We start from the raw sequence: 144,179 nt of genomic DNA, 5'->3' as shown, positions 1-144,179 counted from the left end.
TCCCTGGCCATTAGAGAAATGCAAATCAAAACCACAATGAGATATCATCTCACACCCACCAGAATGGCCATTATCAACAAAACAGAAAATGACAAGTGCTGGAGAGGATGCGGTGAAAGAGGCACACTTATCCACTGTTGGTGGGAATTTCAAATGGTGCAACCACTGTGGAAGGCAGTTTGGCAGTTCCTCAAAAAGCTGAATATAGAATTGCCATACGACCCAGCAATACCATTGCTGGGAATCTACTCAAAGGAATTAAGGGCAAAAACTCAAACGGACATTTGCACACCAATGTTTATAGCAGCGTTATTTACAATTGCAAAGAGATGGAAACAGCCAAAATGTCCATCAACAGACGAGTGGCTAAACAAACTGTGGTATATACATACGATGGAATATTATGCAGCTTTAAGGCAGGATAAACTTATGAAGCATGTAATAACATGGATGGACCTAGAGAACATTATGCTGAGTGAGTCTAGCCAAAAACTAAAAGACAAATATTGTATGGTCCCAATGATGTGAATCGACACTCGAGAATAAACTTGGAATATGTCATTGGTAACAGAGTTCAGCAGGAGTTAGAAACAGGGTAAGATAATGGGTAATTGGAACTGATAGGATACAGACTGTGCAATAGGACTACAGACAAAAACTCAAAAATGGACAGCACAATAATACCTAATTGTAAAGTAATCATGTTAAAACACTGAATGAAGCTGCATCCGAGCTATAGGTTTTTGTTTTGTTTTGTTTTGTTTTGTTTTGTTCTTACTATTATTACTTTTATTTTTTTTCTCTATATTAACATTCTATATCTTTTTCGGATATATTGCTAGTTCTTCTAAACCGATGCAAATGTACTAAGAAACGATGATCATGCATCTATGTGATGATGTTAAGAATTACTGATTGCATATGTAGAATGGTATGATTTCTAAAAAAAAAAAATGGTCAGCACAATACTACCTAATTGTAATGCAATTATGTTAAAACACTGAATGAAGCTGCATCTGAGCTATAGTTTTTTTTTGTTTTTTTCTAATATATTTTTGTATTTTTTATTTTTATTTTTATTTTTTCTCTATATTATCATTTTATTTCTTTTTTTGTTGTCTTGCTATTTCTTTTTCTAAATCGATGCATATGTCCTAAGAAATGATGATCATACATCTATGTGATGATATTAAGAATTACTGATTGCATATGTAGAATGGAATGATTTCTGAATTTTGTGTTAGTTTATTTTTTTTAATTAATAAAAAAAAAGAAAACAGGGAAAAAAAAAAAGAAACAAACATTCCCAAGAGATACACTCAGCAATTCACAATATCATCATATAGTTGCATATTCATCATCATGAACATTTCCCAGAACATTAGCATCAATTCAGAAAAAGAAATAAAAAGACAACAGAAAAATATAACAAACAGAAAAAAAAAATTTTTACAGGCCATACCCCTTACTGATCCCTTTCATTGATCACTAGCATTTCAAACTAAATCTATTTTAACATTTGTTCCCCTTATTATTTATTTTTATTCCATATGTTCCTCTCATCTGTTGACAAGGTAGATAAAAGGAGCATCAGACACAAGGTTTTCACAATCACACAGTCACACTGTGAAAGCTATATCATTATTCAATCATCATCAAGAAACATGACTACTGGAACACAGCTCTACATTTTCAGGCAGTTCCCTCCAGCCTCTCCATTACATCTTGGGTAACAAGGTGATATCTACTTAATGCATAAGAATAACCTCCAGGATAACCTCTCGACTCTGTTTGGAATCTCTCAGCCATTGACACTTTGTCCCATTTCACTCTTCCCCCTTTTGGTCGAGAAGGTTTTCTCAATCCCTTGATGCTGAATCTCAGCTCATTCTGGGATTTCTGTCCCACGCTGCCAGGAAGATCCACACCCCTGGTAGTCATATCCCACATAGACAGGGGGAGGGTGCTGAGTCTGCTTGCTGTGTTGGCTGGAGAGAGAGGCCACATCTGAGCAACAAACGAGGTTCTCTTGGGGGTAACTCTTAGGCTTAATTTTAAGTAGGCTTGACCTATCCCCTGTGGGGTTAAGTTTCATATGAACAAACCCCAAGACTGGGGGCTCAGCCTATAGCTTTGGTTGTCCACACTGCTTGTGAGAATATCAAGAATTCAACTTGGGGAAGTTGAGTTTTCCCCCGTTCTCACCATTCCCTGAAGGGGACTTTGCAAATACTTTTCCACTCACTGATCAAATCACTCTGGGACTCATCAGGGCATCACCTGGACAAACCGACAAAATCTCATGTCCTATACAAGTTCCATGTACTTAAGGTGTTCAATCAACTATCTACATAAGTTATATTAGGAGATGCACTAGTCAAAGTGTAGATTTGTACCAAATAAACGTTTTTGCTTTAGTCTCACACATTAGTTGAAATTTTAAAATATTAAGTACCATCTATTCTCAGCACACTGCAGTAATGACATTCTTTTGTTCTTCCTCATGCAAAAACACTTTTTAAATTTGTACATTTAGTCACTATCATTATACACTCTAGGCATTCCTAAATTATACCATCTCAATCTTTATCGTCTATCTTTCTCTGTGATTTCATTTATGCCCCAGCCCTACTCCCTCTATCATTCTCATATGCAGCTTCATTCAGTGTTTTAACATAATTGTATTACAGTTAGGTAGTATTGTGCTGTCCATTTCTGAGTTTTTATATTCAGTCCTGTTGCACAATCTATATCCCTTCAGCTCCAATTACCCAATATCTTACCCTGTTTCTATCTCCTGATCGTCTCTGTTACCAATGAAATATTCCAAGTATATTCACTAATGTCAGTTCATATCAGTGAGACCATACAGTATTTGTCCTTTTGTTTCTGGCTAATCACACTCAGCATAATGTCCTTACGGTCCATTCACGTTGTTACATACTTCATAACTTTATTCTGTCTTACAGCTGCATAATATTCCATCTTATGTAAATGTCACAGTTTGTTTAGCCAACTGTCTGTTGATGGACATTTTGGCTGTTTCCATCTCTTGGTAATTGTTAATCATGCTGCTATAAACATTGGTGTGTAAATGTCCATTTGTGTCCTTGGCCTCATGTCCTTTGAGTAGAGACAGCATTTAGATGGATCCTGCTTTTTAATCCATTATGCCAGACTATGTCTTTTGATTGGAGAGTTTAATCCATTAACATTCAGTGTTATTACTGCATGTGTAGTACTTTCTTCTACTATTTTGCCTTCTGGATTTTATATGTCATATCTAATTTTCCTTCTTTTTACCTTTACTCATAGTCTTCCTTTCTACACTCTTCTCCATACCTCTCCCTTCTGTCTTCATATGTGTCTCTAGTGTTCCCTTTAGTATTTCTTGCAGAGCTGGTCTCTTGGTCACAAATTCTCTCACTGATTTTTTTGTCTGAAAATGTTTTAATTTCTCCCTCATTTTTGAAGGACAATTTTGCTGGATATAGAATTCTTGGTTGGCAGTTTTTCTCTTTTAATAATTTAAATATATTATCCCACTCTGTCTTCTCGCCTCCATGGTTTCTGCTGAGAGATCTGCACATAGTCTTATTGGGCTTCCCTTTTATGTGATGGATTGCTTTTCTCTTGCTACTTTCAAGATCCTCTCTTTCTCTTTGATTTGACATTCTGATCAGTAAATGTCTAGGAGTATGTCTATTTGGATCTATTCTCCTTGGGGTACGCTGCACTTCTTGGATCTGTAATTCTAAGTCTTTCATAAGAGTTGGGAAATTTTCAGCAATAATTTCCTCCATTAGTTTTTCTCCTCCTTTTCCCTTCTCTTCTCCTTCTGGGATACCCACAACACGTATATTCATGCACTTCATATTGTCTTTCAATTCCCTGATTCCCTGCTCATATTTTTCCTTTTTTTTCCTATAGTTTCTGTTTCTTGTCAGATTTCAGATGTTCCATCCTCCAGTTCAGAAATCCTATGTTCTGTCTCTTGAAATCTGCCATTGTAGGTTTCCATTGTTTTTTTCATCTCTTCTACTGTGTCTTTCATTCCCATAAGTTCTGTGACTTGTTTTTTCAGACTTTCAGTTTCTTCTTTTTGTTCTTTCCTTGCCTTCTTTATATCCTCCCTCAATTCATTGATTTGGTTTTTGATGAGGTTTCCCATGTCTGTTCGTACATTCTGAATTAATTGTTTCAGCTCCTGTATGTCATTTGAATTGTTGGTTTGTTCCTTTGACTGGGCCATATCTTCAATTTTCCTAGTGTGATTTATTATTTTTTGCTGGCATCTAGGCATTTAATTACCTTAATTAGTTTATTCTGGAGATTGCTTTCACTTCTTTTATCTAGGGTTTTCTTGCTGGATGAATTTGTTGTCTATCTGTTCTTTGACATTCCGTTCAGCTTTATCTGGACCTTTAGCTTAAGTTTTTTTTAACAGAGGAGAATTTTTCAGTTCTTGTTTTTTTGTTTCTTGCCCTGCTTGTGTGGTGCATTTCCCCCACACTCACTTAGGAGGGTCTACTTAGATATTATAGACCCCAGCCAGATTTTCCCAGACCAAACTGGCCTTCTATCAGGAAGAAAGAGTCACCTGCATCAGTTTTCCCTGAGGGTGAGACCCAGCAGGTTGAAAGACTTTCCTGTGAAGTCTCTGGACTCTGTTTTTCTTATCCTGCCCTGTGTGTGGCGCTTGTCTGACTGCAGGTCCCACCCGCATAAGATGATGCGGTACTTTTAACTTTGGTAGACTCTCCCTGCTGAGGGCATGGTGGAGACAGAGGAGAGGTTGTAGGCTGGTTTTAATGGCTTCAAATTACCAAGCCCTGGTGTCTGAATTCCTTGATGGAGGGATTCCACCTGAGTTGGGCTTCACCCCTCCCCTGGGGAAGACACAGGCTCCAGATAAGCCCCCAAAAGAGCTCACTTCTGCCTATGCCAGGGGCAGTTGCAGCCTGAAAAGTCCTGCCGCTGTATCCAGAGGCAGTCAAGCCTTTGTAGATACACAGCCACAAAAACCTCTGTTTCTTTCTTTTTTTTCCCCCTTTTTCTGTCAGTCCTGCCCCCTTGGCGCCGGGGCAAAAATGAGCAACCTCCGCTTTGATCAGGTTCACCTAAGCTGGGGGTCTGTTTTTAGTAGTCAGAATTTGTTAATTAGTTCCACAATTGACATTTGATTGTGTCCAGTCCCTGCTGCTGGTAAAATCCTTTCTTTTCTCCTCTGGGAAGCAGCCTGTGGGGGAGGGGCGCTGGCCGCCACAGCTTTGGGAACTCACGGTTCTGGGGGGTGCTCACAGCTGGTCCAGCTGGTTCAGACTGGGGTACACTGTGTGTCCGGTCACTATCGTGGCTCCGGGAGCTGTTCTGCACTGTTTCTGGTTATGGCTGACTCACCTCCCTCCATCTTGGCTTTGGTGAGTTCACCCCGGGAGCGTGAAACTAAGCCCACCCACTCTAAATTTCCCGGTCTGCTGTCCTTCTTTCTCACCCTTTTGCCTAAACACTCCAAGTCTGATAAGCTTAATTAAAAATCTATAAGCCAGGGGACTTCCTGAGAAGATGGTGGCTTAGTAAGATGCGCGGATCTTAGTTCCGCCTCCAGAACAGCTACTAGGGGAGTAGAAATGATACAGAACAGCTCCCGGAGCCACGACAGAGATCAAAAAGATAGCATACCCCATCCTGGAACGGCTGACTGGATGAGAGAACCCGCTCCGGTGAGATCGCCGAGGGGCGTGGGCTTCCCCAGGCGGGGCCGCAAGTGGCCGGAGTCCCTCCCTTCCTCCTTCCCGGACCACCTGGCAGAATTGGGCAGGCGGTCCCCTCAAGTCGCGGCGCCTGGCGCCCCCAACACACACAGCCGCCTGGACCAACCGAGAGAATTGGATTGAAAATCCCCAGGCCGTGGAGAATGGTGACCGGGGGGGTCCCTTCCAAACACGTGACTCCCCGGTCCGGCTGGGAACGGTGCACTCTCCCAGGCCGTGGTGGCTGGTGCCCTCCTGCCACGCTTGGCGCCCCGGGCCGACTAGGAAATTCAGATGGGCACTCTCCCGGGCTGCGGCGGCCGGCGAGCCTCCCCGCGTTTGGACCCGCAGGCTGGCTGGCACTCTTCCAAGCCGCTTCGGCTGGCGAACCTCCTCCACGGCGAGAGTTTTCCAAAGTTAAAGGACCCACAGCACCTTTTACTGGTGGGACCCACAGACAAACGTGTGCCACGAGCGCCACCTACTGGGCAGGATAAGAAAAACAGAACCCAGAGATTTCACAGAAAAATCTTTCAACCTATTGGGTCCAAAATCCAGGGAAATCTGGCTAAAAGCCCAGAGGCCAGCAGAAGATAACAGATCATGCTCAGAAAATTAAAATATGGCCCAGTCAAAGGAACAAACCAATAGTTCAAATGAGATACAGGAGCTGAGACAACTAATGCTGAATATACGAACAGAAATGGAAAACCTCTTCAAAAACGAAATCGATAAATTGAGGGAGGACATGAAGAGGACATGGGCTGAACATAAAGAAGAAATAGAAAAACTGAAAAAACAAATCACAGAACTTATGGAAGTAGAAAAGATGGAAAAAACAATGGATACCTACAATGGTAGATTTAAAGAGACAGAAGATAGAATTAGTGATTTAGAGGATGGAACATCTGAATTCCAAAAAGAAACAGAAACTATCGGGAAAAGAATGGAAAAATTTGAACAGGGTATCAGGGAACTCAAGGACAATATGAACCGAACAAATATACATGTTGTGGGTGTCCCAGAAGGAGAAGAGAAGGGAAAAGGAGGAGAAAAACTAATGGATGAAATTATCACTGAAAATTTCCCAACTCTTACGAAAGACCTAAAATTACAGATCCAAGAAGTGCAGTGCACCCCAAAGAGATCTGACCCAAATAGGCGTTCTCCAAGACACTTACTAGTTAGAATGTCAGAGGTCAAAGAGAAAGAGAGGATCTTGAAAGCAGCAAGAGAAAAACAATCCATCACATACAAAGGAAACCCAATAAGACTATGTGTAGATTTCTCAGCAGAAACCATGGAAGCTAGAAGACAGTGGGATGATATATTTAAATTACTAAAAGAGAAAACTGCCAACCAAGACTCCTATATCCAGCAAAATTGTCCTTCAAAAATGAGGGAGAAATTAAAACATTCTCAGACAAAAAGTCACTGAGAGAATTTGTGACCAAGAGACCAGCTCTGCAAGAAATACTAAAGGGAGCACTCGAGTCAGATACGAAAAGACAGAAGAGAGAGGTATGGAGAAGAGTGTAGAAAGAAGGAAAATCAGATATGATGTACATAATACAAAAGGCAAAATGTTAGAGGAAAATATTATCCAAACAGTAATAACACTAAATGTCAATGGACTGAATTCCCCAATCAAAAGACATAGACTGGCAGAATGGATTAAAAAACAGGATCCTTCTATATGCTGTCTACAGGAAACACATCTTAGACCCAAAGATAAACATAGGTTGAAAGTGAAAGGTTGGGAAAAGATATTTCATGCAAATAACAACCAGAAAAGAGCAGGAGTGGCTATACTAATATCCAACAAATTAGACTTCAAATGTAAAACAGTTAAAAGAGACAAAGAAGGACACTATCTACTAATAAAAGGAACAATTAAACAAGAAGACATAACAATCATAAATATTTACGCATCGAACCAGAATGCCCCAAAATACGTGAGGAATACACTGCAAACACTGAAAAGGGAAATAGACACATATACCATAATAGTTGGAGACTTCAATTCACCACTCTCATCAATGGACAGAACATTTAGACAGAGGATCAGTAAAGAAATAGAGAATCTGAATATTACTATAAATGAGCTAGACTTAACAGACATTTATAGGACATTACATCCCACAACAGCAGGATACACCTTTTTCTCAAGTGCTCATGGATCATTCTCAAAGATAGACCATATGCTGGGTCACAAAGCAAGTCTCAACAAATTTAAAAAGATTGAAATCATACACAACACCTTCTCGGATCATAAAGCAATGAAGTTGGAAATCAATAATAGGCAGAGTGCCAGAAAATTCACAAATACGTGGAGGCTCAACAACACACTCCTAAACAACGACTGGGTCAAAGAAGAAATTGCAAGAGAAATTAGTAAATACCTCGAGGTGAATGAAAACTAAAACACAACATATCAAAACTTATGGGACGCAGCAAAGGCAGTGCTAAGAGGGAAATTTATTGCCCTAAATGCCTATATCAGAAAAGAAGAAAAGGCAAAAATTCAGGAATTAACTGTCCACTTGGAAGAACTGGAGAAAGAACAGCAAACTAATCCCAAAGCAAGCAAAAGGAAAGAAATAACAAAGATTAGAGCAGAATAAATGAAATTGAAAACATGAAAACAATAGAGAAAATCAATAAGACCAGAAGTTGGTTCTATGAGAAAATCAATAAGATTGATGGGCCCTTAGCAAGATTAACAAAAAGAAGAAGAGAGAGGATGCAAATAAATAAGATCTGAAATGGAAGAGGAGACATAACTACTGACCTCACAGAAATAAAGGAGGTAATAACAGGATACTATGAACAACTTTATGCTAATAAATACAACAATTTAGAGGAAATGGACGGGTTCCTGGAAAGACATGAACAACCAACTTTGACTCAAGAAGACATAGATGACCTCAACAAACCAATCACAAGTAAAGAAATTGAATTAGTCATTCAAAAGCTTCCTAAAAAGAAAAGTTCAGGACCAGACGGCTTCACATGTGAATTCTATCAAACATTCCAGAAAGCATTAGTACCAACTCTCCTCAAACTCTTCAAAAAAATCAAAGTGGAAGGAAAACTACCTAATTCATTCTATGAAGCCAACATCACCCTCATACCAAAACCAGGCAAAGATATTACAAAAAAAGAAAACTATAGACCAATCTCTCTAATGAACATAGATGCAAAATTCCTCAATAAAATTCTAGCAAATCGTATCCAACAACACATTAAAAGAATTATACATCATGACCAAGTAGGATTCATCCCAGGTATGCAAGGATGGTTCAACATAAGAAAATCAACTAATGTAATACACCATATCAACAAATCAAAGCAGAAAAATCACATGATCATCTCAATTGATGCAGAGAAGGCATTTGACAAGATTCAACATCCTTTCCTGTTGAAAACACTTAAAAAGATAGGAATACAAGGGAACTTCCTTAAAATGATAGAGGGAATATATGAAAAACCCACAGCTAATATCATCCTCAATGGGGAAAATTATTGAAAACTTTCCCCCTAAGATCAGGAACAAGACAAGGATGTCCACTATCACCACTATCATTCAACATTGTGTTGGAGGTTCTAGCCAGAGCAATTAGACAAGAAAAAGAAATACAAGGCATCAAAATTGGAAAGGAAGAAGTAAAACTATCACTGTTTGCAGACGATATGATACTATACGTCGAAAACCCGGAAAAATCCACAACAAAACTACTAGAGCTAATAAATGAGTACAGCAAAGTAGCAGGTTACAAGATCAACATTCAACAATCTGTAGCATTTCTATACACTAGTAATGAACAAGCTGAGGGGGAAATCAAGAAACGAATCCCATTTACAATTGCAACTAAAAGAATAAAATACCTAGGAATAAATTTAACTAAAGAGACAAAAAAACGATATAAAGAAAACTACAAAAAACTGCTAAAAGAAATCACAGAAGACCTAAATAGATGGAAGGGCATACCATGTTCATGGATTGGAAGACTAAATATAGTTAAGATGTCAATCCTACCTAAATTGATCTACAGATTCAATGCAATACCAATCAAAATCCCAACAACTTATTTTTCAGAAATAGAAAAACCAATAAGCAAATTTATCTGGAAGGGCAGGGTGTCCCGAATTGCTAAAAACATCTTGAGGAAAAAAAACGAAGCTGGAGGTCTAGCGATGCCGGACTTTAAGGCATATTATGAAGCCACAGTGGTCAAAACAGCATGGTATTGGCATAAAAATAGATATATCGACCAATGGAATCGAATAGAGTGCTCAGATATAGACCCTCTCATCTATGGACATTTGATCTTTGATAAGGCAGTCAAGCCAACTCACCTGGGACAGAACAGTCTCTTCAATAAATGGTGCCTAGAGAACTGGATATCCATATGCAAAAGAATGAAAGAAGACCCGTATCTCACACCCTACACAAAAGTTAACTCAAAATGGATCAAAGATCTAAACATTAGGTCTAAGACCATAAAACAGTTAGAGGAAAATGTTGGGAGATATCTTATGAAACTTACAATTGGAGGCGGTTTTATGGACCTTAAACCTAAAGCAAGAGCACTGAAGAAGGAAATAAATAAATGGGAACTCCTCAAAATTAAACACTTTTGTGCATCAAAGAACTTCATCAAGAAAGTAGAAAGACAGCCTACACAATGGGAGACAATATTTGGAAATGACATATCAGATAAAGGTCTAGTATCCAGAATTTATAAAGAGATTGTTCAACTCAACAACAAAAAGACAGCCAACCCAATTACAAAATGGGAAAAAGACTTGAACAGACACCTATCAGAAGAGGAAATACAAATGGCTAAAAGGCACATGAAGAGATGCTCAATGTCCCTGGCCATTAGAGAAATGCAAATCAAAACCACAATGAGATATCATCTCACACCCACCAGGTTGGCCATTATCAGCAAAACAGAAAATGACAAGTGCTGGAGAGGATGCGGAGAAAGAGGCACACTTATCCACTGTTGATGGGAATGTCAAATGGTGCAACCACTGTGGAAGGCAGTTTGGCGGTTCCTCAAAAAGCTGAATATAGAATTGCCATATGACCCAGCCATACCATTGCTGGGTATCTACTCAAAGGACTTAAGGGCAAAGACACAAACGGACATTTGCACACCAATGTTTATAGCAGCGTTATTTACAATTGCAAAGAGATGGAAACAGCCAAAATGTCCATCAACAGACGAGTGGCTAAACAAACTGTGGTATATACATACGATGGAATATTATGCAGCTTTAAGACAGAATAAACTTATGAAGCATGTAATAACATGGATGGACCTAGAGAACATTATGCTGAGTGAGTCTAGCCAAAAACTAAAGGACAAATACTGTATGGTCCCACTGATGTGAACCGACATTCGAGAATAAACTTGGAATATGTCATTGGTAACAGAGTCCAGCAGGAGTTAGAAACAGGGTAAGATAATGGGTAACTGGAGCTGAAGGGATACAGACTGTGCAACAGGACTAGATACAAAAACTCAAAAATGGACAGCACAATAATACCTAATTGTAAAGTAATCATGTTAAAACACTGAATGAAGCTGCATCTGAGTTTTTTTTTTACTATTATTATTACTTTAATTTTTTTTCTCTATATTAACATTCTATATCTTTTTCTGTTGTGTTGCTAGTTCTTCTAAACCGATGCAAATGCACTAAGAAACGATGATCATGCATCTATGTGATGATGTTAAGAATTACTGATTGCATATGTAGAATGGTATGATTTCTAAATGTTGGGTTAATTTCTTTTTTTCCATTAATTAATAAAAAAAAATCTTTTTATTCCAGTGTTATATATTCTTAGAACGTATACTGAAAATAAAATGGGTGTTGTCCTCATTATTTTAATCGTATAAATGCAAAAATCTGTTAAGGAGTTTAAATCATAATGCAGACGACATCTTTGTAGAATGATCATCAAAGCCAGAGAAAGCATGGAGTACTTGCCTGCAAATTCAGGCTACAAAAGTATGTGGCAAGGGGTGTCTTACAATAACAACATGTTTTATTAATATGGTAAAATGAAACCTTACATGAGAAGAAAGATATTTTCCCTTTAATGAAATTTAGAGCTTGTTTATGATATAGAGTACACAAAATTGTTAGCTGTGAGAAGCGCAGATAACCCAGAAGGCTGTGAGGAAAATACTTAGCCATCTATTGGCAAGAAGGAAGGGAGTCATTTGTTCTTTTATTCTCTGCACTGGGTGAAAAGGCCCGTCGTTCCTAGAAACTCTACTTGGCATTGCGGCATCATGGGAATTGCAGTCTACTTTCAGAAAATAGCACCACTATGCTGAAAGGAACAGCATTTTCCCCTCTTCAGCTAAACAAGTTTTCTTATTGCTGTCACATCAGATTTTGTTAAGTGCCCATAAGTTAGTAGTTAGTTTTTGCTTTAGATTTTCCTCACATAACTGCTACTTGGAAAGGCTCAACCTGTCCATGACTTCAAAATTCTCTTCCTTGAAGGTCTAAGGAGCAACTCCTAATACTTAAGCACAGACTGAGAACGTACAACCCAAAAAGAAGTTTGAGAATAAGCTCAGTGGGCTTCTCCATCAGAAGCTTCTGCTTTGACAGCTTGTCAAGTAGATAGGCTCTCGTGCAGCTTCGGAGAGAGGAAACTTGGTGTTGGTGACATCTGTGCCCTGTTTTAAACCAAGAACTCTAGACCAGGCACCATCACCAAAAGCATATCAAGCAAAAACGAAAAATGGTGCTTTTATACTTGGAATTGAAACCTGATGTGTTCAACATTGTTTATTAATATGGACAGTTAATTGCCTCATCTCAAAATATACCCTATTCTACCGATTGACGTCTTTGGGGTTAGAAATTTCAGTATGATTTGTGTTTTTCAGGCAACAATAGAAAGTTACTATATAGCCTATGCATCCTTTTTTAGGAAATAATCAGAAGTGGGAGAATCACTAAGAAGGATTTTTCTAGGTTATGATACTCATCTTATGAGTTTAGTCTCTTCTGACCCCTGTCAAGTCCACCTAAGAGGCAATCAGATGGTCGGATCCCAATCAGAGCCAAACACCTCCAGTCATTTGCTATAGAAGCTCCAATATCTGCACCTTCCCTCCATAAGCTATACTTGACCAAGGTAAATGTTCCCAGTCAAACCCAGAACGAGCATGGACATTTTTAAATATCGATAGAAGATTCTGTTTTCAACTGAATAAATAAGAAATCTGACAGTACATAAAAACCCTGTTTCAGTGGGATTGACCTTGTGATATTTAGCAGTGTCCTAGTAATTGACGCCTGCTGACCTTGGGCAGCTTGTTCACAGACAGGCACATCGGGCTATTTTCCACTTGCTAAATTTTTGGAATGTTTCTCATTCTATTCAGTCCAGTTCTTGGGCTCTCACAGGTCAGAGTTTGGGCTGTTATCTGCCTGTGGTAAGTTAGCAAGGGGAGGGGAGTTCTCCTGTTCTCCTTCTCCTTCTCCCTTTTCCTCTGCTTTTTTGCATGTGAAAAACAAAGAGCAGGTTTTTGAATGTCTAGAGGAAATTGGACTGGTCATGCTCTTCCATCCCAGCTGATTGCATTTGTATATGACTAAAGTGATATGTTAGTTAAGGACTCATGTAAGTATCCAACTCAAAATGACTTAAGCGGAAAAGGGAATATGTTTGAATGGTGTCCCTGTAAGGTTAAGGCAGACTTGAATCTGGCATTGATACATGTCATACTTCCTGGCTCTGCTCTCTTCTGGTTGGCTCTTTACCCAAACAGGCCTTCTCTACATGTGAGGAGCTTCAAACATGACTCCTCCTCAGTTTGAACCTGTAAGAAAAACAGATACCTTTCCAAGACCCCCAGGGATGAATCTTGCCCTGGCACTGTAGGGTCAACAATTCCATCCTGACCAAAAGGGGGAAAAGAAATGTAACTAATGAAGTACCAGTGGTAGAGAGTTCAAATAGAGTCGAGAGGCTACGCCAGAGGTCACTCTTAGGCAAGCTTCAGGTAGACCTTGCCACCTATCGTAACTTACCACACCCCAACTGGGAACATTCCAACTAATCCTAAAGAACACTTAGGGCAATATATAAGATTCCATAAGGGTTCCATACACTAGAGAGTAACTTTCCAGAAACCTACAACCTCCAGATGAGTCCCTGCTCCAGATAAGTCCTGAAACCTACTCCAGCCTCTCCAGAACATCAGATAGTTCCATTTTCCTACCCCATATTAGTGACAGACCCTTCCAATATGGAAAATTTAGAATGGCCACAGCCCAAACACCCCTAAAGTGAAGGATGGAAAGATCAAAGATGGTGGAGTTATACAGAGAAGATAGAATTTAAAAAATGAATATGAATGCTGAATCATTAAATTGATACTCTTTTAATCTCCAGTATCTTAGAGTAACTAGAAATGAAAACCTAAAATTATGGAAATGTAACCCATGTTAAACTCTGAAATACGTTTTACAACTAATTATGGTGCTGTGCTTTGAAATTTATTGCTTTTTCATATTGTTCTAGTTTGCTAGCTGCCAGAATGCAACACACCAGAGACAGATTGGCTTTTAATAAAAGGGGATTTATTTTGTTGGTTCTTCAGAGGAAAGGCAGCTAACTTTCCACTGAGGTTCTTTCTTACGTGGAAGGCACAGGATGGTCTCTGCTGGTCTTCTCTCTAGGCCCCTGGGTTCTGACAACTTTCCCCGGGGTGACTTCTTTCTGTATCTCCAAAGGCCTGGGCTGAGCTGCAAGTGCTGAGATGAGGAATGCCGAGCTGCTTAGCAGTGCTACATTGCAATCTCCCATTTACGCACCAGCCAATTAAGTCAAACGTCACTCATTGCAGCAGACACGCCTTCTAGCTGACTGCAGATGTAATTGGCAACAGATGAGGTTCACGCACCATTGGCTTATGTCTGCAGCAACAAGACTAGGTATGCTCACCTGGCCAAGTTGACAACTGAATCTAACTAACACACATATATATGTTATTTTTCACAAAAAAAGGGGGAAAAAAGTCGATTTATGATAAAAAAATATATATATATATATTTAAGGCTTCCAGCCTCCTATATTCTGGAGCAAGTAAAAGGAAAAATCTAAGAGAATCGTATGGTAGCCCATGACAAACTCTGGAATCTGTCCTGTAACTACTGTTGAAGAGTGCTTTGAAAACAATTGCTTTTTTATTTCTTTGCTTTGTATATATGTTATCCTATACAATAGAAAGGTTTTAAAAAAAAGGAAGAAGAAAAGAGAGCTACTCTTTCCAAGATGTTCAAGAAAATTCCCAGTGTTGAGTCCCATTGGTTCTGATTAGCCTGGTTGGGAACAGTTGTCGGTCCCTGAGCTAGTCGGAAAGGGATGGGGAGGCGGCCAGGGCAAGATGTGACTGACCAGGCCTAGTTTTAGCTCCACTCGAACCTCGTGGTCTGAGATGTGGAAAGGGGTCCTTCCGAGGACAGCCAGCGTGCGGCACCAGAAGAGGGAATTGTCTCCAGGCAGACAGAAATGGCAGTCGCAGGCACCTGAATAAACCCACTTGGGCTCTCAAATTCCCAAGAATGTCTGATGGGAAATTGTTATATCACTTGGGTATTGATTTCAGGTTTTTGTGCCTAATTTGATGGGATGAAAAAAAAAAAACCAGAGTAGAAATGAGGTTAAAAGCGCATCTCTGCCCTCTCTGATGCCTCTTACCTCTGTCTCTTCAGCAGACCCTTAGCTGCTCAGCTCCTTAGGTTTTGCCTCCCAAAGGGAGATGAATGCCCACCCCACATCAGTGTTGAGAGGCACAAATAAAATAGTATTTATCTAAGTATTTTATGAACTATAAAGCAATACATTTGGGTTGTTTTTTTGTTTCCTTGTTTGTTTGTTTGTTTGGGAGGTGCATGGTCCAGGAGTGGAACCCAGGTCTCCCGCATGGCAGGTGAGAATTCTACCCCTGAACTGTCCTTGCACTGCCCCTGCATTTCGGTTGTTTTATAAATTATTATTATTATTTGGAGATAACTTCTAATTTTCTTTTATATCATGCTTTTTCAACTGCAGCTAGAATAAATATACTTTAAATTAAGCCCCATAATATTTTTCTGTTTTACTAAGCTAGTTCTGTTCCCCAATTTGTAAGCCCAAACTAATACCTTTCCACCGATATGGAAACAGTCCTTCTTATGCATGCAAACACTGCACCGGTTTCTATCATGTTGTAATCCAGTTAACATCTGAGCTGTACCTTGTTAAAAAAAAAAAAAGTGTGTATAGCTATTACCCATACTTAAACACTTTAAAATGTAAATGCATCTTTTTATAAGTTAACGTATTTCAAAATATATCTATCAGTGATATTTTGAAATTTCACGTGAAGTTTTTTACATGATAAAATGTATATTGGCTGCATCAGGGCAAGTCCTGGTTTTCCCTTAGTCATTTTCATATTCTCCTGGAAGAAGCACTTCATAGAATCTTACTGATCTTATTACCTTCCATAATGTTAAAGGCACATAAAACCGTCGGGTTTTAGGACATAGCAGGCTGGACACAAATTGAGATGATATCAGATCTCTTAAACTGCCTGATATCAAATAAGCTGCTTGAGACAGTAGCATATCACCTACCTGCCTAGCTTAGATCTGGTAGTCCATTGTCATCCTCATCAGAGCCAACTCTAACATACAATTTTTAAGGGTGAAATTGAGGCACAGAGAGCTTACATTACTTGCCCAAGAGCACACAGATTATAAGGAGTCGAGCCAGGATTTGAGTTTATGCAATCCGAATGGTTTACACCGAGTTTATGAGCTGCTCCAGGTGTCTCTACAAACTATGCCCCAGCAGACGTGACATTCTACAATATCTGAAACCTTCCAGGGGGTTTCAGTATGACATTTTGTGTCCCTTGAGAAATCTTTTATTAATAATATCTAATAACTTATATAAGTGTAAGTTTAGTAAAGAATTTAACCTCAAGGTTAATGTGGATAAATATTGTATTTGCAAAAAATTCTTTGCCCTTGACATCCAATCTTTCGTTCTCAAATGATTGTTTCATGACAACAATCATTAGATGATGTGAACCCCTTTCTGGATGGGCCTCTATTTTAAGGAGGTTTGAATGAAGCATCATAAAAATTTGCAGTGGATTGTATGTTTCTATATGTGTTAATGGCTAGAAGATTCTGTACTTCCGTTAAAGAAAAGTACAGAATTTTAGGGTGGGAAGGGCCAGAAAATGTGTCTAAATTGATGCAGGCACTCATTCTAACATCCCTGTGTCATCCCTGCCAGCCACAAGTTTCTGCTTGAACATGTCATGGAAAGGCAGCCCCTGTTTGTGAGGCACCCCCAGTCTTGGGAAAGTTCTGATTAATAGGCCATTGATCACATACTTGAATTGAAATAAGCCTCCCCAAAACTCCACCCTTGTTCCTTCATGTTGTCTTCTGAAACAACACAGAGAGTTTGGGGTTGTTTTGGTTAAGAATAGTCCTGTAAGAATTCGAAGATGATTTGATGTCTTCCCCTCACCCCATTAAACATACCCAGCCCCTTGCTAACTTTTCTCAGATAAGTGGGTTTGGGATATGGGCTGCAGGATGTTCTAAACCCCAGCTTTCAGCACATCTGTTTTGTTGAGGCTCATGCTGACCAGCGATAACATGTTGTTATCCCTGAGCCTTCCTTCACAGAAACTGCCCACTCTTTTTCAGTGGCCCACTGTGGAGCCAAGTCTCCCTTCTCAGCCCACAGCGGAGCTCGTGTGTGTATATGCGGGTGCATTTAACCATAATGCAAAGCTTTATCCCTTTCAGCTAAAACAGTTTTACTAAACTGTATATCCAATAATCCTAGCCTAGCAAGACCTTTTTTAAACTTGTCACTCAGTGTATCAGCTATCCTTCCCAACCGTGTCATGTGCTAACTTGGAAAGTTGACCTCAAAAACACGTCTTTTGAGTTATTCAATGTATTGATTTACATGTTGAATGTCCGCGACTTCTCGCTCAGCGTCAAGCCCCCGGCCGGCGGGTGAGACAATGAGGAGAGACAGAGAGACGCAGACAAATCCGCGCTGGTGAGAAACACAGATCCAAGACACGTAGCAGTTGTAAGCACAGACCTTTACTGGAGTTAAGCTTGCATTCTCTGTTACAGGTTCCACGCGGGACAAGATGCCCCGCGGGGGAACAACCTCTATGCGGCCGTCAGGCACGGCTCCCTGTGGGTCGTCTCCACCCACCCCGTCCGGGTAACCTCTTATATACTGTGCCCAAACCCAATAGGTTAGTGCCACGTATACAGAGGTGATTGGAAGATAGGGTTGGTGGGCGTGTGCGTCATTTGCGGAAGCAGGATGTGAGCGCCATCTTGGCTCACTCGATGGGCGGGGGGAACTCTAGAGCAGGCTGCAGCGTGTCCACTAGGCCAAACCCGGAAAGCGGCTCTCTACAGTTGAACACGACAGAGTTGAGGGAAAAGCTGTGTAGCCTTCTACCAGAGACTGCACGTTGGCATCATTCAAGATGCTTGCTCAACTAGGCCTCTTCTTCTGTATTTTCACAAGGTTAATTGAGGAAATAGCGGGGGGCTCAGTAAGCATTGTTGAGTGAATGGCTTTGTCCAACACCGCTTTTCACCAGAGGCAAGAACATTGAGCATCTCGTGAATAAATGGCTTTACATAAAGAAAATGTTGGCTCGGCCAGCAAGACAAGCAACATAATGTCTTCTATAAAGAGATGTTACAGGCAAAGAGCAGTATTACTTTGCAAGATCTAGTTTCTTTGCAGCAATTCATGGTACGATAAAAAGCTGATCTCTGCTTTTTGAATAAGTTATGAATATTTCCACTTTGTAGTCGTCCTGAAGAATATTTCCATCAGTAGTGAAACCATCCAGACTTTGAAGTAGAGCAAGCCAAATAGCCCTTATTGCTAACAACAGCATTATCCAAATTGACTCAAATCCTACATCCAGACAACCTGGGGAGCTGTACAATAAGATCTGGATTGCACAATGTTCCTTTTTTTTGCTTTTTCTTTGCTCTATATTTCCTGTGAAGAGATTTCATAAATAACTATGTAATGCCATTTAGGGCTACAGTTGTCATAGTGGGGAATGGGTGTTATATATTATCTCTACAAATGAATAAAAGACACCACATAAGCCTATAGTTCTCTCTGAATTTGGCAGCTATGGGCTGGTTTTATGTACCACCAGTATGAGAATCAGAAAGAAAAAGAGAGGGAGCAAAAGGGAGTGAGAAAAGAGAGAGATAGGGAAGGAAGGAAGGAAGGAGGAAGAGGAGGGGGAGGAAGGCTGAGGGAAAGAGAAAGATGAGGAGGAGGGGACCTTAAACTTGCAGGCCACGGGCATTCTCAAGGATTTGCATCATGCCAGTGGATTAAACACGGAACCAAGAGTGGTGTTTTCTTCCCTCCTGCTTTTGGCTGTGCCACTGAGGCTGAGGCCAGCAATGGCAGGTCACGCATCACAGGAGAAACACAGGCCTGGCTTTTCACTTCCTGCACGTGACTTATCTGGACCCATCCGTCCAAGGATCTTCCCCTAGATGCACGGCAAGGACAGTGTGGTAATTAGATTCAGTTGTTAACTTGGCCAGGTGAAGGCACCCAGTTCTGTTGCTGCGGACATGAGCCAATGGTGAACCTCATCTGTTGCTGATTGCATCTGTAGTTGGCTAGGAGGCGTGCCTGCTGCAATGAATGACATTTGACTTAATTGGCTGGTGCTTAAATGAGAGAGTGCAACTTAGCACAGCCCAAGCAGCTCAGCATACCTCATCTCAGCACTCACAGCTCAGCCCAGGCCTTTGGAGATGCAGAAAGAAATCACCCTGGGGAAAGTTGTTGGAACCCAGAGACCTGGAGAGAAGGCCAGCAGAGATCTCCCTGTGCCTTCCCACGTAAGAAAGAACCTCAGATAAAAATTAGCTGCCTTTCCTCTGAGGAACTAATGAAATAAATCCCCTTTTATTAAAAGCCAATCCATCTCTGGTGTGTTGCATTCTGGCAGCTAGCAAACTAGAACAGACAGGATCCTGAAGCTGTGAGAGGACTGCTCTTCAGAAGGTAGGAAAATGACAGGAAGCGGCATTTCCTTGACTTCAGCATTCCCTGCCAACAATATAATTAACCTGAAAATAAAAAGGGTCAGGGCACATCCACCTCTTGCTTTTACCCTTAACCTGAGATCAAATCAACTACAAATAAAGACACAAGCCCAGAATTCCAGACATTGGCAATGGAGTTGAAGAGAAGATCCGAACCGTATGCGTTTGTTTGGGATTTGTGTCTGTCATGTAACTCATCTGGGACAAGAGGAGAAGAAACATGTCTTTGTTTCCAGCAGCGGAACAGAAGAAATGATCCCGTGCTGGCTGTAGCCTCTGGGTAACACAGGAGACAAAAAAGTCTGAGTTTCTGATTTCTAGGCAGGGTTCATTAGTGCCCACGGAAGAAGCAACCTCGGGGCTGTCACTGCTGGAAGAAAAGAGGCACGCGAGGTGCGAGGTGCCTTATTCCTTGGCTGAACTAAATTTGTTTGACTCCGTCCTTTGACAGATCTTATCTCATTTAAGTCTCTGCTCAAGGGGCCGCTGAGTTTGCTACTGACTGAGGCTTCCTTTGTTAGGATGCCCTTTTTTCTCCTGCCTTTGAAGCTGTTTCGTTCCCTCTTCAGGTTTGTTTATGTTTTATTTCAGAGGCACTGTCATCCAGGAACAGGAATGGACTTCATTATTCCTTTAAATTTCACTCCAAACCTTTCACACTTCTTGTCGGATTTTTCTGGTCAATTTCTGAACACCCTGAAGTGTGAAAGAATTATGACAAATGTAAAGGAGAAACAGAAGAAAAGACTTTTTTTTTTTTTTCAGGGCTAGAACAAGCCAGAAATTTTCATCTCTGGTAGAATCTGGCTGGAGAGCTTTCTTCATAAAAGTTTCTTTATTAAACTACCGACACATCAGTGGACCCCCAGTAGGTTTTCAAAGCTGGACTCTGGTGTGCTGGACTCTGTGAAGCAGTTGTGGCTTATCTGCTCTGACACCCACCGTCAGCCTCTCGATCCCAGTTCACTGCTGGTCCTGGCAGTGGGAAAAGGACCGTGTCCATAGCAGTACCTGTTCCGGAAACATTAACTAAAAGCAGGCTTAAGCCTGACTCATCTTGGCCACCCATACCTGGCACCCAGTAGATGGTCAGTAGCTCTCTTTGAGTGAATGTCAGGTTCTTATGCTCTAAACTTTTTTCAAATTCTGTATTTCTGCTTGAAAGCCTAATCCTTTTACAGCATGGAAAGCACAGACTTGATTTTTTTTTTGTTTGCTCGTTTTTGTTGTTTGTTTTTTGGCATGGGCAGGCTCCGGGCATCAAACCCAGGTCTCCAGCATGGCAGGCAAGAACTCTGCCACTGAGCCACCATTGCACTGCCCTGAGCCATTGTGTGTTGCCCATAGACTTGATTTTATACAGTCTGCGAGAGTAGCTGGGAAGGCTTCCCTGAGACAGTGACCTTTAAGTAGAAGTCTGAAGGAGGTGAAGGTGCTGGTCCTGCAGTATCTTGAGGAAGAACATTTCAGCAGAAGGAGCAATAAATACAGGGGCTTTGAAGCGGGAGTGTGCTGTGCCATCAGAACCAGGTGAGAAAGAGGAAGAGTGGATGGAGAGGAGAGAGAGGTAAGGCGTTTGCCCACCATTGTCAGGACTCGAAATTTCCTTAGATAGAGCAAAGTGCCACAGTTTGGCTTTCATTTTAAATGCATCCTTTTGGCTGTGTTGAGAACAGACACTCAGAAGACAAAGGTGAAAGTTTTGAAACCAGTGACGATGCTAATGGAGTAATCCAAATGTGAGAGCATGGTGGCTGTAGACCAAAGTAAGCGATAGGAGGGTAAGAAGTGGAAGTAGAGTTTAGAAGTGAATTCCATGGGATTTGCTCCTGGACTGAGTGTGAAGTGTGAGAGAAAGGATGGCGCCAATGTTTTGAGACTGAACAACTGGAGAGAATAAGGTTGCTGTTTGAGGAGACAAGACAGTTTATGGGGAAGGTGAAGACAGGCAGGAACTTGGTTTGGGATGTTAATTTAAGGTCAAGATGCCTATGTCACATCCACGTGGAGGTGTCTTGTAGGCACCTGCCTATCTGCGTGTGAAGTTCGGAGGAGTCTGGGCTGGAGATACGAATTTGGGAGCCAGGACTGGTTGAGGCCAAGTAGGACAGCCAGAGAAAAGAGAATTTGAAAGAGTCTGAGAAGCGAGACATGATCACTGAAAGTGAGAGTGGAGTTTATGGAGAAGAGCGATTTCAGTGGAGTGGGTCACCGGAGGTCAGGAAAGAGAAAGTGGGGGGACCATGCGAGTGGAACTGTCTTGGAGAGCTTTGCTTAACATGGAACAGAGAAAGGGAGCAGGGACTCAAGGAGGGAGGGAGTTTGTTTGCTTTTAGTGGAAGTTTTAAGGGATTGCTCCTATAAAGAGGACAGAATGGGTGACAAAGGAGATATTTGATTGTACAGGGCTGGATCGCTACCAGTGGAAAAGAAAAGGAGTCCACTTTTAGGAGAGGAATTTTGGAGATTGGTAATACTCTTTTTATTGTGCATTTTGTTTGATTTCAACAAAACATTTCCAGAGTCAGGGGAGCGTCTAGGCTGGAGATAACATTATACAGCTTCAAATGTGTGTTGACTTCTACTCATCAAAGAAATAAACATTAAATCATTGATAATATCTCGGTTATAAGGCGACTGTGTCTTTCTTTAACTCCCATTTATTAGGATATCTCGGTTATAAGGCGACTGTGTCTTTCTTTAACTCCCATTTATTAGGATCTCCTAGTAATTCATGTTCAGATCAACCGCATTAGCCTTTGCAAGATATGTGGCAGAGGGATTGAGAGAAATTTAATAAGTAAATGAAATTGCATAAGGGGTGTCTAACATCCTTTTACAGAAGTGTTTCCAAGCCCTCTCTAGAAGCAGCTCTCGAACAAAGTTATACTGATGACAAATGTTCCAGACCCCTTCAACCAAGGGGTTGTCCTCTATCAGGACAAATGAGGACTCTTCTAACAAGTCTGCGAGGGAAATCTCCAGTACAATTTAGCAGAAGTGGGTCAGTGGCAATGAGGTTTACTCGGGGTACAAGCAGCGATATTAAAGTGAACTGACCACAACTGTTAGTGAACAATGACAGTAACTAAAGTTATAGGGCACTCTGGTGTTCACCAAGAACTTTTGAACACATTGTGTAATGCCATTCGTCTGTTAAATATATTTGAAGGCCTTCAGTGCTCTAGGCCCTGGGAATTCAGCCATGCACAAGTTCCCTCTCCCATGAAGCGAACATGAGCCCCACAACCCCCAGGTGAAGTAAGTAGGGCAAATACTAGTCGTCTTCTTTACAGATGAAGGGAATTCTAAAGCTTAATTAAAACTTAGCTTTAAATCACTGCTTTGCAAGATTTCAGGCCCCAGATGATTTTCTCCCCCCACCCCCGCTATTCTATTTTCTTTCTCAAAACTTTTTGAAAACCAGTACTTCAATAAATTTTGTACTCTGAAATATTATCTTCATAAGCATAATGAATTTCTGCAGTAGAAGTTCTGTTGCATTTGAAAAATTCATGCCAGCACTCAGTCTAATAACCACGCATCCAGGAGAAGAGCCATCTTCTATTCTGAACACAGCAGTTACAGCTGGTCCACCTTAAGTTGCTGCTAAATGAGCCTGATAAATTATTTACTGCTAACAAAACTATTATGATATCCAGAATGCATCAGCCTATTCTTTTTTTTTTTTTCAAGATTCAAGTTGTTTACTGAATAAATTCGGTTATTGGCACATCTAATCTGTGATAAACATGACACACCAGACCTACACAGCTTCTAGTATTTTAAGGTAATCTTCATTTATCTGTAAACAAAAGATTCGTCACCTAAGAGATTGCAATTTTGTGTAGACTTGAATAATAATTAAACTATGAAAGGCATGAATCGTTGGTGTTACATGAGACCACTCTTTATATTGTCGGCTATGAACGTGCAGGTATAGCTGAGAAGCCTATTCTTTTTAACAGTCTTCATAACAAAAACACAATTAACTGCCCTTAACTGAAACTCTATTTTAAAAATCTGACTTTTACCGTTTGCACTGACCCATACAATTATTGGAAATTATGGAGGTTTCACTTTTTCTAAGTTTAAAACATGGCTTGTAAATGGAAAATAGTTGTTGTACCTTCTGAAAATGTGTTTAAACTGCATGAACTCTCTTCTGTGTCTATGACTAGAGGGATTTTTCCTTCACTGAGAAAAATTTTATATGAAGTTTTTGAAATAAAATTAATATTGCATGGGGTCCTGTCTCCCCTCCTCGCCTCTGGCAGCCCTACGTGACTGCTGGAAGATATTTTTATGTAACAGGATGCTAAGTGGAATTTTTCCCGCAGACACTAAATGCCATCCATCCTAAAGAGAGCAAGCACTGCCCCTGAGAGCCAGGCAGCCTGCTCGGGGTTTGCCAGGAGCGGCACAGCCCCGGCCATGGCCAGCCTCCCGGCCACACGGGCAGGAGGGGGCCTGGGGAGAGTAGAGAGCGTGTGTCCAGTCCCTGTGGGAAGGACCACAGCTTTCCCCTCCTTTCCCAGGGGGAGGAGAGAGAGCGCCTCCCCACCACCCCAGGCCAAGCAGAGGGTGCATGCGCAGACGGGGGTGCCCGCCAGGGAACCCGGCACCTCTTTTGGCAGTTGGACCTTTGGCAGGCAGATGGATGCTCGTGGCACCTGCACAAGCTGGAGAGAGGGAAGTTGGCAGCGTCCTGGCAGAGAGGGGAGCCATCACAGTGCAGCCACCTCTCCTGGCCCGACTGGCCAGGGTGGGTGTGCGGCTCCTGGATCACGTGGCCCTGCCGCCCCCCCTGCATCGCACACAGGAGTGGGTGCGGTCAGTGGAAGTCAAGCTGGAGCCAGAGTTTGCCCATCAGGGACGGTGCAGGGGTGTCCTGCCCAGCTCCAGGAGTCTCCCAGAGGATTCGCCCCGCACACGGCAGACCAGCACGGGGGCACGTGCTCCACAGAGGGCTTCTCTGGCCCAGGCAGCGTTACCCCGGGAAGCAGGGACGACCGTCAGAGAGTCCATCAGCATCCAGATTAGAAAGGGCCCTTGTCCTTCTCTACACCCTACACCCCATGAGAAAGGTGGAGCTTGGGTGGCCGGCATCACGAGATGGACCCTGCCACCCCATCCCACCTCCACGCCACGGAGGAGGGAAAGAGGACAAAGCCACGCTTACCCATTTGGGGTGTTAGAGCCCCAAGGCCGGCTGGTGGTGAGCGAGGGGAAGGTGAGCATCACTGTGAGATTGGAGCTTTACACAAAAGAGGTTCTTCATTATTCAAAGGCGCTGGGAGGTCATGCAGCCCACCCAAAATGTTCAAAGTGCCCTGGGGCCTGCCAGGGAGGGGAAATGGGCCCATGGCCCACTGGGAAACAGTAGAATGTTAGACATTTGCCCCCCTGTAAGGTGAGACTTCCATGAACTGGTTATATTCGTACATATCAGTTTCAGGATCAGTGAGACAGGCTCCATCTAAGCAGGGATTTCCACTGCCTTCTGGGGAACTCCACGCCAGGCTCATATTGCATAGAATAACGAGCTAAGGAATTAGGGGCGAGGGTGCCCGAGAGGGCAGGGGCGCCCTCATATAGGTTTTGTGCTTGGTAAACTGGGAATCTTCCGAAAGTGTGGAGTCAGGACATTTCAATCAGATGACAGCTGATGGAGAAGAGGCCAGGGGATTTGGGGGGCACAGGACTCCATTTGCTAGAGAATTAATTTCTGCCCAGCAGGAAGAGGAAGGCCCACCTGTGGCGAAGATAGCATGATGTTTAGAGAGGGAACTGGGAATGAAAAAGCTGATTTTAGTGGGAGGTAGCTGGAGGTGCTTTGGGGTCGGGTCACGGGGACTGGCCTCCTTACCAGCCACCAGGCACTCTGACCCCGCGGCTGTCCCAAGGACAGCCCGAGAAGGGATGGAAGCAGAGGCGTGCAGGTGTGTGCCGAGAGGGCATGGATCCTGGAGAGATGGGGTGTTCGCTTTCCAGTGAGCATTCCTGGGGGGGTGGGGGGGTGGAGAATAGAAGGGATCATTTAGCCAGGATAAGCTTCCTTTTCAGTTAATGGGTGGATGATACTGTTCTTTGCTGCGTTTCCGCCCGTACTGCGGGGTGTTCTTAGCTCCTTCCTGCAGCGATCTTTGTCCTGTCTGCGGGGGCATGTGGGGAGGCCCGCGGTGCTGGCCGAATAGGTTTGGGTGCTCTGCCACGCGGGCCTCGCTGTCCCCTTGTCTTTCGGAAGGTTTAATTCAGGAAAAGAGCCCTCAAAAGGTCAGGCCAGAGGCCCAGTGCCTCTCTCTGGGGGCTGCTGTGACTTCGGGAGTGGAGTTTGGGTCTCAGCAGACAGTGTTGCCTTGTTGCATCGGGGGCCGGTGGGCCGCCCCTGGGACGTTCCTGCCGGGGTAAGGGGCGTGATGCCCGCAGGGTAAGGGGCTTGGCAAAAACCTAAGTCTGCGCTGGGGAGCGCCACTGGGACACCTGTCTTCAGGTTTAGCAAGTGGAGCAGTGATTGGATCCGAAAAGTCACATTATTGCCTCATCTGTTCTTGGTCAGTGATGATAAGAAAATAAAAAATCCTTGCACTGTGTCAAAGGTTTTCTCCTCCCACCGTTCTCACGCACAAAGAAATTATCTCCTGATAGAAATGGCCTGCAGAGGGAGGATATTTTCATTCTTTTTGGCAAATGTAAAACAGTTTTTTTTTCCCAAAATGTGACTGTATTAGTAATTACCTTTAATATAAAACGAATGCATGGATGGTCTTTTTTATTTTTCCCCCCAGCCAGCCCAAAATGTTTTTAAGCAAAAAAAGAATGACTTGGAAATTGCTTATTAAATCTTGGGCCCTGCAATACATTTTTTCTTAAGAAAAATGATTCTTTCCTTTTTATTATTTTCCCCCTTCCCTTCCTTGATGCTATCTTGGTAGTTACCATGTTTTAACTATTGACGAGATGAGGTAGTTTTCTGTTTATATCAGCAGTCGTCTGTCTGTGAGATATGGACGAATCAGAACGCTGGATTTCCTTTCTCAGCCACCCACCAGGCCCATAATGTAAGGTTACAAATGGTTGTTTTTTTTTTCTTCCTGGACTCATGCCATGTGATGTGTTGCAAAGTGTTGTGATTAGCTACAGGTACTGTGTCCTGGCAATGCCGAAAACCTGTCATGTCTAGTGACGCTGAGGGTCTGTCTATGATAACTTCATTTGCTGTGCCTTGTGGCTAATTTTTGTGCAAAAATTGTCCTGAGATGAGAAACATCCTTGGTTTTAAAGTCTACGGTTAAAATCTGTGCCGTGTGAGTTTTGGCTTTCATTCCAGGTGTCTGTGTTGCCTTGCTTTTACAGGCAGAAGGAAAAGGGTAAATTGATATATATAGAAATATATATATACACATACATGTATATATCACTGTTGTTTTCTTCCTCGTTTTGAACTCCCCACGTCCATGGGCCATTCAACCCATTGTGTCTAATAATTCTTGAAGGTTCGTGCGCTGCCCTTGTGAGAAATCTTTAACTGAGTATGATTTGCATGATATTCTGGACCAGTTTAATGCAAATGCAGGAGGTGTGCAGGGGGAGAGGCTCTGTGACAGCTATAAAGTGGTTCTCAGCCTTTTTTCATTTGACGCACTGAACCGATCTTTGCAATGTTGTGAAATTGTGACCCACTTGACTTTGCGTTGCCCAATTTTCAACTGTTCACATTTCCCCCTTTGTATACTTGAGGAAAAACCCTTTTCTGTTTGGAAACTGTGAACATTTCATTTATTTCTTTTTACATTTTCTGTTTTAATACACAATCCTGTCTTCCTCTCCTGTTAAAGTTTCCCCAGTGGATAGTTGGTCATCCGAGAGGTCGGCACATTTGGTTGAGAATCACGGAGCAGAGGTCTTGGGGTGGCATGCTGGGCCCCTCTGGGGGTGTCACGTCAGGCACGCCCCTCCTCCTGTGCATGGGACATCTGGCTCATGGGGACCCTGTGTCTGCTCTGGGGTAATTCTGCCTTGCGTTGGGGCTCCGGTGATTCAGCAGTTACTCCTGAACCCATAAGTGTGAACTGAGCTTTTTATGCACTCACAAGTGTCCATCTCTGCGTTCATCATCAGCGGGAACAAGGTCACGTTAACCAACTGCATTTGACCAAAGTAGCACTCTTTATTCTGGAAGATTTTTCTCAAGTAAGTACTGCAGCATCGTGCCTACATGTGTGTGTGTGACGGCTTATAGACGGTCTTTCTATACATATTTCCAAAAAATGTATAAATATTTATGAGCATAGCGCTATAGGTAGCATTCTTCAAAGCCTCGGAGATAATGGAATGTAGATGGGACCACATAAATCTTATATCTGTTTGTTAGCCCATCTCTAAAATGTTAGACTTACTGAATATAAAACCTTAAAATAACAATTGTCATTTAAAATCATTTTGGTTTTTCATTAAGTGTTCTGAAGAAATAGAGAATAATGTTTGTTAATATTCAGATCTAAATTTATAATCAGGTAGGTGGAAATAACTCCTAGTAGAAAAGATTTCAATGCTTCTATTTCAATAAAAATCAATTAAATCCTAATTTAAAAAAAATTTTAAAGAGCAATACAAAGCATGGAAAATACAGTTCCTTTCTGTTCAGGTTAGAAAGAGAAGCTGTAATCATGGCTCTTAATTATTTACTTACATCCTTAGGAAAATTTTTTTTTTTCTTTAGAAAAATTTTTACTCAACGACGAAATAAGACCATAGAGAATGTTTTCCTCTTTGTATTCTTAGAGCATACAGAATACATAATATCTTCAACTTCCTTCTTTTTGAAAGAGAATGAATTTGTCTTAAATGTATGGCCCACAGACAAACTAAACACTTGCAGCTTCGTACCTTTAGAAATAATGCAGTGTTTAAAAGCTGCATTTTGGAATCTGCCATCCAATAAAAATTTATCTATGGATTAATTAGTGGTTTAAATTAGTGGTTTTATATTTTTCAGCTGATGGTATAAGGGACCATTTAATTACATATTAGGTGTGATGCAATTGTAGTGCTTCAAACAGCCACACCGAGCCTTTATAGTAAGCAATTGGTAATACCTATTAAACAGAATCGATTCCCCATTTAAAGCACCAACTCAAATTATTGTGTGCCTTTATGTTGGAAGGCTAATTTTTATTTGAACTTAAATAGTTTGAAGGGATAGTTGATTATGTACATTGTCCTCTGTTTAATTGCCGTACTTTAGTGAGTTTGTAAAACAATTTGAAAAAGCCTTAGGCTTTCATATAAAAAATAATAAATACCAAAATAAATGATAGTCTTAAGCCATGCCCAGATTCTTGGCATATTAGGATCATTAAATACATGAACCTAAAGGAAACGTTTCTGTTCTCTAAGTATTTTAAGCTCTGAAGTAAAAGCCTGAAGACATTTAGTAACAGTGACTTGAACCATTTTAATTTCTCTTCCGTAATTAATCAAACTCTGAAGAATACACTATCAGTCAGTTGCAATCTTACGTACTAGTTAAAAAACAACCAAATATTTTACACAAAGCTTTTCCTACTCCATCCTATTATTCCAATTATGATTATTTTGTATCATTGCTACTGTGTTTAATTTACTTTTTTATTGAAGATAACATTTAACTACAAACCATTCTTTTGAGACAAAAGGCCTTCTAGGTCTGTTTGACTTTGATTCAATGTTTAGCAACATTTTAGAAAGAATTTCCAGCTGGAAACTTTTTCTTCCCCCTTTGGTGAACATTTTTTATAACTGAGGAACTATTAAATTCAATTAAAATTTTTGCCTGAGGAAATGCAGTTATTATATAGATATGAATGTAATATGTATAAAAAGACCTAATACTGGGGTTTCACAGTTTGGAATATTATATGTATGGGACGAAACCACACATCTACCTTAACTTTTGGGTCATAGAGTAACTTTCTCTCTAGTTCCCTATGGGTCATTCCTGCTGTAATTCAGCCTCTGGGAGGGTGGAGAGCTAAGGTAACCCTGCTTAGCCTGGCAGGTGAATCCTTCCCAAAACCAAACTTCACCATCCCCATAGCAGAATACAAATCCCATTTGTAGAAGTCCATTCATTAACCTATTGCATTAACTCCAAAGAGGAAAAGCAGCTCCGACAAACTGAGTCTTCTAAATATTATTAGAACTGAGGTCCAAATTTTTGTTAAGGTGTTGCATTTCCAGGAAGAAAGGAAATGTATTTTCTTATTCATCCAATGTTGTGAACATTATCCCTTTGAAAACAAATTTGTGGAAATAACACTAAGTATGTCAAAACTCAGTTTCTATTTCCAGAAAAGTAGACTCAGTCCTTGCAGGGAATTTAAAAATATTTGGACTGGACCAATGCGTCAAGGCCACAAAGAAAATAAAGTAAGGTGTGTTCTTCTTCCCTATAATTATCTCTCCCCGTAGCACCTGGGGAGACCCCATCAGCTCAGGCTGGATTCAAAGCAGTTGGTTTGTGATTCCTGGACAAAGTGGAATCATGGCCAAGCAGATGATGGCACTGCCTAAACAGTTAAATGGATGTGCCGCTAATTTCTTCCCGTGCTCACCCAGTAGGAGAATGGGATGGTTTCCAGACTGAGATGGCATGTGCTGGGACTTGTTTTTCCCAAAATGGCTGCTACAACTTACGTGAATGACGTCAACGGTTTGCATCAGCATTTGGCAGTGTGGAACTCATGTTGAAATCTAATGACAAGAGTGCCTGAGTGAATTCAGCCATTGGAGAATGAGTTTGCATATGATTTGCATGCTTAACGTACTAACCAGTGAAATGTCCCCATACCCGAGCTTCAGCACACCCGTCTGCACCCCCAGCCCCTCCCCAAGCCGTGGTGCCCCAGCTTGTGCGTGTCTGTTCAGGCTGTTTTTTGAAAATTGCGTATGAGCTCCACCAAGGTGTGCCCGGCTGCCTGTCAGAGGCTGACATGAAGACCCCGTGCTTGGTTCCAGGGTCACATCAGCAGGAATCACAGGCTCCTTTGATGTCAATCAGATCCTCCTTTTGTATCATTCCACAGAGTTGCGTGCAAACTTCTGTTGTTCCGTTAACAGTGTTACCTGTGACTTCAATGTGCAATTCCTGTTTGCTATGTTGCTGTTGCTTTATCGACGGGGGTGTGGGGAGGGGGAAGTGGGGGGAAGGTTAAGGGGAAGATTAGAGGACGCTTTGCTAGATTTGGGGAGAGCTTTTTATTTAAGAATCCATAGCTGCATCTTTACAGAGTTTTAAACTTTGATCATTTAAAGGTTACTACACTCAGCTTCACAATAATATTGAAATCCACACAGCCTACATTTTGAATTTTATAGCAGGTTTTTGAGTGCATATCATAGCCCCCAATGATGAATGGACTCTCCAATTAATATTGGAGAGATCATTAAGATCTGGAAATTTGAGAAAGAAAGAAAAGAAAGATTCAAAATAGGAAACCAGAGAAAAACTTAATTCCATAATTAATTGTTGTCATTGCTTTTACAAGATAAAAATTCAAATATCAAGAGAAAACTCAAGAGCCAGAATGAGCCAGGGAAGGAGGGGTCAGAAAACAAAAAATGCTAAAATAAGCATAACAGATAAAATTTTTATGTCCTCAGTGAGGAGATAGGAGACTGAGCAATATGCAAGTAAATCAGCTACTAAAGAAGAACGACCACGAATAGTTGCTCGAAATAGAGCAGGAGAGAGGAGCCAGAGGAGAAGTTCTGACTGGTCACACACTCAAGGAGCAGCCAAGAAAATAGCCCGAGGCTAACTTTGTTTTTCCTATAATGGGGACTGACCCATCTCAAGGAGAAAAGCTTCAGCCTCTTCTTCCATGGAAAGGTTGCCCATTCCTGAGGACCCCTAGAATTCTCTTCTGCTTCTTCAAAGCCAGTTAGAGATTTCCAGAAGGCAAGGCCTTTACGTAGCACTTTTCCATCAGAGGCAGCCACCTCATATCGCATCTAATATCATCAGCCCAACCTGCACAGAGAAAATTGGAATGCTGGTCCTTCTCCCCAAAACACACACCCTATTTAAGCTCTTCCTGGAGAAGTGTGCTCCTTGCCTTTTGGAGGTTCGAGAACCTTTTGAAGAGTTGAATGAAAGCCACGGACCTTCTCCCCCAAAATATGCATGCACATCCAAAATGTTGCCTTCTTGCCCCAGACTCCTTGAAAACCCCATGGTAAGGAATCCTACAGAGTGTCAGCCTATTTGCTCATATGTCAGTGGAACTTGGTTTCTGACCAAGATTTTATTTGGTTTTGAAGGTTATGAGACCTTTTTATACTCTTCCAACTCCTAGGAAATAAAGTAAGTTCTCTTTACTTCTATAAAGCCAGCTGAATTCAATTCAGAAGAGAGTGATTTTGGAAATCTTCCTGTTTTCTAGTTTCAGTCCATTTGAGAACAAAGAACTGAGTGTTTTAAAACCAGAATCTTTACCCAGGAAAAGAGTAATAGATCTCCATATATAATATGTAAGTCAGTTTAGAGCCAAGAAGAGACCTGCCAGCATGGGTCTTTGACTTTGTAGAGGCTTGCACTAACAGGGATAGTGATAAAGCAGATGATGGCTAACCTCAGCAGTGATAGGATGGAGATTATCTTAGCCCGTGTATTTTGGATAATACACCATCGTAGGTGAATGAACATGCTTATATTTGTGAATCAGGACCCTCCAGTACATATGATCAAACTAGGCGTTTGACTGTTTAGTCTTCGCTGGTGCTTTTGAGGAGAAAGCAGCTGTTTGCATCCAAAACAATCGCTTTGGTATTATTTTAATGCAATTGAAGTCAGATGAGAGAAACTAGTTGTTATCCATTAGTAAGTTTTTCTTTTAAGATTTTGTTTCGTGTCACACATACTTTAATTCATACATCCTTTCCTCAAGAGATGTAAATCATTCAAAGAACATGGTATATTAAATTTATGGGACATATATTCTGAATGTAAAAGCAATTCAAACTAAAAATTTCCCACAAATTTAAAAATAAAAAGTTCTTTCAAAGACAGTATATTCTTTGGCTATTGCAATAGATTCACATGAATTAGCAAACCATTATGAACATTTTCATGTTTTATTTTAAAATTATTTCTCTAAGTGTGTCAACCTAAAAATAGAATAATTCAACTTCTTCGCACCACCAAAAGTTAAGTCAGCTTTGGGAAATAGGATGCCAGCACACATAAAAAGGTAAGAAGCAGGAGGGTGTTTGTAGACATATAGTACACCCAAGGCACGGGCACATCTGTAGCACACGTGTGTAAGATAGTGAATCAGGTCCGCCTTAGTGAATGAACCTTGCTCCTGCCCATATCACCTCTAGAATGAATCTGATTTTCAGACAGGAGACTGGGGAGAACCTTCCATCATCCTGCGGCCGCCAAATGAAGCCACAGCCTCCACGCCAGTCCAGTACTGGCAGCACCACCCAGAGAAGCTCATCTTCCAGTCCTGCGACTACAAAGCTTTCGTAAGTCACCTTTTCAGTTCTTGGTGCCACTGGGGAGAGGGCATGTTTCCGGTTTGTTCGCTTTCGTATTAAAAATATACCAACATGTCCACCACTGAAACTTCTGAAGCGTTTTTTCCTCAAAGTGGCCTACTGTCCAAAGAAAGAGTGTAAATAGAGACTCATAACCGTTTTTCTCTCGTATTCCTAACATCTGTTTGTCCTTCTTCTTAGTTGTATTTTGTTAACAAGGTGGTAGAGGGCAATCTTAAAATGGAAGCAAGGATACACACAGCACGTGGACGCATCTCCACTCACTCAGCAGTGACCTCAAAGCACTGGGTCTGCCACTGTATAAAAAGACGGGATTCTTTTCATTTCCTCCATTAGGATATGTGACTGGGTCTTTTTCTTAAGAGAAGGACTCGGTTAAGCTTAGCTGAGAATTGCAAGTAAGATAAACAGGTAAATGTTCAGAAGATACTGCAGGCTTTGGGGCAGGTGGTGGTTGTCATGACTACAGCAGGAAACGTGCCTGAACATTCTGCAGCACATTGAAATTGCCTCTCTTAGAAAGAAATGCTTCATTTTGGGCAAACTTTGTAAGATCATTTCCCTTAATTGGATTAAGATGTGAGTGTTCACGCTCTCTCGCATGGCAATTTAGCCTTTTTTTTTTTCCATTTTGTGTTCTCTGCACCTCTTTTATTGCTTACTTACCTTGCTGTATTGGATTTGTCTGTTGTGACCTCCCCAAAACTGTAGGGTAGAAGAAGCTCTTGCTTCTTCCAAAGCTGAAACCCCAGGTCCCCGGGCCTCTCCTCTAGCGCCCTGAGCGAGCCCTTTGCCTTGTGCCTTCGCACGTCCTCTCCAGGCCAGGATTTCTGGGATCCTCAGGACCGACTCCCGGGTTTCTGCAGACTTCGGGTGTCGCTGGTCCTCTCAGGAAGGCTTTCGAATCATTTCTAAAATAATTATTTTAATCTACTTTTTAGAAGATCAGTAGAGCATGATTTTTTTTTTTCATTGAAGGGACAAAAGGAAAGAAGAACCCCATTAAAGGTCAAAAGGTTGAGGAAGGGCCAACTGGAAGAAAGGCAATTTAGACGTTTCGTTTAATACTGTTTGCCCCGGGTCCGAATTTGGGGCATGAATGGCGGATTGCACCATTCCGTGTTATATAGAATCACCTCCCAGCAAAGCGGATAGAAGTTCCTGGAAGCAGACTTTTTCGTGTCACCTGTCCCTCCATTGTGTCCGTTTGCCATGGCGACTTGGCTCTGTCTGCTGTAAAACAGCTGAGAATCTCCTTTTCCCTGCCCGCCTGTCCCCAGGTCTCAGGTGCATCAGCCACAGGCCACACAGCTGTGAATGAAAAAGGTCCAAAACTGCGCCTCCGCCTAAGAACAGCCTGATGTTAATTACCTATGCAGCCGAGTGAGCCCGAACGGGGTACATGTTGCTCAGCTTCTCAGCTGTCTCACACAACCCTGTAATTACACAGACAGCAGTGTGATTTATTTTTGCAGACATTGTGGACTAAAAAGAAAAAAAAAACAAAAAAAAAAAAAAAAGGAAAAACATTTTTAGATGCCCCCATTTTGCAGTTAAATATGATTTGAAAGATGGCATTTTTAGAAGATGCTGCAGTTTTATTATAAAGGGCAATTTGCAACCCCCAGAGCTAGAACTTTTTAATTCTGCTTAATTGTGTCTGCGAATCCATTATGTGTTAGGATTAGTTAACTGTCAGCTTTTAAAAGTTATGTAGCAGCTTATAGCCGGGAAACCCAGACCACTGGTGCTCCTGTGATTTGTTTTTGAATCGTGATGGATGTTGACGCTTTCTTTTTTATAAACCTTTGCGTTGTTTTTTTTTGGTTTCAGTATTGAGGTTCTATGCTGATAAAAGAGCTCAGGGGGACAGAGTCAACCCAGGATGCTTGTGCCAAAATGCGGGTAAATTGCCAAACTATTTTATTCCTAGTAGCTGAAACACTAAATACTGGGTATGGATACAAATTGCCACTTTTCAAATTACTATTTTCTTCATCTCTTGGTTGACTGAATCACTTTGGTGTTACATAAAAAGGTGTTTTGGCTTTGTTCATGTTTATACTTCAGCTTATCTCACTGTTGTTCCAGAGAAATATTTATGCCATATTGCATTTGCTCGTAATCATTTTTACAGCTTTAAAATTAATTATACATGCATTGATCATTCTCAAGATTGGCACAGAAGTGATCTTTAGTTTATTACGGTAGAGTGTTTTATACTTGACGGTCTAAGAATACTTACTGTAGAGATTCCCAATCAACTAAAAATCATCAAATGCATAAGCACTGGGAATATGCTATATAAAACTTATATTATTGATGAGGCTTCTTAGTTCTTTAAAAAAAAATAAGGAAAAAACTCAGCTCATAGTTGAACCATTTAAGGACAGTAAATATTTGTTAAAATGGCAATTCCAAATATCAGTGATGGGGTTACTGTATTCCCAGGTATTCCTAATTACTGTATTCCTAATCTGTGTAAGCCAAACAGACAAATTCCGCCCACACAGTGGATCCATGATCACTTGTTATCTTGCTTCCTCCACAGCAGATTAATAGAGGATATGTAATATTTCACTGACAATACAACATATGAGTTATCAGGCTTATTCAATATAGGAACTAATCAAAGCCAAATTTAAACTCATTAGCAGTCGGACCCTAGCTTTTTTTTTTCTTTTTGTGACCAGTTTACCTTGTCATTTGTTTTCTATGACCAGCTTTTGGTGGGAACTATTTTAGAACAGAATTTAACTAAGACAGTTATGAAGAGAAACGTTTCCATTGCTTGTGAATATCTATTTATATAGATTCTCCGTGAGATTGGGACCTCAGGGTGTCATCGCTAATTTCATATTTTAGCCATTTCAATAGCTTGACTGAAATGCCCTCCTCTTTGTTGTAGAGTTACATTAAATTGTCACTACCAATGAATTTTTATCCCAGGTACTGTGGTTAGATGAAAATAGCTCTAGTAAGTGTTGGGAACTCTACTTCAAGTTGTGTTCTTACTAACTTGCACTAGGGGTCACTTTTTAGTCATAACAGTAATATAAATCTAGCATTTAGTGTGCCCCTATGTGATGACAGACTATACTAAGTGCCTTTTATATTTATGCCATTTAATCTTTACCACAACCCTAGATGATTAGTACAGTTATTATTCCCGTTTTACAGGTGAAAAAGTTGAGGCTTGCAGGTATTAACCTTCCTGAAGTCACACAGCAAATTAAGTTGCAAATCTGGGACCCAAACTCAAGTCTTCAAAGCGCTACATTCCCTGCTTCTTCTGGGTCTCCAAATTCTTACTTTAAAATGAGAACATTCACCAAGTGCCCTTTAGGATTCTTCTAAGTACTTTATTCTTGTATTCTCAGTATACATCTGACCTAAATTATGTCACCAGTGAACACTGAGGAAATGGGAAAGTTTTTCAGTCATCAAGCCTCATAATAATTTTGGAGATATTCATGAACATACAAGAAATGAATTCAGCTTCTTTGATTTAATACAATCAACTAAATTATATGAATCAAGTTACTTCAATGTTGTAATTGGTATAACTATTGTGTAGTGTACATGGTGCCATTTAAAATATTCCAGATCTTTGATTTGAATTTCATCCAGTTTCTTGAAATTTAATGGATCCAAAATAGCAATCGCAAAGCCATTTTGATCGTCTGAGTGGAGAATAATTTAGTTAAATCCTTTTCTGTTGCTTAAAATGAAACTTAGAAAAAGCAATCTATTTAGAAGCCTTCTTCTGTTCTTTGGGACATTTTTCTGGTTCATTGCCCCGGGGGGTTGTTTTGGGGTAGTTTATATGAAAATAGACATTTCATTGCTTCTTAGGAGGTTACAAATGCTTATTTCCCACCTTGGTTAAATAATTGTAACTCGGTCTTTGACACAGTAGCTGAAGCTGCGTTGGCTGAGCTCGCCAGAGTCTTCCAAAGTCAGGAGTGCAGGTTCGGTCTGTTTTGCAGTCCCACTGTGCTGTGAATTAGCACTCTCGACAACCGAAAATGGTGTGATCTCAACTTCGACTTAATTTTCAGTTTGACCCCAAAGTTGCTGCTTTCTCTGTTTTCTACAGGCCATTTCAGCCCAATGTCCCAGTATAATCAGCTCTCCCCTGGGACATGCTTCAGGCCACAAATGCTCTTAAAAGTTGATATATAATGATAACGTCAGGCCAAACACTGATTTCCTCTTATTGAAACAGAAAAGTGTCAGTTCAACAGTCTGCATTTTGAAAGGATTTAAAATTTCTTCCTCAGGTAGAGGGAAATTAGTGTGCTTCCTTATTCAAAGAAATATTCCCTTAAAGGACTTTTTTAGCAAGGATGACTACAATTTGGCTCCTGCCTTCCCTGAGTCCAGTGGAGGTGACCCACGTGACAACATTTAATCATCCCAAACAGGAAGTAGTAAAGGTGTCTTCACATAGCCATGGGCACCTAGCAGAGGGCAGGGCCTCAGCCTGAGGGAACCCCAAAATCGATCCCAAGACTGATGTATAGGCCTGGTCTCCTAAAATCAGTCTATTACTACTAAAAACTTGAAGCACTCGCAAGCTGTGAGCCAGGTCTTCCACAGGTGAGTTAAGTGCATTGATTCATTTACTTCTCCTGGCAGCCCCACGAGGTGAGTGTTGCTACTGTCGCCATTGACATGTGGGAAAACGAGGCAGAATTCCCCAAGTTCACATACCAGGATTTGAATCCAGGCCGTCTGGCTCTACCAGCATCCCCGGCTGTCCCCTCTCTCAAGTGCAAGTGGAACATTCATTGTCCTGAGTTTTAAAATCACTGGAAAGGTTTATGTTTGTGAATAGTTTTAGGAACCTCAAAGAGTCTGTTATGATTAGAATTGGCTAAATCACACACTATAGATGCAGACATAGCCAACAGCTTGGGGTACATTCCAGTGTTTTAATATAAATAAAAGTTTCAGGAGCGTATCTGTTGCATCCTTAGCTACTTTATGAAGTTTTTTCACACTTTCTTTCACACATTCACTTCTCTACCCCAGCAGAAACCAAGTACAATTTACCCCTCTCAGGGTTGTGTTTAGTATTCATAGTTTATTTCTAAATTTACCTGAACTGTTCACCCATCTCTAGGGTCCCCTCCAATTCTGAAATAAGGATACTTTTACTCTGATTTCCCGGTATCTTATTATACACATATTTCAACTAAAAATATGCCATAATAAATTAGTGTGTTAGATTATAGTAATCTATATTGTTCTACAATATGGAATCATGTCTTTATTTGTTCAAGTTAATCAGCTGTTTTCCCCTTCAAACTGTCTTAACATATTTTTTCCTGGATTCAGACTCTAAATAAAGACCCTTTTAAAATAAATTTATCTTCTCAATTGCTTAGTGAAAAGGAATCAGTGGACACCTGCATTAATCCTGTTAATTTTTTATTAAGCAAAGTTGTAATTTTTGTCTTATCTTTTGGAGTTTTCTCTAATAAAAACCTAAGAGATTAGATATGCTTCGGCATTAAGGTATACTTTTAGGTAGAATGATTTTTTGTGAACTATTTTGCTCCTTAGTAGTAAAATTTGGCTGCTTATGTATCTTTGCCCTGACAGCATTACAGACATTTCTCTTTAAAATTAAAATCTAAAAATATATTCGTAAATAAACAATTTAACAGGTGTGAGGAATTATAAAAGCTGTTTATTTAATGTGAACATGTTCATTTATAGTGTTATCTTTTCTCTTCCTGGTTGAGTTTTCTTGCCAGATCCAGCCTTAGAGACACAGCCAAGTTCTGAAGGGATGTGTAAGGCGAGGCACCAGCTCGGGACCCTTAAATGACATCTCTCCCCACATGCTCCTTTTAGAACAGGGAACTTTCCCCCTGTCTAGTTCACATCACATCCCCTTAACAACAAGGGCCGTGGGTATTTCTACTCCACATACCTGGGATATCATTTCTACCTTGTAATGATGCATGTAAAGCGCCTAGTTTGATAAAATCTCGTGTATTGGCTCCCTTTCTCCAAAATGAATAAATTCATGTATTTGGATCATTTCATTTGCTTTTCCCCAATTTTCATACCAGCGCCCTAGCCGTGATCCTGGTTTTTGATGTACATAATATGTAAGAGCATATTCAAAAACTTAGGAATTCTATACTTCTGTTTCCAATTTTAAAAGCCCGTGGCCAAAAGAGAGAGGAAAAAAACATTAAGAAGAGAAACTGTAGATAAGGTGGTGTATATAATTTTGCAGTTCCATGTTTGGAGGAAGCAGTTTGTTCCCAAGACAACTGGATGTTGCCTCAGTGTCCACAGCGCTGGATTTTACTAAGCAATAAATATGCTGTTTTGGCCTTTCAGGTTCTCTTTGGTATGAGTAACTGCCATGGCCAGCTCAGGGTCTGGTCTTCAATTTTGCCTCTCTAGCTTTGTACACACTCTACTCCCCAGCCCTGAATTTTGCTCCAGTATGTAATTATCACTAATATGCAGTGCTCCATCATTTCCCTTATTAAATATACTATTAGGAAACATCTGCTACCGTAAGAGGTAGACAATTACATTCAATTTAATGCTCTCTGAAATCTTACTTTTTCTAATCCCATCTTGGACAATTAGCAGTGTTCACAAGTGTTTATACTCAAGGACATTTCTCTTTATAAAAAGGGGGGGAAATCTGTTTTCAGCTAGAATAAGGTAGAAAATATGCCTTCCTGACATAAGGAAATATTTTTAGATTATTTAAAGTCATAAATAAGCAAATCTTCCAAGGTTTGCATCTCTTATTTCCCAAATGACTTATAGTTTCACCATAGCTCAGATTTCGCATTTGGTCTTGTATGACTTTTAAACTTTTAATCTGGAGGAAATTCCAAGCCAGGTATGCAGTTTCAAATGTATAGATTTCCAAATAAGAGTTTGTGCCTTGGCTGAAAATGCTAAGACAATCTTTTCTGTCTGCTGTGCTTTTAGGGAAGTAGATTGCTGGTGGGGAGTGGTTTCAAAAGCTTGAAAGAAAAATGGATCTTAGACTCAGATGGAAATGATGAATTCAGGCAGCCTGTTTCCTTACAGAAGAGTCAAACTAAAACCATGTTTAGTTTTTCTGTTCTCTGTGAGGAACTGCCCCTTCAGAAATGATTTCAGGAAGCACTTCTTAGGTCCTAGGCTGGGAAGCAACTTACAAGTATCTGTTTGTTTTTTAAATCTCTGTTGCCAAAGTTTCATAAAAGAGTCAAATATTTTCCTTTCACTCGCTCCCAGATACTGCACAAGGCATGTGAATACAGGTCTCAACCTATAAGTGTGTGTGTGTGTGTGTGTGTGTGTGTGTGTGTAAATGGCCATTCATACAAAGAGCCTCTTTGCTCAGTCAGTCCTTACTGCTGATCATTGCTCACATGTGCTTTTCCCTGGGCGAATGTTTTCCTAGGAGTCCACCTAACAGAAGACCAAGCGGCACCAGCCACCTTACCCCATATGGCCTCCATTCTCCACTCCCCTTTATTGCTTATTTTTGTTTCTGTTGCTCTTGTTACCAGCTTTTCTCGCATAGAGACCCCCCCCCCCACCCTTCCACATCGCTGAAAGATTCCACGGGCTGCTTCTGCCTTTTATTCCCACTCGGCTTCTGCGCTGTTTCTAAACATGTTGATTGACTCCATCTGTCACGGGCCAGCCTAGGTTTCTTGCTGTACTGCATGTTCGTTGCTGCACCACCATTTTCTACCACCATGACATGTGTCAACGAGCCAGGAAGGTGTTCACTTCAGCTCGTAGATTTTGAATTTGCTTCTACTCTCTTTGTCCTGTGCTTTGCAAGGAGACTTTTAAGAGAAAGCTCTATCCTTAGCCTAACAATAATAGCTAAAAATCTGCTGATGCTCGTTGTATGCCAGGCACACGATTTTCTTATTTAATGCTGACAACAACTCACCAAGTAGGTGCTCTATCAACATACCCATTTTACAGGTGGAGAAACTAAGGCAGAGAGAGCAGTGCTGCTGGCCAGGGGTGGAGGTAGGACAGAAATCCCAGCAAGCTCCCGTGCACTTAGGAACATACTCCACTGACCCCTGGAGGGAAGAGGCTCGGCAGTAGCTTCCTTCACATTCAAGATAACCATGCTGAAAATAAGCCCCTGAAGTTGTCCTTACCTGTAATAGATTGAAAGCCTCTATGTGTCGGTTTTATAACCTAAAAAAAAAAAAATCTAATCTTTTGTTTGTTTATTACAAAAGTAATATACTTGGTAATATACACTGTTATCAATTTTTGAACATGTATCAGAAGGGAGAAATAAAAACAACTATAATTTTACCACCCAGAAGTGGCCCTCTGTTAATACTTGGTTGGTTATTTCCTTAGAAGTCACTAAATGTAGAACCGGTGGGGTCAAAGGACATATACATTTGAAAACTTTAGATAAGTAGCGCCAAATTGCCTTCCAGAAAACCAGTTTCCACCCCCAGAAGCAGTGCACAAGACCAGCTGACATTTGCGTGTCACATCTTCAAGCTGCGTGTTCTTAATGTCGCAGCTGTGCCCCTGGTTGAGGGAGAGCTGGGGGCTTCTGTGAGAAGGCATCCGTCCTCACCATGACTCCTGGGCGTGTCAACTCTAGTTTGATGTGGCTCCGGGATCCGCTTTTAATGTGGCTGAGCTCGTTATGTGGGAAAGGCTTATACTTTCCCAGTCCCTGAGACAGCATGGAGGAATGAGATGTTTCGTTCATTGCTCTGAGGACCCAGCTCCGCAGCTAGATGCCGACGAAGGGCTCGGGGACGTGGCTTGTGGGCGGAGAGCTCTCCAAATGGGCTGGGGCTCAGTGGGCCGAGCTGGCAGGCACCGTCCTGGCGGGGACTTCCCATCAGAGCCCCCACCGCAGGCTAGGGGCGTCGTTCTCAGAGCGGGGGATGGGGGTGGGGGGGCCCGCCCAGCAGCCTAGGCAGCGCAGGAGAAACGTACCTCCTTATTCCCCACCCCGCACTTACCACCTGCTCTCTAACCAGTCCTCCGGGGGATCCCAGTGCACTCTCCAGCTGGAGAAGCACTGCTTTGGTCCACCGGATGTATGGTTAAGACTTGGAGGCAGCCCTAGATGGAGGCATTCTGCCACCGTACCTGGAAACAAGCAGAGGCTAGAGGACTAGGCAAAGGGGACAGCGCTGTCCTTTGGCCAGGGTTGGTGAGCTGCAGAGGCACCGCCGGCGCTCGGTCCTCTGCGGGGGGAGGGCTTTGAATGGCTGCTGGCCCACTGCCCTGGTCACACGTTCTTGGGCTCTGTTTTCTCCGAGCCTTTGTTCAGTTCTTACTACCAGAAAAGCCCTTGAGAGGTCATTTCGCCTCATTTCCCAGCCAAAGGAGACCCGCCCCCATTTATTAGTGGCAGGTGAGAGCCCAAACGACTGTACAACACATCCGGGGACAGAAGCTTCCTGCCTGGCCCTGGTACCTGCTCTGCCTTCTCAAGAATCTTTCCTTCTTCTCGCAGTGCTTGTCATTTGAGCCTGTTTCCAGTTGCAAAAGAAGACCTCATTGGTCTCTCCTGGAGGCTGCAGAGAACTCGCAGGATCGATGAAGCTTTTCCCACCCCATGAGAATCTCTTGGTAACTCATCCTATCTGCAGTTCTCCTCCACGTCTTCCGAGCCTTCCTGCCCGGCTTTGGACACCATACTTGTGGAAAAGTTCGTCCAGTTCTAATTGTGTTGGAAGGGAGGCACTGGGCTTTGCTTTCTTAAAGCCAGCTCCGTGCTGGTTCCTGTACGTGCATTCATTTGTTCCTTCTTCCACGGCCATGTGTTTCAGCTGCTGTTCAATTGAACCCTATGAAGTTACTGATATTTAGGCATTTCTGAGCTATAAAAATGGCGGTGTTGTAGGGTTTGGCCTGAGACTCTCTGGCAGTGGTTATGGAGAAGACTAAGTCAAGGCAGATTTGGGCAGGCGCCCAGGAACCTGCCATCCATTGAGGGAAACAGCCTCCCCAGGACTCAGGGCAGTGGAGAGCCACACAGGCTCCTGGGGGAGGGGGGCCCCGGGTAAGCAGGAGCAAACCATCCCCCAGTCCAGGAACCCAGGGAAGGCGCTTCCACAGCACGACGTTTAGACTGAGTTTCGAAGTATTCGAGTTTATCTCAAATTGCCAATTTGCAAGCTGCTTTTTCTCTCTCTTATAATCCCCACGACGTAGCTGGTTTCACTGTATACAAAATCATCCCCATAATGCTTGTTTTATGTGTGTTTTAATCATTTGAAAGTCACTTAGGGCTACCAAACATAATTGTCTGATCCCACTACTTCAATGTACTTGCTGAAACTGAATATAATAATTAAGCTTTGAAACTAAGGAAAATATTATACAGCAAAATTAATAGTTGTGACTCAGCACTGAATATCTAACTAGAAAGCATTCTCAGGATAGCCATATGTAGGCTAAAATATATACTAAAAGTTGGGTGGGAGTAGACCCTCTGAAAATCTACTCCCAAGATTGTTCTTAAAATAGACTGCAAAATATCAGGGTCTGCTGGAATGAAGGGCTGGGGGCAGCCTCCCCAGGGGCAGCCAGCCTCCTTTTCTCTCCCTGTGCTGATTATGGGGCACGAATGGTTCTTATTAGGAACATAAATGTCATTCCGGACTCCAGCCTAGCATTGCAGCTCACAACTGAAGTGCGCCCACCTCTTCGCTCATTCACGCTTGTGAGTGTCATGCTCTGAGATGAGAGAGTCCATGCAGTCTGAACAGGGTGTTCAGGCACTGCTGATTCCACATTAGGAATTAAGAGGCTCCTTATTTTTAGGACATGCTTTAAGGCTGAAATAAAAGTAGCAATGGTGACTTCTGATCTGATACAAAGAGTCTAAGTGGAACCGAATTTATCATTTTAAAAATGGTTATTTCTTTCCCTTGGTGAATCCAAAAATCCCTTCTGTTATAAAATGCTCTAAAACGGTTTAATAGTTTTTATTTATTAAGAGCAATATTTCCAGTGGCCCCCTCCAGATATGAAATGATGTTCCCTGTTCTGTTAATAGACAATACAAAAGCAAGTAATAAATATAAGGCTGCCTTTAGATTTAAAATTCAAACATTGCATTTCATTTTAAGTTTCAGAAATGTAACCTCTATTTCACTAAATATTGTTTCTCCTAAAAAACTGAAAGGGTGATAATCTTATCCAGGGAAATTGTGAACAAAATGCAATTGAGTATCATTATAATGCTTTTTGTAGGAGAGCCAGTAGCTTTGTAACTCAGCTTCCTTTGGCCTTTACCCAAGAGTGTTAGCTGCTTACACACACAGAGGTCCTCATTATACATCAGTCTCTCCCAGGACTCTGGGAAACCCCACAAATTCCTCCAAAGAGTATGGCATAGAAAAGAGCAGCAAGCAGCAAAAGAATGCCATGCCATAAGAAAGATTTGCCCTGAGCATTTTGCTGGGGAAATAGGCGAGAAGAAGAGGATTCTGTTGATACACATAACTAAGGCTTGAATTTTTAACACAAACATATGGCAGCATTAATTGCACACGACACCACCAAAGCATCCAGAGAGGGCAGAGAAACCAGCAGTGCCCGAGGAACCACACCCCAGCAACTCAGAACCAGCGCCTTGTGCCTCCGTCCCAGGGAAGGAGAAGAAAATGGCAATTACAAAGCTGAGGAGAAATTGGGGGTGTTGGGGGTGGGGAGCGCATAGCCTGCCTGTGTTTGCATTAAAGCCCTGCTCTCACACTTCAATATCTACAAAGAATTAATGAAATGAGGTGGGCTGCTTATTGGATTTCTTGTCTCCTTGAGGACTCAGCGTATTTGCCTTCTTTCTCTGCATTTCGTCATTCATTAAAATAATGTATGAAGAGACCGCCTTGACAGTGCTGTCCAAATACACAATCAGAAACTTCCCCCAGAAAAGGCTGGCTCCTTATTTCTGGTAGAGAGTAAAAATGCCTTAAAGAAGAAGCATTACCCCAAAGACCTCCCACAGTGCCTTTTACCTCTGGGGTTGGCCAGGATCCATCACCTCCTTGTCAAGGGACTCCACGGGGACAGAAGTAGGGTTTGGTCTCCAGGTTGGAGGTATGTGGGACCCCCTTTCACTGCCTGTCAGCAGCCTGTGTCACTGACACCCCAGGGCTACTCCAGGGCAGGAGAAATGGCCACCTTTGACCTTTTCTTTCCTTTGACCAGCTTGGCTGAACATGTAATTTGGAATCTTTGTATCATGACCAAGAGCATCTCTGATGCTTCATTTCAACCTAAAAGCATGTGTCCTGACTGGTCCATCCATCCACCTCTCCAGAGACATTCATCCCACAACCTGTTTTGTACTTTTCTGCTGTCTCCTGCCACCATTCTCCTGAGGCTGCTCTTGCTAAGAGACCTAATGAAATCCCTCTTGTTGCTGAAACCAGCGATTTCACCCAGAAAACTCAGTGAATACAGGAGCACGCACCCATATGTACCAGCCACTATGCTAGGAAGTTTCTTACTCCTCTTTGCATCTGATACTGCTTTGTGGGTTTCTTCCACCTCCATTTGGGTTCCTTCATTGGCTCTTCTTTCTCTCCCCGCCTCCCCTGGAATATTAACCGTCCCCAGGGTAGGGTCCTTAGCCCTCTTCGGTTCTTGTTTCCTCCTTAAGCCACCCCATCTGCTCTCGTATCCCCAGCCACCCACTATGTGAATGGATTTCCAGATCTTCTTATATCTAATTTCCTACTGGACATCTCTGCCTGTATTTTAAACTCTGCACATTCAAGACCATCTCCATTAGGTTTTTGCAAAACTACATTCCCTTCCAGTATCCCTTATATCAGTTAATGGCTTCGTTCCCTGACATCCTCCTGCTCATTGATCTTCCCCAGTGATAAGAGAACAGATTCTCTTGAGTCTTCCCCATTGGCATGTCCCATGTGGCTCCTCCTTCCATTCCCCAGTGCCTCTGCTTTAATTTGGGTGCTTCGAGTTGCTCATTTGGATTTGCACAGCAGCTTCCTGACCCCCTGCACATAACCTCTAGCTGCCTCGATCCATCGTCCATCAAACACTGGAACCGTCTTTCTGTATTACTCCCTCCTTAGGAACCTCCATTGGATCCTCACTTGGCAGAGTAAGCCATGGTCTGCCAGGCTTACCGCACCAGCCTCATCTCCCACCCGCCACCTAAACCCACCACATCGCTCCTCATGTCTGCGTCTCTATGTGTATATATGTATTCAGATTCTGCTGCTACAAGTCTTTTTTCACCTTTGCTACCTGGAAAATTCCTATTCAACCTTCAAAGGCTAACAGCACCCCTGGCAGGCTGTGTTTGTTGAATGAATGAGTGAAGACTTTCTCTGCTCTCACTGCTGGGTGCTTTGGTGGCACCCTGGTTGTGCCTCTCCTGTTACAGGGGTCAAGATTGTATTGTAGCTGTTGTTTATAGCAGACAAGACCAGGAATGGCGACGTGTGGCTTGGTGTGCCTCTCCCCGCCCTCTCCCATGGCAGACACTGCTCCTGGCCCACTGTCCCACTGAGCCCAGACACACGCTCAGGATCCTTCTCAACACAGCACTTCAGGCAACCGCTCTCAGCAGATTGGGGCTTTCGCCCGCTGTGAGGTCTGTTTGACATCCCCTGATGGTCACTCTGAGTTTTTCCAGTGATAAGCATAGTAGCTGGCCGAAAATAACTACTCAGTTACTGTGTGAATAACAAATGAGTATTTATTTCTAAACAAAATGCTGGTATGTTAATCTTATGTTAGCTATATATTGCTTCAAGAGACAGATCTGTCCATGGGAATGTATTTGTAGAAAGAGCAATGTGACTTAGTGCTATATATTATCTATTGTTACTCTTTGCAAAGAATCTTTCACACACAACCCTTAGTACACCAAACTACTGCCAGCCGCAGCCTTTTCTCTTACAGGGTTCAGCCCACTGCCTCTGCCTTACAATGAGCAGACTGCATGTTATTTCTTCTAGCCTGGTCTTCAACTTATCTTGAACATTTTTTTGAGGAGTGGTTAGAAAAAGCATTGAAAAGATTAAAGTATCTAACCCTAGATTCCAATTTCATAATATCTCCTTTTGGCAATCACAAACAAAAACTGGTAAGTCTGGGTCATTTTAAAACTAGCTAAAAAGCACTTTAGGACAACTGCTTTTTTCTGTACTGCATGAGACATTTACTCACAATAGTAATATCTTGGTAATCTATTTTCTTTGTCTTTGAAACACATATAGTATCTAACAAAAAGGTGTGTCAAAATAATCAAGAAAAGGTGAAGAGCTTCTAGATCTTTAAGTGCAGGGTCTTTCTGGCTCAGATGAAATATGCATTGTAATTATCATTATTGAGCTCAGTGAGTTATGCTCGCTGTACTATTAAAAGCATTCTTGAATATGGTTTTATTTCAGAATGTAAAAATGGTAAATTGAGTAATGTAAATGAAGAAATCAGGAAAGTTCCAATTTTTTCCCTGATTCTGTTAATATACATAAAACAGGTGGTTGTTAAGAGCTCAGAGTGAAAGTGCTTGCATGGCAGTCGTAAGTCTGGGCAATGCACTAACATGATGAGAAAACAGAAAGAAAAGGAGAGAGAAGGTCTGTAATTTTTAAAATAGTCTACATCAGACTGCAATGCCATAAACAGAATGATGAGGGAAAAACAGAAAGAAAAGGAGAGACGGGGTCTGTAATTTTTAAAATAATGTTTAAAAATCACTGCAGCAATTCTTAAAAGAACAACTTCCCTGCATTTGGGTTTACCTGTAAAGCCTGTTCTCTGTATGGCACTACTCTACGTTTTACTGAATCCATGCTGGGGGCCAGTTACTGAAATGGCTTCCTCTCACCTTTTTATGTATTTTCTCTCCTATTATGTTCCCACCTGTCTTATCTGGAAAATCCTTCAGGCTAACTGTCAGGTAGGTTCTTTTTAATGTTTCATGTGATTATTAGGAATATCCATTGAGCAAAATGAAGTAAACAGGCTGCTGGTGACCTGTGATGGACGATAAAACGAAAAGGCACATACTAAATTACAGAGAAACTTTTTGCAGAGTGTAGAAGCTGCAGACTCAAAGCACACGAAGCCAACGTGAACATTTATCCTAAAAGCTCAGTCTCAGGGAACACTGTGGCTCTAAATGATGACGTCGCTTACCTGCACCCCCCAGCATTTTGCTGTGGCTCAAAATATGCAGACTGCTTCTGGACAGTTTAGTTGTTATAGAACTGCACTGTCCTTTACAATCCAAATGATCCTGCTTTAAGTATAATACCTGCTTTTACTGATTTGGCCAGGTTGAAGAAAAATTCCCAATGGTGTATTTTATATCCCTATTTTAAGTACATGTCCGGACACACCTGGTGCCTTGAAGAGGGTAACTAGAAAAAAAATGGGAGTGGTACAACTATTCTCTTAATGCTGAACTCAGCCATGGAGAATCTGACAGAGCTGAACTTAGTCAAAGGAATGGTTGCTGGGAATTGCAGTAGGAGACAGAGCACCTCATCACCCCCTTTTGCGTCAGGGAAAAGGAGTAGGAGAAGGAGTATTCCTTCACCCACATGAAGCAGCCAAACAGGCTCTTTTTAGACCTTTAAGTGCAAGACAGATACTTTATAAGCACAAAACCCGGCTATGCCCAAGAGAAGAGAGACAAACATTTAAATTAGAGTGTGTGGTTTGTGTGTGTGTATGTGCGCGTGCATGTGTTGTTTTTAACTTGAGCTCATTTTTATCTTTCAAGAGGAAAAATTATGTGCTTCCGTTGCCACGCAACACAAACTGTTCTAACAGCTTTCTAATTTTAATTTCAGAAGTCTACAGAGCAAATGAAGAAGGTCCCCACTATTATTCTTTCTGTCTCTTATAAAGGCGTCAAATTTATCGATGCCACAAATAAGGTAGGTATCACACCTACATTTGGTTTAGACACCAGATGCAGGCCTGAGTATGTGATCTGAAATCCTTTGTTCCCCATCATGCCCAACACCCCCATTTGAATCACTCCCCACCCACCCCCCAATCTTCATGCTCCCCAAACATTCCTTGTAGATGCGTGTGCATACAAACACGTGTACACACACACACACACACACACTCACACATATAGAGAGGTACATTTTATTTGAGGCACTTGATCTGAGATTCGTACAAATATGATTTCACTATTCCGTGATGCTTCTCTAATAGACTATACCACTTATTATCTGACATGTGATTTCACTATTCCGTGATGCTTCTCTAATAGACTGTACCACTTATTATCTGACATGTGATTTCACTATTCCGTGATGCTTCTCTAATAGACTGTACCACTTATTATCTGACATGTGATTTCACTATTCCGTGATGCTTCTCTAATAGACTAGACCACTTATTATCTGACATGTCCTCTGGATCTAGAGAACATTAAAACAAAAGAAAATAACTTATAGAATGAAAGGCAACAATTTCATCATTTCTTCATCAGAGGAAATGCCATTAATTAAGACTAGCACATTTGTCTTTCTGTTTCTCTAAAAAATATCTCTCTATATATTTCAATTTGCTAAAGTTGCTAGAATGGAATATACCAGAATGCAAAATATACCTTTACAAAGGGGATTTATTAGGTTACAAATTTACAGCTCTAAGGCCATGAAAATTTCCAAAGTAAGGCATCCAGAGAAAGAGACCTTGATTTTGAAGAAAGGCCAATGACATCCAGGGCTCATCTGCCACATGGAAAGGCATGTGGTGACGTCTGCTGGCCCTTCTCTCCTGGGTTGGTTTCAAAATGGCTCGCTCAGCTTCTGGCTTCTCCTGGAGCATTTTCTTTCTGATCTCTCTCTCTCTCTCCCTCCCCCCCACCCCAACCATGAGCTCTCTTAAAGGACTCCAATAAAGGATTAATCTCCATGGAAACAACCTAACCATAAGGTCCCACCCACGGTAGGTCTGCACCCACAGGAATGGATTAGAACATCATTTTTCTGGGGTGCATAACTTCAAACCAACACAGTATCTTTTCACTTAATGCATGTAATGAAAGGCGGACATAAGAAACCCACTCTCTGGCTTTTTTAATTCTTAATTGCATTTAATTCTCAAATACTGAGATAGGAGAGAGAGTTTCTGCTTTATCATTTTCTTAAGAGACGTAATCAGAAAGGAAGTCAAGGCCATGCTGCGGCTCTGCTGTGGCCTTGTACTCGCAGTGGGACCCGTGTGGGCTCTAAGGTAGAGCTTGGACAGCTGGGCTGCACTTTACTTAAGAGTGTTCTAGAATTCCTTTCTTGGTGAAGGCAATGCCTGGTGCCGGATTAGAAGGCTTGTGTCACTCACTCTCCATTAACTCAAAGCTGCCTTGCTCCTCCTTGCAGAATCCAAATGTTTGGGTGTTTTATTCCTGCATCCTTCCAGCTGATAAATATAGAAAAAGGAGAAGCACAGTGATAGCCACTGGGGAATACCTCTTGTTTTCTGAACTTCCCACCCAGACCTCCCACCTCGACCCATCTCGGTTCTGGAGGAGAAGACCAGGAACTCGTAAAGCAGATGATGACTTGGGGCCATAGGCAGTGACTCTTTGGTGTCTGTTATAAACCTGAGCATCTGCATTAACCAATTAGAAGTTTCCCAGATTTATTTTCTGTAACAGAAAAGGCTGCTGCATTGGCGCTTAGGTCAGCCTGACCTCCGCCAGGAAAAGAGTGTCTCGGCTTTAGGAAAAACTCTGAAAGCCAGGCAGAAAGCTTAAACCCAGCACTACCTCCTGGCTGATGGCACAAACTATATTCTGATGAGATGCCTTAGCTGTAATAATACCATCGGAGCTGTAGCCATCAGCATCAAGATGATCGTTTCAGTCCTGTAGTATGTTGTTGATGGTTATTTTCAGATCACAATTTGTGGAGACTCAAATCAGAATTAGCCCAATAGATTTGCTTTTTGATTTCCTGGAAGCAACTTCAGTTGCTGATGTATAAACATACTTTATCCCTGCACTGTAGCCAAATGGTTTAAAGAGTTCCAGGCCTTTACGGGACTCTCACTGAAAGTTCCACTGCTGTCAAGAAGGCTCTGGCACTTGTATCTTTTCCTAGCCTGGAGCAACTCTGACCACCCCGTTTACATTCAAAAGCATGAACAGCAGTAGATTTTCAGTGTGTGAGTTTGACACTCCATTCTATTAGCAGCCTTTTCAGAACTGGATTCTGACAGCTCCTAAACAGGTGGCGTCTGCCGTAAGAAGTTCCCAGAGTCTTAAGGCTGCCTTCCCATGTGGCTGTGTCAGTTTTAACAGCATCCTCTCTAACCCACTGTCCGTGATCAGAGGGCTGGGCCAGAGCTTTGCCAAATCTGTTGACATTTTGCTTAAGGACATATCAAGTGTCTTAGAAGGAAGTGATGCCCCTGAACCTTTAGGAAACACTTCTGCATCCGTCGCCAATAACTACGTGAGTTGTCCATAGACCTCTGCTCACTGATGACCGCTCACTGGAAGTATACACGCAGAAAGATTTGTGAAAGATAATTCTGTGTAAACAAGGACAATATTAAATAAAGAAGGCCAGCTTATTTTTCAAATCCTGCCAATATTGCCCTCAGCGTATTCTAGAGAAATCTAGCAAAAAGGCAAGGTGCAGGTCAAGCCAACCCCTCTGTGACTGTAAGGTAACACGTGCCTGGCGTTTTCAGGAATTTGGGAAGGTCAACTTTAACTGGCTACACAGGGTCCCCATGATGGCGGCCTGCGGTGTAGCTGGTGCGGTGGACAGGGGGTGAGAAGACAACTCCGCATCGTAGCCAAGCAGTGGCCGTGTGGGAAACCAAAGCGGAGAGGCTGTGTTTAGAAAAGGGGCAGCAGGAGGGAACGTGGTGAGGTTCCATCTGGGGCGTCTGACTGCAGCAGGCTGAGAGATGGGGGGCCCTGACCCGGACCCGGGCGGACCGACTGGATTCAGAAGGCGTGGAGGCTCCGTGCTGAGGGATAGCCTTCCAGGTGTGAAGGGAACTGATTCTAGATTCACTGATTCCAGGTTCACTGTTAGAATCTAGAATACCTAATTCTGGATTCTAGGTCTAGACCATCTTTGCCCGCCGCTCTCTATGTCCAGGTGTCGGAGAAAGTGTCCTCCAGCCCAGAGCGGCCTCGGATTTGTGCCCACAGCAGCCAAGGGGCAGCTTGAGCAGCTCCAGAGTCCCGCACTCTGCTTTCACCTGGGATGTTTCTCCCCCTGGAAAGTGTCATCTTGCTGGGCCACTCGGATCTGCAATGAGGGGTGTGAAGGCTTCTCAGTGTCAGGTACCGATGGCCAGTAAGCCTGTAATAAGGCACTTCTGTTTTCGTTGTAGTTGGTTCCTAAGCAGCGCTCTCTTAAGTGGGCCCCATAAGGCAAAGGGTCGTTTAATCTGTACTTAACGATGGCAGCAGCTGAAGGCGCCAGACCTTCGGTGGGTACCTGTCCACTGTCACAGGGCTCGGTGGCCAGGGAGAAGCCTAGCTTTGCTCACTCCTGACCTCACACTTCTTCTGTTAACCCCGCAGCTACCTTCACCAGTTAGGTTGACGTGGCTCTTTCGTTGATTATGATTATTGATTATGATCCATTGATTATGTAATAATTGTTCTTCTTGCTTTTTGTTCTGATAAATAAATGGCTTTGGCAGAGTTCATGGGGAAGGGTTAGATGCCTAGTTATCAACTCATAAATTTATTGCCTAGCAACCTAGAAAATGAATTGCTTCACTGATCCTGATTTAAGAAGGAAGAAGCAGAAAATGATCTTGAATTTAAAATGAAACTGGGAATGGATTTACGCCTGAGCTGTTTTCGATAAGCCCCATCAGCTTCGTGAAGACCTGTGGTCCAGAGGTGGTGCCAGCACAGCGTCCGCCCTGGGGACGGCGGGTCAGCTGCCAGCCGTCCTCCAGGTCACAGGCCCTGCCAGGAGGTGACGCGGTCCACCCACGAGCATGCAGCCGAGGTCAGACCACACTTGGCACCCCTGCGCTGGCCCCTCCTCTTGGCCTCAGGTCCGGCCAAATGCAGAGTTGGGGGTTGCTTTTTGCTTTTTCTGAATGCCAACTTCGAACAGGGCTTAAGCTATTTTGTAGGTACCAAATAGTTTGGAACATTTGCCTGCACAAGGGCCCATTGTTTTTTTTATAGCATCTGCTTTTCCTTTGAAGAAGTCAGGTGCCTAATGAAGAGCACGTTGAGCATGAGTTGGGGAGGCTGTGGCAGTGAGCCCTTCGCCACGCTGCTGCCCTTTTCCAGGGGGACCTTTCTGGAGAGAAACACCCTACCTGTGGGAGTCCAGGTGGGGTCAGCGGGAAGAGGCACAATGAGCTCCGTCACAGCACTGTCACCTCCCTTCTTAGAACCATTCATTGGCTGGACCAAAAAGTTCTGTTCTACACCCACCAGCCACATACCTCTAGCTGTTCCTTAGCATGATGAAAGGCCACAGACCGGGTGTGTGTGTGTGTGTGTGTGTGTGTGTGTGTGATTCTCTCCCTGTTCAAGCTACTAAGCTGCCAAACTTTTTATCCCAAAGAGGTTTCAGGGTGAATTCCTCCCCAGGCCTTCTCCTGACTCTTAAAAAGCTCCTTGGAGCATGCTAAGAATGGAGGTTGATCAGCATAAAATGAGTCCATCTGACACCAGGGAACATGTATCACCTTTTAATCTGTGGAGGAGCCACTGATCGGTGCATAATGTGAGATGCAAAGAATATATTCCTCCCGGACGCCTGGGCAGAGGAGGAAAGCAGACATCCTGTCCCCTGTTGTCTGCAGCTGTCATGCCCCTGTCTCGGGGTACAGCGAGAACTGGCCCCGCCTTCCTGCGAAGGTGGGCACGGCAGAGCGATGGTGGCGTTTCATAGCATGTCCCAGCTTCCTTCCCACATCCTGGCGCCAGGGATATATCAGGAAATTTTGCTCAAAAATACCTCCCCACACAAGCCTTCGATACAAATTCATTTAAGGATTTTTTTAGATGCCAGTTAGGATTAGACTTATCAGTTGTTCATCTCTGAGGATGGGGCATTTCTATTAGCCTGCCTGCCTCCTAGCTTAGAGCCTGGGAACAGAGAAATAAGAGTTTGGCACCGAGCGGGGAGGCTGGTTTTGGAATGTGGAGCATCACAGTAGGGGACAGGACTTACTGGGCAGTTAAGAGGTGACATTGGGGTCCCAAGATATAGAGCAGAGGGGGGCTCCAGAAAATTGGGGAGGGTTAGAAAAGGCAGAGGGAAGGTCACAAACAGCAGAGAAGGAGAGAGATCTCCAAAGAGACCCTTTTCCTACTTTGCACTTTTGCCCAGGGCCGTGATGTCACACACACAACTGAAAATCAGCAGGAGCAGCCTACTTTGAATTGGCACATTCAGGTCATCCCAGAGCACTTTTCACTGTCTCACTTTCTCGAGACATTGGCCCTCCTTATGGTGGCCCAGGATCTCAAGAGCACACAGTGCCAGCTTTGTTCAAAGACAGAGCAAGTTGAACTGCCTTCTTTTTTCTAGTGACTAGTAGATCCTGGACAAGTGAGACAAATCCACAAATACTCCCAAGGTAAGAACAGTCAAGAAGATGGCAGGGGTGCTCAGAACTGGCTGACACCATTCTTTAAAGCCCTTAATCTTCTCTTTTTTTTTTTTTTTTGGCATGGGCAGGCACTGGGGATTGAACTCGGGTTCAACCTCTGCCTGCTGAACTGCCGTGGCTTGCCCTAATATTCTTATTTTTAAATTCATTTTAAAACCCACTAGTTCCTAATTTAGTTTTCTACATGAAGAGATTATCTGAATTCCAGAGGAGAATCATGACCTTCTGTTTTAAAATCGCATCTTGCAATCGAATATTACTTGTTTATGGGGTTCTGATCTCAATTTGAAGTTATTTTTGACAGAGCACTGCATGTAGCGTCAACACATGGTCACAGCGAAGAATGTCTTAATTTAATTTTCTATTATGTGTTAATACTATAATTGCTTCCCAAGTACACAGCTCTGTAGAGTGAGGGACATGAAATACCTGCTGGAGATGCTGGCAGGGAAAGACATTTTGTAAGCATTTTTAGGCATTGATAAGTATACATGCAACATTATACTGACAACAGGTTATTTAAGATTGTGCAATTAAGAAGTAATTAGGGTAAGTAAAGCATGAGGGTTTTAGATCAATGACAACTGCAAAAAAAAGAACTAAATAGGACGTGATAAGATTAAAAAAATGAATGCTTTAGTATATAAATTTTTTGCTTCTTAAATATATCTATGTACCTAACAGGTTTGCAGCCAAGACGATGCTCCACAGTTATTGTGGGCTCCAGAACGATGATACTTAACCCTTTCCTTGCTTCCCCCAACCAGTTATTGTTGGAGGTGGAGGGGAGCAGGTGTGAAGAAATGCTAGAGAGAAAAAGAAAGGAGATCACGTCAAACCAGAGGGAGCAGGGCATGGATTGCGATGTATTAGAAAGCATACACCCCTGAATTTCAATCCAGCTCCCCCAGCAGCCCTGGCTAAGTCTGAGCACCAGTGTCCTCACCTGTCTAAGATATCGAGGAAAACAGTGCCCATCTCGGTTAGGATTCGGGCTAGAGTTAGGGTTCAGGTAGTTATGGTAGTGGCTGTCCTTAGAGAAATGCTGTTATATCCCCAGGGCCCTCAACCAAGCAAGCCCTCCAGGGCTTCAAGATTGCAGCCTGCTCTTCCCCTTCACACCCCCACGCCCAGCCTCTGGCAATCTTGGAGAGAGCACACCTGGGCTCTCTTTCACCTGCCTGCTTCTTTCTGTACCTGCGTTTGCTCTGGGGGAGCAAGCAGGGCGCGAGAATGAGGGCAAGCACCCTCGGGAGGGATCTGGAGTGCTTCCTGGGGTCGGTGTTCCATCCTGCCTGGAGAAAGTGATGGATGATCCTTTCCAGAAGGAGACAGCAGGAGGCAGTGCGCCAGGCCGCAGGTTCCCGTGAGGCGTGGGAACCCTAAAGGGCTTCGCCGTGACTGGTTTCTTTTAAAGTGTCTGTCACCCCGCCCGCTTCTATGCTTGCCACCCGGTGCGCCCCATTGCTCCAGGATGTGACTATTTTAGGTTGTTTGTAATTAAACGAGCGCATCCCCTGCAGTCCTGATACACGTTTGCCTGCGGAGGGTCCTCGGCTCACTTTGCACACGGCTGGTCTAGAACTCTACCAGGGGCTGAAGGAAGGTGTCACGCCCCTTTCTGCTAAAATTGGTGGGTTTGCAAAGGACAACTGTAGTCTCTCATGTCATTTCTTCCAGAACGTCATCGCTGAGCATGAAATTCGTAATATCTCCTGCGCTGCCCAGGACCCAGAGGACCTGTCCACATTCGCCTACATCACAAAGGACTTGAAGTCCAGTCACCACTACTGCCATGTGTTCACTGCTTTCGACGTGGTGAGTCCCTCCGCTTTGGGTGGATTCCTTATCCCCCAAAACGTGCTTGCATTTCGCTGAAAGCCCAGCCGCTAGTGAGGATGCTAGCATCGGTTTGTTTACTAGGTGTGAAGGCCCACCAAGGAGGAAGTATTTTGGCCCTGTCGGTTTTTTGCCTTGTCTGTATTTTCAGTCATGCATTACATGTAAAGCCCCACCCTTACCTGATCTCTCAACTGTCCTTGCTCAACCGCTCGCCTCGCTTTTCAGACTTGACGATTTCCTTTCTTTCTCTCATACCAAAATACAGAAAAGGTTTTGCAGCCTCCTTTTGCCTTCACTCTGCTTGTTGTTTCTCGGTTAGCTGTTTCTAAGCATGAAGGGCTAACAGTATAGATTTGTTTGAAGAAAAGTACTTTTCAGTGCCTCATGAAACATTTGTGGTTTTTCTATATTGAATAGGAATCAAATTAGTCACCAACAGATAATAACTGTGTACCAAGATTTAGCCCATTTGCTCATTCAGAGCTTAATCTTGCAATGATGTCATTACAGTGTTAAACCACTTATAGTCACACTTGTCACTGTCTAAAAACTGGTCATGTACTATAAACTTGGATGCAAAAATGATATTAGAAAACCAGTATTCCCTTAAGCTATATATACGCACAACATGGTATAAATTGCTTGAGTGTATTTCTACTAGAGTGCATTGGGAATCTGCACTTGAAGCAGGAAAGATGCAAGAGTTTGGCTGTAAGCCTGAAATAATTTATAACCAGAAACATTCTAAAATGTCACTTGAGTTTGATAATCCTTCTCTGATCAGTGTGTTTAAAATATACTTAAAGAATTACACAGACACTGCCGGGTAATGTATCCGTGGGAGGCCAGCCCACAGTGTGTCACAAGCGGACAACTGCTGGAAGCTGCCTTTTCTGGTTCTGGCGATACCAGGGACCCCGGCCCACCAGGCCACGGGGGTGCAGGCAGCGGTCAGCCCCACACCAGCGCATTTGTATTGCGCTACAAGTGCCCATCCCTTTCTTTTCTTTTTTTAAAAGATTGAAAACCTAGGAGGGAATGCTTGCATGCCAAAACCTTCTATTTGGGAAGGATGAGGAGAAGTTATAGAAGCAGCAATGCTGACAGCAAGCACCGCAAGGCTGAGCTCTCCCAGGCTGCTCTAATGCCTGTGGCTGAAGTCTCGCTGGCATCTCGGTGCTGCAGCCAGTCTAGTCCGGGCAGCTGGACTTTACAAGGGCATGCAGTGTTCAGTTTCTGGTGCCTTAAACATAACTGGTCTTTTATGTGAAATGCAGTTAGTCGTCTCACTTTTACACAGTGCTGTCTTGCATAGGCTTGGGTTTGCGTGAAACACCTTCTCAGGGGAGGTGGGCTGCGGAAGTCAGAGGAAGAACAGTCTGAGCAAAGTTCACGTGGCAGCACACGCACTACTCCCCGGCCTCAGACAAGCTGTGGGACTTTTTTTGAGTCCCAGTTTGCTGTCTGTATAAATGGGGACAAGCACTTGTCCCTCACAGGTTTTCCCCAGGATTGAAATGAAGGTGCGTATGTGGAGGCCTCACAAACACAGGCCCATGCTGGGTCCATCCCTGCCTCCTACCCACCTTGCCTAGTCATGTCAAAGCCGACAGTCTGGCCCTTTTTCTGGTAAGATGTTAAAAGATAGAGGTATGCCAGAAAGGTTTTCCTGATGGGCCACAGTTTCCCCACTGCCCTTGCAAAAGAACTCGAGAGATAGAGCCTCAAGCACACATGGCTCCGTGGACCTTCTAGTTCTATACTGCACTTGCCACTGAATCAACTTTAGTAGGCTGAGATTTTCACACAGCATTCCAATCTTTCCCTGAGGATTGCAGCATTTCTCTCCTAAGATTGGTCTTTAAAGTAAAATAGAATTTGCCTTCCTAAGAGTATCAAAAACACTGTTCTACACTCAAACTGAAGATGATACCTGTTGACCACCTGCCTCCTTGAGATTCTTAGCTATGTCTATACTGGAATGTTGAGATGAAATGTGGGGAAGATGGTCAGCTGTTCAGTTTTATTATCAATGTGAAGACCCCAATAACTTTGGAAAATGTGTGGAGAATTGCATCATCTTTTATCTTTTCATCCTGAAGTTTTGGTTGAATGTCAACATTTGCTAGCATAGGTTCTGGCATCAGTTCCAAAGGCTTTTCCTCTTGTACAACAAGCCCACCATTTTAACCCTCTCCAGGTGAACACAGTTTGTCTAACTTCAAGAAAAGTAACAAAGGCATTAACAAAAGACACGATAAATGGGAGCCCATCAAAATTAAAAACTTTTGCTCCTCAATGGACATTATCATGAAAGTAAAACTACAGTCTACACAATGGGAGAAAATATTTGGAAACCACATATCCGATATGGGTTTAATATCCAGAAAATTTCAAGAACCCTTCAACTCGTCAACAAAAAAGGTTAATGCCAATTTAAAAATGGGCAAAAGATTTGAACAGACATTTCTCCAAAGAAGATCCACATATAGCAAAAAAGCACATGAAAAGATGTTCACCATCATTAGCCATTAGAGAAACGCAAACCAAAACCACAATGAAATACCATTCCACACTCACTAGAATGGCAACTAGTGGGAAAAAAATTACAAGTGTTAGAGAGGATGTGACAAACTAGGAATGCTCATTGCTGCTCGGAATGTAAAGTGGTGCAGCCGTTGTCAAGACAGTTTGGCGGTTCCTCAGAAAGTTAAGTGGAGAATTACCATCTGACCTGGCAGCCCCACCTCTAGGTATATACCCAAAAGAATCGAAAGCAGAGACTCAAACAGGTATAGTAGTGGCATTATTGACAATTACCAAAGGATGGATGCAACCCAAGTATCCATCAAACAATGAATGGATAAACAAAAGGTGGCATATGCCCACAATGGAATATTTCTCAGGGGTAAAAAGGAGTGAAGTTCTGATCCTTGCAACAAACTGGTTGACCCTTGACAACATCGCGTGGTGTGAACGAGGCCAGACACAAAAGGGGAAATACCGTGTGATCTCACTGATGTGAAACAATTAGAATAAGGAAACTCATGGAGTCGGAATCTAGAAAACAGGTTACCAGGCAGTGGGGGTAGGGAAAAAAGAGGTAAGGTTTAGTGATGGGAAAGTGTTGATAGTGGATGGCGGTGATGCTGGCATTACATTGTGAATGCAATTAACAGCACTGAGTCATATATGTGTATGTGGTTAAAAGGGGAAATTTGAGGTTGTATATATAGGAACAGAATAAAAAGAAATTTTTTAATGCTCTTGACCTCAAAACTTTTTTCTTTTGACTTGTGAATCCAGTTACCTTGGGTCTAGAATTACCTTTGTGTGTCCTGAGGCAGAGACCTGGCACTGATCACTCACATAACCCCTCTCCGCTGGCTGTGCATAACCTGCAGGCATGTGAGCTGGGCTGGGACATCGCCTGGGGGTGAGGACCGGCAGGGTGGTGCTCCCCTGGGGCAGGACTCCCCTGGTCTCGGTGTCCCTCACTGACCTTCTTCCTGGAAACCACAGAGGGAGAAACAAAGAAACAAAAAAAAATGAGTAACAAAGACCATCCCGCCTGTCTAGAGCCTTGGAGCGATTTTGAGATGCAACAAGCTTTGCTTACAGTAAAAAGAAAGAAAAGCCTCTTGAACTTGGGTTTTGTATATTTACGTAAAGAAGTTCAATAGTCAGGTCTTAAGTTCTTACGATTTGAGTCTGCCACAAAGTGTGAGTTGGGGGCAGGGGAGGAGGGAAGAATACCTTATAATATCTCAAGGAAACATTTAACATTTTAGCTGACATGTAGGAATATATGCACCTTTTTATTGTGAAGTTTGACCTTGTGGGTCCCGTGCTATTTGCATGAATAGCTGCTATCACCAGAAAGCTTTAGTGGAGTGTAGGCAGCGTCTAGTTTAAGGAGAGCTGGGTTGGCAATGCAGGGCATTTTCCCATAGAAATCCTACGGCCAGGGAAGTGCGTCCCCAGGGCGCAGGCAGAGCCAGCCTGGGAGTTCGCTGGCTGCCTTACTCCAGGCGGCTCTGGGCCTTGCTCAGATGCTCTGTGAGGTCCAGGAGATGGGGTGCGCGGACTGGGGTGACCGAAGCTTCCCTGAGCCCCCAGCCCCTTTGGAGCTCACCTCCCCAGGCTGCTGCTCCACATCACACAGCTTCGGGAAATGCTGCACCTGCTGAGCTCTAGGTTTGTTTCCGTTACTTAAAATCTAGGATGAGTTCAGCTGGTAGTATTTTCAGTTTTATACGGCTACAGGTAAAAATTCATTAAAAATTAGGTAAAAAAAAAAAATTAAAAGACTAAAGCAAAAACACAAGTAGGGTTCTCAAGGAAAAAAAAACAAAACCAGGCAGATACCAAGCCTCTTTACCTGCGAGTCTGGACTTTAGCTGTCATGGTTGTTGATTTCTAGTTGATTCTATTCAAATCTCTATCTTGGTAGGACCCCCCCACCCCCACCCCCCAAGCAGTGATAACCTTGACAGGGTTTGCAGGGCTTAGAAGGATGAGCTAGGAGATAGGAGTTGTGAGGGTAAAAATCAGGGATTCAGCTTTTCTCTCCTCTCTCATCTCAAATGAGTCGGGGGGCGGGGGGAGTATTTCAGTGGCCACAGGGCCCCAAAGCTGCAGCATTCTTTCCTAGATTGGTAAGAGAGAGATATAACTGGGAGAATTTGGAAACCATTGGCCTCAATATCTTATTTACACAGCTATTCTAGATTTCTCCATAACAGCGTTGAGGTGAGTAGATCAGAAAGGTTTTGTTGCATTCTCTGAGTATAGATTTGTTTTAAAAATCCGGGAGGGACCGCATGCAATCATTGTAAAATATGAGTATTTAAAAGTAGTATTAAAAGCCATGACTCTGCTTATTCTCACATCTCTTCTCTAGAAAGGACGTGTCTGCAGCCTTGGACATTTTTAGCCATCCTCATTTTTCTCTTACCTGCGGCTCCTCCCTGTTCTGTCTTCCGTGTGCACCATGTGGCGTGGTTGGGAGTGCGTGGGGAATGTCAGACCCGTGGTCCCTATGGACTCCTTCTTTCCTGGCTGAATGGGGGGCACGAGAGTATCTAAAATGGAGACACAAATGGCAAGATGCAGGGAGGCGTGGCTGGCAGGGTGGGAGACAGCATTCTGTGGTGCGCCACCATCAGCCTCGTCGCGGGGGGAGGGAAACACTGGAGGGGCCGCGTGGCTGGAATCAGAGGTAGGACCTGCCGGCTTCTGACTTCGGGCTTAGGCTCCGCTGTGGGTGTGTTTCTTGGTTTTTCCCATCAGTTGAATGAAATTAAAATGCCTGAGCCCTTCTTTAAACTCTGGGATTATTTCCACGGTGTAGTCTGAGGCTCCAGAAGAAAAGTCTTTTATGACTTATTTGCAGATGTTGTCCCACAAAGTGAGAACCTAAAGACGGGGAGGAACTTCATTCTAGCGGCCTCTGATGAGTGAATTAGGGTTGGCTGTGACGCTAGGCAGGGTCTCCTGTTCTGTCTCGCTTTTTTCACCTGAAAATGGCTCTCAACTTCTTTGATTATGATGCTGTGAAAACAAACGGCAGCAAAAGAAAATGTTCTAGTGCACAGAGCCCTTATGATGAAGCTCTAACACGTTCCCTCCCTGACTCTAACAGGTTCCCTCCCTCTTCTTCTGTGTACAAAGTAGCATCTTCATGTAGAGCAGAAGCCATTCTCTGACACCCTCCAGTAAGCAAAAGCCCGTTGGCATAGCCAAGGGCCGAAGGGATCAGCTTCTGAGACCAGGGAATGGCCCTGACCCCATAAAAAGGCTACTCTCCCAGTCCCCCTGCCCCATCCCATCCCCCAAAGGAATAAACAGACCAGCCCTGGCACCTCTCCATTGATGAAAATCAACTTAGCTAGGACTTAACTGAACCATAAGGCCAAAGATGGGTGGATATTCAGACAATGTCATCCCTCTTTTTTCTGTTTTTTTGTTGTTGTTATTTTGTTTTTGCTTTTTTATGAATGTTTTCAGTGCCTTAAATCTATCCCATGTATTGTAAAATTAGAAAGGAAGTAGGCATTCTGCAATGTTTTCACAGTTTGTTTTGCAGCAACATATATACATTTATTCATTAACCCTCCTCTCAAATAACTGAAAAGTCAGTATCATGTTTAAGAGTTAAGACTTTAGACTCAGCCTGGTATTGAGTCCCAGGTCAGCCGTTCGGGCTCATAGCTTGGACAAGAATGCCGTGAATCCCAGCCTCCCCATCTGGGACAGGAGCAGCCCTCCCCTCCAGTGGGAGCTGTAAGGACTGCATGAGTAATGCATCCCTACTTGCAGTCAGGCCCTGTGGGGCCTTAGGGCCCAGCGTTGGGTCTCTACCCTGTTCACTGCAGCAGTATTCCACTCCTGAGGCCAGATGCAAACGCGCTCCTCTCTTTATTGAGCGCTGCACTGGGCAAGGGCCGTCCCTGCTCCCAGGGACCTGCAGAGAGGAGCAGGAACCTGCAGTTACCATAAAAAGCGAGGCCCTGGGAGGTGGAGTGGGGCCGGCATCCAGGCAGGCAGGTCCTCCCGTTGGAGGGTGCCTGGACTGGAAGCCGAATGTTAAATTTGAGGGAGCATGCCAGAACATGACAGCTCGTTACTTCAATTCAGAACGGGGAATTCAGGGCATTGGGGTGGAGGGGAGGGGTGCCTCTGCAATACTCAATGAAAGAAGCATTTATATTTGCTGTTTCCTAAGATGAGGAAATGAACATGTCCATTTTAGCAAGAGAGCTCCAAGAGCACGGCTCAAAATGAAGGTTTTCTCTTTAATCTTCAGTTAACCCGGAAATCTGATGCTGTGCCCCATTTCCAAGGCATCACAACTTGGTGGAGGATTTACTGCAGTTTCCACTACGGTGGGGTAGGAAATAGAGGCTGAAATATAGCAGATCCCTTTCCAAGCAGCTCAGTAAAAACCGTTTGCCTTCTGCCTGGGAGCTGGTCCCTCCAGCGTGGGAGTCCCGGTGGCCTGTGGCTCTGTGACCACCCAAAGCACAGCTCGGAGAGGGCAGGTGACCACCAGGCACGAGTGGTCTCCAAGGAGCCCCCAGGATGTTTTCAGAACGCAAAGAATGATTTGGTGAGTGGGGTCCAGCCCCTTTCCCAGCCTGTCACTGAGCCAGGCGTGCTGTACGTGGGGCATGAAGCTGCATCACAGCCCACGCGGGAGAATGCTCCGCCGCCTTTCAAAGCATGTCTTTGAAGAACGATTAACAGCACGCAGAAACTGTGATATAATGTTACATGAAAAGACAACGTATGAAACTTCACATAAAATTCACACGGAAATATTCATACATATGTAAATGTATTTGCCTATATAAACAGTTGAAAAGACAATTTTACACCAAAATGTTAGCAGTGGTTACAGACATTCCAGTAGTGGAATTTTACTGGTTTTTATTTTCTTCTTTATTTTTCCATTCATTTCCAAAATTTTCTACATATGCCCCTGCTATAACTAAGGGGGGGAATTCATTTCATGACTTTTTCAGTTAGCTGAAATGAGCAGTAAATCATCTGTCTGCATTTTTCCCAATCCTGGTCCAGACAGGCACCTTAGGAGAATGCCTGATATTTACTTCTGAACACTGAAGGCACGTGACTGGGCAGCATTTATCTGCTAGAAATGCAATCTGTCAATATTTAATTTCTAGCTGGTAGAGTTCAGAGAACTAACAATAAGTAGAAATCAGGAAGATGTGAATGAGTTCTGCGAATATGCCCAGAGTATTCTCGAAGTTATTTTTGCTTCTGGACATGGATGAAGCAAGTCGCAGACTAGGCTTACTCCAGGTCATAAGAAATAAGAAGTACAAGCAAAATACAACCAAGAGAGAAATGCGCTTCTTTCTGGAGACCCCAGTGAGAGCCCGGATTGTAGGTACTACCCTTTGCCGTCCCCCTCCCTGCGGCATTGCCTGTGTTTGTTTCGCATTTGATTACCTGGTCTCCCTTGGGGAGAGAAGATGGAAGGAAAGAACTGGCTCTGACTATCCATTTTTGGTCTTGTCTTATCTTTAAGGCATAAATCACCTTATCTTCAGCACCTTCCAGACAGCTTCCTTTCCTTGATTAATCCAGCAAACACTGATCAAGTACCTCCCGTGTTCTAAACCTGGAGGTGCAAAGTCAAATGAGGGCCCTTGGGGAGCTCAGTCCACTGGGGCAACCACCCCAGATAGAGAAGAGCACAGCCTGTACCCTGCGGCCAGGAGTCTGGGCCAGGTGGCTGCAGCCCACCGAGGAGGTCACTAACCTACCTGGGGGTTGGGGAGGAAGTTAGAGAAGGCTCCTGGGGGATTCCATGGAGAAGCCAAGTCTTAAAGGTGCAGGTGGAAGATGGGAACTGGGTGTATTGCCATGAGCAAAGGCCATTTTATAGCAGACAAAACACTCGGCTGTTTGGGGGCTGGTTGTTGCTGAGCCCTTCGAGGTGGAGGTCAGCCCCTTGCCTGCACAGCACGAGCTGGTGGTGGTCAGGCTCGCCTCCTGGCCCACGGCAAGGGGTCACTGATGGACACGGCACCCACTGTCCTGGTCCGTGGCAGGGGGTCGCTGTTGGACACGGCACCCATGGTCTGTGCATCTCTAAGCTGTATCCTTAGCGGGCTGGGTAAAAGACACAGAGATGAGACAAACTTCCAGTCTGACCACCCTGAGCTCCAGGGTGGAGAAGGACCACCGGCCCCTGGGACCATCCCCTTCTCAGGGTTTCTTCCTCAGGGGCAGGGGGCGCTGTGGACACCAGGGTCTCTGATGGGCTCTGTTCACCACACTGGCCCAGCAGAGCCCTGAGGCTCCCCACCAGCTCCCTGCCCTGGACCCCAGGTCCGGCCCTTTCCGTGACTGTCTGCATCTTCACCCTGCTGCCCGGGAGAGCTCGCATAGGGAAGGGGAAGGAAAGCTCGGGGAGCACCTCTGCCGACCCACCGGGGGCATTTGTAATGTTGATGGCACATGAGCCAAAATATCCAGCCAAAATATCCGCGTCTGAACCTGCAGCTTCCCTGTCCTGCAGAACAAAACACATCAGTTCTTTCTCGGGTCACCAAAATGTGCTGGTGGCCTTTTGTGGATGCTAATGGGAAGCGCATCTGGGCGGATCAGGATGCTACTCTTACAGGCAGCCCCCCAGCCTGCGCCATGAGGCCCCTCCCCTCCCAGCTCTCTTCCTTTTTGTCATTTTCATCAGATGATGTGGGGGCTCGTGTCTGCCGGACCTTGTCAGCCATCCAGGCAGGAATGGGTTAAACTTCAGGAGCCCTCGAGTTAATGCTTAAGTAAACAAACAGATGTTCTGTATTCCATGCCTCATTCCATCAAGAATTTCAGCCTACAGGGAAAGGTCTGGTAAAACTAAAAATATAGGTACAGAAAAATCGGAAATAGGGGAAATACAGCCTAAAAGGTAGAAGAGCACCAAGGGAAGGGTTTTAACATCAATTCGCAGGCTGCCGAGTTCTGCATAATTATTAGAACTAAGCCACGAATTTGGTTCTGAGTTTCCTGGAAGTCAAAATAAATTGGGAAATAAGTATTACATATGTCATTTATTTTTTTAAGTAAAACGTATACTTTTTGTCTCCAAAAATAAAAGTCCATGAGATTTAAGTGTGATCATCCACCGTGTGGACTCGCCAAGTGGATCCCCCACCGTGTGGACTCAGCCAAGTGGATCCCCCGCCGTGTGGACTCAGCCAAGTGGATCCCCCGCCGTGTGGACTCAGCCAAGTGGATCCCCCGCCGTGTGGACTCAGCTAAGTGGATCCCCCGCCGTGTGGACTCAGCTAAGTGGATCCCCCGCCGTGTGGACTCAGCCAAGTGGATCCCCGGCCGTGTGGACTCAGCCAAGTGGATCCCCCGCCGTGTGGACTCAGCAAAGTGGATCCCCCGCCGTGTGGACTCAGCTAAGTGGATCCTCCGCCGTGTGGACTCAGCTAAGTGGATCCTCCGCCGTGTGGACTCAGCCAAGTGGATCCCCCGCCGTGTGGACTCAGCTAAGTGGATCCCCCGCCGTGTGGGCTCAGCCAAGTGGATCCCCCGCCGTGTGGACTCAGCAAAGTGGATCCCCCGCCGTGTGGACTCAGCTAAGTGGATCCCCCGCCGTGTGGACTCAGCTAAGTGGATCCCCCGCCGTGTGGACTCAGCTAAGTGGATCCCCCGCCGTGTGGACTCAGCTAACTGGATCCCCCGCCATGTGGACTCGCCAAGTGGATCCCCCGCCGTGTGGACTCAGCTAAGTGGATCCTCCGCCATGTGGACTCAGCTAAGTGGATCCCCCACCATGTGGACTCGCCAAACGGATCACCCGCTGCGACCCTGGAAAGCAGGGATCATGGTGGGTGCGCTGCAGGGCTTTCGAGGATTGGATCACCACGTGGAGTCCCCGCTGGTCCCTGGGGGGGGGGGGGTGAGCAGCACAGCGTGGCAGTTGTTCCACTTGCTTCTGCGCTGTCATGATGCTGAGAGGAAGTGTGTCAGCTCCTGGTCAAGGTCACAGGTGGTCTGGGGTGGGGCAGAGCCGAGGCCCAGCTTGGCTGCAGGATGGATGGACTGTGTGTCCACGAATGTCCACGTGCTGCATTTCTCCCAGCTGTGTCCACAGGAGACGGTCACGCTCTTTGCTCTGCCCTTGCAGCTGAGGTTAAGGGAAGAGTTGGGTATCTTAAATTTCAGCCAAGTAGAAGCAGTGTTGACAGCCAACGTGAACACTGAAGCACCTAAACAAAATGGGTGGCCCCATGGGTGACTGCCCCGCTGGGATGGGGAGGCCCTGGCAGCACCTGCAAAAAGGGCCCTGAATTTTCCTGGATTTTCCCTGGGAAACAGTTCCCAGCCCTCTTGGCTGAAGAATGAAAAGGCACTCCGGACCCCAGGGTGGTGCCAACAAAGGATAAATACAATTCTTTTGAACGAGAAGATTCTCTTTTGCTTTTGTGATCAAAATTGCAAAGCTCTCAAATGATTGCAAAAAAAAAAATTCATCCTCATTTGAATAAAATTCAAAGCAAAGTATAAACAAGACAATCACTTGCAATGCCAACACCTAGTTATAACTATTAACATTTATATATGTGGTAGTTAGATTCAGTTGTCAACTTGGCCAGGTGAAGGTGCATGGATCTGTTGCTGTGGACATAAGCCAATGGCACGTGAACCTCATCTGTTGCTGATTCCATCTGCAGTCGGCTAGGAGGTGTGCCTGCTGCAGTGAATGATGTTTGACTTAATTGGCTGGTGCTTAAATGAGAGAGCACAACATAGCACAGCCCAAGCAGCTCAGCACGCCTCATCTCAGCACTCGCAGCTCAGCCCAGGCCTTTGGAGATGCAGAAAGAAATCACCCCGGGGAAAGTTGCTGGAACCCAGAGGTCTGGAGAGAAGGCCAGCAGAGATTACCCTGTGCCTTCCCACATAAGAAAGAACCTCAGTTGAAAGTTAGCTGCCTTTCCTCTGAAGAACTAAGGAAATAAATCCCCTTTTATTAAAAGCCAATCTGTCTCTGGTGTATTGCATTCTGGCAGCTAGCAAACTAGAAATATATATATCACTCTTTTCTTTGTACATATATAGATACCATATGTGTGCATGTAAACATTTTTCAATACAGTTTTTTCAATTACTTACAATAGGTTTCACTGTTTCTGTTGTACAGTTCTTTGTTTTGCTTTTAAATCTTTAGTAACATGTATACGACCTACAATTTCCCCCTTTTAACCACATGAATATTTCAGTGCTGTTAATTACGCTCACAATGATGTGCTGCCATCACCATCTTCATTACCAAGAAGTTAGGATCAAGTCAAAAAGAAACTCTACAAATTCATGGGTTTTCTAAAGAATATTTTACTCACTTTTATGTACATTCTAAACAGAAAAAAATAACAATGGAAATAATTAGGACAGTTATCAAAAGCTATCCTCTAAGAAAGACAAAACACAAATTTAGGCATACAAAGACGTTCTATGTTTTGAACTTTTAAATTTTTTAACTTTTTACTGTAGAAATATATACAACTCAAAATTTCCCATTTTAAGGACATCTTTAAATCAATCAAAACATAATTCTACTACAATGAAAATGTCTACATTGTAGAGAAAGAAAGAAATCATAAAATCCTTTTATGGTGCTACTATTTGACTGATACTATACAGTTTTAAATCAATTTTTTTTAAATGACTCAATTGTCATTTTAAATGACTGCCTAGTGCTTCACTGGGGTGGATTTATGCAATATGTTTTATTTAATCAGTCCCCTAATAGTGAAAATTTTAAACAATGCTGTAATGAATATCCTTCCACATATGTCATCAAATCCTTGTGCCTAAAAGATTTTCAAACTGGGAGTTTCAAGCTCAGAACACTCTATTCATACCCCCATCAATGGAAGGTAATGGCTGGGTGGTCCAAGCCTTTCCTGACTAGCCTGCAGGCTGGGGTGCAGGTTTTCCGGGACCTATTCATGGATTGCTGGTTTGGGCCTCAGAAAGTAGGATGCAGGGATGCTTGGGGCCATCACTTTGTCCCTCCTAGGGCCTCTTGCACCTCAGGGGACCGAGGACTTCCTTCCCCTCATCAGGTGGTGAGCGCTGCTGAGCCCTCGCCAGGAGCCAGGTGGGGACCAGGGACCAGGGAGAGCCCTGACGCATGGAGGGAGCTCAGGAAACACAGCGACGGGGCAGCTTCAGGTCAGGCTCACCTGCACATGGCTCAAGTTTTCAAGAGTAAAACACGCTCTCCACCCCCTGGTTACATTTAGGATCTACCCTCGAGACACGGTGGTACTCCTTGGGTCCCTCTAATGTAGCAATTCTTTTTTTTTTTTTTTTTTTTTTTTTTTAATGTAGCAATTCTTAATTCATGTATCAAGATCCCTGTTGATAGTGGTTAGAATGCCCACCTTTCATGTGGGAGACCCAGGTTCAATTCCCCGACCATGCACCCCTCAAAAAAAAAAAAGATCCCTGATGAGAAGGAAAGGGGAGGGCTTTTAAAAACCAGGAATTCCCCTTCCCAGAGATGGGCAGTCCAACCTATTGGGTTGGACTCTGCCTCTGTCGGCAGAGCAGGCCACGGGCCGGGGTCCCCTGTCTTGGTGGCTTGTGTCAAATCATAAGGGGCTCCCTCCCGGCTGCTGCTGTGAGACCCGGGCAAACTCCCGGGCCTTTCGAACCCCCCTCCCAACTTCATCACTTAATTTTCTAAACATTTTTTAACAGTTTGCAAAAGTCTTTTACTGTAGCTCAAGTCTAGTTTTAAGGTGTGGTGGGTTCGAATCAGAGCTCAGCCAGCGGCTGGATTCGTAAGCAAATTATTTAACCTTTTTGAGCCTTAATTATGTCATATGCAAAACAGGAATAATAATCAACCTAGGATTATTAGGTCGTTGTTGTTAGGAGTAAATGAAATAGTCCATGCAGAGCATTTAGCATGGTGCATGCCACACAGAAAGTAACAAATGTTAGCTGGTGTTATCGGTAGTTTAAATATTAGTGATTCTCATAACATTCTAGTGAAGTGGATACTGCAGGTTATCCCCATTTTACAATAAGAAATCTGAGGCTCAGAGCATGCCCCCTTTCTCCAATCAGTCCCCCACCTCTACCAAACATGCGTGCGCACACACACTCTCTACCTTCTTTCATTGCTGGGCTAAGCCAGAAAATACACAAAGCCAATTGCTACAATGAGTGTGATTCTAGGCAAGAGACCCACGCTGGGCAGTCTATGGTAAGCCACCGTCGGTGCTTACAGGGTTTGAGAGAGAGGAGGTAATGCCGGTGAAGCTAAACGAGTTTGAATTAGAACCTGAGGCAAGTCGAGATGTGGGCGTGCTGGTAAGGGCTCCCCGCACTGTGGCTGGCGCGCCGTGGCATGGGTGCCGGGACCCCCACGCTGGCTGTGAGACCGGTGGCCGCCAAGAACTGTTCCCATGTCCAGCACAGCCCCTCGGCAACGGTTCCTCCGCTGCCTGGAAGGGTCCCATCGCCTGATACCTCGTGGGGTTCCGCTTCCCTGTCGTCGTGTAGCAAACTGTCCACAATGTCGTGGCATAAGTGTCCTTTTTATTGTGTGTGCTGGGACAGCTGCACGCGGGGCGCCACGCCCGGCTCCACGCCATACGCCACGCGGTGGTGCCCGCGACTGGGCGGCTTCCGGCTCGGCCAGGGCGGGGATGCGGGACCAGCTGCTTCTCTCCAGGCAGAACCAGCCAGCGCGTCCTCCCAGCGCAGTGACCTCGGGCTGCCGCGCGTCCCACCGTGACCGGTTTCCCCGGCAGGCGTTTTCCAGGCGCCTCGGGCAGAAGCGGCCGGACTTGTTACCATCGCACCTCTGAAGGCCCCGCAGACTGGTCTGCCCATCCTCCTGGGCCCGCGAGTCGCTGGGAGTGACCCAGCAGCCACCGGGACCCGCGCGGCACTGGCAGAACTGATTCAGCCTCTGCGGACAGCGCCCACGGCAGCCTCTGGACACAGGCGCCCGCCCGCGGCAGGAGGAAACCCGGGCTTGGCGACCCGGCTGCCACTCAGACCGCAGCTCTGCCGCTCGGCAGGGCAGGGGTGTCCAGCTGGGTGGGTGGGACAGCATCGGCAGGCACAGGCCCGTCGGGTGCCCGGGGGGCTCGGGCCCTCAGCTGTGTGATGGACTTAATGACCCCTCCTGCACCTGATCATGCTGAGCCCTAAAGGAAATGCCATGGCGCAGTGCTTGCCCTGTGCCAGACCCCCTGTGTTCTCACTCTTCGCAGCAGCTGCAGGAGTGACTGGTACTGTCGCCGTCCTGTGTGCCCAAGCGTACCCACGCCCCCACTCATTCGGCAGATTCCTACTGAGTGTCTCAGTAGGTCACTGAGGGGTGGCGTGATATAGACGGAGGCCAGCTGAGCCTTCACCTGCGCATGTGGCATCTCTTAACCCCCGAGCAGCAGCTAGTGTCATGGGGACAGGCACACTGGGCTTGGGAGCAAGCAGCAGTGTGTCACCTGAGCCTCTTGGAAATGGCACTGCCTTTTCCATCTTTTTCTGGTAAAATCTCCTGCTCTCCTCTCATTTTAAATAGCAGGGATGTTCCAGGAGATGGGGAGGAGATGAACCTGCAAATGGGGCTCCTCTTTGTCCAGGTGGTGTGTGTGTCCTGAGGCCCCCCGGGGAGCTGTCCCCCAGCCTGCAGGTGCCTCTCGGCCACCACGTGCGTCTCTCTGACCTCCAGCTCCAGTCCCTTGGGTGCTAGGGTGGCAGAAAGCATGGGAAAGATAGCAATGGCCACCTCTAACTATTAGTAAAGGAAGGGTGCAGTAAAACATTCTGAAGTAGAGTGGGAAGCAGCGTGTTAGAATCCGACCCAGCCAGGCCCTCTGCCAGGGAAACTCGGTCCCACAGTTGGTCTCTGTGTCTCCCTTGAGCAGCTTCCTAACACTCCGAATGCATTTAAAGTGAAAAGGCAGAGCTTCCAACCCATCACCCTGAAGACCCTTTTAGGCTTCCCATGATAGTCACGTGAAAAGTCGCACCCACCCAAAATGAGCATCTTTGACTTTCACCTGAAGACGCTGGAGCTTAAGTAAATCTCACTTTCAGCGACGGGTTTTTAGGTTAATGATGACAGGCGTTCCCCCTCTTAAAGCGCCACTGTCGGCACATCTAAGGGCTGCGCGTTCTAGAATCCCTGAGTCTCTCGCCCGATGCCTGCCCTTACCCGTCTCCCACCCGGAGCACCGAGGTCGGCTTCCTCTCGCTGGCCTGTGGGCCCCAGCACCCCCCACCCCCGTGACGTGAAGCAGAGGAGAGCCCGCGGCCCCACGTGGGCACTGGGGCGGGGGGCGGGGGGTCAGCCTGAGCCCAAGCGTGGGCAGCAGAAGGCTCGGTCCCCTCTGGGCAGTGACGGCCGAGACATCACCCCCACCCCGCCCTCCTCCGCTGGCACCTGCTGGAGCGTCACTAGCCGACTAGGCCGACTCACCTCGGAGGCACACACAGGCGCAGTGTTCGCTGCCGGAGGTGCTGGGCCGGCTGTGTGTCTCCAACAAGCAGCATCTGTCCTCTCGGCCATTATGGCATAACACGTGGCTCGGAGGACACACACGCGTCCTTTGTCAAACCCCGTCTCCGTCCCCGCGGCGTTTTCCCCACTTGAGTGTAAGCGCCGATGCTCCCCGCCCGTTGCTCTGAAATGTGACCGCGCCCGAAACCGGGGGCCTCTTCGTGCGGCCTCCAAGGACGAAGGCCATCCTGCGTCCCCCTGTCCCCCTTGCCAAGGGGGAGCAAGGCCACTGAGCGTGGGAGGTGCTCCCGGGAAGGCCCGGGCCGCGTGGGGATGAGGCCGGAGGTGGGCGGAGGGCACGGGTGCGACGGCAGCACACGCAGAGCGGGCGGCTGTGACTCCGTGGCTTCGAAAAACCGCGAACAGACGTTGTCGAGCCACTCAGCCCCGTCCCCGTCCCCCGCTGCCGCGCTGCGTTTGGGACCGTTGTCCTGGAGGCGCGGCGGTGGCCGGAGTGCAGCCGATCGCTGTGCCCGGGCGGGGCTGCGGGGGGCTGCGGGGAGCCGCGGGGCAGGAGAGGCGACAGGAGCGCCAGGCGGCACCGCGAGGGCAGGGCGGAGGGAGCGACCGAGGAAAAGCACCTCCTCCCGGCGCCGCTGGGCGTGGCGTGCGCGGTCCGAGTCTCCTGCCTCCTGCTGACCTGACGATAAAACAGGGAGTTGCCGGGGGACAGGGGCAGAGCCTCGGGGAGCAGACGGCTGAGCGGCCGGCGTGCAGCTCGCCGCGGTGACGGCCACCAGGGCGTGTCCCTCGGCCTGAGTGAGGCTGTGACGCGCGCCGTAGGTGTCCACCGAGGCTCAGACGTGGCAGGCCGAAGGGTCCGGGCTTCCCAGGAGCACCTCCCGCGCTCAGTGTGGGGGTCCCCCCAATCCCCGCGGCCAGAAGGGACCCCTGCCCTTCCGTGGCCTCGGGAGCCGACCGTGAGGGAGCTGGTCTCAGGTGGGCCCTGCTCCGGGCTGTGGCCGATGGCACGTGTGTGGCCTCGAGGGCCCGTCCGCGTGGGCGAGCTCTCATCCAGGGCGGTGCCGGGTCCTCGGCGGCTCGCCCACCCCCACCCCGTGCTCCTCAGCTGCTGTAACACGCGCCTTCTCTGCTTCTTGCAGAACTTGGCCTACGAGATCATCCTAACGCTGGGACAGGCATTCGAGGTGGCCTACCAGCTAGCGCTGCAGGCAAGGAAAGGGGGACACTCCTCTACACTTCCAGAGAGCTTCGAGAACAAACCCTCCAAGCCCATCCCCAAGCCCCGCGTTAGCATCCGCAAGTCGGTGGTAAGTAGGAAGGGAGCGGGTGTTCTGGAACCCGTGAGCGGGAGTGACGCCAGCGGCTGGCCCGGCCCCTGGGGGGTATGGGGGCCAGTCAGTCTTGGGCTTGCCCCTCCTGGTCTTTCTCTCACCCCCACCCCCGCCCAACGTGTGCCCCTCACCATCTTGGCTTCTGCAAAGCCCAGGGGCACGGCTGCCCCAACCTGGGGGTCCAGAGAAACCCCCACTTCCCTTACTCTCCCTTGCTGCTGCCCAGGAGAGGGTACACAGTTCAGCCACTGGTCCTGGTGAATTTTTCCTGGAGGTCTAGGAGAGCTTGGGAGCAGCATCCCCTGAGGCTGTGATGGCCATGCCATCCAGGCACAACTTCTCACAGCCTGTGGCCTAGAGGGAGGTTCACAGAGGTTCACAGTGAGGTTGAGGCTCAGAGCCAGCTTGGTAGGATAGTTTATGGGCTGTGTGCAGGCCCCAGGTGCTGTGTGCAAGCTGTGTGAGCTGCGTGCAGACCTCGTGTGCTGTGTTTGAGCTGTGCGTTTTGTGCAGGTCCTGGGAGCTGTATGCAGGCCCCATGTGCTGTGTGCAATCTGTGTGCCATGTGCAGGCCCCATGAGCTGTGTGCGGGCCCTGTGTGCTGTATGCAAGCTGTGTGTTTTGTCAGGCCCCATGAGCTGTGTGCAAGCTGTGTGCTGTGTGCAGGCCCCATGTGCTATGTGCAGACCCCATGTGCTGTGTGCAGGCCCCATGCTGTGTGCAGGCCCCGTGTGCTGTATGGGGGCCCTGTGAGCTCTGTGCAGGCCCTGTGTGCTGTGTGCAGGCTGTGTGAGCTGCGTGCAGACCCCGTGTGATGTGTGTGAGCTATGTGTTTTGTGCAGGTCCTGGGAGCTGTATGCAGGCCCCATGTGCTGTGTGCAATCTGTGTGCCATGTGCAGGCCCCATGAGCTGTGTGCGGGCCCTGTGTGCTGTATGCAAGCTGTGTTTTCTCAGGCCCCATGAGCTGTGTGCAGGCCCCATGTGCTGTATGCAAGCTGTGTTTTGTCAGGCCCCATGAGCTGTGTGCAGGCCCCATGAGCTGTGTGTAAGCCCCATGTCCTGTGTGCAAGCTGTGTGCTGTGTGCAGGCCCCATGTGCTATGTGCAGGCCTCGTGTGCTGTATGGGGGCCCTGTGAGCTCTGTGCAGGCCCTGTGTGCTGTGTGCAGGCTGTGTGAGCTGTGTGTAGACCCCGTGTGCTGTGTGCAAGCTGTGTTTTGTTTTCAGGCCCTGTGAGCTGTGTGCAGGCCCCGTGTGTTGTATGCAGGCCCAGAGAGCTGCATGCAGACCCCTTGTGCTGCGTGCAAGCTGTGTGTGCTATGTGCAGGCCCCATGAGTTCTGTGAAGGCCCCATGTGCTGTGTGCAAGCTGTGTGTGCTATATGTAGGCCCATGAGCTCTGTGCAGGCCCCATGTGCTATGTGCAGGCCCTGTGAGCTGTATGCAGGCCCCTGAGCTGTGTGCAGGCCCTGTGTGCAACCCCATGTGCTGTGTGAGCTATGTGCAGACACCGTGTGCAGTGTGCAAGCTGTGTCTGCCGTGTACAGGCCCCATGTGCTGTATGCAGGCCCCGTGAGCTGTGTGCAGGCCGTGTGTGCTGTGTGCAGGCCCAGAGAGCTATGAGCAGGCCCTGCATGTGCTGTGTGCAAGCTGTGTTTGCTGTGTACAGGCCCCATGTGCTGTGTGCAGGCCCTGTGTGTGTGTGCAGGCCCCAGCAAGCTGTCCCACTGTGACAGGTGCTCTCTGTGGCAGCAGAGGCCTCATGCAGGGTAGTGATGTTCAGAAGGTGCAGCCCCTCCCCCTCCTCATCTGCCTTCTTCCTGGAATTTCCTTCCTGCACTCCCACACGCCCTGCAGACATCCTGCCCTCACCAGCTCCCATGACTCCAGAGCAGCCTTCTCTGGTGGTGGCAATACCCAGAAGTTGGAAGGTTCCCAGCCAGCTTCCATCTGGCTTCTGCTCTGGCTGCTATGCTGCCTCCTGGAAACGCTGGGAGTCAGGCAGACAGAGCCAGCCGGACTGCACTGCTCCCAGCCTTGCACCCTTCCCGGAGTACCTCCCTCCTCCTTCCATCCCCTGGGCTTGGGGGAGGAGGAATCTTTTGTATTCGCACAGAGGCCCCTCCCACTGTGAAGCATGTGGCATTTTGTTTACAATCTGCTTTTTTGGCCCTGAGTCCCATCAGAGTACATGGCAGCTTCTGCATACAACCTCTGGCCTCTCTGTTCCTTGCCAGCCCAATTTCAGGGTTCTTCTCCTCCACGCTCCGTCAGCCACTCATGCCGTGCCCACGCCAGTGCCACTGTCATCACCCCTAATCGTGCCTTGTCTGAAGAGCTTTATTTCAGACCTGGCGCCCTGAGCCCCTGGCTGACCACCTCAGCACCCAGCCTACCCCTCTGGCCCCCAGTTCCCCCTCCCTAGCCCTTACCCACCCCCAGAACTCTAGACCTAGGTGTTTGATTTCCTCTTTAACACCTCCATTTGATAGGTAACAGACATGTGAGACTTAATACGTCCAGAACACAATTCTTGATTTTCCCCTTAAAGCTGCTTCTGGCTCCATGTTGCCCGTCTGGGTGAATGGGAAAGTAAATGGGACATTCGCCAAGTCAGAAGCGCAGAAGTCATCCCTGATTCCTGGCTCCTCCTCCCCCCTGTGTCTGGTCCTTCAGCAAAGCCCTGCGCCCCACCCCGGGAGCATCTCTCAGACCCACCCACCCTCCTCGATCCCACTGTCAGGCCTTGAGTCCAAGCGGCCACCACCACCCCCAGCGGGCCCCACCGTGCTCCCCTGCAGTCGTCTCGGCACGCAGCACACAGAGCCATCTCCCCAGGACATGAATCAGGTGGTGACACCTTCACAAAGCCCAGCCCCTCCTCTCCCCCCAACGCAAAGCTCAGCCCCTCCTCTCCCCCCCACGCAAAGCCCAGCCCCTCCTCTCCCCCACACGCAAAGCTCAGCCCCTCCTCTCCCCCACACGCAAAGCTCAGCCCCTCCTATCCCCCCCACGCAAAGCTGAGCCCTTCCCAAGGCCTTGTCCCACGTGTCCCCACCCGGACCCCCATCCCCTGGGTGTCTGCCGTTCGGGCCTCCGACAAGGGGCCCTCCTCACACCGAAACCCGAGTGCATTCCCGGCCCCACTCAGCCAGCAGCGTGCCCACAGCTGTTTTACCGCCAGCAGGGCCTGCCCGAGCAGGGCCCGGTGGGTGCTCGTGAGCAGATAAAGGGGGGCTGTGGGTGGGCCAGGCAGGTATCTCTGTGAACGAGGAGGCCGCTGGAATGTTCGGTGTTTGGGGAATGACCCCGTGGCCTCCTGTCCTGGTTTCCAGTGTGGCCTGGGTGAGTCTCTGTCCGCAGGCGCGTCCGTCTCACTTGACTCTGATCCCCACAGATTCTTCCGGAAGTGCATGAAGGCAGGGAGAGTATATTCATCTCCGAGCCTGCCCTGGGAAATGGGAAATATACCGAAAAGAATACGGTCCACCTTTCCCTGACCCCAGATCTTGCCCCCCTCAGCAGGGTCAGAGTCCCTTTTCCCTTGGCTCCAGTTGGCTTGTTGAGAATCAGTCAGTGGCCCCTAAAAATGCATGAAGCCCCCCCCACAGCTGTGCGAGATTCATTTAAAACAGGCTAGAAGGCAGGGGCCAGGAAGGACAGAGAGGAGTACCTCTCTGGGACTGGGTGAGGACTTGGGGTTTTATTCGGGGGGGTGATGGAAACCCCTGGAGGGCCCAGAGCCCAGTCACCTCCTCCAGGAAGCCTCCCAGGCCTATTGCCCTGGACCGCCGGATCCTGCCGGCTCACAGACCCCCTCTCCTACCCCCCATCTCGCTTCTGTCCCCCACCTGGTTGGTGCCCCGAGGGCAGGAGCTGTGTCCCCGTCGCCATGGTCACATATGGTGCCTTGCGCAGCGCCTTCTTTGCACACGGCCTGTGGGCAATACGCGTGTGTCCGAGAGCGCGCACGAGGCCCCGCCTGCCCCGCGCCCCACCAGGCCACCGCGTGCGTGCGCCCCACGGCCACCGCATAACAGGCATCAGCCTTTCTGTTTTAAAGCAGATCGACCCCTCTGAGCAAAAGACTCTGGCCAATCTGCCGTGGATCGTGGAGCCAGGACAGGAGGCCAAAAGGGGGATTAATACCAAGTATGAGACGACGATTTTCTGATGCTCGCCCGCCCTCGCCTCGCGGTGCCTTGCACGCCCAGAGGTCCCGGAGCAGGTTCCTCCGGCCTCGCCCCCCGCGGGAGGAAGGCTGCTCTGCCGGCGCGGCCTGGGCACGGCCCGAGGCCGCGGCCCACCCCGGGGGAGGTGCGTCCTGCACCAGTGACAGCTGACGCCACCGAGGCTTCCCCGCCGCGCGTCCTGGGAGACGCGGGTGCGGTGCCCCCCCACCCCACCCCGGCACTTCTGGGGGCTGCCCCGGCCCCTGCTTCGCTTTATTTGGGGAGAATGAGGGGGTCTCCAATACTGCCTACACATAGTACCACCCCGGATCTATTTTTCACGGTCAGCCGTTTTGAAGATAACATCCGGCCAGAACTGTCCCACAAAGCATCTGTGAAATCATCTTATCACCGAGTACCGTTTAATGCAAAAAGAGAAAAAGCTGTCCCCATGATTGCCGAGAAATTCTGTATGCCAATTTCTATATTTGTGGATTTTATATGTGATTGACTCTATCAGATAAAGAAAACCTTTAAATCTAACGGTGAATTCAAAATTTAAGAATGATTTAGAAAAAGGATTTATTATACACAGAGAAATGCGTCTTGTATTAAATATTTTTATTAAAAGAATGTTTCGTCAATGCATTGACAGGAAGACTAGGTTGTTTGTGAAGGATGTTCTGGGCTTCATTTCGAATAATTTCTATTGCTCCTTCCAAGAGGGCTGGCCTGCCAGAGGGGCAAGTGGGCGTGAAGCCGAAAGTGCTGACGCAGCAGTAAAGCGTACAGTGATTGTTTTTTTAATCTTCACAGTGTTTTAAAGAACACGGTTGAAAAAAATAACCTAGGGCTCCTGCTGTCGAGATTTCTGTCATGGAAACCTTGTTTGAGAAAGGTGTTAATAAAATTCTATTGTAAAAATTTTTTTTCTAGAAAAATACAAAAAAAAAAAGAGAGAGAAGAAATTCCAAAGTAATAAAAGTCTTTTCTTGCAAAAACAAAAAGAAAACTAAATGTTTGCTTACTATTTGATTAAATAAAATTTACTTACATTTCTTTAAGGTATTTTAATTTTTTTAATGTCTCTGTGGAGTATTTGTATGATACCATAATGTATATTTATGTAGAATCAAATTATATAAACTACCAAGATCATTATAGAAAAAAATAACATTTTACTGTATATTGTTCTAACCGATCACATTGTGAATCATTTTGAAGTTCATTATAGCGATATTGATAAATTGTGGGATCGTCTTAATGTTTTTTTATTAACTAATAATTATTTTGAACCTGAGATTATCAGTTACAGCCATCAGATGGTGAGTTTTGAAGGATAATCAAGTTTATTTCAAACTGACAAATGTGTATGGTTTTAGTTCAGTGTTGAAAAATTTTAAAACAATATTAAATCACTTGAAAGGAACAGTTCCTTGTAGATATATTTTGCCTATTCACTGTTGATATGTATGTAGTACATTGAGAGTAAAATGACACTAAAATATGGAACCAAAAGAAATTATATAGGAGCAAAGTAAATAGTAACTTCGCTGAAACAGATACTGTAAGAATTCGAGAGTTTTGCCACGCAAAGGAGGACTCCAAGAGACGTTCTCTCATGCAACATGCAAGGGGTTTATTTACCACACATGCGTGGGGCTCACTGAACACGCAGGAACAGAGAGCCCCTCGCCTGGGTTTGGGGAAGCTTTTTAATGGGGAGGAGGAAGGGGGTGGGGTCGAGCATGGGTCACAGGTGCTGCTTCATGCAAGAAGCAGGTAACGATCATTTTCACAACAAGCATTTCTGGTGCAAGGAGTCATGGGGGTTGGGGGAGGCAGATAACCACCCTGGAAGGTCCCGAGTTGTTTTTCTTAGCCTGATGGGGCCCATAACTCTTTCCTTTACAATCCTTAACTCACACCAAATGCATAGTAGTGAATATAAAATGACACAAATCCTTTTGCTAGATATTTCTATCATTCAGAAGCTAAAATACATGTAAATAGCTAAATTAGGCAAGAAAAGTTAGCTACTGCTAAGTTTTATAAAATCCTTCTTTACATAAGAAAAGTTAGCTACTGTTAAGCTTTATAAAATCCTTCTTTATATTAGAAAAGTTAGCTACTGTTAAGCTTTATAAAATCCTTCTTTACCTAAGAAAAGTTAGCTACTGTTAAGCTTTATAAAATCCTTCTTTACCTAAGAAAAGTTAGCTACTGTTAAGCTTTATAAAATCCTTCTTTACCTAAGAAAAGTTAGCTACTGTTAAGCTTTATAAAATCCTTCTTTACAATACAAATGTGTAAATATGCTTGGGCTTCCAGTTATACATTTTGTAATTTTTGTCATTATTTACATCCTATGAAAAAGCACACAAAATAAAACAGAAGTTGTGCAGCCGCTGGGGCTCGGCATGGTTCTGTGAGCCCCTCCCACCTCCGCTTCGGAGCAGAAGCAAAAGACCCCGATTTCTCAGTGTCCAGAGGTACGGGACTTCCTAATTGGCAAGATCATGGAGAAAATGTGCTCCACTTCCAAGTTCAGCCAGTCTGACACAAGCTGGCTTTGGGAGCTTGAATTGCAGCCAGAAAGCTCCATGTCTTTGTTTAATTACCATGGGCTCTAAGGAGGGGATGCCCGAAACAGACATTTCTAAAAGGCCCACAAAAGGGTTTGTTTTCTCCGAACAACATCGATGGTGTGTTTGGGAAATCACGGTCGGCGGAGTCAGCGGCCCCCTCCTTTCCCTGGAGCCCGGCCGAGTGGGCGCGGCTCCCACGTGCTTCCCTTGGCCCCCAGGAGAGGTTGGCCCGCAGCTGGCTGTGACCGTGGGGGGCCCTGTCCGCAGGCCCCGGCGGGCAGAGGGCGGGCTCGACCCCGGGAGACCCGGGCGGGAGGACCTGGGCCTTGCAGGGGGCCGCTCGGGGCTGCCCCGGCCCCTGTGCTCCTTTGCTGAGCTCGGGGAGACGAGCTGGAGCACGCGCTTGTGCCTGTCGCTTCTGGTCCCAACACCAAGCCAATGGCACGCTCTAGCTGGGCTGATGAAAGAGGGTTTGATCAACAGGTGATTTGTGCCCCTGGGGGCATAGGGGAGGGGATCAGAGGGGCCGAGCAGTGTCCCCTGGCCGCCCTCGGGAGCATCAGGAGGAGGGGGCTGTGGCATCACTGTCCACCCCCCACCGCATGTTATCTGAACCCCACGGGCAGCCACAGGGCAGGGGGCCCGTTGCAGCCCCCAGACCACAGCAGGGTCCAGCAAAGGTGGGGTACTGGGGGGGCTGCCAGCAGAGAGCCGGCTCGGCACCGAGAAGGGATTTACAGCCACTTTCCTTGAACAGAGAGCCGGCACACATGGATAGCTACGAGAATGCAGTGGGGGCTGGGGGCCCTGAATGCTATTATCATTCAGTAAAGGGCTCGATTCAATTACGCCATTGAATTCTGTCCCTTATTTCCTACATTATCCTATGATAAGTTCGGGTGAGTGAACTCTCTGAAAAGTATGCCTGGTTAATTCAACAATAAGTCATGGAAGTGGTTTTTCTCAAAACGTAGCAGCAGGTTTTCCACCGAGATGCTTGGGAATATTGCAGGTGTATATAACGTTATATACAATGGAACAGGAGTCAGGCTTAAATAAAGAACACACGGCCAGACTCTCAAGAAAAATCAATAAAGATTCACACTTGGACCCCATATAACATTGCTCCTAAGCTCGACACAGAAAGAAGTGAAAATCTGATAAGCGGTCTAGTCTCCAAATCTTACTTCTGTGGAATTGGAACATGACTATATTCAGAAGTCTACATGGAATAAAGCCTTTTTTTGAAAGACATTAAAATTTTAAGTTCTCTTTTTATATAGGCAAGTCACAGAGTATGTTTCTTATGACAAGCAAAGTCTGAAAGCTAGAAACACATTCTCTCACAGATCGGGTCATCAGGTAGCTCAGGTTCTGCCTGTGGCAAGGCTGCCGACACTCCCCCTCCGTGTCCTCTCCCTGTAGGCACAGGAACCCGAGCACATGCCTGCCCCGGTCGCCGAGCCCTGCTTCCCACAGAAACCACAGCCGGAGCGGGCTGGCTTGGACTGGGAATCGGCTTAGGCCTGTTGCCCAGTCACCACCTGCACACTGTGTGATTCCATTAGTCCCCACCAGCCCGAACCCATTTTGGTGGTGGAATTAACCCTAAGGCTCTGGTGCTGACCTGGGAATGCCAGTCCTGCTGACCTGTTTCCTGTCTTCCTCATCTCAAGTCCAGCTATTACCCTCTGTGTGTAACTCATGAGGAATTATAGCTACATGTTATGTATCATCACAAGTTTTTCTCTCTCTCCAAAACCACAGAGACCTACGTGTGTAAAATATCTGCATGGGCATTTATTTCATTTCCAAGAGGGGCTCATGGAGGTAAAGACTTCTGCATACATCAGTCTAAACTAGAGAGTCTCTAGTTCACAGCCCCAGTGGGGAATCCCCAGCGGAAGGTGGCAGGTGGCAGGGGCTGTTACTTGGTTTAGACAGCAGAGAAGCACGGGGGTCAGGTGACAGACTTCATAGGCACGGAGAAGCGAATGGGCAGCTCAGAGTCCTGCCATTTAGGACATCGCTAAGCTGTGTCGCGTTTGCCACACTACGAGCAAACTGAGGTGGAGTCAGCGCTTAGGACCCAAGCCAGCACACAACCTGGCAATAAACACCATACAAAGCAATCCGTATTCCATACCCAATTTTATTGTCCTCTGCATGTCTCAGGGCCTCAATCAAGCATCCCAACAGCTGCTCCCGGGGAGCCGGGTATGCGCAGGCATCTCTCCTTGGTAAGTGGCAATAAAACACGTGGTGAGAGAATTCAAGGAGCCTCCAAGTAAGAAGCAACATCAGCTGTTTCCTGACATTTGAGAGGCTGATTTCTTTCCACTTCTCACAAATGCATGCTCAGTTTTCTGAGAGAAAAAAATAAATCCCAACGTGGTCATTGTTGAGACAGGGGAGATGGAGGGAGAAGAAAGACCCACAAGGAAATTCAGGAATTCCATCTTAGCAGGCCATTTCTGGGGTGTGGCTCTATGGGGGTTTGGGGTTTGGGGTGGGGGTCCTCAAATGCCTTCAGGGCCGAGCAGGTGATATAAATGAAGGGATGAGACCCAGGCCGACCACCAAGCACCTGCCTCTTCTGGGGGTGGAAGGGGGGTTAAGGGCTACTCGGTTCCAGCTGCGTGTTGCCAGGCAGAAAGGAAGATCCTGTGTTGACAGATTTTTAAGAAATCTGGAATCTTACATAGAATCACATGATTTTGAAATGTTGGCCACAAATTCAGAATTTAAAAAAATAAGTTGTGGGGCCACAGTGGCTCAGCAGGCAGAGTTCTTGCCTGCCATACCTGAGACCTGGGTTCGATTCCCGGTGCCTGCCCATGCAGAAAAAAAAAATTATATATATAAAAATAAATAAATAATAAGTTGTGAGCCAAACAAAACCCATCTGCAGTCTGGGTGTGGTCCATACCTCACTTATTTGTGAAGTCTTTTTGTATTTTTATGGACTGCTGGGATTCCATAAAGTTTTGACCACCTGACAGCTGTATGTGCAGTTACTTGTCAGAAGGGGAGCAGTGTGCTGCTGGCTAAGTGGAGAAGGCAGAGATGCAGGGATTACACCAGGTAGCATATGGTAATATCAATTAGGAATTGAATTCAGGACTAGTAGCAAAGACTGGAAACAGCAGTGTCTTAAACAAGCAAGAGGTTGAATTTTCTTTTTTGTAACAAGAGGTTAGAATAGCAGCTCCATAATTTTCAGCAAAATCACAAACTCCTTCTGTAGTTCCATTCTGCCATCCTTAGCATATGGCTTCCAGCTGCAGTCTCATGTTCTATAATTCTGCAGGACCATCCGCCATTGCATCTGCATTCCAGACAGGAAGGAAGAAAAAGGATAGGAAGGTTCAAGCAGCTCCTACCCCCAAGAGCATAACGTTCTTTTTTTTCTTTTGTATGTTGTATGGTGGGGTCACATTTCATTCTTTTTCCATGTGAGTCTCCCCTTATTGCAGCACCATTTGATGGATTTTTGTTTGCTTGCTTGATTTAGGGAGTACATGGGCTGGGAATTGAACCTGGGTCTCCCTCATGGCAGGTGAGAATTCTACCACTGAACTATCAGTGCATCCCAAGTACAACATCCTTTTAAGAGCTCTCTTGAAAGCTCTGCCCCACCACTTCCACTTACATCTCACTGGCCACCCCTACATAGAAGGTTGGAAAATGAAGCTGCTGCTGCTGCTGCTATTTTTAGCTAAGCACACTGCAGCCTCCAACAATATGGAGATCGTTAGTGGGGAAAGGGAGGAGACCAGATATTGGGGAGGCCACTAGCAGTGCCTGCCACAGCGGAGTTCACAGCACTAGGTAAAAGGTGAAAACACACACACGTAGGTGAGACACTTGGACAGAGAAAGCAGCAACTGTAGGAGGAGCTGATAATAACTTTGGCAGAGCTGCTCTATAAATTAGCTAAAACACCAAGCAGTCAAGATGCCCTGTGGCTGTGTTAATGCGCCTACCAAACACCTGTGCCACCCAGCAACACCCTGAGAGTATCACAGGCCGGGCAGGTGTGAAACAGCGTGTGCATAAGCAGGTAGCAGTGAGTGCAGGTGGCTGGGGGGATGCCAGCAGGGTCAGCAGTGCTTGGTCTGCCATCAGGGACAGACACGGAGGTTGCCAGTTCCCAATCTCAGCTGCACATTTGGGAACTTTAAAAAATACTGATACCCGGTCCCATCTCCAGAGCTTCTGAATTAATTGATCTGGGGTGACATCTGATTTGGGGGAGTTTAAGTCCCCCAGATAATTCTAGGTGCGGCAAAGTGTGAGAAGCTTCGCTGCTGGGTGGATCAGGCTCTGCAGATCCTTTGAGAAGCTGGGCAGCCCACACCAGAAGCTCCCTGGGGAGAAGAGCACAGAGGGAACTAAACCATTTGCGAAGGTCGCACGGCTGGAAGGTTAGTGCCACCAGGATGTGAGCTTAGAGCCGCCTGGCAGCCAGAGCCATGCAGTTACCCTAAGCCACCAGCCCAAGCAGCAAGTCCAAGGTCATCACCGCCTCACTCCCAAGCCTCAAGGGGAAGCAGGCCTTCCTTGCTAGAGGAGGTCCGCTCCTGAGAACCACAGCGGGGAGGAGGTGGAGAGGCATGCCCAGGAGAGGTGTGTTCCATGAAGCAGCAGCAGCAGGGGCCCAGTTTGCAAACCTGATACCTTGGGTGGCACAGAAATGGGGGATTTTAACTACAAAAGTCATCATGATGCTGTTTATTAAGACTTGTGTCTGACACTTAACATATTTTTCTTGTCAGGATTTTTCACATCAAAACCTGCATAGTAGGTGCTGCATTTCTTTTCTGACAAATGAGGAAACTGAGGTTCTAGGTTGCACTTTTCAAATGGAAGGAAAAAATAGGGAGAGGAAATCATGGTGACAGAAGAAAGCACTTGAATCCACTAACCTGAGATTTGCCACTAATATGAAATAACCCCCTTAAGAATTTCAAGGGCTGCCACCTTCCCTGCTCAACAGGCTTGAATCATCTGAGATGTGCTCAAGTCTCAGCCACCAGAGCCAGGGGAGGGCAGCCTGGGCAACGGCCAAACTAAAAGTGTCCCCTAACCTCTGCTATCCATTTGGCGTGCCCCCACCTTGGCCACTGCTGCTTCTTCACAGCCACAGAGATGGGCTAACCGGCTGCCAATGCTCCTCCTCACAGTGAATACAGTAGGAGCTGCCCAGGAGCAGAGACCACATCTGATGTCTTCCCGAGGCTCAGGACCTAGCCTCGGTTGTGATGCGTGAAGCGAATGAATGGAATGAATAATGAATTAAATGCATAACTGAAACCAGGTTCCTCAGCTCCTCTGGCCCAGGAATGCTGGTGAGGAGTTACAGGTAGTGTTACCCAGTGGTGGCCAAATGGTGTGGACCAAATCTCACCTCACCCTCCTACACACACACACACACACACACACTTGAGGAGTTACAGGTAGTGTTACCCAGTGGTGGCCAAATGGTGTGGACCAAATCTCACCTCACCCTCCTACACACACACACACACACACACTTGCCAGCTGTGGGGCCCTGGCAACTCACTAACCTCTCTGTCATCTATTTCCACATCCAGAAAATACAGGTAACACTTTGTAAGGATTCGATTAAATAAAATATGAAAACTGCCCAGCCCAGGACCTGGCATACAAAAGACCCTCAAAAAATAGTACCTCCTCTCTTTCTTCATTACATCACCGAGTTACTACTATACAGAGTGGAACAAGTAGACCACAGTGAAGGGTTTAGACTCACTGCTAACTGAAGGTGAATCAGAAATACCAAATGCAGATCTCCAAAATTGTCCCACGAGCTAATGGATGAGCTTCCCCAGCTGCTAACACCCCAGCCTTGTGGCTCCTTGATTTGTGTCCATCTGCCACCAAACTTGGGAGTATTCCACTTCCAACTGCCAAAGCCACTCTGACCTTGTAGCCCAGTGGGTCCAGGCTTTCTTAAAAAAAGACTTGCATTTGGCTCTGGACTTGTCACTGATTAGCTGCCTGAGGTTAGTTCTTCTATGCACTACGGGCACAGAGTCTGTAGATCCACTGAACTGTGTGAAGTTAAAACGAGGGTTGTGCAGTACTAGAGCAAATGGGCAATATAAATATCCAAATGAACAATGAACAAGGTTTGCTCTAGCTCCTCACAACAGCCACCCTGATTTTAAGCAGATCTCACTCACCTGCTGGTGTTCTCCGGTTTGATCAGCTGGGCAGAACCACTAGACCGAGCTCAGACCTGGGATTCTCAGCTTAGTTATATATTCTAGCCCTGGGGCAGATTTTCTATTCACTTCTATGAGATAAACAGTATTCCCAGTTCTGAGGGACTGACCTCATAAATGAATTTACAATGAACATTAGCAGCTCATTTTCCCAAATCATAATTGAAATGAAAACTTCCCAAGTTCTAGTCCTCTTACAACATCATCTGATGCAGGAGGAAGTGGTTGCAGATGCCAAATGACTTTAAAGGTTTGGTCTCTGGTGGGACTCCCATATTTGAACTGAAAAATTCTGTCCCTTCTATGTGAACATATGCAAAAATTCTACTATGGTTAAAAGCTTAGCCCAAAAGCAAATGATTTTCAAATCTAGGCATTTTAATAACTGTACAGTATATTCATACTCCTAAGGAGGGGAGTTATTAACAAGGACTCTATTCCAGCGGCAATCTTCAGAGATTACAAATTATTAAAATCATTTTCTCCTTCTCTAAAGGTCGGTGAGTATAATAATATAAAATGTTGAATAATAGATCACCATACTTGCCGACTTCAATATGCTAAGGGATATGTTTATTCAGTTCATATAATTTGGTGGCAAACCTTCTTTATCCAAGCAAAGGTTTAATTTCCCCTAGTGATGTAGCATACAAACCAAAATGAGAGGATAAAGAAAATGCTGACAATATGCTACATCTTAATTTGACAGTCTCATGATGTCCTTGTGGAGGAGACAGAGAAAGCAGAATGTGTTACGGGTATATGGGAATTTCAATCATTCAACAAATAGATATTGAAGTTCTACTGCATGCCAGATTACACTAGACTCTGGGGACAGAGTGGTATAAGAGATATAGGCCTGGCTTTCAAGGAACTTACGATATGATAGAGGATCCTGGTAATAAACAAGCAATTTCAGCACAAGGCAATAAAAGCCATGGCAGAGAAATGAGGGAGCAGTCGCAGAGCTGTTGCCAGGCAAGAGATGATGGGGGCACAATAAGGTAATGATAGTTACAATTATCGTTATACAATAATACCAAGGAATGTTTACTGAGCACTTTCTTGGTTCCAGGCTCTGAGATAAGTATCTTATGAGCTTAATCTTATTACATTCTTGCAACAGTCCTGAGAGGAAAGGATCAATACCTATTTTACAGTAAGATAATTGCTGGTATTTTCTTGATTACGGCCTATTGTCTCCATCCTCCCCCAAACTCTAAAATGCATGTATTGTCTTTCCTATCTGCTGCTTAAAACAGTGTCTAGAGCATAGTAGGTGTTTGAGATATACAGAATAGATAGGTAGTTGGACAAACTAATGAAGGGATTTGCTGTAGGTCACTTGAGTTAAGGAATCCATGCCCACTAGAGTCTCCGAACTTACCACATTAAATTTCAATTATAGTCTTTGCTGATCCCTCATCTTACCAACCTCCAGATTGCCCTAGGCTCAGTTTTAGGGTCCCCCTTTGCCTTTTAAAAATCTACACCCATTGTATTGCTGATCTCATCTAATCCCATGGCTTTGCCATCAATTCACTGATGACTCTCAAATTTGTATCTCCAGCATGGACTTCCCTCACAAACTCCAGACCCTTTTATCCAACTACCTACCGAGCATCCCACCTGGATGTCTAATAAGCATCTTAAACTTAGCTTGCCCAAAACTCAGCTCCCAATCTTCCCTGCCAAACCTGCTCCTTTCACAATCTTCTTCATTTCAGTTAATGTACTCTTACGCTTCCAATTGTACAAACCAAAACTTTGGTCATTCTTGACTTCTCTCTCTCACAACCTCCATTCAATCCATCAGCAAATCCTATTCACTCTATTTTCAAAATGTATCCAGAATCCAACTTGTTACCACCTCTCCTGATGGCCCTTCACTCTTGCAGATTACTGCAAAAGCTTCTCAGTAGTATCCCTTTCAATTGACTCTCAGTTGGTTCCCTTGGGCAGTGTCCAACTTAAAACTGAAATTAGATCACTTCTCTCTTCAAACTCCTCCATTGGCTCCTATCTCAGAGCAAGAGCCAACTTCCTTACAATGGCCTGGGAGGCCCTCCATAGTGCTAGCCTCCCAATTCCTCTCTTCCCTCATCTCCTATTACACTCTCCTCATTCATTATTCTCCAGCCACAGCAGCCTCCGCGCTTGTCCTGGAACATACCAACCCATCCCACTTTAGGATCTTTGCACTGAGCTCAGAATGCTTTCCAGATATGTTTACGGCTAAATCCCTCACCTCTTCCAGACCATCATTCAGACAACACCTTCTCCACGAACTACTTCATCTAAAACTGTAACTATCCCTTCCCATTTGTATATATACCACCAAACACATTTATTTCATTATCTGCCTCTCCTATCCAACCCCAAGATGGCAAGGATTTTATTTTATTCACTGCTGTATTCCCATCACTTAGAACAATGTCAGACACATGGTTAAAATTTTTACTCAGTAAAAATTTACTGAATGAAAACAAGAGTAAATGAATAAGTGAATTTTCTTCTTTAAAGGATCTTCTCCGTGCCAGCCACACCACACAGCAACCATCATAAGACACTCAAAAAATTCTGATAGAATTGAATTCATACATAAATGATAAAGCACAGATGGGAAAGACTAATGGCTTTAGCCTGAAGGACCTGTCACATTAGTCTTCTAATCAGCAGATAAATGAGAAGCAAAGAGTCTGAAACAACTTGAAGACTGTTTCTAAAAGGACTTTATTTTTATAAACAACTTTTAATTCATTTTTAAAAATGTATACCGAGGCAAAAAAACCAAACACATAAACTGTATCATAAATAAACTGTATCATAAAGTAATAGTTTTAAAAGCATACAAAAACACAAACACTATAAAAATTTCTGTATACACAAAGTTCAATGTGATTTCCAATGTAAAAAGAAAAAAGGAGAAAATGCTTAAAAATCCTCATCTGCATCTGAAAGCTACAAAACAAAGTCCTCCTCTTGACTGACTCTGAGCTGCCATGAAATTTGCAGTTTTCTCACACTAGACTTCGCTTCTTTCCTTTGTTACCTTCTATCTTTCTGGGTTTTGTTTTGCTTTTTCTTTTTAAGACAAGGGCCAATCAAGGCTTTTGAAAAGCTAATGTGTGTTATACTTTAATAATCAAGTATATTTTAATTCCAAAAGTTAGTATTTTATACTCTGAGCTATAGAAGAGATGATGTTCCACTGTATACACATCAAATTATGATTTGGATATTCTAAGCAGAACAAACCAATCATAGAAAATTCCTTTTTATAAAATTCAGATTTTCACAAGTCACATTTGCTTAAATCACAATCAGCCTGTAAGCTAGTTTCTTAACCCATCATTAAAAAAATCCCGCAACACAAAAGATTTTATTCACTGCTTATGGTTCCATCAAATCCTAAATGGAAATATCTAATCTAAAACCTGAGTGGTCACATTCCCCCCTGAGGCCCCCCCACATCTACTAAAATGCATCAAAAATAGAAATAGGTTCATTGCTCACCTACTGTTAATACTAATACTCATTTTATTTAGTTCCTGTTGCAGAAACAGTAACTTTTGACTTTTAGTTACCTTTTTTTTTTTTTTTACATGGGCAGGCACCAGGAATCAAACCCGGGTCCTCTGGCATGACAGGCAAGCATTCTTACCTGCTGAGCCACAGTGGCCCACCCTTTAGTTACTTTTTTAATATGAAAACCACAGTCATTAATAATTTATCTCCATTTCCTTTAACAATATATTTCAGGGAAAATATTTAGGTTTAGGTTTCAATTAAACTACTTAATTCAGTAAGTTAAAAATAGCTAGTTATTAATGCTGATGAGCTCTTTCCTGTAAAAGTATCTTTCATGATTAAATTTGGAGGGAGGAAGGAGGTTGAAAGGCTGAAGCTGACATTTTCTTGAGTCATTTCTTTTATACATTTTCTATACAGTCCTTGAATTGTATAGAAACCTGCTGAAATTCACTAAGAAAAAAGCACTGAAGAAAATGAATTTACTATTTCACATTTTTTAGAAAAGTCCTTTTAAACTTATAATTAAAACTGGCCCCTCCCAGTTATTGTGACTTCCTAACATTTACTAAGGAACAATGGTTAACAAAAAAGAAAAAGCAAGGATTCAGAACAGTCACATCCAGGTAAGTTAAGAAGTTTCATATGTAAACCAAAGAGCAAGATGGTGCCCAACTCAGATATTGACAACTAGAGTCTACAATGGCACGGCGCTGCCATCAGCCATGGTGACCAAAAGCTAAACCAATAAAATATACTGTTATTGCCGGATGTAATTTCGGCCCCGTTCCTCTAGCTCTCTGCCTAGCAACATATTCAAGCTATTCCATTGGACCTTTCTGCTCTCAGCTCACCCAATCCCTCGCTGCCACCCCTTAGCCTCCTCACCAATCACGCAGCGCGCCTCCCCTGGCCCCCCCCCATTTCCGCCACACCACTATATAAAGCTCTGTACTTCCTCTAATAAACGCTCTGGTGCGCACGCCTTGCCAGCTCCTCCAGTTCTCGCGAGTCGTTCTTCGTCTCGCGTGCCCTCCAGACCTTCGAGCCCCCGGGACCGGTCGGCTACCGAGCTCCCCCATCTCGCTGCGAGGAAGACCCCAGGCGGGAGCTAGGGAAAGCTCCTGCAATTGGCGCCCGAACAGGGACCTCCCCGGGACCGGTCGGCTACCGAGTTCCCCCGTCTCGCTGTGAGGAAGACCCCAGGCGGGAGCTAGGGAAAGCTCCTGCAATTGGCGCCTGAACAGGGACCTCCCCGCCGCTTGTCTTCTCTCCAGCCCCGTTCGCCACGCTCGACAGGTAAGGGCCCCCGCCGTTGGCAACGGCCCCCGTCTTCTCTTTCTCGCTGCTCGCCACACTTAAACCCGGCGACCGGCCCCGATAGCTGCCTAATAGCCTCACCCCGTCTTCACCCCGTCTCCTATATTTTTCTCCCTAAAGAAGAGAATGGGCAACCGCCTCACGGCACGCCAAGCGCCCCAAGTTCGCGCATTAGCCGCCCTCCTGGACACCCATAAATGTAAGGTGTCCGTTCGCCAACCTCCTATTGCCATTTAACCCGTGGCTTGCCACATGTCACCTGTGGGACCCACAAACCTATGATCGCCTAATCGATCGGGTCACCCAAGCTATGCAAAACGAAAATAAGCGCTTCCCCCCCCCTCCCCCGTCTCTTACCTACGCTCATCACTATTCGCTCCTGCCTTCACGGCTCGCGGCCCCCGTCCCACTGCGCCCTGCGGGAGGCTTCGTCTGCTCAACACCCCCATAACGCCGAGGACTCTCACAATGACTTTAATTCTGATACCGAATCCCTCTTTCAACAACTAAATAATGCGCTCGAGCTCGATCCCCCTAAACAAAACAACCTCGAGGCTAGCAAAGATGGCGAACTTCCTCCTTCTTGTCCAAACCAAGCCGCGGGCAAACTCCCCCTTTCTTCTCCAGCAGAAAACAGGAAGTGCCCTTCCCCTGCCCTCACTGGGGAAAGCCCCCAGCAGCCATTTTACACCTCTGCTCCGCCTTGTCCGCCATCTTATGATCCCACTGCCCCGCGCCGTCCGCCATCTTGTAATGGCACCACGCCCATTAACCCAGCCCCTTGGCCGCCCGCTACGCCGGCAGCGATCTCGGCCAACCCCTGGCACACCGCCCCCCCGGCAATTCTGCCTGCAATATAAGCCCCAAGCCCCTCTCTCACACTAACCCCTTCGTGCACGCGCTGCCTCCTCTCCAGCAGCCAGTTTCTTGTTTCCCCTTAAACATCCAGGCCACTCCCCAACGCCCTCTCCCATGGTACCCCTTTGATGCCAGTGAAGTCAAACGGCTTCGCAAAGCCGTAAAGGAGGACGGCCTCACCAGCCCGTAAGCCACCCACCTCATAAAAGAGCTATCCCAACAATTATGTACCCCCTTTGACTGGCTCTCGCTGGCGCGGGCCATTCTCACCCCCGGTCAATACATCGACTGGCGGGCTCACTTTCAATCAGAAATAGAAAAGCAAATTATCACCAACCAGGCCTCCGGAATTAATATCCCAACAGATGCCTACACCGGGACAGGCCCCTACACCCTCCCCGCGCGATGCGTGCACGCCCCGGCAGGCTTCTGGCTCCAGTTGGGGGAGTTGGCTTTGCGGGCCTTCCGTACGTGCCCTGCTGCTAGGCCCGAGGGGTTTGCCAGGCTCACTCGGAGTAGGGAGGAGGATTTCACCTCCTTCGTCTCTCGAGTCACTGACACCTGCGAGCGAAAAGTAACTGGCGAGCAAGCTCAAACGGCGCTTGCCAAAGAGCTCATTTTTGAAGGGGCAAACCCCCCTTGCACACAAGCACTCATTCCAGTAGAGGAGAAGGGGCTGCATGATTGGGTCCTAGCATGCGATAACATTGACTTCCAAACCTCCTCCTTAGCCCAGGCCATCGCCACCGCCATGTCTCTCACCTCAGGCTGTTTTAAGTGTGGCAAAACCGGCCATTTTGCAAAAGAATGTCCAACTATAGACCCCCCCTTGCGCGGGCCCTCGCGCAAGCCTCCTACGCCCTGCCCTCGCTGTAATAAGGGCTATCACTGGGCCCGAGACTGCCGCTCGCCGGCCGTACAGCAGCCTTTAAACTCTAGGAGGGGCATGCCTCAGCCCCGCCCCCAAGAGGCGCAGGCCCAAACCAAGCAGGGCCCCAAGCCATAATGTAGGCAGTTCCCATTACACCTCACAAACCCGCCCGCGTGCTTAAAATAAATCAGCAGTGGTATACAGGCACTATTGACTCTGGCGCTGAAATATCGTGCCTACCGGCGCGCCTAATGACTCAGTGAAAGGTGGAGGAGGGCCCCTCCGTCATCGGAGCCACGGGCTCCGCCCCCTCTCTACACGCCGCTCGCCCCTTAACATGGGAAGATGATGAAGGCCGTTCAGGCACCTTTCGGCCCCTCTTCCTAACTACTATTAACCAAATCCTATGGGGCCGAGACATTCTATCAGCCGCGGGGGCAATAATTACCACTCAGCCCCCCCAAGAAGTTGCGCCACTGCTCGATTAATACCTCCGGCACCCACTCCTCTTCAATGGGACACAGAGGAGCCCATCTGGGTGGAGCAGTGGCATTTACCCTCCCATAAATTAGAAATACTTAAAACCCTCGTCTTAGAGCAGTTAGAAGCTGGTCACATTGAGCCTTCCACTAGCCCCTAATTAAAATTCAAATACAAAAGGAGAAGACTAACAGCCCTCGAGCACCCCCTAGCGACCTTGTCACAGCTACTCTCATACATCTAAATCTCCTCACATTCGATCAAGAGGGCCTATCTCCCCTACATAAACACTGGGGACCCTCTCACAGGCCCACGCCAGCCCCGCTGGTTTGCTGGCATGACCCAGCCACCAATACGTGGCAAGGGCCCGCCCCTCTCCTTGCTCAGGGGCGCGGTTTTGCTTGTGTCTTTCCAGAGAATGGACCGCAGCCAATCTGGATCCCCAGAAGGAACATCCGTCCGGCCACGGAGACCAAGCAGACACCACCGACGCAGAATGCGAGCCCTGAAGAAGTTGGAGAAAATGCACCTTGAACAGCCCTCAGAAAAGAAAAATGCACAACCGTCACTGCCGTCATCGACCACCAGACGCCTGCGCCGGCGGGCAAGGTGCCTGGTTTGGCAAATGACGCAAGCAGTCCTTGAAGAAGACGACCCGGAAAATAGCCCTCGAGCTCAAAAAAGGCAACTCCTCCGCCTATATGACGGAGCTCGAGAGCGTTGCGGTAACCCCTCCCCTAGCTTAAAGCAAGTTCTTCTAATAATGCTTACGCTTCTCCCCACAGCATCCGCAGCAGCACCCAGAGAACTTTGGGCAGCAGTGCAGAACCCCCCTGGAGTACTTTTCATCACCCCCGATTGCCCCCCTTTTCCCTCATTACAGCTTAACAACTGCTCACTCCGCCTCCCTTGTATCCCCTATCTTCTGCCCAGTCAAGCCCCACTTAATGTCTCTCTTTCTCCACCCTACTCAGCGCTCCTTTTCATTCTCAAGGACGAGGACTCCCAGGAGGATATCTTCCCTCCTTCCTTCCCTAACTGTCTTTTTTTACAGGAAATTACCATTGTGGATTACGTCAAAAACAAAACGTGTAATTCCAAAACGTGTCGAACGTGTACTTATAAAACGTGTCCTTACTCCTGCTATTTAGCCTACACCCTTGATGCTACTTGGTGGTACCCGGAAAACCTCACGGCTAAACACCCATCACTGCCACACCACAATTTTGCCACGCGCAAGCACGCCGTTCCGCCAACTAATCCCTGTCCTATACCCCACTGGACTAAAACGACCACTTTTGATTCCCTCCCACTTAGCCATTTCACCTGGTATCGCCATTTCACCTGATATCGCTGTCACTACCCTCTCCCCTATAATCAAAATCCTTCCTTCTCCCTCTATTCTCCATATGCTGCTAACGAATCGGATCTTGCAGGTTTCGGCTTACCCGCATTTGTTGACAATTACTTATGTGGCAAATATGCCTGCCTCGACCTCCGCCCCCTCTCCGGCGTCAAGCCGCTCAGATTAGGTACCGCCTATGCCACCCCTACTTGCGCCCGGAAAAACAGGCAGCAACCGAGTGGCCCAATCTATGACCCCTTGCTTATATCTGCTATCAACATCTCCGCTGCAGTTCATCTCGCCCCGCCCTTCTTCTTCTATCTTTGCCCCAACATAACTCTCCTTCAAAACTGTGTTCTCTTTCTCCGCTGGCCCGCCGCGCGGCACCCACGCCCCGCAGCAGCCGACCCGCGCGCCCTCCTTCTCCCCTCTCTTTCTCCGCCGGCCCGCCGCGCGGCGCCCACGCCCAGGAGCAGCCGACCCGCCCGCCCTCCTTCTCCCCTCTCTTTCTCCGCCGGCCCGCCGCGCGGCGCCCACGCCCCGCAGCAGCCGACCCGCCCGCCCTCCTTCTCCCCTCTCTTTCTCCGCCGGCCCGCCGCGCGGCGCCCACGCCCCGCAGCAGCCGACCCGCCCGCCCTCCTTCTCCCCTCTCTTTCTCCGACGGCCCGCCGCGCGGCGCCCACGCCCCGCAGCAGCCGACCCGCGCGCCCTCCTTCTCCCCTCTCTTTCTCCGCCGGCCCGGCCCGCGGCGCCCACGCCCCGCAGCAGCCGACCCGCCCGCCCTTCTTCTCCCCTCTCCTCCCCCTCCTGCTCCGGCCGCTCTCCAACCACCACGGTGCCCTCTTCCCCCGCCTTCACCGGCTCCTCCACCACCAGCCTCTACAGCCTTGCCGCCCTCACCTTTCCTCCTCCAGAACAGCTACTGGGGGGAGTGGTGATAATACAGAGCAGCTCCCGGAGCCACGAGGGAGAGCAAAGGGATGGCATACCCCATCCTGGAACGGCTGACTATCTGGGAGAACCAGCTCCGGTGAGATCACCAAGGGGCACGGGCTTTCCTGGGTGGGACAGCAAGCGACCGGAGTACCTCCCTTCCACCTTCCCAGGCCAGCTGGTAGAATTGGACAGGCGGTCCCCTTAGGCCGCGGCGGCTGGTGCCCCCACCACATGAGGCCCCCCGGAACAACTGAAATAGTTGGGTCGGAAATCCCCAGACTGCGGAGAACAGTGACCGGGGGATCCCTTCCAAACACGTGACTCCCCCGTCGGCTGGGAATAGTGCACTCTCCCGGGCTGCGACAGCTGGCGCCCTCCCGCCATGCTTGGTGCCCTGGGCCGACTAGCCAATTCGGCCGGACGCTCTCCCATGCTGCGGAGGCCGGCAACCCTCCCCGCATTCGGAACCCCAGGCCGGCTGGCATTCTTCCAAGACGCTTCGGCTGCCGAACCTCCCCTACGGCGAGAATTTTCCAGAGTTAAAGGACCCACAGCAACTTTCACTGGTGGAACCCGTAGACAAACGTGTGCCACGAGCGCCACCTACTGGGCAGGATAAGAAAAACAGAACCCAGAGATTGCACAGAAAAATCTTTCAACCTGTGGGGTCGAACACCCAGGGAAATCTGACTAAATGCCCACACGCCAGCAGAAGATAACGGATCACGCTCAGAAAATTGAACATATGGCCCAGTCAAACGAAGAAACCAATAGTTCAAATGAGATACAGGAGCTGAAACAACTAATGCTGAATATACGAACAGAAATGGAAAACCTCTTCAAAAACGAAATCGATACATTGAGGGAGGACATGAAGAAGACATGGGCTGAACATAAAGAAGAAATAGAAAAACTGAAAAAACAAATCACAGAACTTATGGAAGTGAAAGATAAAGTAGAAAAGATGGAAAAAACAATGGATACCTACAACGACAGATTTAAAGAAACAGAAGATAGAATTAGTGATTTGGAGGATGAAACATCTGAATTCCAAAAAGAAACAGAAACTATCCGGAAAAGAATGGAAAAATTTGAACAAGGTATCAGGGAACTCAAGGAAAATGTGAACCGTACAAATATACGTGTAGTGGGTATCCCAGAAGGAGAAGAGAAGGGAAAAGGAGGAGAAAAACTAATGGAAGAAATTATCACTGAAAATTTCCCAACTCTTATGAAAGAACTAAAATTACAGATCCAAGAAGTGCAGCGCACCCCAAAGAGATTAGACACAAATAGGCGTTCCCCAAGACACTTACTAGTTAGAATGTCAGAGGTCAAAGAGAAAGAGAGGATCTTGAAAGCAGCGAGAGAAAAACAATCCGTCACATACAAGGGAAACCCAATAAGACTATGTGTAGATTTCTCAGCAGAAACCATGGAAGCTAAAAGACAGTGGGATGATATATTTAAGTTACTAAAAGAGAAAAACTGCCAGCCAAGACTCCTATATCCAGCAAAATTGTCCTTCAAAAATGAGGGAGAAATTAAAACATTCTCAGACAAAAAGTCACTAAGAGAATATGTGACCAAGAGACCAGCTCTGCAAGAAATACTAAAGGAAGCACTAGAGTAAGAACCGAAAAGACAGAAGAGAGAGACATGGAGAAAAGTGTAGAAAGAAGGAAAGTCAGATATGATATATATAATACAAAAGGCAAAATGGTAGAGGAAAATATTATCCAAACAGTAATAACTCTAAATGTCAATGGACTGAATTCCCCAATCAAAAGACATAGATTGGCAGAATGAATTAAAAAACAGGATCCTTCTATATGCTGTCTACAGGAAACACATCTTAGACCCAAAGATAAATATAGGTTGAAAGTGAAAGGTTGGGAAAAGATATTTCATGCAAATAACAACCAGAAAATAGCAGGAGTGGATATACTAATATCCAACAAGTTAGACTTCAAATGTAAAACAGTTAAAAGACACAAAGAAGGACACTATATACTATTAAAAGGAACAATTAAGCAAGAAGACATAACAATCATAAATATTTACGCACCGAACCAGAATGCCCCAAAATACGTGAGGAATACACTGCAAACACTGAAAAGGGAAATAGACACATATACCATAATAGTTGGAGACTTCAATTCACCACTCTCATCAATGGACAGAACATCTACACAGAGGATCAATAAAGAAATAGAGAACCTGAATATTACTATAAATGAGCTTGACTTAACAGACATTTATAGGACATTACATCCCACAACAGCAGGATACACCTTTTCTTCAAGTGCTCATGGATCATTCTCAAAGATAGACCATATGCTGGGTCACAAAGCAAGTCTTAACAAATTTAAAAATATTGAAATCATACACAACACTTTCTCGGATCATAAAGGAATGAAGTTGGAAATCAATAATAGGCGGAGTGCCAGAAAATTCATAAATACATGGAGGCTCAACAACACACTCTTAAACAACAAGTGGGTCAAAGAAGAAATTGCAAGAGAAATTAGTAAATACCTAGAGGCAAATGAAAATGAAGACACAACATATCAAAACTTATGGGACGCAGCAAAGGCAGTGCTAAGAGGGAAATTTATTGCCCTAAATGCCTTTATCAGAAAAGAAGAAAAGGCAAAAATGCAGGAATTAACTGCCCACTTGGAAGAACTGGAGAAAGAACAGCAAACTAATCCCAAAGCAAGCAAAAGGAAAGAAATAACAAAGATTAGAGCAGAAATAAATGAAATTGAAAACATGAAAACAATAGAGAAAATCAATAAGACCAGAAGTTGGTTCTATGAGAAAATCAACAAGATTGATGGGCCCTTAGCAAGATTGACAAAAATAAGAAGAGAGAGGATGCAAATAAATAAGATCAGAAATGGAAGAGGAGACATAACTACTGACCTCACAGAAATAAAGGAGGTAATAACAGGATACTATGAACAACTTTACGCTAATAAATACAACAATTTAGAAGAAATGGACAGGTTCCTGGAAAGACATGAACAACCAACTTTGACTCAAGAAGAAATAGACGGCCTCAACAAACCAATCACAAGTAAAGAGATTGAATTAGTTATTCAAAAGCTCCCTAAAAAGAAAAGTCCAGGACCAGACGGCTTCACATGTGAATTCTATCAAACATTCCAGAAAGAATTAATACCTACTCTCCTCAAACTGTTCAACATAATCGAAGTGGAGGGAAAACTACCTAATTCATTCTATGAAGCCAACATCACCCTCATACCAAAACCAGGCAAAGATATTACAAAAAAAAGAAAACTACAGACCAATCTCTCTAATGAATACAGATGCAAAAATTCTCAATAAAATTCTAGCAAATCGTATCCAACAACACATTAAAAGAATTATACATCATGACCAAGTAGGATTCATCCCAGGTATGCAAGGATGGTTCAACATAAGAAAATCAATTAATGTAATACACCATATCAACAAATCAAAGCAGAAAAATCACACCATCATCTCAATTGATGCAGAGAAGGCATTTGACAAGACTCAACATCCTTTCCTGCTGAAAACACTTCAAAAGATAGGAATACAAGGGAACTTCCTTAAAATGATAGAGGGAATATATGAAAAACCCACAGCTAAAATCATCCTCAATGGGGAAAAATTGAAAACTTTCCCCCTAAGATCAGGAACAAGACAAGGATGTCCACTATCACCACTATTATTCAACATTGTGTTGGAAGTTCTAGCCAGAGCAATTAGGCAAGAAAAAGAAATACAAGGCATCAAAATTGGAAAGGAAGAAGTAAAACTATCACTGTTTGCAGACGATATGATACTATATGTAGAAAACCCAGAAAAATCCACAACAAAATTACTAGAGCTAATAAATGAGTACAGCAAAGTAGCAGGCTACAAGATCAACATGCAAAAATCTGTAGCTTTTCTATACACTAGTAATGAACACGCTGAGGGGGAAATCAAGAAACGAATCCCATTTACAATCGCAACTAAAACAATAAAATACCTAGGAATAAATTAAACCAAAGAGACAAAAAACCTATATAAAGAAAACTACAAAAAACTGTTAAAAGAAATCACAGAAGACCTAAAAAGATGGAAGGGCATACCGTGTTCATGGATTGGAAGACTAAATATAGTCAAGATGTCAATCCTACCTAAATTGATTTACAGAATCAATGCAATACCAATCAAAATCCCAACAACTTATTTTTCAGAAATAGAAAAACCAATAAGCAAATTTATCTGGAAGGGCAGGGTGCCCCGAATTGCTAAAAACATCTTGAGGAAAAAAAATGAAGCTGGAGGTCTCGCGCTGCCTGACTTTAAGGCATATTATGAAGCCACAGTGGTCAAAACAGCATGGTATTGGCATAAAGATAGATATATCGACCAATGGAATCGAATAGAATGCTCAGATATAGACCCTCTCATCTATGGACATTTGATCTTTGATAAGGCAGTCAAGCCAACTCACCTGGGACAGAACAGTCTCTTCAATAAATGGTGCCTAGAGAACTGGATATCCATATGCAAAAGAATGAAAGAGGACCCGTATCTCACACCCTATACAAAAGTTAACTCAAAATGGATCAAAGATCTAAACATTAGGTCTAAGACCATAAAACAGTTAGAGGAAAATGTAGGGAGATATCTTATGGATCTTACAATTGGAGGCGGTTTTATGGACCTTAAACCTAAAGCAAGAGCACTGAAGAAGGAAATAAATAAATGGGAGCTCCTCAAAATTAAACACTTTTGTGCATCAAAGAACTTCATCAAGAAAGTAGAAAGACAGCCTACACAATGGGAGACAATATTTGGAAACGACATATCAGATAAAGGTCTAGTATCCAGAATTTATAAAGAGATTGTTCATCTCAACAACAAAAAGACAGCCAACCCAATTACAAAATGGGAAAAAGACTTAAACAGACACCTACCAGAAGAAGAAATACGGATGGCCAAGAGGCACATGAAGAGATGCTCAATGTCCCTGGCCATTAGAGAAATGCAAATCAAAACCACAATGAGATCTCATCTCACACCCACCAGAATGGCCATTATCAACAAAACAGAAAATGACAAGTGCTGGAGAGGATGCGGAGAAAGAGGCACACTTATCCACTGTTGGTGGGAATGTCAAAGGGTGCAACCACTGTGGAAGGCAGTTTGGCGGTTCCTCAAAAAGCTGAATATAGAATTGCCATACGACCCAGCAATACCATTGCTAGGTATCTACTCAAAGGACTTAAGGGCAAAGACACAAACGGACATTTGCACACCAATGTTTATAGCAGCGTTATTTACAATTGCAAAGAGATGGAATCTCCATCAACAGAAGAGTGGCTAAACAAACTGTGGTATATACATACGATGGAATATTATGCAGCTTTAAGACAAGAAAAACTTATGAACCATGTAATAACATGGATGGACCTAGAGAATATTATGCTGAGTGAATCCAGCCAAAAACTAAAGGACAAATACTGTATGGTCCCACTGATGTGAACGGACATTCGAGAATAAACTTGAAATATGTCATTGGTAACAGAGTTCAGCAGGAGTTAGAAACAGGGTAAGACAATGGGTAATTGAAGCTGAAGGGATACAGACTGTGCAACAGGACTAGATACAAAAACTCAAAAATGGACAGCACAATAATACCTAATTGTAAAGTAATCATGTTAAAATACTGAATGAAGCTGCATCTGAGCTACAGGGTTTTTTTTGTTTTTGTTTGCTTGTTGGTTTGTTTGTTGTTGTTGTTTTTTACTATTACTACTACTTTTATTTCTTTTCTTTATATTAACATTTTATATCTTTTTCTGTTGTGTTGCTAGTTCCTCTAAACCGATGCAAATGTACTAAGAAACAATGATCATGCATCTATGTGATGATGTTAAGAATTACTGAGAGCATATGTAGAATGGTATGATTTCTAAATGTTGTGTTAATTTCTTTTTTTTTCCTTTCCGTCAATAAAAAAAAAAAAAAAAAAAAACTGTGTTCTCGCTAGCTTTTGGAATGTTTCATATCCTTATGCGTTTATTGTGTTGCAGCCACGTCTGATATGGATCCCCCTAAACGCCTCCACCTGGGTAGCCCCGCAACTCCCCTATCCTTTCAGAACCGAAGAGCTGTCCTCATTCTTCCGCTGCAAGCGAGACTTCGGAATTTCTGCCGTGATCGCTGCCGCTGTCGTCGCATCTCTAGCCGCCGCTGCTACAGCTGCTGTCGCCCTCACCCGAACCTCCACCACCGCGGAAGTCATCAACAACCTCACTCGTACAGCTGCCGGTGCACTTGGCAGTCAAGAAGACCTAAACCTTCTGATGCACCACTCCATCTTCAATCTACAGCAGCAGATGGACCTAATTGCCCAAGACATCGAAGCCCTCTACTACATAGCTTCTTCCACATGTGATGGACGGTACCCCTTTTCCAGCCTCTGTGTTACCCCTGTCCTTGTTAATCACTCCCAACCCCGCCTCACTTTGCGTGACTGGATCTTTACGGCTTATAATGAATCTTTCTGGAATCATACCAACTCCAAGCTCACATACTTGCTCTAGAAAAAACAATTATCCCTAAAGTCTCTGCCTCCATTCTCTCTGACCTAACGAAAAAATTCTCTTCTTTCTTCAAACCCTCTAACCTCATCTTCTATGGACTCCTATTACTTGCCTTCATTGCCGTTCTTATTATATTCAAATGCATATATAGACAACTCTCCCACCATAGACAACAAACTAAACTTCTTGCTCTAGCAGCTCTCGAACTTCAAAACTCCTTTGCGGGCGCAGGCCATCGCCAACAGGCACAGTGTTGCCCACCCTAAGGACTGATCACCCTCTGGGAGCGTGGCTCATGCATATGCTGGCTTATCCGCATGAGCCCCACGGGCGCCCGCGGGCCTCCTGCACCTGCAGCCGGCCTCACCTCTCCCCTTTTTCTTTTTTACTCTCTCTTCCTCTCCTATTAAACAAAAGGGAGGAATTGCCTGATGTAATTTCGGCCCCGTTCCTCTAGCTCTCTGCCTAGCAACATATTCAAGCTATTCCATTGGACCTTTCTGCTCTCAGCTCACCCAATCCCTCGCTGCCACCCCTTAGCCTCCTCACCAATCACGCAGCGCGCCTCCCCTGGCCCCCCCCCTATTTCCGCCACACCACTATATAAAGCTCTGTACTTCCTCTAATAAACGCTCTGGTGCGCACGCCTTGCCAGCTCCTCCAGTTCTCGCGAGTCGTTCTTCGTCTCGCGTGCCCTCCAGACCTTCGAGCCCCCGGGACCGGTCGGCTACCGAGCTCCCCCATCTCGCTGCGAGGAAGACCCCAGGCGGGAGCTAGGGAAAGCTCCTGCAACTGTTTCCAACACATTATTTTTGCTTCATAAAAATAACTTTTGAAATCCAAGACTCACTAATTGTCGTGAGTAGACTATGCACACAAGTGTTGTTCTGAAAGCAAGCCACTGCTACCCTGAGGGACAGCCTGCATAATGATAATTTTAAAATATAGATTTCCTTAAAATTATTGTCATTAATTATGTCGACAAATTTGAATGCATCAAGAAAGAATTTTACCAACGGTATAACAAGGTATGTATTTACACTTCCGTTTGTAAACTGCTAACAATAATGATGATTACAAAAACAAGATTAAATGTGGGCTCATTTGGAGAAAAGCTACATTAATATTATTCATCCAACCACAAACACTTTTGTAAAGAATACAATACTACCAAACAACTCACAGCTTTACAGAAAGTTGAAATACAATTTCATCAGAATTTTTTCCCAATTCAAAATGTAATAAAGTTCAACTTACATTTGTGCTTGACTGTAACTGTTTTACTCTAAAATTTGTAAAATATATAAAATACCAAGATTATCAACAGTCACATATGTTTTGAAGTCAGAAGACACGTGTATTTTCTTAAGATTGGTTCCATTTGTGTAGAAGGTCTGCAAAGATTCTCCAGTGACAACATTCCACCACTATTAGGAGAGAAACGAATTCTCATTAAACTGGTATGACAATCTGCAATGCAAACTGACCCTTGGCCCTATCACTTTCCCACTCCCAAACTTAAGCAAAGAGCAAGAAAGCAGTCTAAGTCTTCATGCTACAACATATAATCCTGTCAACCTGCTCAGCCTTTCCTGATTTCCCTTGGTGATGGCCTCACAGCTGTGCCTACACCTAACTCCACCACGAGGGTGTGCAGAAAGCTGTAGCCTCCTTAAGAGCTGTAGACACAAGGTGACAGAGTCCAATGTGGCAGTGATCGGACTCAACTCTCTTGCCTGCAAGTCTTAGAGGAATGGACTTAAGAATATCCCTCTCTACCCTAAAATGTCCCTTTCACAGTTATTGGAATTCTGACAGAAATCCAAACTATTCATAAACTCTAATAATGCTCTCTCTATTTAATCTTCCCTTTCCAGGAAAGATCCAACAGCCCATGACTAAGCTTCTTTATCAAACGGCCTTATCCATTTATTTACTCAGAATATATACTGAGCATCTCAAATGTTTTCCCAATCAATGAATTCACTAGGATTATAATCATATTTATATTAATTTACCAAATGGAGATCATAAAGCTTACCCATATATCTCACAGCTAAAATGTGGGCAAAAGAAACAATGTACATGAAAACATTTTGAAAATGCCTCAGGTACATCAAGACTCTGAGTATCGTGATGAACACAGCACCAGCGTCACTCACCTCCGCATTCCTGGCATTCCTAGCATTCTGTCTTGCTCGTGTGACTGGGTTCACCATTCATGTTCACTATCGGTAAAAGTATACTCTATGGACTTCAGTAAATCTCACTACAAGCAGCATGTACTAACTTGGGATTTTCCAGAACAGACAGATTTTGCTTTGTAAAACGAAAATGTCAGCAAGATTACAGAGAACACATTCCATCAACTTGAGAGAAGGCTGTTTTCAGTTGGTAGGGGCAAATCTAGAGAGTGTAAAGCCCTTACAGGCCATGGAGTCTCACTGGCTCATTTCACAAATACGGAGACTGGGGTTCGGAGAGAAGACAGGCCTTGTCACACAAGATGTCACTGCCTGCAGGTGACAGGGGAGGAAGAATTTCTGCTTTCCTAATCCAGTGCTCCTGCTACCCTTTCCCCGGTTTACTGTAACAGATCCCTCTACTTGGAAACACTACAGAAGCCACTAGATTAAATATGGACTAAAAAAATTAATATTAAAATAGCAACTAACACTCGGGGTACACTGCTGTGTTATAGTGTGTGAGGGCTTTGCACGTATGAACTCATTTAACCCTCTTAATCCTAGGAGGTAAATATTATTATACCCACTTTACCGATGGGAAAATTGAAGTCCAGGGAGGTTAAAAATTTTGTGCAAAGTCACAAAACTAATAAATGACAGAGCCAGGCTTTGAACTCAACCATCTGTCCCATGGGCTCCTGCTCTTTACATTCTGCTAACTCCAGGTAATGACAACCTTGCCTTTTTCGTTAACTATTCTAGCCTTTCCCCTCATGAATTAGAATTAATGTGAATGCCTGTCAGTCTAACTGTACACACTCCGTGGCGTAACGCAGGTAAAAAAGTTAATTTATATTATATATTTTAACTTATAAAAAGGAATAATTTCGAGTGTTAAGAGCATTTTAGTTACTGGATACCTATTTTATCTTACTGACATTCAACTTATACAGCTTGGATTCTAAAGTAAACAGACTCAAAAGGCCTATTTTCTTGGACACTAGAGCAGCTGTTCCTTTTTACTTTTAATTTGCTCTGTGCTTTTGGAAAGTCTCATTAATATGCTGGGTAGACACAGGCTGGGCTATATCATAATTAGTTTAACCACGCTAGCAATCAATCCAGGAGGAAAAAGCAGTCTGACTGTAGCTAAAATATACAGACCATATACATAAGCCACAGGATCGTTCACTTTTAAAACATAACCTCCATAGCAGGGAAATCTGTTCTGCTGCTTTATTTCAAGGTTCTCTAAAAACTCTGCACAGCTGGTCACTGCTCTTTATAACATTTCGTTAGCCAGATTCATGATTATGGGATAGCATTCTACGGGGCCCACAGAGTGCTATCCCAATCTCTAGAAGCTTGGTATCAAAGCTAGGAAGTTTTTTGGCAATCACTATCACTCAAACTCCCAGCTTTCACACAAGACAGCAATGCCTGTCCTCTAAACATCACCCTCAGAGCAAACCAAGAGTTACAGTTTATTTTTACAGTAAAGGAGGGCAAGGAGTGATCCTAGAAAAAGGTGTGCCCAAAAGCAGAGTTGTATTTTCAATGCAACCTTACAAAGGGATCATAAAGCTAAAAACCGCCCTCAAATTTATCTTTTATATAAGATAGATTTTTATGTTTCGTAAAACTGCAATTATAAGAGTCCCATATAATCAAAAACTTCAATTCATTAGTTCAAATATTTTTTAACATCTACACTGTGCTAGGCAGTCAGTCAGAATAATATCCTACACTTGACTGTTTGAGTAAGAAATAACAATTCTTATTAGGGAACTATCTTAAATGAAAAATCATTTAAAATGACCAAATGGTCATATAATATATGTAATATAAAGTATCATCTCCTACCCCTTTTACAAGTAAATCATTACTCAAAAGACTTACCCCAACCACTCTCTCCCTTTAAAGCTTCTGATAACCCCAAACTTCAACATGCAAACATGTACAAGAGCATCTCCACACTTTAGAGACTTTATTTGCGTATTGTCTCCTTCTCCCGAAGATGCCTGCCCAAGAGTACAAACCAAGTCTTATACAGACACACCGTGGGCACTTGCACATTCTTACTGAATGGATAAATAGATGGAGGCAACAAAAAATGACCCTGAAACTTAAAAAACGCTCAAGCCGAGACCTCAGTACTCACTGATAAGTTTGCACAGGCAAACTGGTTAGAGAAAGCTGAGGGGGAAGACGACCCGAGTCTGAGTCTTAGCTATCCTACTTACTATATAGCTTTAGGAAAGTCACAAACTCCATGAAGATTAGTTTCCTCATCTATAAACCAATGATAATAAAACTTGAGCCTCACAAAGTTGTGAGAACCTAATGAGATGATGTATGTAAAGCATTTTGTACACTGTAATGCATGTTTTACACTAAAAGCAATATGTTGTTATTGCGGCAGCTATTACGTTGTTGCTGAAAAAAGGAAGTTTCATAAATGCATTTCTTTTATATTCTTAGCATAACAGTTAACTAGGGAAGTGGAAAATAAAATTTTGCTAAACATCCCACTTGCTTGTCATTCTAATTATCTGAGATCTTATATGGGGCAGTGGGTATGAGAACTCTAAATCGAGAATAGAAGGTATTGCTTTCAATCCCTAATCCTGTCACCAAAGCTTCTGAGAGGCCGGAGTAAAGTAGCCCTGCGGACCCCATCCCATCCCTGCACAACGGGGAGGACAGCTGCCCTCCTACTCTGCTAAACTGTGGAAGCCCAGCTGAGGTAGAGGAAGTGAAGAAAGCTTGCAAAACAGTATAAAGACTGTTCTTTTCTTGCACAGTGTTCAAGGAACTCTTTACCTTAAGATATCCTCCAGCAGACACAAGCATTTTGCTATCTGGAGAAAAGCAGAGGTCGGTCACCCAGCCTCCGTGGGTAGCAGCTCCTCCTTCTACTGAAGCGGGAGCACACAAATGAAGAAGCTCACCACCTGAGACACTCCATATCTGCACAAACATGATACACGACTCATTAACAGGGTTAACCAAAAGCACCTGCCTCTCTATATATTTATACATATGTTATGTATAAATAATCTGGAACACATTTGGAAATCTTTCTTAAAAATATAATTATAGTTTAGTAATGCTTCGGAAAACTTTTTAGATTGCAGTCTCTCCACTCCAAATTTCAAAAGGAAAAAGCACTAATTATAAGTACTCATTACTTATAAAACTAACCATTAACTACACTCCAAAAATAAAAATAAAAAGGACTAGAGCAACTGACTAGAATACTACAACTCTTTCTGTTTAATAAAAAAGAAAATGACGGCAGGGAAAGTGAAGACTCATAGCCAAACAGACACCCCACAAGGTCGACACTATATTCCAGGCCACGTTTGTCCAGCACACATACACATCCATCTCCCAGTTCAGCCCAACTCATCTTCTTCCCTAAGGAAAAATCATCCAAAGTCATGTCCAGCTAGTGTATCCAGAGGAAACATGAGGCAGCTACTCTCTAGATACATAACCTCCTGATGACCTCTAGTCTTCTAGTTCAAGCTCGGTCTTACTCAGGTGTGACTCTACATCATCCCATCATCTATGTACTATATAAAAAATAAAACCGCCATATATGCCCCCACCTCTGCTCCCTTGGGCTTCCTTCTATGCAGAAAAGGTCTCAGATTGGACAAGTGGTCAGAACAGATTTATGGACACTTGGTTCATTTATTTAGTTGCCAAGACCTTTGTGAACACCTCGGTTCATTGCATTCCATTTGTCCACAACTTAGACCTTCAGTCGGTCTGAGAAACTCAGTCTTGTCTGTGCACAAACCTCTACATTCTAGCTCAATTCCTCCCTCCCTCTCTTATGATTAAAAAATGTCAGATGGTATAATCTACTTTTTATCAGTTTTACGTCTCTTAGCATTTTGCCAACCAAGGCATACTTATCTGACTATGTCAATTCATTGTATTTTTCCTAGCAAAATACTCTTAAACATCCATGCTCACACATGACATCATTTATAAGTGAAAAAGAAAAACAAAGGACAATCACAATAGCTGTCATTAAGAAAAGTGCTTATCGACCAAAAGGGGGAAGAGTGAAATGAGACAAAGCGTCAATGGCTGAGAGATTCCAAACAGAGTCGAGAGGTTATCCTGGAAGTTATTCTTATGCATTAAGTAGATATCACCTTGTTAGTCAAGATGTAATGGAGAGGCTGGAGGGAACGGCCTGAAAATGTAGAGCTGTGTTCTAGTAGCCATGTTTCTTGATGAAGATTGTATAATGGTATAGCTTTCACAATGTGACTGTGTGATTGTGGAAACCTGTGTCTCATGCTCCTTTTATCTACCATGTCAAGAGATGAGTAGAACATATGGAATAAAAATAAGTAATAAGGGGAACAAATGTTGAAATAAATTTAGTTTGAAATGCTAGTGATCAATGAAAGTGAGAGGTAAGGAGTATGATACGCATAATCATTTTTTTCTGTAATTGTTTTATTTCTTTTTCTGAATTGATGCAAATGTTCTAAGAAATGATGAATATGCAACTATGTGATGATATTGAGAATTACTGAATATATATGTAGAACGGAATCACATGTTAATGTTTTTGCTTGTTTGTTCTTAATTTTTTTTAATTCATAAATAAATTTGAAGAAAAAAAATAAAATAAAGTTTCCTGATATTAAAAAAAAAAAAGAAAAGAAAATGATGGGAGAAGTAAGGAATAAACAAAAACCATTTAACAAATTACCTCACAAAAAACCTCCAGTGAATTCTAGTCTAGGGACTAGCACCAAAATTGTGGACAGATATTATTCAAATAAGTATATATTATACACAAAAATCAATCCCTATAACATTCTTTATAGAATATACACATTTTTTCCCTAAGATTATTTTACTAGATTCTTATAAAGAATCACTTACAGATGCTAAAATTATCATTTACTTACAATGACCCTTAAGGGAACAGTACTCTAATTTTTTAAAGAAATGTATATCAGAATAAGAAAAAGAAATAGAGACATTAACAGCAAAAGAAAACAGTCAAAATCATCATTTGCCAATGTCTCTCTAGAAAATCCAAAAGAACCAACTGGAAAAACTTATTCAAACACAGAGAAACTCTTTAGAATACTCATTAGCTATAAGACACACATATTCGAAAAGCAATAAATTTCCTACATTCTGAATTATCAAGTAGAAAAATAAATATTTTTTTAAGTAATGAGGAAAAAATTTTAAATAACACTCAAAATTTTAAGAGAAACACTTTTTCCTGCAGGGACTCCTGAAAAACAAAACGCTGCCTAATATTAAGTAAAGCAGCACTTTCATCCAGAGATGCAAAGTCAGGTCAAAATGAATGTTCCCAAAACAATTCTGGACTTCAACTGACACGGCATTTATGTGAATGGTATAGGGGTTGGTTAGTTCTCAAGCTGGAGAATTTTAATTTTTCTGGAAAGCCTATCCAACAACTCCTCTACACTTGCAAACTGCATACTCTCCCATCTTCTGCATACTTATACATTATAAGTGTGAAACCACAGATGGCTCTCAGACCTTGAAATCTACTGGAGTTTGCCAGGCTGGGATTTGGGCGGGCTTGGAATTCATGATCCCTGTTTTCCTTCCAATTTCTCCCTCCTGACATAAGAATGTCTATCCTGTGCTTGCCCCACCAGTCATTTTGAAAGCCAGTAACTTGTTTTCTAAGTTTCACAGGTCTACATACAGAGAGAAGTTTTGTTTCAAGATGGAACATAACCACGTCTGGTTTAGATGAGAGTTGTTACTGAAATGGCTTAACAGTTTCGGGATGTTGGGATGGGAGTGAATGTATTTTGCATGTGGGAAGAACATGTCCTTTTGGGGATCCAACAGGTAGATTATGGTAGATAGGCTCACACCCCCCACAAGGACATGTTTAAGTCCTAACCCCCAGTCCCTTGGGTGTGAATTCATTTGTAAATAGTGTTCTCAAAGATGCTATCAAGATGAGGTCAGCTTAGAACTGGAGTTCCTAGGAGCGGTAATGCAAGATATTTTTAGGAAAGGCCAGACACCGGGTGGTTATTGCTGTTGCTGCTGCCACTGCTCATGCTCATTATTTTGTTTTAATTTAAAAAATTTTTTTCTGCTCTTGCCAATTGTTTTGGTTCCAAATTTCCTGTATGTATCTATTGATATAAATGTACATATATTTTTCTTGATACTGCCAGGTGTTAAAACAAATGCCAAACATTAGTCCCGTGTCTCTCCCAAAAGAGAAAAACAAAAGAGGTCAAAAGGAAATGGGGACGGGAAAGCTTAATTCAATATGACAGGTATCCTTAAAAGCAAAGGGAATTTGGACATGGAAGCACCTGCCAAAGGAGACAGAGACAAATCGCTATGTGACCAAGGCAGACTGACTGCCAGCAAGCTACCACCAGAACACTACAGACTTCGGAAAAGCACAGCCTGCTGATACTTAGATTTTAGACTTCTAGCCTCTGAATTGTGAACCAATAAATTGCTGCTGTTTAACTAACAACAGCTTGTGTTATTTTGTTACAGCAGCCCTGGCAAACTAAGACAACACCTATCCCTTGGATTTTAAATTCTCCTTTGTACAGAGAAAACAACAACAACAACAACAACAAAAACACCTGTGATGGTTGGGTTCTGGTGTTGACTTGGCTAAGTGATGGTGTCCAGGTATTTGGTCCAGCAAGCACTGGCCTGACCGTTGCTGCAAGGATATTTCATGGTTGGCTGATAAACTAGAAGGCTGGTATGTTAAATCCTCTCAGCTGACTGCATCTGGGGCTGCTTACATCTACAATCAACCAAGATTGGGTCTTCTGCAATGAGAGTCCCATCAGCTGGATTTGACTCAAACAGCTGAAGACTTCTGAGGGAGAGTTTCCGCAGCTTCTTCAGGTCACGAGCCTCTCTTATGGCTCTTCCTCAGAACTGCAGGCCTCGCAGCCTGTCCTACAGGTTTGGGACCCCTGTATCCCCTACAGTTACGTGAGACGCTTTTATTAGTCTCATATGTATAGATATCACCTGTTGGTTCTGTTTCTCTAAAGAGTCCTGATTAATACTCCATCCTTCCAAGTCAATGGCTTTTCCATGATTTTTGATCTATCAGAAAACAGTACTTTATTTGTACGACATTCCCAAGTCTAAAAGGGACAAAAAGAGAACAGCATTCTTTTGCCTTAACATGCCTCCTGTTGTCTAAATAAAATTTGCACAGTTTATACATTTACCTAAAGCACTGCATGGTAATGAAAACTGACATATCATGCAGACTCTACCTCATCAGGCACTTTCAATATCTGCCCAAAGACGAGAATGTGAACTTCTATACTATTTAACAAAAACAGCAGGCATTCCAACAAGGAATGCAATAAGCCACACTGTAAATGTTAAATATCTAGCAGTTATAGTGTTAAAAAGATCTTTTTTTTCCAGCAGTGAAAAAAAGCAGAATTTGCCATTCATTTATAACCTAAATAACAATTCACAGAATTACTTTCCTTAAATTCTGCCATTAAAAACAACCTTTGGTTCAAGTCCAAGAATTAAGATAAACCATTCTCTAAGCTAACAGCAGATAACCAACTGCAAATAAGTAGGGCATTTGTTTTCTCACATTTGAGGGAAATGCTTTACTCTAACTCTAAAATGAATGCTTTTCTGTGGTATAGTGCAGCTATGAATACAACATAGACAAAACCCTCCAGGAAACAAAATAAAGAATGCCTTATCCAACCAGAACCATCAGAACCCCAGGGACCATGCTTCTCTGTCACATTAACCTATTCCCCCGATGTGGTAAAGAGTGCAGCCCAAACTACAGTAAGAGCAGTGTTTCATATTAGCAAACACCCTACCCTGATTTCTCCATTGTCGTCTCCAGTCGCCAGTAGGGTACTGTCCACAGAGAAGACAGAGCAGCGCACACAGCCTTCGTGCCCCCTCAATTCATGAAGAGGAGAAAGAAGTTCAAAACTCCAAATCTGGAAAGCAATTAGGATTGTTTAGACATAGTAAATGCACTCAAAAAAAAAAGAGCCTTTGCAAACCCTGTCTTGAGTGTTATATAGGCAAAAATCCAATCACTTAGAAGTTCTAACATTTGACAGTTCATAAATTTTTCACAACATACCCAAGCTGCAGCTTGAAACTCGTTAATTTTTCTGAGTTTTCCTTTTAATTATTCAACTTAACTTTAGCTCAAAGACCAAACTCACAGCTTCCTTACTAACTTTATATTTAGAAGAAAGAAGAGCAATTCAGTGCAGTGGTATGGAGAGTGACACAGAACACCATGTGACTCCTGGCTCTACTCTTTACTAGTTCCTTCTGACTTCAGACAACTTAAATAAGCTTCTTTAGCTTCAGTTTCTGCATTTGTGAAATGGGGACAATAGTACTTATGGTGTGAAGATTAAATGAGATAATTGAAAGTAAAATTCCTAGCATATGGCAAGTAGTCTTTAAAGGTTAGTCACTACACCATCCTATCATCTTGCAAGCCATATCCTATCCTTTCCTTTTCAACATTCTCCCTCATGATTCTTTCAGCAGCACTTAATAAGCATAGACTGAAATCTGTCATGTATCAAACTCTGTGAGCTAGGAGCTGGTGGAACAAAGGTCCTGTCCTTAGAAAGTTTATAGTTTAATCACGAAAATAGGCTCGGGAAGCGTGACGGTGGATCAGTGGCAGAATTCTCACCTGCCATGCCAGAGAACCAGGTTCAATTCCCAGTGCCTGCCCATTCAAAAAAAAAAGAAGAAAAAAATAGGCTCATGAACAGATAAGTGAACAGTTATATGTAGTAAATGCTCTAACAGGCATGAATAAAATATAACGGGAACACTGAAGGTAGAACAGCCAATCTTGGCTGAGGTCACAGAAGGTTTTGCTGCAGAGCTGACATCAGGTCTTGATCTAAAATGATGCCATAATTCTTTGAGGTAAAAAGGGAGTAGAACATTTTTTCTAGCCAAAGTAAACAGCATGTACAAAAAGAAAGAGGTAGGAAGCAGCCTGCACACTGAGGGACCAATGTAGCTGAAAAAGATGGTGATGGGCTAAGGTGGTTGGCTTATAAACTTTCAGGTGATAAAGGTTTTCAACAAAGAACTCAGGCAGCAATATGGAAGATAAGCTGGAGGAGGCACAGACGAGTGGCAGGAAAATGTAGGGACAGTTCACCAGAAAAGAAGAAACAAGGAGGTCTGGTTTTAAGAGTGGGGACATGTAGAAGCCAAGAGTTTAAAGCAAGACCTACAGAATTTGTTGCAAGCTGCTGGCTTAAGGACGGCGGCAGTCAACTGTGGAGATTGTTATGTAGAGCAGTCTGGGAGGAAGAGAATGTTTACCCCTGTTCTAGTTTGCTAGCTGCCAGAATGCAACACACCAGAGACGGATTGGCTTTTAATAAAAGGGGATTTATTTTGTTGGTTCTTCAGAGGAAAGGCAGCTAACTTTCCACTGAGGTTCTTTCTTATGTGGAAGGCACAAGATGGTCTCTGCTGGTCTTCTCTCCAGGCCCCTGGGTTCCAACAACTTTCCCTGGGGTGACTTCTTTCTGCATCTCCAAAGGCCTGGGCTGAGCTGCTAGTGCTGAGATGAGGAATGCTGAGCTGCTAGGCTGTGCTATGTTGCGATCTCTCATTTAAGCACCAGCCAATTAAGTCAAATGTCACTCATTGCAGCAGACACGCCTCCTAGCCGACTGCAGATGTAATTGGCAACAGATGAGGTTCACGTACCATTGGCTTATGTCCGCAGCAACAAGATTAGGTATGCTCACCTGGCCAAGTTGACAACTGAATCTAACTAACACATGTCCACCCCTTGTCAACTTGGCAATCAAGCATCACCTTAAACAGATGCAAAAAATTCTGTTCTTGCTGTGGACCTGTGAATCTCAAAACAAGTTGTCTAGTGCCAAGATGCAAAGGAGGATATTCACAGGATCTAGATTGCCATTTCCACAGGGAGAAATTGGAAGGAAGATCTGCAGGCAAACACCATTGGATTTCCAAGTCTGAAAGTCATTTATCCTTCGGCTGTAGAAAGCGGCAGTCCCACCCCTTCCAAGGGCCTATGCAGTGGTCGGCCTCTTTCCAAATCAACCTCGGGGAACATCGAGGAGACCACCTCTGGGCTCCACTCTCTCCAGGCATCAGGGCCACCCCTGGGGTCTCTGCCATTTCTGGGGCACACGCTCAACCCCTCCACATGGTGGCAGCCAGGCTCTCCCAGCCCCCCAAGGAGCGTGCTACGCCTTTTCCAAGGCCCAAGGCTGCACAACTATTCCACTGCAATGAGAGGGGAGACTCATCCTCGCCCTTCAGGGTAAACTCACCCTCTCCACACATACAGGTGGGTCCACTCTCCTGGCCGAGGTTTCTTGGCTTCAGACCCGAACTTCCACGGTTCTCACTCTGCAAACTCCAATCTCTCCCTTTTGTGTCCTCCTTTGTCAAGATTGGCAGTGGTTTCATTTACACCAACAGTCTCTTCAAGCCCTCCAGGACTTCTCCATCAATCTCTTCACAGTTCCTCCAAAGTCTTCCCCTTAGCCATCCAAAACACCGTTCAAACATATCTGGCATTTACAAACCGCAGCAGCACCCCACTCCTGGTACCAAATCTGTTCTAGTTTGCTAGCTGCCAGAATGCAACACACCAGAGACGGATTGGCTTTTAACAAAAGGGGATTTATTTTGTTGGTTCTTCAGAGGAAGGCAGCTAACTTTCCACTGAGGTTCTTTCTTATGTGGAAGGCACAAGATGGTCTCTGCTGGTCTTCTCTCCAGGCCCCTGGGTTCCAACAACTTTCCCCGGGGTGACTTCTTTCTGCATCTCCAAAGGCCTGGGCTGAGCTGCTAGTGCTGAGATGAGGAATGCTGAGCTGCTAGGCTGTGCTATGTTGCGATCTCTCATTTAAGCACCAGCCAATTAAGTCAAACGTCACTCATTGCAGCAGACACGCCTCCTAGCCGACTGCAGATGTAATTGGCAACAGATGAGGTTCACGTACCATTGGCTTATGTCCGCAGCAACAAGATTAGGTATGCTCACCTGGCCAAGTTGACAACTGAATCTAACTAACACAACCCCAAACAGTTATGTTAAGTATGAAGAACACTGTGAGATAAGAATCTTGCTCCCTCAGGAAATGCCTGCAGATTATCTATTGACATCCTGTGGTATATAACTAGGATCTGGTTAAGAATAAAATTGTCTGAAGTCTGTCTGAAGTAAACTCAAGCTTCAGACCCCCTGAGCCCGTCTGTGTCTTTCTTTCTTTCTTCCTTTCTTTTTTTTCTCATCATTCCTTAATATCCTTTGAGCTCCGTTTCAATAGGAAGCAACAGGGACACAAAGGGGAAGAAAGATCAAGAGACATTGAAGAGTAATCAACAGAGCATGAAAGAAAGGATATAGAGTCCCAGAAAGTTCCAAGGTTTGTACCTTGGAAAGAAGGGTAGATAGCAGTATCAGTAACACAGATGGAAAAGCAACAAGCAACATCATTTCACTGGAATATGATTTTCAAATGCCTCAACTTATATAAGCATTTACCATGGGGTACAATTAAATTCAAACCCCCTTCAGTGATTTGTATTGCCTGAAACATGCAGTAGAGATGGCATTAGATTAATTAGAGACAAAAAATCATCAAAAAGGGAGAAATCAGAAATCCTCAGTATCACTCATTCAATCTATCCAACACCTACTAAATGCTAATGGGTATAATGCAAAAGCTCACAGAATTAGTAACAGACAAAAAGCAATCAGATAGGGAGAAGTCAGAAGTCCTCAGTGTCACTCATTCAGTCTATCCAACACCTACTAAATGCCAATGTGCATAACGTAAAAGCTCACAGAAAAAGAAACAGACGTAGACAAAAACTGTCATGCTCTGTTTTACATATTATTTGGACTTTTAAATCAAAACCATACCAAAGTTTTATGAATGCATATTTCAACTGATTGGCCTACCTTTGCAGTTTTGTCAGCAGAGGTAGATGAAAATTTGGTAGCATCAGGAGAAATTTCACAAGAAAGTACTGTACCCTGGTGACAGAAAGTCTTTTTCTATTCTTGAAGTAATAATATTCCACACCTTTAAAATTAAAAAAAAAAAAAACTCAGAAGTTATCACTTGTAAGACCATTTTGCATTACTGATCATGACAGACTATAAGACACATCTATGAAACAAGAGCTTTAGCAAAGTGGTTGTTTAGACTCTTTCCCTTTAGTATAATGTTCATAAACACAGCTGATGTAGGCTACTGCAGTACACAGAAAACAGGCATGAGAAAATAAAAATTTTAAAAGTTAAGTAGTTACTTCATACCCATCTGCTTTTGGCTGTCACCATATAAACCACCTGAATACTTTTTTCTAAAGTATTAGAAAACCCATGCTTCAAATTACCTTCACTGTTCCATCAAAAGACCAAGAAAGCAGTCTTGAATTTTTCAACAGTCTAAATAAAGTCTTTCACTGTTTCCTGATAGCCTTGCAGAAAGAAATATTCCTCTGATTGCCAATTCCATACCTGAATATCAAAGAAATAAGTCTGTTATAATCCTCCCCCTATGGCCATAATATCCTATGGGAATAAGGGGGAAGTGTGCTCTTCTCTCTCTTGCCTACAGTCTTTTATTCTCATTACATTTCAGTAAGCAAAACAGAATAATAAGGAAGAATATATGGACCACCTTTTACAGAGAAAAGCTGGGGTTAATTAACTTGACTAGAGGGCCAGAGCAAAATCCTCCTAAATAAAATCTGTTTTCCTCAGTTGCTTGGAGAATAGTTAATTATTCCAGAAGACAGAGAAAAGTCACAACGTGCCAGCAAGCTTACCATCTGATTACATTTTCCAGAGAAAATTATCCCAATTTCATATTCACAGTTTTCTGAATCTTACGAACTAAGCAAGTCTACAGATCCTGGCTTCAGTGAAACTGGCCCTATTGTCTGGGTAGGTTAGTGACACAAAGCAGTTCAAAACAGGTCATAGAATTTCCAAGCTTCAGAGATCTTAGCTATTTCCTAAAGCAGTCCTCAATATGACAGAAGAGAGGACTTCCGGAGAAGATGGCGGCTTAGTAAGACGCACGGATCTTAGTTTCTTCTCCAGGACAGCTACTAGGGGAGTAGAAACGACACAGAACAGCTCCCAAAGCCACAACAGAGATAAAAAAGACGGCGTACCCCATCCTGGAACGGCTGGCTGGCTGAGAGAAACCGCTCGGGTGAGATCGCCAAGGCACGCGGGCTTCACCGGGCGGGGCAGCAAGCGGCCGGAGTCACTCCCTTCCCCCTTCCCGGGCCGGCTGGGAGAATTGGAGAGGCGGTCCCCTGAAACCGCGGCGGCTGGCACCCACAACACGCGCGGCCCCCCAGACCAACTGTGAGAATTGGATCGGAAATCCCCAGGCTGCGGAGAACGGTGACGGGTGGGGGAGGCCCCTCCCAAACCCGTGACTCCCTGGGAACGTGCACTCTCCCGGGCGGGCCGCTGCCGCTGGCGCCCTCCCGCCACACTTGGTGCCCCGGGCTGACTAGGAAATTCGGACGGGCGCTTTCCCGGGCTGCGGCGGCCAGCAACCCTCCCCGCGTTCGGACCCTGGGTCGGCTCAAGCCGCTCCGGCTAGCGAACCTCCCGGACGGCGAGAGTTTTCCAAAGTTAAAGGTCCCACAGCACCTTTTACAGGTGGGACCCGCAGACAAACGTGTCTCACGAGCGCCACCTACTGGGCAGGATAAGAAAAACAGAACCCAGAGATTTCACAGAAAAATCTTCCAAACTTTTGGATTCAATACCCAGGGAAATCTGTCTAAATGCGCAGATGCCAACAGAAGATAACGGATCACGCTCAAATAATTGAAAATATGGCCCAGTCAAAGGAACAAACCAATAGTTCAAATGAGATATAGGAGCTGAGACAACTAATGCTGAATATACAAACAGAAATGGAAAATCTCTTCAAAAACGAAATCGATAAATTGAGGGAGGACATGAAGAAGACATGGGCTGAACATGAAGAAGAAATAGAAAAACTGAAAAAACAAATCACAGAACTTATGGAAGTGAAGGACAAAGTAGAAAAGATAGAAAAAACAATGGATACCTACAATGATAGATTCAAAGAGACAGAAGATAGAATTAGTGATTTGGAGGATGGAACATCTGAATTCCAAAAAGAAAAAGAAACTATCAGGAACAGAATGGAAAAATTTGAACAGGGTATCAGGGAACTCAAGGACAATATGAAGCGCACAAATATACATGTTGTGGGTGTCCCAGAAGGAGAAGAGAAGGGAAAAGGAGGAGAAAAACTAATGGAAGAAATTTTCACTGAAAATTTCCCAACTCTTATGAAAGACCTAAAATTACAGATCCAAGAAGTGCAGCGCACCCCAAAGAGATTAGACACAAATAGGCGTTCCCCAAGACACTTACTAGTTAGAATGTCAGAGGTCAAAGAGAAAGAGAGGATCTTGAAAGCAGCGAGAGAAAAACAATCCATCACATACAAGGGAAACCCAATAAGACTGTGTAGATTTCTCAGGAGAAACCATGGAGGCTAGAAGACAGTGGGATGATATATTTAAATTACTAAAAGAGAAAAACTGCCAACCAAGACTCCTATATCCAGCAAAATTGTCCTTCAAAAATGAGGGAGAAATTAAAACATTCTCACACAAAAAGTCACTGAGAGAATTTGTGACCAAGAGACCAGCTCTGCAAGAAATACTAAAGGGAGCACTAGAGTCAGAACAGAAAAGACAGAAGAGAGAGGTATGGAGAAGAGTGTAGAAAGAAGGAAAGTCAGATATGATATATATAATACAAAAGGCAAAATGGTAGAGGAAAATATTATCCAAACAGTAATAACACTAAATGTTAATGGTCTGAATTCCCCAATCAAAAGACACAGACTGGCAGAATGGATTAAAAAACAGGATCCTTCTATATGCTGTCTACAGGAAACACATCTTAGACCCAAAGATAAACACAGGTTGAAAGTGAAAGGTTGGGTAAAGATATTTCATGCAAATAACAACCAGAAAATAGCAGGAGTGGCTATACTAATATCCACCAAGTTAGACTTCAAATGTAAAACAGTTAAAAGACACAAAGAAGGACACTATATACTAATAAAAGGAACAATTAAACAAGAAGACATAACAATCATAAATATTTACGCACCGAACCAGAATGGTCCAAAATACGTGAGGAATACACTGCAAACACTGAAAAGGGAAATAGACACAAATACCATAATAGTTGGAGACTTCAATTCCCCACTTTCATCAATGGACAGAACATCTAGACAGAGGATCAATAAAGAAATAGAGAATCTGAATATTACTATAAATGAGCTAGACTTAACAGACATTTAAAGGACATTAAATCCCACAACAGCAGGATACACCTTTTTCTCAAGTGCTCATGGATCATTCTCAAAGATAGACCATATGCTGGGTCACAAAGCAAGTCTTAACAAATTTAAAAAGATTGAAATCATACACAACACTTTCTCGGATCATAAAGGAATGAAGTTGGAAATCAATAATAGGCGGAATGCCAGAAAATTCACAAATACGTGGAGGCTCAACAACACACTCTTAAACAACGAGTGGGTCAAAGAAGAAATTGCAAGCGAAATTAGTAAATACCTCGAGGCAAATGAAAATGAAAACACAACATATCAAAACTTATGGGATGCAGCAAAGGCAGTGCTAAGAGGGAAATTTATTGCCCTAAATGCCTATATCAGAAAAGAAGAAAAGGCAAAAATTCAGGAATTAACTGTTCACTTGGAAGAACTGGAGAAAGAACAGCAAACTAATTCCAAAGCAAGCAAAAGGAAAGAAATAACAAAGATCAGAGCAGAAATAAATGAAATCAAAAACATGAAAACGAGAGAAAATCAATAAGATTGATGGGCCCTTAGCAAGATTGACAAAAAGAAGAAGAGAGAGGACGCAAATAAATAAGATCAGAAATGGAAGAGGAGACATAACTACTGACCTCACAGAAATAAAGGAGGTAATAACAGGATACTATGAACAACTTTACGCTAATAAATACAACAATTTAGATGAAATGGACGGGTTCCTGGAAAGACATGAACAACCAACTTTGACTCAAGAAGACATAGATGACCTCAACAAACCAATCACAAGTAAAGAAATTGAATTAGTCATTCAAAAGCTTCCTAAAAAGTCCAGGACCAGATGGCTTCACATGTGAATTCTACCAAACGTTCCAGAAAGAATTAGTACCAATTCTCCTCAAACTCTTCAAAAAAAATCGAATTGGAGGGAAAACTACCTAATTCATTCTATGAAGCCAACATCACCCTCATACCAAAACCAGGCAAAGATATTACAAAAAAAGAAAACTACAGACCAATCTCTCTAATGAACATAGATGCAAAAATCCTCAATAAAATTCTAGCAAATCGTATCCAACAACACATTAAAAGAATTATACATCATGACCAAGTAGGATTCATCCCAGGTATGCAAGGATGGTTCAACATAAGAAAATCAATTAATGTAATACACCATATCAACAAATCAAAGCAGAAAAATCACATGATCATCTCAATTGATGCAGAGAAGGCATTTGACAAGATTCAACATCCTTTCCTGTTGAAAACACTTCAAAAGATAGGAATACAAGGGAACTTCCTTAAAATGATAGAGGGAATATATGAAAAACCCACAGCTAATATCATCCTCAATGGGGAAAAATTGAAAACTTTCCCCCTAAGATCAGGAACAAGACAAGGATGTCCACTATCACCACTATTATTCAACATTGTGTTGGAGGTTCTAGCCAGAGCAATTAGACAAGAAAAAGAAATACAAGGCATCAAAATTGGAAAGGAAGAAGTAAAACTATCACTGTTTGCAGACGATATGATACTATACGTCGAAAACCCGGAAAAATCCACAACAAAACTACTAGAGCTAATAAATGAGTACAGCAAAGTAGCAGGTTACAAGATCAATATTCAAAAATCTGTAGCATTTCTATACACTAGCAATGAACACGCTGAGGGGGAAATCAAGAAACGAATCCCATTTACAATTGCAACTAAAAGAATAAAATACCTAGGAATAAATTTAACTAAAGAGACAAAAAACCTACATACAGAAAACTACAAAAAACTGTTAAAAGAAATCACAGAAGACCTAAATAGATGGAAGGGCATACCGTGTTCATGGATTGGAAGACTAAATATAGTTAAGATGTCAATCCTACCTAAATTGATTTACAGATTCAATGCAATACCAATCAAAATCCCAACAACTTATTTTTCAGAAATAGAAAAACCAATAAGCAAATTTATCTGGAAGGGCAGGGTGCCCCGAATTGCTAAAAACATCTTGAGGAAAAAAAACGAAGCTGGAGGTCTCGCGCTGCCTGACTTTAAGGCATATTATGAAGCCACAGTGGTCAAAACAGCATGGTATTGGAATAAAGATAGATATATCAACCAATGGAATCGAATACAGTGCTCATCTACGGACATTTGATCTTTGATAAGGCAGTCAAGCCAACTCACCTGGGACAGAACAGTCTCTTCAATAAATGGTGCCTAGAGAACTGGATATCCATATGCAAAAGAATGAAAGAAGACCCATCTCTCACACCCTATACAAAAGTTAACTCAAAATGGATCAAAGATCTAAACATTAGGTCTAAGACCATAAAACAGAGGAAAATGTTGGGAGATATCTTATGGATCTTACAACTGGAGGTGGTTTTATGGACCTTAAACCTAAAGCAAGAACACTGAAGAAGGAAATAAATAAATGGGAGCTCCTCAAAATTAAACACTTTTGTGCATCAAAAAACTTCATCAAGAAAGTAGAAAGACAGCCTACACAATGGGAGACAATATTTGGAAATGATATATTAGATAAAGGTCTAGTATCCAGAATTTATAAAGAGATTGTTCATCTCAACAACAAAAAGACAGCCAACCCAATTACAAAATGGGAAAAAGACTTGAACAGACACCTATCAGAAGAGGAAATACAAATGGCCAAAAGGCACATGAAGAGATGCTCAATGTCCCTGGCCATTAGAGAAATGCAAATCAAAACCACAATGAGATATCATCTCACACCCACCACAATGGCCATTATCAACAAAACAGAAAATGACAAGTGCTGGAGAGGATGCGGAGAAAGAGGCACACTTATCCACTGTTGGTGGGAATGTCAAATGGTGCAACCACTGTGGAAGGCAGTTTCGCGGTTCCTCAAAAAGCTGAATATAGAATTGCCATAATACCCAGCAATACCATTGCTGGGAATCTACTCAAAGGACTTAAGGGCAAAGACACAAACGGACATTTGCACACCAATGTTTATAGCAGTGTTATTTACAATTGCAAAGAGATGGAAACAGCCAAAATCTCCATCAACAGAAGAGTGGCTAAACAAACTGTGGCATATACATACAATGGAATACTATGCAGCTTTAAGACAGGATAAACTTATGAAGCATGTAATAACATGGATGGACCTAGAGAACATTATGCTGAGTGAGTCTAGCCAAAAACTAAAGGACAAATACTGTATGGTCCCACTGCTGTGAACAGACATTCGAGAATAAATTTGGAATATGTCATTGGTAACAGAGTCCAGCAGGAGGTAGAAACAGGGTAAGATAATGGCCAATTGGAGTTGAAGGGATACAGACGTACTGTAACAGGACTAGATACAAAAACTCAAAAATGGACAGCACAATAATACCTAATTGTAAAGTAATCATGTTAAAACACTGAATGAAGCTGCATCTGAGCTATAGGTTTTTGTTTTGTTTTGATTTTACTATTATTACTTTTATTTTTTTTCTCTATATCAACATTCTATATCTTTTTCGGTTATGTTGCTAGTTTCTCTAAACCGATGCAAATGTACTAAGAAATGATGATAATGCATCTATGTGATGCTGTTAAGAATTACTGATTGCATATGTAGAATGGTATGATTTCTAAATGTTGGGTTAATTTCTTTTTTTCCGTTAATTAAAAAAAAAAAAGAGAAGGGGTAATTGGAGCTGAAGGGATACAGACTGTACAACGGGACTGGATATAAAAACTCAGAAATGGACAGCACAATACTACCCAATTGTAATTCAATTATGTTAAAACACTGAATGAAGCTGCATGTGAGGTGTAGGTTTTTTGTTTTTTTTTTTTCTTTCTATTATTGTTTTAATTCTTATTCTGTTGTCTTCTTATTTCTTTTTCTTAATCGATGCAAATGTACTAAGAAATGATGAATATGCAACTATGTGATGTTATTAAGAATTACTGATTGTACATGTAGAATGGAATGATTTCTAATTGTTTTGTTAATTCTTTTTTTAATTAATAAAAAAAAATATGACAGAAGAAACTGATCTGCATTATTTGTCACACTGGGCTCCAGGAGAAATTCCTCAGGCATGAAGGGAAGAGAGGGAACTGAAATAACTGACACAAGAAAGCTTGCAAACATATCTCAGGCATAAATGAATGAACGGAATAGGGATTTATTTCTATACCATGGCCATATCAAGAATAACAACTAAATCAAAGCAACTGTATTTAGAATCCGTATTAATTCCTCATTTAAATTCATTTATTTAACAAATGTTTATTTAGCATCTATATATAAGGCAAATATGAATAAAACAAGAATCTGGCATAAAGAAACCTAAGAGCCTAGCAGAGGAAATGAGACATACCCCACCCTCACCCCCCCCAAAAAAGGGGGAAAAACCTACAAAAGAAGATATAGAGAAAAAGTTCTGTGGAACTCAAAACAGTGATTCCTTAGAAGAAACTTCATGGAGATAATACATTCAGAGTAGACTTAAGAAATAAGTTCAAAGTGTGATTCAGTAACTGAGTACAGAAAGGCATTTCAAACAGAAAATGGATGCACAGGAGCAGGAAAGCATAAAAATCTCATAGGGGACCAATGAGAGTTCAATTTGGCTGGAACTTGGGCTATGGAAGGAGGAACAGTGAGTGAAAACGTCAGGAAGGTATTTAAAGAAACAGCCAGACACTTAGAGCAACTCTGAGAGCAGCCACTGTTCCAACCCTTCTCAGGCAAAAGCAGCAGAGGAGTCTTAAGGAGGAAGTAGTTACATCTTTCTCTATTTTCTCTTGCCATTCCCTGTTTAGGAGCAAAAATAATTTGGAAGTCATACTAATGGCACAAGGCCTTGACCAGAACAAAAGTAAACTAAACACCTTACAACCCCAGAGGAGTGAGAGAACTAAATTTCTAGAACTATGAAAAGACCATACTCAGAATGTCCAGTGCTCAAAAAAAATTACAAAACACACAAAGAAACAGGAAAGTATGGCCCATTCACAAGAAACAAAAGAATTTGCCAGAAACCATCCTTGAGGAAGCTCATACACTGAAACTATTAGCTAATAATTTTAAATCAACTGCCTTTAATATATTCGATGAGTTATGATTCATATAAAAACTAAAGAAAATTAGGAAAACATTGCTTTAGCAAAATAAAGAGGTAGAAATAATGAAAAAAGAAAACAGATATTTTCCGAGCTGCAAAGTACACTTAGTGAAATGAAACACTCATTAGTCAGATTCAAAAAGCAGATTTGAACAGGCAGAGGAAAGATTCAGTGAGTATGAAGACAAGATGACTGAAATTATCCAGAAAAAAAAAATAATGAAGAAGAATTAACAGAGGCTGGGAGACAGATGGGACATCATCAAGCATACCCTTCTGGGACGACTAGGAATCCTAAGACAAAAGAAGAAAAAAAGGGATAGAAAAAGTATGTGAAGAAATAATAGTTGCAAACTTCTCAACTCTGATAAAAGACATGAATATATGCATCACAGAAACTCTATGAACCCCAAGCAGGATAGACTCTAAGAGATCTCCACCAAAACTCATTATAGTGACATTATAAAAAATCTAAAGACAAAGAAAGGATTTTGAAAGCAGAAAGAAAAAATGCTTTTAAAAGATTATGAAACAGAATATATTGATAAAAGTTTCAATCCAACAAGAAGATACAATGACTATGAACATATAAGCACCTCAAAACAGAGTCCCAAAATATATAAAGCAAAACTGATACAACTGAAGAGAGAAATAGATAGCTCTACAACAACAGTTGGAGACTTCAATATACAACTTTCAATAATTGATGGAGAATCTAAATAGAAGATCAATAAGGAAACAGAGCACTTAAACAACAGTATCAATCAATTAGACCTAATGGACACATAGAACATTCTACCCAACAATAGCATAAGAGACATTTTTCTCAAGTACACATGGAACATTTTCCAGGATATACCATGTTAGGCCACAAATCAAACCTTAATCTTATTTTCAATAACTTAAACAATATTGAAATAATATATCTTCTTAGACAGTAATGGAATAAAACTAGAAATTAACAGGAGGAAGAAAACTGGAAAATTTACAAATATGTGGAAATTAAACAACTTGCAATTAGACAAATAACGTGTCAAAGAAGAAATCACAAAGGAAATTAAGAAATACCATAAGACAAAAGAAATAAACAAAACACGCCAAAACTTCTGCAACAAAGTCAGCACTCAGAGGGAAATTTATAGCCTGAAAAGCCTACATTGAAAAAGAAGAAAGATCACAAATCAGTAACCTAACTTCATATCTAAAGATGCTAGAACAAGAGAGCATACGAAACCCAAAGTTAGGAGAAGGAAGGAAACAGGAAAAATCAGAGCAGAGATGAAAGAAATAGAGAACAGAAAAACAATAGAGAGAATCAACAAAACTAAAAGTTAGTTTTTTAAAAGTCAACAAAATTGACAAACCTTCAGCCAGACTGACAAAGAAAAAGAGAAGACACACATGACTAAAATCAGGAATGAAAGTGGGCACATTACAACTGACCTTACACAAATAAAAAGGATTATAAGACATTATAAACAGTTATATGGTAACAGATGAGAAAACCTGCATGAAATGGACAAATTCCTTGAAATATACAGATTATCTGATCTGATACAAGAAGAAATAAATATTCTCAACAAGTAAAGAGATGGATGAAAAACTTAAATCTCCCAATGTTCCACCGATGGTGTGGCCACCTCCACGGTGAGGACACGAGCTTCCTGACCAAGCACCAATCAGAGGAGGCAGCTGGGGCTTTGGAACAATTCAGAGCTGCATCAGCATTTAGGCAAAGGTTTCCTGTTCATGGCCCTGTGGCCCAAGAGGAAGATTTGCCGTGACTTCTCTGGCCAAGTTTCTTAAACACTCAATGGTCAACGACTGAAAGCTTCCCCTCTAAGATCTGGAACAAGACAAGGATGCCCACTCTCACCAATGTTATTCAACATTATACTGGAAATTCTAGCCAGAGCAATTAGGCAAGGGAAAAAAAAAAAGGAACTCAAATTAGAAAGGAAGAAGTAAAACTTTCACTATTTGCAAACGATGTCATCCTATATATAGAAAGTTCTGAAAAACTGACAACAAAGCTACCAGAGCTAACGAACGAACTCAGCAATGTGGCAGAGTACAAGATCAACACACAAAAATCAGTAGTCTTCCAAACACTAATACTGAGCAAGCTGAGGAGGAAATCAAGAATAAAATTCCATTTACATGAGCAACTAAAAGAATCAAATATCTAGGAATAAATTTAACCAAGGATGTAAAGGACTCATACATAGAAAACTATAAAACACTGCTAAAAGAAATCAAAGAAGATCTAAATAAATGGAAGAACATTCTGTGCTCATGAACTAGAAGATAAATATTGTTAAGACGTCAATTCTACCCAAAGTGGTTTAAAGATTCAATGCAATCCCAATCAAAATTCCAACAGCCTACTTTATAGAAACAGAAAAGCCAATTACCAAATTTATTTGGAAGGGTAAAGGGCTCTGAATAGTTAAAAACATCTTGAAAAAGAAGAATGTAGTTGGAGGACTCACATTTCTTGACTTCAAAGCATATTACAAAGTAAAGTGGTCAAATCAGCATGGTAGTGGCATAAAGACAGATATATTGACCAATGGAATCGAATTGGGGGTTCAGAAATAGACCCTCATAACTGGCCAAATGATTTTTTACAAGGTTGTCAAATCCACTCAACTGGGAAAGAATAGCCTCTTCAACAACTGATACTGGATATCCCTACGCAAAAGAATGAAAGAGGACCCCTATGTCATATCTTACATAAAAATTAACTGAAAATGGATCAAATACCTAAATATAAAAGCTAGAACTATCAAACTCCTTGAAGAAAATTTACGGAAGCCTCTTCAGGACCTTGTGTTAAGCAATGGTTTCTTAGACCTTACACTCAAAGCACAAACCACAAAAGAAAAAGTAGATAAATGGGACTGCCTCAAAATTAAAAACTTCTGTGTATCAAAGGATTTTGTCACAAAAGTAAAAAGACAACCTACTTAATGGGAGAAAATATTTGGAAACCACATATCCAATAAAAGTTTAATATTCAGAATGTATAAAGAAATCCTACAACTGAAAAATAAAGGCACACAACTCAAATAAAAAATGGGCAAAAAACTTAGACATCTGCCCAAAGAGGATATACAAAAAGGCTAAAAAGCACAAGAAAAGTTGCTGAACATCAGTAACTATTAAGGAAATGCAAATCAAAACCACAATGTACTATTTCACACTCATTACAATGGCTACTATTAAAAAAAAACAGAAAATTAAAAGTGTTGGAGGATGTGGAAAAATAGGAACACGCATTCATTGGGGTGACAATGTAAAATTGCCTCTGTGAAAGACAGTTTGGCAATTCTTTAGGAAGCTAGATATAGAATTACTTTATGACCCTGAAATCCTGCTATTTGTACCCTGAAGAACTGAAGGTAGAAACACAAACAGATATTTTCACATTATATTTATAGCAGCATTATTTACCATTGCCAAAATAAAGAAGTAACCCAAGTGTCCATCAAAAGATTAATGGGGACTTCCTGGAAGATGGCGGCTTAGTAAGACGCGCGGATCTTAGTTTCTTCTCCAGGACACCTACTAGGGGAGTAGAAACGATACAGAAAGCGCCCAAAGCCACAACAGAGATAAAAAAGACAGTGTACTCCATCCTGGAACGGCTGGCTGGCTGAGAGAAGCAACTCGGGTGAGATCGCCGAGGCGCGCGGGCCTTACCGGGCGGGGTGGCAAGCGGCCGGAGTTACTCCCTTCCCCCTTCCCGGGCCGGCTGGGAGAATTGGAGAGGCGGTCCCCTGAAACAAAGACGGCTGGCGCCCACACCACGCGTAGCCCCCGGACCAACTGAGAGAATTGGATCGGAAACCCCCAGGCCGTGGAGAACGGTGACGGGTGGGGGAGGCCCCTTCCAAACCCGTGACTCCTGGGGAACGTGCACTCTCTCGGGCGGGCCGCTGCCGCTGGCGCCCTCCCGCCACGCTTGTTGCCCAGGGCTGACTAGGAAATTCGGACGGGCTCTTTCCCTGGCTGCAGCGACCAGCAACCCTCCGGGCGTTCGGACCGAGGGCCGGCTCAAGCCGCTTCGGCTAGCGAACCCCCAGGACGGCGAGAGTTTTCCAAAGTTTAAGGTCCCACAGCACCTTTTACTGGTGGGACCCGCAGACAAACGTGTGCCACGAGCGCCACCTACTGGGCAGGATAAGAAAAACAGAACCCAGAGATTTCACAGAAAAATATTACAACCTTGCTGGGTCCAACACCAAGAGAAATCTGAATAAATGCCCAGACGCCAGCAGCAGAAGATAACTGTCCACGCTCAAAAGATTGAGAATATGGCTCAGTCAAAGGAACAAACCAATAGCTCAAATGAGACGCAAGAGCTGAGACAACTAATGCTGAATATACGAACAGAAATGGAAAACCTCTTCAAAAATGAAATCGCTAAATTGAGGGAGGACATGAAGAGGACATGGGCTGAACATAAAGAAGAAATAGAAAAACTGAAAAAACAAATCGCAGAACTTATGGAAGTGAAGGATAAAGTAGCAAACATAGAAAAAATAATGGATAGCTACAATGATAGATTTAAAGAGACAGAAGATAGAATTAGTGATTTGGAGGATGGAACATCTGAATTCCAAAAAGAAACAGAAACTATAGGGAAAAGAATGGAAAAATTTGAACAGGGTATCAGGGAACTCAAGGACAATATGAACCGCACAAATATACGTGTTGTGGGTGTCCCAGAAGGAGAAGAGAAGGGAAAAGGAGGAGAAAAACTAATGGAAGAAATTATCACTGAAAATTTCCCAACTCTTATGAAAGACCTAAAATTACAGATCCAAGAAGTGCAGCGCACCCCAAAGAGATTAGACCCAAATAGGCGTTCTCCAAGACACTTACTAGTTAGAATGTCAGAGGTCAAAGAGAAAGAGAAGATCTTGAAAGCAGCAAGAGAAAAACAATCCATTACATACAAGGGAAATCCAATAAGACTTTGTGTAGATTTCTCAGCAGAAACCATGGAAGCTAGAAGACAGTGGGATGATATATTTAAAATACTAAAAGAGAAAAACTGCCAACCAAGACTCCTATATCCAGCAAAATTATCCTTCAAAAATGAGGGAGAAATTAAAACATTCTCAGACAAAAAGTCACTGAAAGAATTTGTGACCAAGAGACCAGCTCTGCAAGAAATACTAAAGGGAGCACTAGAGTCAGATACAAAAAGACAGAAGAGAGAGGTATGGAGTAAAGTGTAGAAAGAAGGAAAATCAGATATGATATATATAATACAAAAGGCAACATCTTAGAGGAAAATATTATCCAAACAGTAATAACACTAAATGTCAATGGACTGAATTCCCCAATCAAAAGACATAGATTGGCAGAATGGATTAAAAAACAGGATCCTTCTATATGCTGTCTACAGGAAACACATCTTAGACCCAAAGATAAACATAGGTTGAAAGTGAAAGGTTGGGAAAAGATATTTCATGCAAATAACAACCAGAAAAGAGCAGGAGTGGCTACACTAATATCCAACAAATTAGACTTCAAATGTAAAACAGTTAAAAGAGACAAAGAAGGACACTATCTACTAATAAAAGGAACAATTAAACAAGAAGACATAACAATCATAAATATTTACGCACCGAACCAGAATGGCCCAAAATACGTGAGGAATACACTGCAAACACTGAAAAGGGAAATAGACTCATATACCATAATAGTTGGAGACTTCAACTCACCACTCTCATCAATGGACAGAACATCTACACAGAGGATCAATAAAGAAATAGAGAATCTGAATATTACTATAAATGAACTAGACTTAATAGACATTGATAGGACATTACATCCCACAACAGCAGGATACACCTTTTTCTCAAGTGCTCATGGATCATTCTCAAAGATAGACCATATGCTGGGTCACAAAGCAAGTCTTAACAAATTTAAAAAGATTGAAATCTTACACAACACTTTCTCGGACCATAAAGGAATGATGTTGGAAATCAATAATAGGCAGAGTGCCAGAAAATTCACAAATACGTGGAGGCTCAACAACACACTCCTAAACAACGACTGGGTCAAAGAAGAAATTGCAAGAGAAATTAGCAAATACCTCGAGGCGAATGAAAATGAAAACACAACATATCAAAACTTATGGGACGCAGCAAAGGCAGTGCTAAGAGGGAAATTTATTGCTCTAAATGCCTATATCAGAAAAGAAGAAAAGGCAAAAATTCAGGAATTAACTATCCATTTGGAAGAACTGGAGAAAGAACAGCAAGCTAACCCCAAAGCAAGCAAAAGGAAAGAAATAACAAAGATTAGAGCACAAATAAATGAAATTGAAAACATGAAAACAATAGAGAAAATCAATAAGGCCAGAAGTTGGTTCTATGAGAAAATCAATAAGATTGATGGGCCCTTAGCAAGATTGACAAAAAGAAGAAGAGAGAGGATGCAAATAAATAAGATCAGAAATGGAAGAGGAGACATAACTACTGACCTCACAGAAATAAAGGAGGTAATAACAGGATACTATGAACAACTTTACGCTAATAAATACAACAATTTAGAGGAAATGGACGGGTTCCTGGAAAGACATGAACAACCAACTTTGACTCAAGAAGACATAGATGACCTCAACAAACCAATCACAAGTAAAGAAATTGAATTAGTCATTCAAAAGCTTCCTAAAAAGAAAAGTCCAGGACCAGATGGCTTCACATGTGAATTCTACCAAACGCTCCAGAAAGAATTAGTACCAATTCTCTTCAAACTCTTCAACATAATCGAAGTGGAGGGAAAACTACCTAATTCATTCTATGAAGCCAACATCACCCTCATACCAAAACCAGGCAAAGATATCACAAAAAAAGAAAACTACAGACCAATCTCTCTAATGAATACAGATGCAAAAATCCTCAATAAAATTCTAGCAAATCATATCCAACAACACATTAAAAGAATTATACATCATGACCAAGTAGGATTCATCCCAGGTATGCAAGGATGGTTCAACATAAGAAAATCAATTAATGTAATACACCATATCAACAAATCAAAGCAGAAAAATCACATGATCATCTCAATTGATGCAGAGAAGGCATTCGACAAGATTCAACATCCTTTCCTGTTGAAAACACTTCAAAAGATAGGAATACAAGGGAACCTCCTTAAAATGATACAGGGAATATATGAAAAACCCACAGCTAATATCATCCTCAATGGGGAAAAATTGAAAACCTTCCCCCTAAGATCAGGAACAAGACAAGGATGTCCACTATCACCACTATTATTCAACATTGTGTTGGAGGTTCTAGCCAGAGCAATTAGACAAGAAAAAGAAATACAAGGCATCAAAATTGGAAAGGAAGAAGTAAAACTATCACTGTTTGCAGACGATATGATACTATACGTCGAAAACCCGGAAAAATCCACAACAAAACTACTAGAGCTAATAAATGAGTACAGCAAAGTAGCAGGTTACAAGATCAACATTCAAAAATCTGTAGCATTTCTATACACTAGTAATGAACAAGCTGAGGGGGAAATCAAGAAACGAATCCCATTTACAATTGCAACTAAAAGAATAAAATACCTAGGAATAAATTTAACTAAAGAGACAAAAAACCTATATAAAGAAAACTACAAAAAACTGCTAAAAGAAATCACAGAAGACCTAAATAGATGGAAGGGCATACCGTGTTCATGGATTGGAAGACTAAATATAGTTAAGATGTCAATCCTACCTAAATTGATTTACAGATTCAATGCAATACCAATCAAAATCCCAACAACTTATTTTTCAGAAATAGAAAAACCAATAAGCAAATTTATCTGGAAGGGCAGGGTGCCCCGAATTGCTAAAAACATCTTGAGGAAAAAAAACGAAGCTGGAGGTCTCGCGCTGCCTGACTTTAAGGCATATTATGAAGCCACAGTGGTCAAAACAGCATGGTATTGGCATAAAGATAGATATATCGACCAATGGAATCGAATAGAGTGCTCAGATATAGACCCTCTCATCTATGGACATTTGATCTTTGATAAGGCAGTCAAGCCAACTCACCTGGGACAGAGCAGTCTCTTCAATAAATGGTGCCTAGAGAACTGGATATCCATATGCAAAAGAATGAAAGAAGACCCATCTCTCACACCCTATACAAAAGTTAACTCAAAATGGATCAAAGATCTAAACATTAGGTCTAAGACCATAAAACAGTTAGAGGAAAATGTTGGGAGATATCTTATGGATCTTACAACTGGAGGCGGTTTTATGGACCTTAAACCTAAAGCAAGAGCACTGAAGAAGGAAATAAATAAATGGGAACTCCTCAAAATTAAACACTTTTGTGCATCAAAGAACTTCATCAAGAAAGTAGAAAGACAGCCTTCACAATGGGAGACAATATTTGGAAATGATATATCAGATAAAGGTCTAGTATCCAGAATTTATAAAGAGATTGTTCATCTCAACAACAAAAAGACAGCCAACCCAATTACAAAATGGGAAAAAGACTTGAACAGACACCTCTCAGAAGAGGAAATACGGATGGCCAAGAGGCACATGAAGAGATGCTCAATGTCCCTGGCCATTAGAGAAATGCAAATCAAAACCACAATGAGATATCATCTCACACCCACCAGAATGGCCATTATCAACAAAACAGAAAATGACAAGTGCTGGAGAGGATGCGGAGAAAGAGGCACACTTATCCACTGTTGGTGGGAATGTCAAAGGGTGCAACCACTGTGGAAGGCAGTTTGGCGGTTCCTCAAAAAGCTGAATATAGAATTGCCATACGACCCAGCAATACCATTGCTAGGTATCTACTCAAAGGACTTAAGGGCAAAGACACAAACGGACATTTGCACACCAATGTTTATAGCAGCATTATTTACAATTGCAAAGAGATGGAAACAGCCAAAATCTCCATCAACAGAAGAGTGGCTAAACAAACTGTGGTATATACATACGATGGAATATTATGCAGCTTTAAGACAAGATAAACTTATGAACCATGTAATAACATGGATGGACCTAGAGAATATTATGCTGAGTGAATCCAGCCAAAAACTAAAGGACAAATACTGTATGGTCCCACTGATGTGAACGGACATTCGAGAATAAACTTGAAATATGTCATTGGTAACAGAGTTCAGCAGGAGTTAGAAACAGGGTAAGACAATGGGTAATTGAAGCTGAAGGGATACAGACTGGGCAACAGGACTAGATACAAAAACTCAAAAATGGACAGCACAATAATACCTAATTGTAAAGTAATCATGTTAAAACACTGAATGAAGCTGCATCTGAGCTATAGGTTTTTGTTTTGTTTTGTTTTGATTTTACTATTATTACTTTTATTTTTTTCTCTATATTAACATTCTATATCTTTTTCGGTTATGTTGCTAGTTCTTCTAAACCAATGCAAATGTACTAAGAAATGATGATCATGCATCTATGTGATGATGTTAAGAATTAATGATTGCATGTGTAGAATGGTATGATCTCTAAATGTTGGGTTAATTTCTTTTTTTCCGTTAATTAAAAAAAAAAAAAAAAAGAGAAGGGATAATTGGAGATGAAGGGATACAGACTGTACAACGGGACTGGATATAAAAACTCAGAAATGGACAGCACAATACTACCCAATTGTAATGCAATTATGTTAAAACACTGAATGAAGCTGCATGTGAGGTATAGGTTTTTTGTTTTTGTTTTTTTTGTTTTTTTTTCTTTCTATTATTGTTTTAATTCTTATTCTGTTGTCTTTTTATTTCTTTTTCTAAATCGATGCAAATGTACTAAGAAATGATGAATATGCAACTATGTGATGTTATTAAGAATTACTGATTGTACATGTAGATTGGAATGATTTCTAATTGTTTTGTTAATTCTTTTTTTAATTAATAAAAATTAAAAAAAATTAAAAAAAAAAAAAAAAGATTAATGGATAAACAAAATGCAGTACGTACAAGCAAAGGAATATTATTCAGCTGTAAGAGAAATGAAGTCTTGATACATACAACAACATGGATCAATGTAGGGGACATTATGCTACATGAAATAAGCCTGAGACATATGAACACATATAGTCTGAGCTAAATGATGTGAACGAATTATAATAAACAAACTCATAGAGTGAAAATCTAGAATGTAGGTTACAAGGTGGATAGACTGGGTTAGAAAATGGGGAGGTGATGCTTTATTTGTACAGAATTTCTGTTTAGGTTGATTGTGAAGGTTTGGAAATGGATGGTGGTGATGGTGGCATATTATTGTGAGTGTAATTAATAGCATTGATTAATGTAGGTGAATTTAATTGAACGGGGAAGTTTTGAGTTGTGTGTGCTATTAGAAGGAAAGTTAGAAGATAAAACATGGGACTGTATAACACAGTAAATCCTGCAGTGGAAGAATTACTGGGGTTAATTAATGTAAAGGTGTAATCTTTCATGAATTATAACAAATGTATGACACTAATACAAGGTATTAATAATAGGATGGTATATGGGGAAAAAACACACCTAATGTAAACTATGGACTATAATTAATAGTACTATTTTAATATTCTTTCATCAACTGTTACAAAGGTATCACACTAATGCAAAGTGTCAACAATGGGGGCACATGAGAACACTGTATTTTTCACATGTCTTTTCTGTAAACCTACAACTTCTCTAATTAAAAAATAATAATTAAAAAAAAAAACCTACTAACAAGGTTCCAGGATCAGATGGTTTCACTGCTGAATTCTACCAAACATTGAGAAAATTTAATACCAATCCTTCTGAAAATCTTTCAAAAGAACAGAAGAGAAGGTTACTTTCTAACTTATTCTAAGAAGCCAGCATTATTCTGATACCAAAGCCAGCTAAAAACAAGAAAAGAAAATCACAGACCAGTGTCTCTGATAAATAAAGATGCAAAAATTCTCAAGAAAATATTGGCAGACCAAATCCAACATTAGAGGAATAATGACCCTGACCAAGTAGGACTAATTCCAGCATTACAAGGATAGTGCAACATAAAATCAATCAATTAACATACCACATTAATAAAATGAAGAAAAAAAATCACATGATCTCAACTGATACAGAAATTGCACTTGACAAAATTCAATATCTTTTCATGAGAAAAACACTCAGAAAACAAGGAATAAAGGAAATGTTTTCAATATAATAAAGGGCATTTCTGAAAAATCCACAGCAAATACCATACTCAATGGTAAAAGACTGAAAGCTTTCGCTTAAATCAGGAATAAGATAGACAAGGATGCCCGCTTTCACCACTGTTATTCAACATTGTTCTGGAAGTTCTAGACAGAGCAATCAGGCAAGAGAAAGAAAGAAAGGCAGATAAATTGGAAAGGAAGAAGTAAAAATATCCCTATCACAGATATTATGACCGTACATATGGAAAACCCCAAAGAATCCATAAGAAAGCTACCAGGACATTAGTCTGAATTCAGCAAAGTTGTACGATACAAGAAAAATACACAGAAGTCAGTTGGCTTTCTATTCACCAGAAATGAACAATCTGAAAAGAAAATTCCATTTCTGAGAGCATCTAAAAGAATAAAACACCTAGGAATAAATTTAACCAAACATATAAAAAACTTGTACAATCAAAACTACAAAACATTGCTGAAAGAAATTAAACATGATCTAACTAAATTGAAAGACAACCCATGTTCATGGATTGTAAGACATTACATTGTTAAAACGTCAATATTGCCTTAAGAGTTCTATAAATTCAACTAATCCTCATCAAAATTCCAGCAGTATTTTTTTGCAGAAATGGAAAGGCTGATCCTCAAATTTATATGAAATTGTAAGAAGCCCTGACCAGCCAAAACAATCTTGAATGTATGAGCTGGAGGATATATACTTCCTGATTTTAAAACTCGTAGCAAGGGAACATTAATTAAAACAGTGTAGTACTGCCATAAAGGCAGACATACAGACCATGGAATAAAATTCAGAGTCCAGAGATAAAACACACATCTATGGCCAGCTGATTTTTAATAAGGGTGCCAAGTCCATCCAATGGGGAAAATCAGTTTTTTCAACAAACAGTATTGCGACAACTGAAAATCCACATGCAAAAGATATATGTGGACCCCTTACCGCATGCCACATAGAAAAATGAATTCAAAATGGATCAAAGCCCTAAATATAAATGTCAATACTACAAAACTCTTACAAGAAAACATAGGGAAATATCTTCAAGACTTTGTAGTAGGCAGTGGATTTTTAGAATTTACACAAAAGCATGAGCACCAAGAGAAAAAATACATAAAAATGGGCCTCACAAAAATAAATAGCTTTTGCATCAAAAGACATTATCAAGAAAGTGAAAAAAAACAACCTACAGAATGGGAAAAAATATTAGAAACCATATATCTGAAAAGAGTTTAATATCTAGAATATATAAAGAACTCCTACAATTCAACAATAAATAGACAAAGAATCCAATTAAAAAATGAGCCAATTGAAATAGCCCGGTCAAAGGAACAAACAAACAATTCAAATGACATACAGGAGCTGAAACAATTAATTCAGAATATACGAACAGACCTGGAAAATCTCATCAAAAACCAAATCAATGAATTGAGGGAGAATACAAAGAAGGCAAGGAATGAACAAAAAGAAGAAATCGAAAGTCTGATAAAACAAATCACAGAACTTATGGGAATGAAAGGCACCGTAGAAGACTTGAAAAAAAACAATGGAAATGGTAGATTTCAAGTGACAAAACATAGGAATAATGAACTGAAGGACGGAATATCTGAAATCCAACAAGAAAAAGAAAATATACAGGAAAAAAAGGAAAAATATGAGCAGGGACTCAGGGAGTTGAAGGACAATATGAAGCACATGAATGTACGTGTTGTGGGTATCCCAGAAGGAGAAGAGAAGGGAAAAGGAGGAGAAAAACTAATGGAGGAAATTATCACTGAAAATTTCCAACTCTTATGAAAGACTTACAATTACAGATCCAAGAAGTGCAGCGTACCCCAAAGAGAATAGATCCAAACAGACATACTACAAGACATTTACTAATCAGAATGTCAGAATCAAAGAGAAAGAGAGAATCTTGAAAGCAGCAAGAGAAAAGCAATCCATCACGTACAAGGGAAGCCCAATAACACTATGCATAGATCTCTCAGCAGAAACCATGGAGGCGAGAAGACAGTGGGATGATATATTTAAATTATTAAAAGAGAAAAACTGCCAACCAAGAATTCTCTATCCAGCAAAACTGTCCTTCAAAAATGAGGGAGAAATTAAAACATTTTCAGACAAAAAATCACTGAAAGAATTTGCAACCAAGAGACCAGATCTGCACGAAATACTAAAGGGAGCACTAGCAACAGATACGAAAAGACAGAAGAGAGAGATGTGGAGAAGAGTGTAGAAAGGAAGACTATGAGCAAAGATAAAAAGAAGGAAAATTGGATATGACATAAAATCCAGAAAGCAAAACAGTAGAAGAAAGCAGTTCCCATGCAGTAATAACAACTAAATGTTAATGGATTAAACTCCCCAATCAAAAGACATAGACTGGCAGAATGGATTAAAAAACAGGACCCATCTATATGCTATCTCTACTCAAAGGGCATGAGGGCAAGGACACAAACGGACATTTGCACACTAATGTTTATAGCAGAATTATTTACAAATACCAAGAGATGTAAACAGCCAAAATGTCCATCAACAGACGGGTGGCTAAACAAATTGTGGCATATACATACGATGGACTATTATGCAGCTATAAGAAAGAATAAAGTTATGAAGTATGTAACAACATGGATGGACCTTCAGGACATTATGCTGAGTGAGATTGGCTAGAAACAGAAGGACAAATACTGTATGGTCTCACTGATGTGAACTGACATTTGTGAATAAACTTGGAATATTTTGTTGAAAGAGGGGACCATCAGGAGACAGAAATAGGGGAAGATATTGGGTAATTGGAGCTGAAGGGATAAAGATTGTGCAACTGGACTGAAAATAAAAACTCAGAAATGGACAGCACAATACTACCTAACTGTAATATAATTATGTTAAAACACTGAATGAAGCTGCATGTGAGAATGATAGAGGGAGGAGGGCTGGGGGCATAAATGAAATCACAAAGATAGATGATAAAGACTGAGATGGTATAATCTAGGAGTGCCTAGAGTGTATAATGATAGTGACTAAATGCGCAAAATTTAAAAATGTTTTTGCATGAGGAAGAACAAAAGAATGTCATTACTGCAGAGTGCTGAAAATAGATGGTACTTAATATTTTTAAATTTCAACTAATGTGTGAGACTAAAGCAAAATATGTTTATTTAGTACAAGAAAAAAAAAAGACAAGACACACCATGCATTTTAATATAAAACTTATGTTACTGGTCATCAACTTACCTCCTGGACAGTTAGGTTTCCACACAGCTTGTTAGTAGATGATTACATCTGATTTAACAGCCATGCATCAACAATATGCTCTAGTCCAGCATGCAAAACAAACCTGCATTCTGCATTTAACCAGATCTAGAGGAACCAATGCTGTATGTGTTGTGCCACAGCTAATAATTCCTCCAAGTCCACAAAGGATAAAGAATCTGCCAGATCCATAGTCACAGCTATACTGCTCTGAGTTAAAAAAAAAAATCAAGTAAGATTTTCTTCAGAGATAATCAGGCCATGGGAAAACTAGATTTCCCTGTGAAACAGAACCATCACAGCTGAACATCTTCGTCGTCCTTTACCAACAAGTCAAAGGTAATTCTCCATCTCGTGTGAATAAGGGGAAATGTGTTGCCCAAATCATTTTAGGATTACAAATATTCTGTATCTGTAAAATACTAGCTGTTACTTAGTTACCCATGATGGTGTTTTTAAAAAGTTATCAACATTAACGGCCTTCACAATGAAATAAAAATCAAAGCAAGAATGAGCACCCCAACATGTAAAAGACGGCAAACAACTTCAAACTGAGCACTTACCAATACTATCACCACATAAATGAATTCCTATAGCATAAAACATAAATTTCTGCAGTCAAATATACACTATAGTAATCCCCCAGACCAAGTGAGGTTTTATGGTTTCACAGTGAAGTTCAGAATGATAGGTAAGGATTATTTACCCAAACTAAAAACAGAAACACACGAAGATAAAAACAAAACAAAACAAAAAGCTTCAGATTTTACAGACCCTCTCTAGATACCATTCTCACGACTTCTACGATTTGACTGTCAGGTTTTCCTCCCTCTCCGGGGTTTAAAACGGTTACGTAAAAGCTGGGCCCACTCTCCCTAACCCCCAGGCAGTGACGCCAGGAGCTGCCTACCGATTTCACCTCCTCCCGCAGCCCGTGCGGGACTCGAGGTCGCCGCCCCGCATCGAAACTCTGGAGAACCAGGAATCTCACGCACCCGCGTCAACTAATTCCGGGCTTGCAGCGCACTTACAGGAGAGGGGGTATTTTTAAGAAAAAAATTAAACCCAAGTCAAACAACAGAGAATACAGTTTGGATTACGGGGGGTCAGCTGCTAGGCAGCTTCGCCCGGCGGTCCGCTGACCAGATAACGGGCGGTCACCGCCTGGCCGTCCTCACCGCCGCGAGGCCGTGGAGGTCACCGCGGGGCTCCGGCCTAGGCCCTTCCACGCCCTTGCGGAGGGCGAAGGACCCGACAGCTCGCGCGGGAGCGGCCGACGTGCCGGGGCTGCCCCGTCCTTTCGCGTCCCCCAGGCCCGAGAGCAGGGCAGGCCGCAAGGCACGGCAACCGCTTCGGGGCAGCATCCGCCCTCACCTTCCAGGGCGGCCGCGGACAGGCTGCGCGAGCGGCGGGGCGGGCCCAGGGGCCCGGTGGGGCCGCTGCGGGGGCCCGCGAGGCCCCCCATCGTGCACCAGCTGCAGGTGAGGCGCGTGAAACGGGTTGGCGCGCGCCAGATGCGCCACGGACGCGAACATCCTCCTAGGGAAGAGGGGGCGGCGGTGAGGCAGGGGCCCGGGCGTCGGGGCGGCCCAGCCACCCCCCCGGGACCCGACCCGGGCCTGCCTTCCTCCCGTCTCCGCGCCCTTGGGGAGGTCACGACGTCCTTCCCAAGGCAGGCCGCGCCCGAGCGGGCCCAGAGCCACCGCAGCAGCGCCCCAGGGGCTCCGCTCCCCGCACCCCCGGGAGGAAGGCCGGTCCCACTCACTCCTAAGATGGCGAACACCGACCGCTCCCTCGGAAAGGTTGCGACTCAGAAGCCGAACGTCGTCCCGGCTCGCACTCCCGTTCCCTTCGCGCGCCGTCAGTCAGACGCACGCGGCGCGTCATTACCTGCAGGCGGCGCCCATTGGCCGAGAAGAGGTTCGAGGCCGTGGCGTCATCGCGTCCTTCTAGCAACCCTAGCCCCGCCCCACGTCCGCCCCGCCCTTCCGGCCGGCTTCTGCGTAGGAGGATTCGTTCTGCGCAGGTGCGCGGCCCGGGCTGTCTCTGGTATTGGACTCGTGCCCGTGACCCTTCCTTTGTCACTTCACCTTCAGGCATCTCTCCTTGACGCCTGGGCCTCGGTTCTTTCTATTTAAGTGTGCCCTAGTATGCAGTAGTCATTAAAGATAGGACTAATGCTCGATGTGTATAATTCAAATGTTGCGTTTCGAACACAATAGCACCATTTTGTGCCACAACTTCTGGTATTACAGTATTTTTAAGTTGCAGTAATTGACATTACACATAAGCATGTCTGCATTTTCCGTCGGACTACGGGAGAATATTTTAAAAGGAAATGTGCGACAAGGGCTCCTAAGGTAGACCAGACTGCTGCTTCTTTACGTAGACGAACACATTCATCCATTCAACGTGTGCGGTGAACTGGAATGAAAGTGACTAGCAGCAGGCTTTGTGTGTTTTTAAAAAATGTAGAAAATCTTCATTAGTTTCAGTTCACTGGAAGGGGCCTAGTACAGCTGGAAGCGAGTTAGTAGGGGTCAAAACTCTGGCTCTGTGGCAGGTAAAGTACTTGATCTCTATAAACCTATTTCTTAAATGTAAGGTGGTGACAGGACCCGTCATGGGCTTACACCCTGTATAGTCACATAGGCGCCACACATGGTCTGATGATCTGCTCTCACTGTTTCGAAATTCTTAACGGTTTATGAACCAGGAACTTCACATTTTTCAATTTGCACTGAGCCCCACAAGTTACATCGGTGACCCTACATGCAGTTTGTGTGGACTCTGTGAGATAATGTCTAAAAATCTAAAAAAGATGGGGTGTAAAAAATTCACTATTATCACTCAGGCAAGGTTTTAAAACTCTCTCTTTAAATCTGCATCAAAAATTTAGAATACCATTTAAAATACTGTAACTGGGGTACCTGTCGGCATAGAGTCCTTGAGTAAGGCCAACAGTAAGTTTAAGAAGGCACAGGTCAAATTTTTATTTACTTACCAACAGGCTCTTAGAAAGAGCATCGGGCTTGTGCTCCTGACCTTGAAAGAGCTCATTTGCACAAGTGTGACAGACTGCTTTTGAAATGGCCTCCACCACTAAATAAGTGTGGGATTTCTGTCACGTATCCATGGAAGTGGCAGCTGCTTGATCCGGGATATGACCTGCAGGTAGGATCTGAACGTTTAGTGAATGTGTATGCAGAAAGGAAGAAGTCAATTTACTTGCTCAAGGAACAGAGAAAGTCAGAGGAAGAATTCAGGAAGTAGTGGCAGCTAATTTCTAAAAAGTGCACTGATTGTTTAGGACTTCCCATACCGGGCTGAGGAAGTTGACCATATCAGGTAGACAGAGGGAGCCCCTGAAGGTTTTTCCTTTTCCTTCTCTCTCCCCGCACCGCCTCACCCCCTGCCCCCAGCTTTGAGGCATTTTTTTCTGATTAAAGCAATCCCATGTTGGAGAAGTGGCTGCGACCTCAGTCCGGGTGGCAGGAAGGTCTGCCCATGCAGAGGAGGAGCACGAGCAGGAGCAGCCGGGCCCCAGGGCCAGGAGCACCAATATGGAGATGGCCAAGCCCAAGGTCCAGGCCCTGCAGCTCCAGGTGGATGACGCCATGAGAGAGCCCAGCGCCTGCATCAGGAAGTGGAGGGAGAAGGCGGGCCCCGGAAGCGGCTGGGTGGAGGTGGCCTCTTTGAACTGGTGGATCCAGCTGGTTGAAGAGGAGCTGGACAGTCTTGAGAGCGCCTGGCCACTGCCCTGCAAAAGCTGGCG

At 43.6% G+C, this 144,179-nt stretch overlaps 2 protein-coding genes across 20 annotated transcripts; one reads left to right on the top strand and one right to left on the bottom strand.

Annotated features, from left to right (window-relative positions):
- The first annotated feature begins 33,945 nt into the window (after nt 1-33,945).
- Nucleotides 33,946-78,627, top strand: LOC143642844 (ankyrin repeat and sterile alpha motif domain-containing protein 1B-like). Of its 4 annotated transcripts, none has more exons than XM_077111735.1 (6): nt 33,946-34,055; nt 35,310-35,381; nt 49,307-49,393; nt 56,769-56,906; nt 74,109-74,276; nt 78,365-78,627. In XM_077111735.1, the coding sequence occupies exons 2-6, from the start codon at nt 35,322-35,324 to the stop codon at nt 78,470-78,472; spliced, it is 561 nt and encodes a 186-aa protein (XP_076967850.1). In that variant the 5' UTR covers nt 33,946-34,055; nt 35,310-35,321; the 3' UTR covers nt 78,473-78,627. The 4 variants fall into 4 exon arrangements, with proteins under 4 accessions (XP_076967850.1, XP_076967849.1, XP_076967848.1 ...); XM_077111734.1 differs by having other exon boundaries at nt 78,362-78,627; XM_077111733.1 differs by lacking the exon at nt 78,365-78,627 and having other exon boundaries at nt 74,109-74,705.
- LOC143642845 (uncharacterized) lies at nt 49,522-142,295 on the bottom strand. Of its 16 annotated transcripts, none has more exons than XR_013155949.1 (8): nt 142,170-142,295; nt 141,779-141,943; nt 117,443-117,566; nt 113,310-113,435; nt 108,253-108,399; nt 61,888-62,014; nt 55,766-60,439; nt 49,522-50,894 (listed from the first exon to the last, which is right to left on the bottom strand). XR_013155949.1 is itself a non-coding variant. In XM_077111738.1 (7 exons), the coding sequence occupies exon 7, from the start codon at nt 81,638-81,640 to the stop codon at nt 80,975-80,977; it is 666 nt and encodes a 221-aa protein (XP_076967853.1). In that variant the 5' UTR covers nt 81,641-83,424; nt 83,988-84,386; nt 108,253-108,399; nt 113,310-113,435; nt 117,443-117,566; nt 141,779-141,943; nt 142,170-142,295; the 3' UTR covers nt 80,672-80,974. The 16 variants fall into 16 exon arrangements, 12 of the variants coding, with proteins under 12 accessions (XP_076967853.1, XP_076967852.1, XP_076967856.1 ...); XR_013155947.1 differs by having other exon boundaries at nt 49,522-55,894; nt 57,110-60,439; XR_013155948.1 differs by having other exon boundaries at nt 49,522-58,284; nt 60,258-60,439.
- Nucleotides 142,296-144,179: the final 1,884 nt, after the last annotated feature.

The sequence above is a fragment of the Tamandua tetradactyla genome, chromosome 7, assembly GCF_023851605.1.
Source record: "Tamandua tetradactyla isolate mTamTet1 chromosome 7, mTamTet1.pri, whole genome shotgun sequence".
Taxonomy (NCBI): Eukaryota; Metazoa; Chordata; class Mammalia; order Pilosa; family Myrmecophagidae; genus Tamandua; species Tamandua tetradactyla.
The sequence above is the reverse complement of the archived record's forward strand: the minus strand, read 5'-3'. Positions and strand labels throughout refer to the sequence as shown.

Coding starts and splice junctions, on each gene's coding strand:
- LOC143642845 (XM_077111737.1), bottom strand. CDS start 81,640: ATGCCACAGCCCCCTCCTCCTGATGCTCCCGAGGGCGGCCAGGGGACA.
- LOC143642844 (XM_077111733.1), top strand. CDS start 35,322: ATGCTGATAAAAGAGCTCAGGGGGACAGAGTCAACCCAGGATGCTTGT. Junction 49,394..56,768: donor TTATCGATGCCACAAATAAG/GTAGGTATCACA, acceptor CATTTCTTCCAG/AACGTCATCGCTGAGCATGA. Junction 56,907..74,108: donor TGTTCACTGCTTTCGACGTG/GTGAGTCCCTCC, acceptor TGCTTCTTGCAG/AACTTGGCCTACGAGATCAT.